We start from the raw sequence: 144,179 nt of genomic DNA on the forward strand, positions 1-144,179 counted from the left end.
GTAACAAAAAGAAAAAGGTAGAGCATTATGCATTCTGTGGTAACCAAGCTGAAGGTGGCACTCTACTTTCATAATGGACAGGGTAACAGAGGTAAGGATAGATGCCATAAGTGCCAGTATAAACAACATTCCCTTTCCCCGTTCCTTCCTTCTGAAGAAAGATGGCTCAGTGCTTTCTAACAGCTGTCTTTCAGCAAGCAATAGGAAGCCATGTGTGTTAAACGTTTATGCTCATTGCATAAAGGGGGAGGAATTCTAAATGCCTGGAACACAAAGAGACCGAGAAGTACAAAATAATTAACATTCAAGATGAAGACCAAGAGGAAGCCAACGTCTGATATAGTGTTGAATGGCAGTTTCAGGTGGGCAGCCATGATGAACTGCAGCAGAAGAGCAAGATCCAATTCCAGTAACACCTTTGAAGCTCCCAGGTGTAAGCTTTTCAGAGTAACTTTGTCAGAGTTGAATGGCAGTCTCTGTATTTTTCTGGATGAGATCTGTGTTTTGCATTTTATGCCCTTCTGGAAACCCCGCCAAGTGCAGGTGTCAACTAGCTTAGCATCACTAGCTATTGCTCTCTGTATGTTTCTTAATTAGACTTGCCTTTTACATAGCTGCAATTTGCCATGTACTTCCCCTCATTTTATGGACTCTCAACCATGCCATGTGCCTTTTTTCATACCTCTTGCATACATATCTGCATAGTGAAGATTTTCACATTGCATCTGAAGAAGTGGACTTCTGTGTTTGTCTTTAAGGTGCCTTTAAGGTGTTTAATTTTGCTGCAACAGACTACATGGCTAGCCATCTGGAATTAGAATGACAATGTTTTGCAGACCAGCCAAGAAAGCAAAATAGCAAGAACTAAATGAATTTTTCTGGACAGAGCCACTTTTTCATTAAACAACAAAGGCTCGCATCATCCCTTTTTGAAAACTACCATTACTGACAGTCAAGGATAGGGATCAAAAGCCACTCATGATGACCAGAATACGTAGATTATAAAATATCGACCCACTCTATGTTATCACTAGCACATCATTCAGTAACAAGAACAATCCTAGTTAAGGCTCCTCACTTTGAGCATTAGCAATACTATTATCTATGCTTAGTCCACATCCCCACAACATCAACTTTTAGTTAAATATAGGGAGCGATTTTGAAGAAATTATACACATTTAGAGAAAAAGATAGCACAGGTGTCCCCAACCTTTTCCAGCATGTGGGCACCTCTTGAATTGTGACACAAAATGCTGGGTACAACCACAAAATGGCTGCAGTGGGAGGCATAGTCCGCCACACAGCCAGAGGAAGTCCAACGGCAGGGGAGAAGAGGGGCAATTCTAGAAATACACTAAGAGGAATGAGGGAGAACGAAGATCAACACGGTTTTGGCAGCTGCTACCAAAGCAATGTTATTTTAATCTGCATAGCCAATCAAATCTCCATTGACTAATCAGAAGCTGTGTTGGGCAAGAGCCCAATCTGGCCCCATCCACTTTCTGAAAACACATGGCAGACGCCAGGTAAGCGGTTGGTGAGTGCCATGGTGCTCACAGGCACCATGTTGGGCACCCCTGACACAGCAGGATGGAAGTCTTTGTTATGCTCTTCTTCTGATTACCTGCCAAAGTCTTAATCAAAGATAGCAAATCTTCTGTCAAGTTACAGGTAAAAAGGTAAAGGTCCCCTGTGCAAGCACCGGGTCATTCCTGACCCATGGGGTGACGTCACATCCCGACGTTTACTAGGCAGACTTTGTTTACGGGGTGTTTTGCCAGTGCCTCCCCCAGTCATCTTCCCTTTATCCCCAGCAAGCTGGGTACTCGTTTTACCGACCTCGGAAGGATGGAAGGCTGAGTCTACCTTGAGCCGGCTACCTGAAACCAACTTCCATCGGGATCGAACTCAGGTCGTGAGAAGAGCTTGGACTGCAGTACTGCAGCTTACCACACTGCACCATGGGGCTCCTGTCAAGTTAAGCTACTGGAAAAAGTATTTTACCCACTTTTCTCAATCTATTCCTGCTAAGACTTGCTAGAAAGTGATCCTGAAATGGAACTAACTGCTCAGCTTCCAAGCTCTGCTCCTCCACTCTGCTTCGCTTTACCTGACTAAAGACTACTATTCCGAACTGAGTGGGCACTGGTGTGTTGGAAGAGTAATATATATAGTCAGATGGGGGTTGGGTTTGAGCTGAGTCATTGTCCTGCAAAAGAATCAAAGGTAATGTGCTAATCATTGTCCTGTAAGTATCAAGGTAATGTGCTAATTAGGGTGTGGTATGTTAATGTGGAACCATTGTATCCTGAAGAGATCTGTTAACATGTGGAATCCGAAGCTAATCCGCATGGCTATTGTGGACTGTAGTCTTTGTTAGTCTGGAGGTTTTCCGGACAGGAAGCCAAGCCTTATTCATTCTTAAACTCTCTTGTTTTCTGTTAAAGTTGTGCTGATGTTTATGAATTTCAATGGCTTCCCTGTGCAATCTGACAAAATAGTTGGTAGAATTGTCCAGTATTTCAGTGTCTTGGAAAAAGACCCTGTGTCTGTTTGGGTTAGTCCATGTTCAGCCACTGCTGATTTCTCAGGTTGGCCAAGTCTGCAGTATCTTTCATGTTCTTTTATTCTTGTTTGTATGCTGTCAAGTTGCTTCCAACTTATGGTGACCCTATAAATTAATGATCTCCAAAACATCCTATCATTAACAGCCTTGCTCAAGTCTTGTACACTGAATCAATCTATCTAATGTTGGGTTTTCCTCTTTTCCTGCTGCCTTTAATTTGTCCTAGCACTGTTGTCTTTTCCAGTGACAATTGTCTTCTCATAATTTGACCAAAGTAAGATAGCCTCAGTTTAGCCACTTTTGTTTCTAGAGAGAGTTCAGGCTCGGTTTGAAAGTGAATATACATTAGAAATATTTAATAAAAAACAAAATGCTGACATTCCCCTCAGAACTTTTAAAAATCACTATCTTACATTCAGTTCTCTAGTTCCCTTAATACCCAACCATAATGTCTCCCCATAGTCTGAGAAATATCCAGATTCAGTGGATGCTTAGGAACATCCTATCTGGTGTCACACGCACATCAGTACACCATGACTTTCACTATAAATTAGCTACTCCAAAAGTTACCACTGATTGGCTCAATATTCCAACTCACTAACACAGATCATACCGCTCTAGTTTGCTTTAATAGGTAAAATAACCTCTCTAAAATAGCCATGATGGGATCTTGAGTGTAAATCCATACCCTGTCACATTCTGTGTGGTTCTTTCAGCCAACGTAAATTAAACCAGCCTTATCTTTGATTTTCTGATGATATTCTTGTCTATACGCTGCAGAGGTCTCCTGTATGTTAATCTAAAACTTAGAGAAAAACAAATTAGCCTTTGATTTAAAAATGGCAAGGAGCGTGTTGAGTTCATTTTTTGACTTGTTTACCCACTTATTTTCGGTGCAGTTTTATATTACACCCTAATGTGTTGAAAATCATGTTCCTGGCCTTGAGAACACAGAAACTTGGCAGTCAGCACTAAAAGTATGCTTAGATTGTTGTTAGCTTCGACAGCCTCCTAGTGGCTATGTGATAATTTTGCTCTGGGATAACACATTGCTTAAATGCATGAATTTCAAACAGGGCACTTATGTTTCAAAAATATTTCCTTTCATTGCAGCCAACCACAGCAGAAGAGATCATCTTGGCTACAGGAAAATAGTTCCTCATTTACTCACATTTTAGAGCAGAGCAAACACTTTCAATCTAGCCGTCATGAAAACAAAGACATGCTGAACCTTTTGAAATGTTAGGCAACCTGAACTCGTACTTCTCATATGTTATGTGCTGGCACAGGAACAAAACAGTGAGATGTGACAGGCAGAGACAAGGCATGACTACCATAGCTGGCCCAGCTCAGAATACAGCATTAATCAAATGACATATATTTCTTAACCTTTTAGCTATGTTGCAAAACTTATTCTTGTGTTTTCAATGTTGTGCAAGAAGGAGACAATACTGATCTATGTGCAATATTCCACAAAGACCTCTGCATGCATGTATAAGCTTGGTAAATTGAACGGATAATTATGCCTCAAAAGTACATCATGGAGCACCCATTTACACATAACAGGCCTCTGGGAGAAAGGTTTACATTCTTCTGTCTCATGGTTAAACACAGCTGAGGTTGACTGTCAAAATGAAATGCAGGTTGTAGCGGCTTCAGTGAGGGGCCACACTTCACGCTCTATCCTGTTAATACAGTTTAAGACTTTTTTTAGTTTTCATATAAACATGAGTTCAAAAGTTGTATCTTAAAAACGCATTTATTTCTTAGACTGAGTCACCACTGTTTTCAATGAAAGATGCCTTCTGTGAAATGACAAACATTTTATGGTCACTACCCTCAAGAAATGAACTTGTTGACTATAGGGCCCAGACAGACACTGACTGAAACTTTTTTTAAAACCAAAACTGAGCATCAGCATGAAGGGTGAGCATTACCTGATACTCAGATACCATGATTCTACCTTTACGCATAACCTTTACATTTATTGTTACGGCCACTGGCCAGCACATACCTTTACACATAACCAACACCATAAAGAAATGGAGGATCATGACTCAATCTGATCTTTCTCTGTATTAGATGGGGGAAAAAACCCTTAACTTCTTACAAGTTAAATACTACACAGAATATGAACAGTACTGTGAACCAATTATTAATTTAATTTAATTCATTTGTACCCTGCCTTTCTCTCCAACAGGGACCCAAAGCAGCTTGCATTATTCTCCTCTCCTCCATTTTATCCTCAGAACAACCCTGTGAGGTAGGCTAGGCTGAGAGTGTGATCCAAGGACACCCAGCGAACTTCCATAGCATGAATGGGGATTTGAACCTAGGTCTGACACTCTTAACCACTACACCATGCATACTGGCTCCTGTGAACAAAAGCATGTGTCATACATGTATAAAGCAAATCTTTTCAGAGAAAAGTCTCCTCCTTTTCAGTTATGGGAGGCTGCACAGCTGTTTTCTGCTTTGGACATTTGTGAATGAAAGCTGCTATCTATTAGTGATAGGCAAGTTTTTTTAAAAAGCAACCTTGGCTAACTTTAGCACTGAGCTTTACTGAAAAATATGATGTGCACCAGATAGAACATGAAAGGACCTTGAAGATGTCTGATTTGTTAAGACTGTGAACGTGGTCCCTGGCTTTAAGGAAGGGGAAATATTGAAATGATCCAAAATGTAAGACCTTTCTTTGGCATTTTGCATATTCAAAAATAATTGAACAGCAATACTTTGGCCTAGCTTACTTCACAGAATGCCAGTCTACTCAAGATGTTTGGTAAGTGCCCAATTGAGTTAAACCGCCTTATTCCTTTCAAAGAGATTGTCACCTTTCCTTTCCCTCTGCCCATGCTGTCCTTGCTTCATAAATCCAGCCTGGCAAATAGCACAGATGTGTTAACTTCTGCACGACAAATATCAGTTGGCATCTTTCGGTGGAGGGACTACTCACATCTTCCCAAACAAAACCAAAAACTTCACTTTATTTAAACTTACAGTAGCCCAAACCAAAAACTTTCAAAGCCAAAACAAGGGTTTTCTTGCGTTTGGTAAGTAGGAAGGCACCACTTTGTAGCATGCCCTCTAACATGAATAATCAGAAGGCCCCGAGGTGGAAGAAGGTATAAAGTGAAATCAAGGGTCTATATAAGAGCATTTAAATTAAATTGTCTGCTTCATGATTGGAGAGCAACTACATTTATCTTTACATGTTCATGGACTTTATTAACTCGTACTCTGACAGAAGACTTTTAACTATATATATTTCTTAAATAAGGAATAAAATATTTACGCAATGGTATAAACGTTTAACAAATGAAGCACAATCAAAACAAGAAATATAGCCTAAAGAAATGTTAGATTTAAAAAGCCTGAAAGGGGAAGAGAGGGAATCTTTTGTATATAGGAAACCGCAGAAATATGGAGTAAAAGGAGGATGGAGCAATGCTTCCATGTTCCTCCTGCTCCTAGGGAATTTGGGGAAATCTTCTTTGAAAGTCTCTTTGGCCTTAAAAACACACAACTACATAAAACTTGTGTTAACAAGATTGTTTCACCTGCTAGGAGAGTGAAAAACAGTAATTCATTCAAAGATTTGTAGCAAGTTATTGTTGACACCACAACTGCAATATCATCAATAAAAAAGGGGAAATATTTTGGTAGGCTTTTATTCCATCATTTTGGCACGATAGAACTTAAAGACATCATATGAAGTCTTTAACTTCATTAAAATTAGGAATAGTGAACATATAAACATGTCCTGTGTATATCTTTCCCTTTTCAAGTGGAAAAAACCCTTAAAAACACTACCACATTGCCATCTGCTGGCCGTAAATATTTCTGCAGTTTCATTACAATTTGCATTAACAGCAACATGAAACAAGTAAAGCATAGCAATAACTGACGGGAAACATTTGGCACTGTTTTCACATAATGGTCTTATCAACTTTGGAATCAATACATGGGATCCTGTAAATATCTTTCCAAATTATATATAAAAGGCTTTCCTTAATACTGAAATCACTTGTTTTAATAAGAGGGGGAAAGTCTCACCGTAAGTTATGAACCTTACTTAACTTTAGGCATTAATTTGGATTCCAGTTTGATTTAAAAACATGTATTTATAAATATATATTATGTACTGTACTGCACATGTAAAATTTCAGTGGATATGGAATGGGAGAGAGATTTTTTGGTTCCATTTGTATTTGGTTTAGGCATGTCCTTGCATCTAAAGGGTTCAACGAGAATGCTTTTTAATAGACTCTAAATATATATACATACACATATTGTGTCATATTGCAACAAATTAAAATTTTTGCTTACAAAGCATAGATACTCTTCCCCTCTAACTTGCTCACTATAAAATATATGGCTTTTCATGGCTTAATTCCACATTAGTGTTTCTTGCAGGCAGTGAAAATATATGTCTTCCACAAATCAGGTTAGTTAGAAGCACATAAACCAGCTTGTGCACTTTCTAAAGGGGCCTCAATGCATAATGTGGTAACATAAGTGCAGTGATTAAAATATTTTCCTTTTTTTTTAAAAAAGCAGTCAAGGTTGTTTACCTTCTGCACATGAACACAATATTATTGTACAAAACCTTTGCAGAATATAATCACCTGAACTGCAGATATATAAATACATCTTAGCAACAAAGAAGCTGTAGTTTTATCGTACATGAAGCTTATTTTAAGAGTGACTAAGACTGGAATTGTCATCTTATTTTTCCTTCTTACAATGACTACAAAACCAGGAACAAAATGTATTTGTAAGAAGACTGCTTTACAGTGCTATTAAATTTATATAAAGTGAACATAATTTTTTTTAAAAAAATTAAATGACATTTGCTGGATATAAAACAAGGTTGGAATCAAGTCCTCCGTTGCCATCCCTCCCTAGCTGGGAAAAGCTTGGTCTCTGTTGATATGTCAACTCATACTAACGTTTCAGGGAGGGCATCTGGATTATCAGTTGATAAAATCTCCCAAATTTGCCATCGATCCCTCTGCCAGTCATGCCAGTCTGGCTCCGTCAAATTTTTACTGTTCTGCTTGCTGTCCGGGCTGGAACGCCGGGTCCCCGTGCTGTCTTGCTGCTCCTCACACAGGGCAGATTGTCCAGGCACTTGAGTCATTGCTTTTCCTCCCCCTTCAGTCCCTGAATGGAGTTCTGGTCTCTGAAGCCTCCATGATGGATGTTCTGCTGAAGAGACTGCTGCTGGCCAGAGGGACGAGGTGGAGCTTTGCTTTGCTGGCTCGGGATAAGGTGGCGGCGGTGGCCGGTCTTTCCTAATGATTTCACCTGGCCTTTGGTACCATGGTTTTGCTGTGCTGTGCAAACAAGCTGCATCTGAATCACACTCCACAAAGTGCTCTATGCCACTAGTAGAAAAATGCCGCTCTGAGTTTGACTGGTTGGAACTCCTTCTGCCACCTTCTATTTGTGGGGTACTACAGACCCGGGAGAGAGGTGGATGAGGACGACATTCAGGAAGGGCAGCGGTTGTATGACTCCTTCGGATGATTTGCTTTGTGTTGTCCAATTCTGAGGTGCTCTTTGGCCACTGAGGTGAAGGCAGTGATAAGTTTCCTTGAGAAAGAGAGCATTGCCCTGGCCGCAGTGAGTTGCTCTCATATATGTCTCCATATGACCCTGCAGGCCCACGTAGAAGATTGTCAGTCAACTACACAATGTTTGGCAAAAATATATTGCTAGAAAGTATAGTTTCTAAGCCCTGACCTGGATGGCCCAGGCTAGCCTGATCTCGTCAGATCTCAGAAGCTCAGCAGGGTCAGCCCTGGTTAGTATTTGGATGGGAGACCACCAAGGAATACCAGGGTTGCTGTGCAGAGGAAGGCACTGGCAAACCACCTCTGTTAGTCTCTTGCCATGAAAACCCCAAAAGGGGTCACCATAAGTCGGCTTCGACTTGATGACACTTTACACACACACATAGTTTCTAAACAACTAACATATGGAGCGATGCTAAAGCAGGACTACTCAGAAGTTAGTCCCAAGTTTAATAATGCTTGTGAGCTTCCAGAGGCATCTTGCTGGCTTTATGAAGCCCCGAGGGGAACAGCCAGCAGACTACATTACTGCATGAACACCCCAAATTCCTGAATAAAGCCCACTAGGAACCCCCCCCCACACACACACACACGTTGCCTGTTAAGGACACACATGATATTGTGACTGTCATGAGATCAAATCCTACTGCAAATAAAACAGATGAATGCAGCTGAGTGTGTTGTGGCATACTTCCAGTATAACTGGTAACTGACATCATTACAATGTAGAACTTTCTTCGTGAACCGTCAACTCATTCAATAATTGTAGGCATTATCAAACAACTAAAAATTCATACCTGTTATTCCTTGATCTTTGGAACCGCTTTTCAGTGTTGAATGCCAAGTTCCCCAGATGTTGAAATAGTCCTCAGAATCATCTAACAGGAAGGGAGGGATTATGAATGCAAATGATCTCACAAGAACCCTCCAGCAGAAACAATGGGCAGGATCTGAAGAATATCTGAGCCACAAGCAAGGAGGATGCGATAATGTAGTGGAGTTGGTCTTTTTCGCTATTTGAATAGCTAATCCTCATATTGTATCACAAAATGCTGAACACCAAGTTAGGGTGAGGGAAGGGAGGGGGGGGCTCATGTTAAAGAAAAAATAAAATCTCTGACTCGCAGTTCTTCAGATCTTGGCCCAAACATTCCTCAATAGAAAAAGAAATGTTTCTTTCAAGAATTCCACAACACAAGGCTAAAAACAACACAAGTACCAATGATGTTTTTTGAAAGGAGGGCTATACAGTGAGGGGAAAAAGTATTTGATCCCCTGCTAAATTTGACCGTTTGCCCTATGACGAAGAAATGACCAGTCCTTAATTTTAATGGTAGGTTTGTTGTAGCTGTGAGAGACAGAATAACAACAGGAAAACCCCCAGAAACCCAGAAGACAAAAGTCAGAGATTGATGTGCATTATAATGAGTGAAATAAGTATTTGATCCCCTATCAACCAGTCAGATCCTAACCCTCAACCTCCCTCGGTCTGGGGCTCCATGCAAGATCTCATCTCGTGGAGTTGCAATGATCATGAGAACGGTGATGAAGCAGCCCAGAACTACACGGGGGGAACTTGTCAATGATCTCAGAGCAGCTGGGACCATAGTCACCATGAAAACAGTTGGTAATACACTATGCCGTGAAGGACTGAGATCTTGCAGAGCCCCCAAGGTCCCCTTGCTCAAGACAGCACATATACAGGCCCGTCTGCAGTTTGCCAATGCACATCTGAATGACCCAGAGGAGACATGGGCGCGTGTGCGTCACGCTGGAACGACGCAAGCCGGCTTTCCCCGCCCCGACAGCCAGCTGGGAGGCTGGCGGGGCGCCCAGAGCCGGCTGGGCGCGCTGGAACGGGGCGCCCAGAGCCGGCTCGCGGCACATTCACTCCATAAGACGCACAGACATTTCCCCTCACTTTTGAGGAAAAAAGTGCGTCTTATGGAGCGAAAAATACAGTACTCAAATTAGTCAAAGAAGCTTTTCTTCTACCATCAAGACATGATAATGGTTATTATTCAGGGATAGGAGTGGCCAGAGAAAATTATGCCATGAGGAAATAATATCTGCTCAGACAAGGACATGAAAAACAGCGAGAATTCATCTAGCTTATATGCTGGCCATACCTTTCCCAAACCATGATCCAGGTGAACTTTCTCTTGATTTTGGCTGCAAATTGCTGACCAACATACACTGTTCAGGTACTTTGAATAACAGCTCAGATCCAAGGGCCGTATCTTCTTGCATTGTCAACAGAGAGCGTTCAGAAAGCACTGGGGAATTATTGTCATAAGGGGAGACGTCACCACTTGAGGCTCTGTTCGAATCTGTGGATGAATGTCTACCTCCCATGGAGAATGGACCTTCTGACTGGAGCATTTCAGGGTTTCTGATAAAATTTGACAGAAAGAGATTAAGTTCAGTCTAGACAAATAGCAGTACAGTTCAACAACATCTAGCAAGACATGATCATGGTTACTGGAATGGAAAAGATTTCATAACGAACATTGATGAGATAGTTTTCTTAACTGCAAACGAAACCCACCATCACAATATAGCTACAAGAATTAAAAGAAACCAACAGATGTTGCAATACAAATTTTGAACATAAAGCGAAATTATAATTGAAGCAGAATTCATTTCTTGTGCCACACTCTATTTTCCCCCCTTACACGAGACTGGTTTTTGTTCATTGGTTAAAAACAACATTCTTAGATGCTACCAGCAGGTTAGTATGTAAAATTTGTTAAATATATAAGAAATGTGTAACAAAATGAGTTAACACAAGAAATGCTAACGGCAGAGAAAAGACACTCACAAAACACTGCATGAGCAAGCTCGCAAATTTTGTAAAGCAGCTTACCTTAAATAAGCTTAGGGACTTTTTATCTCTTCTCAAAAGAGAATCCCTAAGAAGAATGACCACTGCCTGCTTTATTTAGGATTTAATATGAAACCATTCACTAGAATTTTGATTCCATATTTTAAGTGGCAGCTTATTTTTATGTTAGTATCCTGTAGAAGACCCAAAACGTCATCCTTGCAAGTTCAAATATATTAAGAAAAGAGTAAAAAAATAAAATCCAAAAAGAAGAGGCTTATCCTTGGAGTGTTAGCAGTGTTCTTGTGAAAAATTGTGTTTTACTACTGTTCTGTGAAGCCAAAAAGTATATCAATGAAAATTTCCAGTGATAAGAAACAGGAAAATTTCTAGACTATTAGCTAACCGCAGAGGCAACAAAGCATTTGAAATGGCATCAAGAAGGCCATGTACAGTCACTGTGCACTTTTTAGCGGTAGCAGTCTCAGGACAACCAGTATGAGAAAGAAGTGTCGAAGTGGTTCTCACACATTTTGTTATGGAGCTAATTACATCCTCTGCTGTCTTTGTGCTCCTGTCCTACTGCAGAATTGCAAAATTTTCCATGCCATTGGTTTAGGTTTAAAATCCATAATCAAGTATCGTTAGCATTGTCCCAGGAGACGAGTCATTATAGATTTGGTTCATTCTGTTGTTAACTTCACACGTATCTCATGTTTATTTCCTGCTTTCAACTTCTCATCGGAAAAAAATAACCCGGTTAATTTGTAGCCATTCCTCCAAAATGGAATAGAAACAGTCCATGTTTTATGAGCATCACGTTCTTTTCATGCTGAACAACTGTCCCTCTAATCTTCCAGCCAAATTCCTTCCCATGACTTCATGGTTACAGCTGGAAACATACTGACATCAAACATACCAAAGTGACTCTAGGGTGCCTCATCATGAGTTAGGTGATAGGTAATTTGTTAATAGCATAAAAAGGATAAAGGGCCTGCCTTTTCCCACATTCTAAGTGATCTTTACATCTACCATCACTGAAAAAGGGCACACTGTCACTTGTGCTACCTTATTTCCACCCAGTTTTATAGAACAGATGACCTGCCACCTTGAGGCTGAAAAAAATAAGCAAGTTTAATGAAAACTCCAATATGCCAGAACAACTTGTCGACAGAATTATAAGGAAACTATCAGTGGAGGACAGTTGCAAGTTATCAAAGCGCCAAGACTTTTCACTACATGTGTGAACTGGTCCCAAGCTAAGTTCAGACTAGGAGACATCTAAAATTCCATACGCACCTGCATAATACACGTACACGCTTAAAGCTACTGTAAACAGTGGGTACTGTCTGCAATGACTGCCAGTGGCTCTCCACAACCTCAGGAAAAGAAGGTGCTAACTAACACCTGATTCGGAATGGTTTAAAATTTTAGCATCTTTGGCAACGAACAACAGGAACTTAATCCAAAGCATCATTTAACCTTTACCTGCAATCTCAGCCCTATGCAAATGGGTTTCTCCGCTACAGGGAAGCTAGCTCTGCAGAGGCATGAATTTCTATATCTTCAGGAAACAGCTGGATCAGGGCAAAGTTATAAAAAAAAACTACACGCACATTTAAAATTCATATACATGGAACTAGCTAGGCTACATAATATTTTCCTATTTTTTATTAGCACACACTCTTAAAAATGCTCTGCAGCTACCCCCACTTATTAGCTCATAGATAGATACTTTAATACGGTCCAAGACCAGCAATAAAAAGATATACATGATAAATTATTAGCTCATGAGGTAAAGCATGATTTTTTTTACAATATCATGCCTATTTTGTAAACATTCAGGCTATGCTTTGAAAACCTATAGATACAAACAGAAGTCACGATCCTACAGAGCCTAGGTCTGCAACCTCTCACTTCAGATACAAAATAAAAATTATTTGACATCATTGCTGTTAGTAGCAAGCACATTCCTGTTCCTTTAAATCAATTTTAACAAGCCTTTGAATAACTCTAATAAAAACAAATTCCCAATGGAAGATGTATGAAGAAGAAGGAAAACAAATTACTCACGATGACTGGGAAGCTTTTCTTCTCAGCAAATAGTCTACAACATCTGGGTCAGTCTCAAGCAAGCTAATCAGAACTTCGTTTTGAAGGTCAGCAGGGACCTATAAGTGAATGAAGCATCAAAAATGCAAACACAAACACACTCCACTGTATAGAGACCATTGTGCTCATTCCTGTTTAAAACACTGGATCAATGTATATACATAACAATTCACATAGAATTAATACTTGGGGAATATATGGCGCAGACAGTATAATTTCTGAATTGTCGTCCTTACACTCAAAACGTCTTTTCTCCACCCCTTTCTCATAAATGCTCAAAGTGCTTGGGTGTGTGGTTTCAGTGAGCTATAGTTGAAATAACAGGTGGCGCACTGTAATTTACTGTTTAATAAAATATTGCTGAAGTACCAGAGAGGATTTCAGTTCACTTTATATTTGCTGAATCTAAATATTTGTTCTAAAACGATTCATTCGTCAATAACATCGTCCACGAAACTTAAGAAAAATTTATTATGTAGAAAAAGAGGAGGGTGCATATGAACCCCTGTGCCTGTCCTTCTACAACACTAGTTTGGTATTGTGTATTTTGTCCTACTATAAAACAGCAGAAAGGGAGATACAGTATTTGATTAATATCTTACATTGGAATTCACACTGGGGCTGGGTTTCTTTTGTTTTTTCTCTGATCTCAATAACTCTCCAGAATTTCCAATTCAATGTCTAGAGTACTGATTCTATTAATAATGAGAAACATAGTGCTGTCATTCTTAAAAGTTAGCGCAGTAAGATAATTATTGTTATTTTAGAGATGTACGACTGGGGACTCAGGGGAGGTGTCGGCCCATTCGCCCCACAATGGCCAGCTTGCCCAGCTTCAGCCTCTAGTCAGGCTGTGACGGCAGGTGAATACAGTGGATGCCATGTCCCTTCCTGACCTGCCCACTTGGCTCCAGCAGTGGCAGCTTCTCTTATGGTCCTCCTGCTCCTCCTCTGCTCACGCCTTCGCAGTGGCTGGCGGAAGGTGCTGGTTCTTGCTTGCCCACCTGCCTCTCTTGCTCAAATGGGAGAGGTTGGCAAGGACTCCTGCTCCTTCCCTCCCACCTATGGTGAAACTCTCAGTTAAGCAGTGGTGGCAACAGCTCCTTCTCGCCCGCAGCTGTGTGCAGGTGTGAGGGATCACCTGGCTCCTCCTTCCCTCCCTCTTATGGTAAGTGAATGCTATCTGCAGAAGCAGATGCAGTGATTCTGTTTTGCAAGGATGTAAACCTTTTCCCCTTTTCCCTTCTCAGATTTTTCTGCAAGCCTGGGGGGATTGCGTAAGTTTGCTGAAAAATCTCCCTAGTGGCCCCGATCCATAGACTTAAGTATCTGCAGATGGGGCCATGCTGTCTATTACATATACTGATAAGCTTCCAGGATGGCAAACAATAAATATAAAATCTTATAAAATACAATCATATACTTGGACAGATGACAACTGTCAAACAATCTGAGTGCTCATCCTCACTGTCATTCTCTGCTCATCAGTGCAAAAATGTTCAAAAATATGTTTCTCTTATTAGAAGTTCAAAATGTATTTTAATACTATTACATTTACAAAGAAGAGCAAGAATACAATGTCATAGTTCAAACCACTGGTACCTTGGTGATTTAATACTGACTGCATGCTCTCCAACATTGATTACATGGTTATTTATGTATGTATTTATTTATTTGGACTTGTATCCCGCCCTCAAGGTCGGGCTCATGGGGGGTAACAACAAATCAATACAAGACCATAAAACACCATCCATTAAAATGATTAAAACCGTTCAACCACATTAATAAATAAAACAAGATGGCGCTTAATCAGTCTAAAACCATGAGGTCCCGGCAGAGCAGTCAAAGCCCCCACATAATTGATAACACTAAGGGTGGGGTAAGGAGGCCAGAACAGATGACAACTTGCAACTTCCCTCACTTGTAGGCCTGGTGGAATAACTCCGTCTTACAGGCCCTATGTAACTATTTCAAGTCCCGCAGGGACCTGATGTTGCTAGGAAGGGAGTTCCACCAGGCCAGGGCCAAAAAAGCCCTAGCCCTTGTCAAGGAGAGCCACACACTTCTTGGGCTGGGGAACATCAAAAGATTGTTATTTGTACAGTGTACTGCTCTTTGGGAGGTGTACCAGGAGAAGAGGTCCCGAATGTATGAAGGTCCCAGGCCATGGAAGACTTTAAAGGTCAAAACCAGCACCTTGGACCTGATCTGATACTCCAGCTGAAGCCAGTGCAGTTGACAAAAGCATTGGCTGAATATGTTCCTGCAGCGGGGTCCCCGTAAGGAGCCTCACTGCAGCGTTTTATACCAGACGGAGCTTCTGTATCAGTCTCAAAAGCAGCCCTACATAAGTTTTTGGTAAATATTCTATCTGCATTACAATCATTATCTGATGCTGATAAACTAATTTATTTGTCATCAGATATGGATCCCTATATGTCCCAAAAAATGGCACTTTATGGCCTAGTGGCCAAGAAGATCAAAGAGAAGCAAATATAAATTGTGGAAAGCTGGACAGAATTGAACGGGCACATTTTAATGTACTTTTTTAAAACGTTCCTGGCGTGTCCATTTTAAAATTGTAAACTATCCCCTGCTTTCCAAACAATACACTGAGTTACATCTGGAATGATATACAATCAAAAATATTTGACTGGGTTAATAATGTTTAATATTTTTGCTATGGTATGCAGTTCAGACTTCATTGTCTAAGTGAGTTGTTGCCTAACTATTTCCAGGACACTGTCTCTGGCACATGATCAAAATAGTACCTAATTTTAACATTAAAGTAACATGATAGTGAAAAGGTACAATATCAAATGTCTGGGCATGAGAACCTCCACACTTGTATCAACTCCACACTCCTATCAGAAGAGGCACCCTAGAGTCACTCTTCTAAGAAATATTTGGACATAACGGGTGGATCCATCCGCCTCCAAGTAGCTTTCCTCCAACCTAAGAAGCCTTCGTCCAACAAAATATAAATAGGGGTTTAAATATTTTAAATAACAATAAACCAACAAACTTCACTTAGTGGAACAGTAAGATGGGGTAGGATCCTTCTCAACATTCTGAGATTAAAGTCAGTCCAAATAATTGTCCTGCACATGGTAATTCTTAGTTTGTTCTGTTAGAAATCTATAGAAACTAATTCGTTTCTGGTGTGGCCCATAGGCACACAGAAACTTGAACAAGTGGCCAAAGAGCCTGTAAGAACTCAAGAATCATCATTTTCTCCAATGGATTTTTCCAACTGAAAACAGAACATTTCTTCTAATGATTATAGCTCTGTTTTTTAGATTCGTTTGGTGCTGAATAAACTTGTCCTAAATTCATGGGGAAAAAATTACTTTTCTTCCCTTCTTTTGGGCCGGTGCCTGTTGTGATTACTCATTCTGATGGAAGCTCCCACTTGGATGGTGAACCCTGGCAGAGTGAGGCGTTTTAGCCAGCAAGGTCAGGTTCATTTCAGAGAGATGCTATAGGTAAATTTTGCTTCTCCCCTGGGGTTTTCCTGGCCTTGAACATCTAGTGAAAGCTTTCTAAAATAACTCCAGACACCCCAAATTTAGGGCAAACTATATTTGTATTGTTTTTACAAAATTCAGAGGTTGTGATCTAAAGTGTTACCTTTATAGAATATTTGGGTGATTTTATTTAAGAAGAAAAAAATACCAAAGGGAAGGTACTGAAGCCACACTTGCCCAACAGTCTTTCCTTCCTATAGTCTCGTACGTCTGTATTTTATTAAAAAAACATACAAGAAGAGAGTCACAAGGGAGGAACCACATGTGATGCTGAGTTCCATTTGGTTTGATCCTTAGCATCTACCTGTGGCACACATTTGTTCTCCATGCATCTTTTTGAAAAGGGGGTTGTGTGTGTGTGTTAAGTGCCGTCAAGTTGCTTCCACCTCATGGCGACCCTGTGAATGAAAGTCCTCCAAAAAAGGGGGTTATTGGGGGGATATTGACTCTTTGTTAATGTGCTAAATTCACTAGTAGATTTCTGATGTTAATCCATTTAAGAAATGCAAACGATACTTAATAGTATTCCTTCTGAAAAACAGAACGGTGCTGACCTTACAATAAACCCGTGCAGTAGGCCAAATATCACATTCTGTTCTACTGGATTTTATTTCGCAGTTCTTGCTCCAGTTTCAGTGCTGAAGCTAGTCACAGCTGGAGGAGCAAGAGAAAACTTGGCAGCACCACATTTAGTTTATGCTGTGGCTACATGCTCTCATCCAAATGTTTCTCCATTTGAAAGTAGTACAAATGTCAAACTCTCCATTTGAAAGTAGTACAAATGTCAAACTCTTAAGTATAAACAGCAGTCCTGGCCTCTTCCTACTCTCCAGGGTTTCAAAACAATTTGCTGATGGTCAAAGGGAAAGTATCGGAGTATGATACAATGAAATACACACACACATTTTCTAATATATATAATATTCTAATAGCGAAGTTGGCCAAATGTTTGGACACTTAAATCCAGTGACTGAAGCTGTGAACAGGCAAGGCAGATCTTTCTACAAACTTGAAAAGGGCCCAGATTTAAAAAATAAAATAAAATTGAAATCTACAAAAATGCATTGGGGGGAGGGGTTAAAAATGTGAAAACAATAAAAGGAGCACCTGTAGCTTTAAGCAACAGATTCCCTCACTGGCTGTTACTAGTCAACCACAATATTCCAGGCTTCAGTTTCTGTAAGTAAAAGGCAGGGGAGGGGGCAGGGCCCTTTCCAGGTAAATTTTGGGCTTTGAAGAAGGACTAGGGTTGCCAGCCCCAGGTTGGGAAATTCCTGAAGATTTTGTGGTGAAGTCTAAGGATGGCAGGATTTGGGGAGGGAGGATGCCTCAGCAGAGTACAATGTTAGAGTCCACCCTCCAAAGCAGTCATTTTCTCCAGGGGGTCAGATCTCTGTTGTCTACAGTTCAGTTGTAATTCTGGGAGACTGCCAAGTCCCACCTTGAGGTTGGCAATTTTAGGCATGGCAGCAACCTCTGGATGACTTGATACCACCTGACAGAGATGACTCAACTAGTCCTGGCTGCTTGGTACTGTTCAACAGAAGCCACCTATGAAAGCCAGTGTGGTGTACCTCCAGGAGAACCAGGGTTGACAACTTCCAGGTGAGGGCTGGAGATTACCTGGAATTACAACTGATCTCCATATGACAGAGATCAGTTCCCCAAGGGGGGGCTGATTCCTGCAGTTGGGAGATCCATTGTGATTCTGGGAAAGCCGCTGCCACCACTGCTGCTGTGGGAGGGGAAGAGGAAGCAGGTGGGAGGCCAGGAGAGTGATGGGGTGGGGGCTGAAAGAGAGAAAGAGTCATGGGGTGGGGGGCTGAAGGAGAAAGTGACAAGCATGGAGGACAGAGAAAGAAAAGGGGTGGCTGGAGGGAGAAAAAGTGAAAGAAAGGGGGAGAGGGGAGGAAGCAAAGGTGGGGGAATAGAATAGCTTCTCCTGCAAGTTTCTTGCAGGTCCCCACTTGTACACACACACACACACACACACACACACACACACACACACAAAGCAACAAATGTGCTGTACCAATTCAGAGAGTTACAATCCTTGTAGTGGTCCCAGACAGAATCTTAAAGCAAGATTAAAACAACACCTTGTGGAAATGTATTTAATATGAAGCAATTAGCACAAACAGCTTGATGCCAATATGCTCAACTGACATGGGACAGAGATTTTGAGCCTCACCCATGGAAAGACTTCAATTGGTTAAACACTGGCACTAGCAGGAAGAGCCTACTACATAAATGTTTCCCCACTATATATATTTGCTGTCAAATTGACACACTTCAATAGCACTCTCTAATTATAAACAGAACATTTGAAACTACACAGTGTTCCTCTGTCACTTGGTTTTGCCTGCTGAACTACTTTGAGCAAAAATGCTCTTAAGAGGCCACGAAAGAGTCCCTTTTAAAGTTTAAAATGGCCTGTATCTCGTTTCACAATCCCAGCTTTGCTTTGAGATGAACCACACTTGAAAGTTCTGAAGCGATGTAAAGTACACAAATAGGCAATATTTCCTTACCAAATATAAATATATTCATTCCACTGGGATTAGACCAATTCATGGAGGAGAGGTTAATCAATGGCTACTGGCTAAAGTTACTAAAGGGAACCTCCTCGTGCAGAGGCAATCAACCTCTGAACACCAGTGCTAGGAGGCTACGTCAGGGAGAGCCTTTGGCCCTTCAGAGCAAACTGGCTGCTCATTCTGTGAATGCTGGACTAGATAAAACATCGGTCTGATCCAAAGGGGCACCTGTTATCTTCTTATGCCATAAGAATACACAGCTATTATGTCTAAAGTAAAACTCAATATTGTACTGCTTGGAATGTTTATGAAATGTAAAAGACTGCCTTCTTTTTGTTGAGACAGTAATCACAAATATACCAAGTGCTAGAGACTGTGCTGCAGGTGGATCCTGGAGTTCTCCAAGAATTATAGCTGATCCACAGACTACAGCGATTAGTTCCCCAGGATGAAACGGCAGCTTCAGATGGTAGATTATATGACACTGCGTCCCCCTGTTAAGCTCCCTGGCTGTTTCAGGCTGTTCCCTCCCCCAGACACGGCCCCCCAAATCTCCAGGAATTTCCCAGGCCAGAGCTGGTAACCCTATTCCTGACCATGCATAGGGGCGTGGGATGAGTAGGCCCTAGGAATGTAGGGAACTGTAGGGTTAACAAGTAGCAGTGCTGTGATCACTGTGATTGAATCCAAGATGTTTCCTTCAGTGTAAATTGATTACATAGCAATATAATTTTGTAACTGTGCTTTAATAAATGTTCTTCTTATCATTCTGAAAGCCTTTTTAAATTAAACTTTTAAATTAAACTGAGGAGAGAGACCCCAGACTTTCATACCTCTGCCCTATTAAAAGTTTAAATGCAATGCACACCTAAAGAAAAACGTGATTTACTGTTCTTGTATAAAATGATCCTAAGATAGAAGATAACATAATAGCACTTCATCAAAAGTTACTGTATTTTTCAGTTCACTGCAACAAAATCATTATTGCCAACATATGAGTAGCACTGTTCACAAATGTCCCTATGCCACTTTTCCCCCACAAGGAAAAAGGATTACAAACATTCCTGAACTGTAAAAAGACTGGTTTATGATCTGGGACCAGCATTTAAGCAGGAGCATTGCTCCCTCTCTAGGAGCCCACACAGCCACTCAGATACTTCCAGTGATGTGCCCCCCCATTAACATAGAGTCCAATGGAGTAATGAGGGCAAGGAGGCTGGTGTGAGCTTACAGCTTGCTTTATTGGCCAAGAAGTCATAACCGGGTGATCCGGGATCCAGACAAAGCTCCGCAATCCTGTCACACCGAGGGAGGGGCAATGCAAGAGGTTTTATAGACATTTGACATTCCAATAACATTCGATGTTAGCTTGTCAATGCAACGTCATTAGTTTCTACAGCGCCTGCGTGAGCATTGCTACATTAATGAATAGAACTCTATTGTTCCCTTGCAGGGTGAAGCGAAACTTGAATGGGGAATAGGTGGGAGGAAGGCTGTTCCCTTATGTGAGAGGAAAGATTACAGCCTTTGGCATGTGTGTGTGTGCCTACTTGCTTGATGCTAAAGGAAAGGGGGAGTGGGGCCACTGACAAGCGGTTCTGTGAGTATGCGTGTAGCTTGCGTGTCTGAATGGGTTAGGTCGGCACAACACCAGCAGGCCTTTCAACAATGCCCTCCACTTCAGGGCTTTTAACAGTTTCTTTATACTGTGGCTTTGTAGGTGTTGCCTGGTACTTTGCAATGTTGTGAATGATCACCTTTGCATTTTAAGTACTGGAAGAGTTTACCTATTTTGTCTTAAATAACTGGCTGTATATGACTTTGGGCTTTTTGAACTGTGGGATATAAATTTCAAAACCATCGACGTACAGCAGGTTTCCACCTACCATGAAAAGCATTTCATAGTTTTCGATCATCTTTTGTACCACAGCAATGATTGCCGTGCTCTCCTCAGCACGAGCACTGCTCTGAACCGTGAATTCTTTGTCTGTAGTCTTCTGCTTGTGCAACAGATTAGGCCCAAATATAGTGGCTAGGTTAAGCGATGTCATCTTATTGCCTGGAATCTAGAAACAAAAACGACAGAATTGGATCCTTCCTCCTCCAGAAATGACTGCTTAGAAAGTTGAGAATAACTTTATTAACCAGATTAAGGCCCAGCATTCCCTGATATATTTGAGCCACCTGCTGTAAAATAATAAATAAATAAATAAATGAACATTCAAAATTCATTCACAACAGGGCAACACATCTTTACCTTGCCTTTGAGCTTACAATCCGGCTGGCTGAGAATGCTTGAAGATAATCAACCCAAAAGGTAATCAGTGTGTTACACTGGTTATTCAAAAACACTGTAAATAGCCTGGCCATGGCTGTTTCTCAGCACCCCATCAATGCTGCATAAAATCACAAATTGTCACATCATATTGCAAGTTTCTAGTCCAGGGGTAACTGGGAATTTGTGTTGCTGAAATGGAAAACTCTTGAGCATGTTTACTAGTCTGATAGGTAATGTTTCAGATGGAGCTGTGTCAGGTCTAGACAGTCATGTAAGCAAGCAAAACAATCACAATGAATTCCTTCCCTTGCTTTTTTGCACTAATGAGCATTATGACTGAATAAAGATAACCCCCTCCAACCATAGCGTTGGATCCAGGCTAAATTTTCCAACGGCAGAATGGGACTTTTCTACCCTCCCCCCCTCCCTCTTCAGCCCACTGATCTCCATGAAATTCTGCTCTTGGCAGACAGGGGACCGTGAAGCATGACATCCAGAGTGTAATAAGTCAAAAGGGGAATTGATAGAAACTGCTACTTTAGTCTGGATCATGAACAAGTCATAGATTTCACAGCAATTCTTCTCCTTTTGCATCTGGCCTCCTCTTTGCATCCTGTTTAATACTAACCGTGATGTCTAAAACAGCAATCCATAGTTCACACTTGCCCACCAGACCACATTCCAAAACCTTCTTCAAACAAAGGTTTTAGAGTCCAGCATGGAAGACAAGTCATAAAGACAGTGTGTAGAGTTTGACATCATGGCAAGCTATGCTACAGAATGAAGCCACTTACAAAGCGGGGAAAGTAATGCATTAAACCAGAGGTTCCCAAACTTTTTGAGTCATGGAGTACTTTTTATGAGAGAAACTAATCACGGAGCACTAATTTTCACCTAGCACCTATATACTAAACCGAATGACAGTAGTATTTTTCTTTCCAATCTCTTCATGAAGAACTAGGAGATGTTTCACGGAGCACCAAGTGCCCCACGGAACTTCAGCATTAAACGACTGCTTATTCGCAAGTCTCCAAACATGCTTTAGGGGACAGCCTAAAGCAGGACTAAGTATTCATACATGGTAGTAAAGTCTGAGTTTATCATAAGCCATCATAACCCTTGCTAAAGCCCAACTTTAGCTAGTAGAAATATGAACCAGAAATCATAGAACCTACAGAAATTTATAAAAATTGGGCTGGACTCATAATCATAGTATCAAACCTGTTGCCTTAGATCCTGGAATTCAATATTAACCATCAACAGTAGTAGGATACAATTATTCAGTGTAGTAGGAATAAATGTTGGAAAATGTAACATGATCAGGATATTGATTAAAATAACATAATTTGCACAACAATATTTCAAAATGTTTTACAAAGTTGTCTTACATGAGGTGAAGGATTAAAGGGGAATGAACTGAGTTAAGCCATCTAAAAACCAGTGGCTGACTTTCAGAAAATTCAGTGACATTTTACTTATCTTGCTTATCTTTACTATCAGTATTCTATAAAAGATTCCTCTGTTAGAACTGCCTACAGTTTTGCATATGATCTAACCCATAAATCCTTTCCTTTATCTGTAGTTGGAAAATATTTTAATATAATAATAATAATGTGGACAAGTTTTCAATTCTAGGAATATATTTTCTTTTCATTTTTACCACGCAACGAATACCAATCTTACTTTAGATCGTGACCTTTTTTACTTCATCATTTTATACCATGGAAAAAGCAAAATAAGCAAAGGTACAGAAGCAGTGAGTTTACAGAAAAATTAATCATGTTACTTTGAAGATCAGAAATATTGTGAATTTACCTCCTGGCTGTCCTGATCTATTCTGTCCTCTGCATGGCTAGCCACAGTGGCAAGGAACTGGAGGAGTCTATGCAAAGTGTCACAGTTGCAAGGAGGTAGAAGATAAATAAGAAGTTGTAGAGTGCTCAGTTGCTCATGGGGCTCCAATACTGCAACAGAAAAGAAAAATATGTCAACACAAGTCTGTATATGTAATACGACTCTAAAGCGGGAGTCATTTTAAAATATTAACATCCATGTTCATTTCAAAAACACGATGTTCTTAATAAAGACTGAGAGCCCTACACACATTATTTAGAATAGAAGAAGTCAGGAACAAATCTCGTAAGTTGCTCCTAGAGCTTTTCCATTACATGTAGAGAGCCAGTGTGGTATAGTGGTTAGACTAGGAGAATGGACAGTCAAGTTTGAATCCCCACTCTGCCATATAAACTTGCTGTGTTGACTTGGGCCAGTGGTTGGACTAGGAGAATGGACAGTCAAGTTTGAATCCCCACTCTGCCATATAAACTTGCTGTGTTGACTTGGGCCAGTCATACACAGTCAGCCTAACCTCACAGGGTTGTTGTGAAGGAAAGGAGAATGATGTAGCCCACTTTGGGTTCCCATTGGAGAGTGTGCGTTTTATTGATGAATCAGGAAAAACAAAGAAGGCTGCCAATGCTCACAGAGAGTACTGATGAAAGGAGTATAAAGTTCTCTAGTCAGCAGTGGATCGGGCATGTCACGAAGAAATTCCTTTAATAAAGCAGCCACATCATGGATGCTGTGTTCTTCTTCCAGCATGACATCTACGCCACGGTCAAACTCTTCACGTAACTGGAAAAATCAACAAAAGAAAGGTCATATCTACAGTTTTTCGTTACCAGCTGCATACTTTGCCAAGCCTTTTATCTCATCAAGAAAGAACAACATTCGAAAGACAATATAAAGGAGAGCTTTTGAAAAGCCCTATGTCGTATCACTGTATCCATTGCTACACAAGTGGTAATATTAACAAAGGCAGTTAACAGTGAATCAGAGCTAGAATACATGTTAATAGAAAACCAAGTGTGTAGGTGTGAGGAACTAAACCTATCCCTTTTGCCTCCTCACTTCACTACACTTCATTGTTTAAAGTGGTTGTTTTTTTTTATAGCCTGGCTCTGATACCAGAGGTGGGTTACGCTAGAAAGAAAATGCTTTAACCAATGGAACACAGTGTAATGACAGAGCGGAGACAGGATTTAACTCTTCTATAGCACATGTCCCAGTTTAAAAACAGACACACAAATACACTCCCTGCTTGCCATGTGAACCAAGAGGTAAATCCTCTTTGAGTACATTTTTATGCTGCCCTGCTTCCAAGAAACTCAGAGAAGTGTGCAGGTTCCCCCTTCCTCAAGTTTCTTCTCATGACAACCTGCAGTGTAAATTAGGCTACACAGTCATGACTGACCCAAAGCTACCCAATGTAGTGCATGACAAGTGGGGGTTTGAACCCGGGCGACCCTGCTCCTAGTCCAATACTACTATGCCACAGTGGTGTAATAAATACACATGAATACACCTATTACATCTCTAGTTTGGGCTTCAGATAGTTGCAACTAGTAAAAAGTATAACTGAGGCTTCCTAAATGATTTCAGAAGCGAAGAACTAATTAAATTGGATCTTTTCTGGATCTCACATCTTACTTGTGTGTGTGTGTAAAGTGCCATTGAATCGCAGCTGACTTATGGCGACTCCTTGCCGACCCAGCGTTTAATTGGGGAGTGGCTGGAGCTGGCTACACTGAACCTAACCCCACAACAAAACTGTAGCATGCAAATAAGAGCATAGACACATTGTTGGGATAAAAATGGCCACAACTTTTATTGGTTACAGCGTAAGGGCATTGGCGTAGCATAGGGGTTGGATCCCGGGCATAGGCTGGCCCGACTGCCAGTCGATGATGTACCTCCTACTCTCAGCCCACCTGCTGGAGAGTAGCCTGTGAGGACCTCCTACTCCCAGCCCACCTGCTGGGAGTAGCCTGGGATGGCACTATGCAGGATATCACATGGACATGAGCCACTCTGTGAATCCCCTGCCACTTGAAGGGAGGCCACCCTGACAGCCCCCTGATCTGGGCATGTCTCCTGCCAGGCCTCCCCCAGAATCCCTTATTGGGATCCCCAGAGTGGGGAAAAGGGTGCACGCAGGCTGTCTTTTTCCCCAAACTGGATCCAGCCCCATGCAAACACTGCCACAATACATGTGAATATACCTATTACATCTCTAGTTTGGCCTTCAGATAGTTAAAACTAGTAAAAAGTATAACTGAGGCTTCCTAAATGATTTCAGCAGCGAAGAACTAATTAAATTGGATCTTTTCTGGATCTCACATCTGACGTGTGTGTGTGTGTGTGTGTGTGTGTGTGTGTGTAAAGTGCTGTCAAATCGCAGCCGACTTATGGCGACCCCTCATGGGGTTTTCAAGGCAAGACACTAACAGAGGTGGTTTGCCAGTGCCTTCCTCTGTATAGCAACCCTGGACTTCCTTGATGGTCTCCCATCCAAATACTAACCAGGGCTTACCCTGCTTAGCTTCTGAGATATGACGAGATCAGGCTAGCCAGGGCCATCCAGGTCAGGGCCATATCTTACTTAGACATACTAAAATAAATCTGTGGGTTTTCTTTCTTTGCAAAAGCATTTCACAAAGAACATAATCAGAAACTCCACCTAAGGGGAAATATCCAAAACACATCATAAATAATGCCAAGCACTACAGTTAACTTAGTGAAGAAACATGGAAGTCAACATGAGTGTGATGGAGGTGGGAGGGAGGAAGAGAAGCAGCATTTGAAACCCGAGACTAACACACTGCATTACTGACAGACCAGCAGGTGCCTTTTATCATCAATGTATGCAGAGTCGGCAACTACCATTTCTTAACTAAATAAAGCAATGCCAATGTTTATTCCAAATTTTACAATGGCTTGAAAGGTAGCACAAGGTAAAGTAAGCTTGGTGTTTAATTTTAAAAAAAATGGCTTGAAAGCTTTTTTTGGTATTAGTATTCTCTCAGAAGTTTTTTTTACAGTCGTTTTGCAGATGACTATAGTTAGCCTGAATGTATGTTTAGCCTGCAGAGGAGACGAATGAGAGGTGATATGATAACCATCTCCAAGTATTTGAAGGGCTGCTATATAGAGGATGGGTTGAAATTAAATCAAAAGAGTTTCCAGCTAAACATTAGGAAGAACTTTCTAACAGTTAGAGTGGTTCCTCTAATTCTGTGAACTTAGGCAGATCATGGGAGGGAGGGCAGGAAGGGTTGCGTCAGTGTTTGGCTCTCAGGGCCCTCTTTTGCATGCCAAAAGTACAGATCGCCACTTTAGGGTCAGGAAGCAATTTTCTTCCAGGCCAGATTGGCCAGAGATCCTGGAGGGTTTTTTTTTTTTTTTTGCCCTCTCCTGAGCATGGAGCAGGGGTCACTGGGGGTATGGGGGTGAGGTAGTTGTGAATCTCCTGCATTGTGCAGGGGGTTGGACTAGATGACCCTGGTGGTCCCTTCCAACTCTATGGTTCTATGACTAAGTTCTGTAAAATTACTTAAGCAAAGAAGAATACTCTTACTAGATTTAATAGGATTGGCAGCAAATTTGTGTTTTATCAACTGTGAAAAAATCATAAATGTTGCAAGGTACTGGCTCACCTGCCTCACTCTTTTTTTTGAGCTTCCAACTCTGAATATTCCCACTGTCTGCAGACCTAGAAAACACAATAAATCCTTTTTTAAAAAATTATTATTTAAAGCTTTGGTGAAACACTGATGGATTGTTCTAAATTATTTCAGCATGAAAATTTTACATATTTATAGTCTATAAATGTGATACCATATATCCAAATTAATTAACTCCAGTTAATTTCCCCTGCCCACCCCCCATAGAAACATGTTTACAATTCAGAAAAAGTTGGATGTGGTTAATAATATTCTCAACTGAAGCTTACTGGTCTTCACCTGGGGTGGTTTTTCAGCTACTCTATAGCAGCGGTTCAAGGGTGACACTAGAGGGAACTCTAAGACCAACCTATAACACAGCCAGTATAGTTCTCACATATAAAGACACTTGAGCCTCATTGTCTTGATGAGAGCATCAAAATGGTTAAGATGGTTCACAGATCAAAAAAGGGAAGATCCTGAAAGAGATTAGCTCAGTATTGTGCCTGTTTAAGTAACTGTCTCCTACAGGGATGATGGGGTGAAAGAAAAGTGAATGTATAAGTGTGCCTGAGACTTACACACCTTACAATCACCAAAAAATAATGCTTATATGAGCAGCGTCTCAGTAGCTTTCATTTTTTAAAAAATCCATGGGGACTATGAATCTGATCAGAGCACTTTTTCCACATAAAGCCCACAACTCATTTTACCATTCATGGGATTAACATAAAAGGTCCTGTTTTCTCTCTCTCTCTCCCACACATGAGAAAGTACTGTGGGTAGGGACAGTCGCAAGGGGGGAAATAGCTGAAGGGAAATGGTTTGAACATCCTTTCTTCTCGTCACTGCTTCAGCCAGATTAATGTCCTCCCAAATGCATTTCATTTTAAACATATGAAGGCACTGATCATACGCCCCCCCCCTTTCCTTTGTCTAATTTGGCTTAAATCTGCCTTGTGCTGCAGAGGTACACAGGGCCCTATTGTGAAGCAGAAGGTTTCCCAGAACTCTGAAGATCATACAAGACCCAATTAGAGGCTGAATGTAAATCAGCTAGGTTGAGCTGGGAGATAGAGGCAGAGCTGCTGGCAGGGGGAAGTGAGTGCTGATTTTTGCCTCTCCTAACACTGCTGGGGAGCATTAACTGAGGTTGCTGTGAGAGGGAGAGGCTGTGGCTCAGTGGTAGAGCATCTGCTTGGCATGCAGAAGGTCCCAGGTTCAATCCCCGGTGTCTCCAGTTAAAGGGACTAGGCAAGCAGGTGATATGAAAGACTTCTGCCTGAGATCCTGGAGAGCTGCTGCTGGTCTGAGTAGACAATATTGACTTTGATGGACTAAGGGTCTAATTCAGTATAAGGCAACTTCATGTGTTCAAATGAGAGGACCGTGTTTCAGGGAGGGTAGGTGCTCGTAGCCTGATTGCAGCCTTCAAAAGAGGTTTTTTTTAATTGATGCTTGATGCTCGGTGGAGCTTGTGTGTGAGGGCGGATGCTGTAAGCATTTAAATTGCAAATGTTCTTCCTCGCCAGAGGCACGAGCCAAAGGGTGAGGGCACAAGAGCTCTTGCCCTGTGGGTCTTGGCCTGGGGACACTATAGGATGGGGGAAAGAACCCTGTTATTGGAGCAGTGTAGATCTGTGTGCCCTGAAAAAATACCAAGCAAGTTAAGCATCAGTGTGAGTTAGCAGCAGGGCAAGGAAGCCAGGGCACTAGGCCCTTATTCAGTAGAGGAAGGGTGAAGGGTATAGAGGGCAGGACACTTTCATTTAGAGGGTTAAAACACCAAAAATAAATAATTAAAATACCAGTTATGAAGCTAGAAAGCCAGCAGGGGTCAGTGGGCTATCCAGTGTGCTGATCTGCCTGCTGGACAGAAGTCATGGGTGTGTGCTCTATGCAGGGAACTCCTGGCTCTCAAGGAGCAAGTTCACTTCCTTGAGACCAAGGTAGCTCAACTGGAGGAGCTGAGACAGGCAGAGAGAGAGAGGTGGGTAAGGACTCCAGGCATCAGATAGTCACATCCCAGTCCCAGGGTGAGGGCTCCCTGCCAGTCACGGATGATGGAGCCCTTGGTGAAGGAGGTAATCTATCTGAGGTAAGGGGATGTGATACCTTCCTTGGCGGGTGAACAGATATCCTCTCGTACTGAGGATATGCTTCTGAGGGGAGGGGGGGCTTCCTGTAATGGGAGATTCAACCCTTAGAAATGTAGATACACTTAGGTTTCTGGCAGGCGCATGGACCGCATGGTGACTTGCCTGCCTAGTGCGAAGGTTGCAGACATTTCCCATCATTTAGGTAGTCTGGTAGATAGTGCTGGGGAGGAACCAGTGGTCATGGTGCACATTGGCACCAATGACATGGGGAAGTGTAGTCCTGAGGTCTTGGAATCCAAATTTAGGTTGCTAGGCAATAGACTAAAAGCCAGGACTGCCAAGGTAGCTTTCTCTGAATTCTACCTGTTCCACGTGCAGGACCAGCTAAGCAGGCACAGTTGGGATCCACAACATGTGGATGAGACGACGGTGTAGGGAGAAGGGCTTTAGATTTGTTAGGAACTGGGCAACATTTAGGGACAAGCCAGGCCTATACAAAAGAGATGGGCTCCACTTGAACCAGGATGGAACCAGACTGTTGGCAGAGTATCTTTTAAACTGAACCTGGGGAGAAAGCCAACAGGAGCTGAGAAGCATCCAATTCGAGCAGACTCAATGCAAATGGACAAAGCAAAAATTGCTTCTGATTGCCCACAGGGGAATGAAAGGGGATGGTAAAGTAAAGTGGGATAGCCACTTAAGGATGCCCAAGGGCACATGCCAGGCAAGTCGAAAGAGAGAGATGGTGTGTTTCTATGATAATGCTAGAAGCGTCCAAGTGAAAATGGGGGAGTTAGAGTGCTTGGTTTTAAGGGAAAAAGAGCCTTGGTTACTCACCGTGAAGGCTTCTTCTGCTCTGGGATACGGAGGCCATCTTAAGAGTGGGTGTTTCCTCTTCCTCTTGTTCCGGGAGGCAGGACCTAAAAACTTAAACTGCCTATCCCTGGAGGGAACGCCCCCGCCCTTTTCAGTCAAAAAACTTTCCGAGCAAGGAGCTTAACCGTTAAAACATAGAACAGTAAGTAAAGAACAGTAAACAGATATAATAGTAATGCAATAGTTGTAACTTTAACTATAATCATGTAAATAAAATTTATACGTAAATCTAACTTGAAAACTGTGTCCAATCATTTTAATTTGAGCCAATCAAATTTTATTTGTGCTAATTTGTATAGCATTCTCCCTAATTTACTTAGACGTCTGGGCGGGCAAGATGGCCTCCGTATCCCAGAGCAGAAGAAGCCTTCACGGTGAGTAACCAAGGCTCTTTCTCGCTCTGGGAGAGGAGGCCATCTTAAGAGTGGGACTTAAAAGAGCTGTCCCTGCCCGGGTGGGATCAGACGTCGTGGAGAACACTTTGAAGAACCCGCCTGCCAAAGGCGGCATCAGCTGAGGCATAGAGATTTATTTTGTAATGTCTCACAAATGTAGAGACAGAAGACCATGTAGCGGCCTTACAAATCTCCTCTAACGGAGCTCTGCGGTCGAAGGCTGCTGATGTGGCTGCGCTTCTGACTGAGTGGGCTGTTAGGCCAGCAGGTACTGGTATTTTTGCCGCTTTGTAAGCCTGAGAGATGCATTGAGTAATAATGCGACTGATGGAAGTGCGGGACATGGGTTTACCCTTGTTTGGAGCTGACAGATTAATGAAGAGGGCATCAGATACTCTGATGTGTTCTGTACGGGCAATGTAGATGCGCAGGGCTCGTCTGAGATCTAAGGTATGCCAGATTCTCTCTTGTGGCGCTTTTGGATTTGGACAGAAAGAGGGAAGAACTACATCCTGATGTCTGTGAAATTTGGAGTTGACTTTAGGGATAAAGGAAGGGTCAGGAGCAAGGACTACTTTGTCTTTGTGGAATGTACAAAGACCCGGTCTGATGGATAGGGCCCCTAATTCTGAGACCCGCCTGGCTGACGTGACTGCTGTTAGAAATAGAGTTTTCATTCTTAGACAGCTTAAGGTGATAGACTTTAGCGGCTCAAAGGGAGGTCGTGTAAGGGCCGTTAAGACCGTATGTAGGCTCCAGGTAGGGAATCTGTGTTTAACCGGAGGAGAAACCAGAGTAAGTCCCCTTAGAAATGCCTTAATATGTGGATGTCTAGTTAAGGTGTAGCCTGATACTTTAGGAACAATAGTGGCAATTGCTGACAGCTGACGGCGTAATGTGGCAGGGGACAAGTTCTGTCTTCGACCGTCTTGTAAAAAGGCCAATATTTTAGAAACGTGTGGTTTGATGGGGTCAACGTGCTTCCTCTGGCACCATCTAACGAATGCCTTCCACGTGGTGTTATAAATTCGTTTTGTAGAAGGTCTTCGAGCAGCAAGGATAGTTTCTGTTATTTCTGTGTCGTATCCCAGCTTTAGGAGGCGACTCCTCTCAATACCCAGGCGGTCAGCTTGTACCAACCTGGATCTGGATGATGGATTGGTCCCTGAAGGAGGAGATCCGGTCGAAGTGGAAGCGTCCATGGTTTTGTGATGGACATTTCTAGCAGAGTGGGGAACCATGGGCGACGCGGCCAATAAGGAGCCACCAGGATGACTGTGGCTTGAAGCAAGTTGATTCGCCTGAGGACTCTGGGAAGGAGTGGGAATGGAGGGAAGGCATATAGCAGCCCCGGTGGCCATGGTGTTGTGAGCGCATCTGTCTGCTCCGCTCCTGTCTGGACATATCTGGTGTAATATCTTGGGAGCTGATGGTTTTTGTTCGACGCAAAGAGATCTACTATGGGCGTGCCGCACTGGACTGTCAGTAGTTGGAAGACTTCGCGATTCAGGGACCACTCTGCTTCGTTGAGATTTTGTCTGCTGAGCCAGTCTGCGTCTACATTGAGGACTCCCTGAATGTGTTCTGCTGTTATGGAGCATAGATTGGACTCCGCCCAGAACAGAATCCTTAGAGCTTCTTGGTGTAGCGTAGATGATCGAGAGCCCCCCTGTTTGTTCAGGTGAGCTTTCGCCGCCACATTGTCCGTTCTCACCAGTACGTCCTTCCCTGATAGATGATGCTTGAAGTGCCGGAGGGCATAGTAAATTGCCCGGATCTCTAGAGCGTTGATGTTCATCCGCTGTTCTTGTGTTGACCAAGTGCCTTGAGCTGGAATACTCTTCAGAGTGGCTCCCCATCCTTTGAGAGATGCATCCGTGAACAGCTGAATTGGAGGCTGTCGTATGTAGCAAACCCCTTTCTGTAGATTTTCTGGGAAGGTCCACCACTTGAGACTGCGCCTTGTCGCTGAGGAGAGAAGCAGGGATTTGTTCCTCTTTATCAGGATGTCCTTCTGATAGATTTTTAGGAACCACTGCAGAGGCCTGGAGTGGAGGCGTGCCCACTGCACTGCAGGGATGCAGGAAATCATCAGACCCTGTAGTTTGGCCAGGGTCATGAGGCGAACTGTGGTAGCTTGTATAGTTGTTTTTGCCAGAGCGCAGATTTTTTGAATTTTGTCTGGAGGTAAGACGAAGGAGTTGTTGTTGGTGTTGATGTACACTCCTAGATGTCGTAGATGTCGAGAGGGCTGGAGATGGCTTTTCTTTTGGTTGATTAGAAAGCCGTGGTTGTGTAATAGTTGTAGAACCATTCTTGTGTGTTGGACGCTTTGTTCTTCTGAGGACGAGCAGATTAGGATGTCGTCGAGGTAGGGATGGATTCTTACGCCCTCTTGACGTGCTAAGGCGACCAAGGTCACCAGGACCTTGGTGAAGACCCGAGGAGCTGACCCTAACCCGAAGGGAAGTGCCTTGAACTGGTAATGGCGACCGTGGTGCAGGAACCTGAGAAATCGTCTGTGATCCGGATGAATGGCGATGTGCAGGTAGGCCTCTGTTAAGTCCACAGAGGACAGGAAGTCTCCGGGTCTTAAGGCTTCTGCTATGGAGTTTAAGGTCTCCATCCTGAATCGTCTGTATGTTACGTGTTTGTTCAGGTACTTCAAATCGAGGATGGCTCGCCATCCTCCGTCTCTCTTTGGCACGGTAAAGAACACTGAATATATGCCCAACGATTGTTCCGATGGGTCCACATATTCTATTGCCTTTATTTCCAAAAGGTGTTGAATTGCTGCCAATGTTCTGAGTCTCTTGTCCGATTGACGGGACACAGGGGACACCACCAGTCGATCTCTTGGTAACTTGGAAAACTGAATTCGGTAGCCGTGGGTCACTATCTGTAAAACCCAATGGTCTGGATGGGAGGTAGACCATTGGTTGTGGAATAGGCTGAGTCTGCCCCCCACAGGTTCGCGTTTGGCGTCACTGTCTAGGTTGACGAAAGGACTTGTCTCCTTTGTCATTTTGAAAATTGCTAGATCTGGAGTTCCTAGAGAAGCGCCCCCCTCTACGAAAGGAACCCCTGTTGTAGCTCCACTGGCCTCTTCTCTGTTCTTGCCTGTATCTTGAGTACGGGTGAAAGGGACGAAAGGAAGTAGGGTTAGAGAATCCCTTAGAATCCTTACGTAGGCTTCTGGGTAGGTACTTTTTCTTGTCCTTAGATTCGACTAATATTTCTTCTAACTTTTCCTCGAACAGTTTCTTGCCCTGGTAGGGGTATCCCATCAGTACTGATTTGGATCTGTGTTCGGCTTGCCATGGCCGCAACCATAAGCCTCTCCTAGCTGCATCTGCAGTAGCTAGTGCCCGTGCAGAGAAGCACATAGTGTCAAGAGTGGAGTCAGCCAGGAAGGATACAGCCTTCAAGATTCTAGAAACTCCTTCCATAGCACTTCTGTCTTCCTCTGGAATGAGCTTAGCTAATTTTCTAGTCCAGACTATAGCTGCTCTGGATACTAAGGCGGATGTGATGGATGAGCTAATGGCCAGGGCTGAGGCCTCATGGGATTTTTTACAGGCCAGTTCAGTCTTTCTATCAGCTGGATCCTTTATGGAAACTAGGCCCTCTTCTGTGACTGCATCAGAAGAATGTAAGGCAGTAATGGGGCTTTCCACTAGGGGGAGTTTTAGTAACTCAGAAGCAGTAGGGGCCACATTATATAGCTTTTTAGTAATTTGAGGGAATTGTTTCCCCCCCATTGGTTTCTCCCATTCCCCCTGCAACAGAGATAGAAAATAATCTGGCACAGGAACCAGTCTATCAGTAACATTATGCATATGGAAAAATTCTTTTGCCCCTTTTTTCTTTTCTTGGGAAGGGTTTGAGTCATCAGTCAGGTCAAGAGCTGCTAATGCTTTTGCTAAGAAGGGTTGAAATTCCTCAGCCTCAAAAAGTCTAGTCTGCTTGGTAGGCTGGGGCGTAGGCTCTTCCCCTTCAGAAAACTCACCCTCCTCCCTGTCTGAAAGGTCATTATCAGATGAGAAAGGCGAAGTCGCCTGTTCTAACTGTTGGGGCTGAGAGGCAGAGTTAGCCTTTAAGGCTGCTTTGGTGGGCCATCCGCCGCCAGCCTGTGACGTGCGCGGATCCCCACCTCCCGACTGAGTAGTTGCCCGAGGGTCGGGTACCTTAAGATTTGGGGCTTGCATTCCACTGATTGAAGGAGGGGGGGAGGGGAGTTGAACTGCTCTTAGCCCATCTGAGAACGCGTCTCTAATTAAAGACGCCAACTCCGCTCTTAAAAGAGCAATTTCGCTTGCCACCGATTGGGAGGGTAAGGGGGGGGGGAGTACATCACCAGTCTCAGGCGCGGCCAGCACGGGATTCTTGGGTGGCGAGACGCCAACAGCCTCATCTGCGGATCGTCCGCTTGTGGAGGGGATAGCGGCCGAAGCCGTTGTTTTCCCCCGGCTGTTCCCGGCTCCGGAGCCCTTGTCTTTTCCTTTCGGTGTTGCCGCAGCCGCAGCTGATGCGCGGGCGCGAGCGGCGGAGAGGAGGCGTTTTGCGCTGCCTTGATGAGAGGAGCCTCTCTTGCGCTTCGTAGAAGATTTCTTTAATTTGCCTTTTGAGTCACTAGAGTGACTGTTTGAAGGCAAGTCCCGGTCAACCGGCATAGCCTGGAGTAATTCCGGGACCAAATCCCCCTCAGAAATGTAATTGTCCGATTGTTCGGACGCCATTTTGTTTTGGCGGGAAGGAGCCACAAAACTGTTCTGCACCTAGCCTCAAGACAGACAGAGACAGAAGGAAGAAAAAGTTTTTTTTTTTTTTTTTTTTTTTTTTTTATATAGGTTAGAATATGAAATAGAACAGGATAGAAATATAGAAATTAGAGATAAGAATTTTAGAAATAGCTCAAAGGAAGAGAGCCGTGATTACACTGCTCTCCCGGACGAGGCAGGAACAAGACTGGAAAGGGCGGGGGCGTTCCCTCCAGGGATAGGCAGTTTAAGTTTTTAGGTCCTGCCTCCCGGAACAAGAGGAAGAGGAAACACCCACTCTTAAGATGGCCTCCGTCTCCCAGAGCGAGAACATAGATATAGTGAGCATTACAGAAAGCTGGTGGACGAGAAACAGTCATTTCTGGATACAAACTCTATAGAAATGACAGGGAAGGGCCTATTGGAGGGGTATTGGTATGTATATCAGAGAAGGCATAGTGTCTAACAAACTAGAAACCATAAAAAGGACAGAATTGTCCGCAGAATCCTTGTGGGTGATGATTCTGGGCCCCAAAGGTACTGGGGTCATCTGCTGAAGCTGGAGGGTGAGAAATTCCAAACAGATAAAAGGAAGTATTTTTTCATACAATTCATAGTTAAATTGTGGAATGCCTGCCCCAGGATGTGGTGATGGCTGCCAACTTGGAAGGCTTTAAGAGGGGAGTGGATGTGTTCATGGAGGAAAGGGGTATTCATGGCTACTAGTAAAAATGGCTACTACTAGTCATGATGCATACCTATTCTCTCTGGGATCAGAGGAGCATGCCTATTATATTAGGTGCTGTGGAACACAGGCAGGATGCTGCTGCAGTTGTCTTGTTTGTGGGCTTCCTAGAGGCACCTGGTTGGCCACTGTGTGAACAGACAGCTGGACTTGATGGACCTTGGTCTGATCCAGCATGGCCTTTCTTATGTTCTTATGATGTACCTGAGTGCCAAAAATCCAGCTGTATGTAACTGAAGTATGCATTAGGTGAAAATGTCTGTTCAGCTACCATGTTAATGTTCATATGTTTATGGAGACTAGCCATAACCGATATTTAAAAATTTTTAAGGTCTGATGTTCAAACTGGATCCGCCTATATAAATGGATCCTTCCATCCATATGTAAAGTAGTACGTGACTATTTTCAATCAAAATTGAAGCATTTGAGAAGGAGATCCCTTATATTATCAAAAAAGTTTTTTTTTGGGTGGGGGGAGATGCTTAAAAGCAATGTTAGTGATTTAACACAGAGTGGAGGTATAATTTCATTCCCCCCCCCCTTACATTCCATTTGGGGTTAAAACATACATACTTTCCATGCCAATAGGAAGATATGTGAATAAATACATCTTCCAGTTACATCTAGGTTGACTGTGAAGGTATATGTCCCATAACTAAGTTGAAACACACTTACCGTGCTTTTCTAAATGCTGGCAACAGCTGTCTACTAGCCGTGGAACCTGCCTGTAAATCGGATTGAGACTTAGTTTCTTGTCCCTGGCCTTTTCTTTCTTGCTCTGCATTTCAGAAGGCAAAGACAGCTGCAGAGCTTCTAGCAGCCGGGACTGACTGTCATCAAGATCCGTAATAGAGTCGACAGACATTGCACCCTGCAACACACACACAAATGCAAGCAATGGGTAGGTATGCAGGTATTAAACTGGCTGCCCCAGACCCATTTGGATTCTGAGCTCTTAGAATGTCCACAAACCCAAGTTTCTCTTCAAAATGTAAAATTAGCATTGAGGAATGTGTATATTAACCAAGTAATAGAAACTTTTAAGAAATTTATGTCAGTGAAGCATTACTAGAGAAAGAAAAGTTCCTCTTCAACTGTAATTACATCAAATAGATATTTCCTATTTTTTTAAAAAATTAAGTCTGAAAAATTAAGTGCAAAATTAATCTTCTGCTTCAATTATCTCTTATAGGTCAAAGATCTTTCTCCTCTTTTTCTTCACTATGAAGCACACTATGAAGCTGGAAAAACAAACATAACAAAAACAGTATAGGATAGAGAGAAGACCTGGGGGTGTTTAGGGTCTTCATTCACCTACAGTATCAGATTTGACAGTAAAAAATTCTGGAGATTATTTAGTTAATAAATATCCACTACATCTGCTCCATATGTGTAGAAATCGTATGTGTATGAGCATCATATATTTTTCTGATTATCAAGGGTCTGCTGCCAAATGCTTGACAAACACAAATACAAGAATTTTTGAACAACATTTACTATCATGCCTAAGGTGTTCTGGAGCAATTTTTCTTCTTTTACTTTTAACATACTTATTTGATTATACTGTTAAAATATACTTGTGGGTGAGAAGTAGAGCTGTTGAAAAAAAAATTCGGCAAAATTCGGATTCAGCAAAATTCATCCCGTTTTTATTCGGGAAATGCCAAACTCCGAATTCCCCCTATTTGGATTCGTGGAATTCGGCTTGAAATTCCGCGTTCCCGAATAAAGCTGGCAGTGGGGATCAGTTTAAAGAGCCCAGAGAAGGTGGGTGGGTGGCTCTTTAAACAGATCCCCACTGCCATCCCTGGCAGCGCAGAGCACTTTAAAGCCCCCCCGCCCCCCTTCCCAAAAACTCCTTGACATTCAATCTGCCATAGAGAAAAGCCATTTAGATATGAACATAATGGATAAAGGAAGCAAGTATATTTAAACTCAGAAACTGGTATAAAGCAGCTATCAAGGTTCCTGTAAAAAGAATAAAAAGGTGAACGTTCCCTGTTATTCCTGACCCATGGGATGACGTCACATCCCGACGTTTACTAGGCAGACTTTGTTTACGGGGTGGTTTGCCAGTGCCTTTCCCAGTCATCTTCCCTTTACCCCCAGCGAGCTGGGTCCTCATTTTACCGACCTCGGAAGGATGGAAGGCTGAGTCAACCTTGAGTTGGCTACCTGAAACCAACTTCAGTTGGGATCGAACTCAGGTCGTGAGCAGAGCTTGAGTGCAGTACTGCAGCTTACCACTCTGCGCCACGGGGCAGAATAGACATCTCTAATATTTGGTCTCTGATACTGCCAAAAAGGCTGCATGGTTTCTACTGTTTAGGTCTCCAAAAGAATTCTAGTAGATATTAAAATTCTTACATTCCATAAAAGAACCATTTGTCAGAACCTAGAGAAACCATGCACATACTCTTCAACTCTTAATTATGCTCTTTCATCATTCTTGCTAAAATACTTTGCCAGAAAACAGAATACCAATTCCACTAACAAAAAATAATTGGCTAGCACTATTTACCTATTTAACAATACAACAGTAAGCTGATACATTTAATGCCTTTGTGGTAAAACATAAGCATTAAGGAAAAAATCCACAATCAAACTTGCCATATGTTGAAACAAAATGAGCAACGCTAATTCTGAAAAGAGCCCATTATTATTCAATTAAACCTTTAAACAAGCATGAACACACATGGCAAAAACACTTGCTCAAACCAGATAGACAACACCGTGTGGTCGCAATTTTACTCATAGTTGCCAATGCACCATATTATCCAACCATATTATCAAAAGACAATATGGATTGTATGAATATGGGGACTATTCTTCGAACTAGCAACTATGAGTAAGATTGTGACCACATGGCATTGTCTATGGTATGCTATTTTTATTTTTAAAAGTACAAGTAAATACTATAGAAATTACAAAAATGTTCTGAAACATATTTGTAATGTAAATTAAAAAATCTGTATATAAATCTCACAAAATGAGCAAAATTAAAGAAAAAAGAAATGACACTCTAGTAAGATTCTCCAATTGTGTACAAAACACTATATTATAGAAGAGAGTTCCCAACTAGCAAGTAGAATGAATAAGCAGGACACAAATGCATACAGCATTTATTTCATTTCTATAGTACACAATCTACGGCTTCCAACTAATTATTTCATAGATGTGAGAAGCTAAAACAGAATATTTTATGTGTATACCAATTCTAACGCTAAAATCTGATGTACACTTAGTTGTGAGTAGCTGCTACTGAGTCAGTGTCTTCTGAGTAAGTATTGATAGTATCAAGGTCAAGGAAAGGGTTTATTTTGCACTGAGTTATATAATGGAAGTCAAAGAAGGGAAGACAGGGCTCTTGATACAATGAGTGAAGTATAAATTAGTAAATTCTAGATCGAAGCTGTCATGCCCTTTACAATGTCTTGTTTCAGTGTTATTGTCAAAAATAGAATACTCCAAATTACAGATGCTTGCACGAATTTTAAATGGATGAGAAACAAATGGCCCAAAACAAATTTAGGGAAAAGAATTGTAGGTATCCATTTTTCACTTCAGAGATTTAAGCCATATGTCTAGGAGAAGAAAGTCCTTCTCCCAGGCATCCTGTGTATTCCATGAGGATCACTGCTCTCTGTGAGGGACCCCAGACTGACAAGGGGAAATTACATGCATCAGCTTTGACTACTTCCAGTGGCCAGTGTCTGATTTGCAACTCTTATACTGGTGACTTTTATGAAGCAGGAGACTTTTTAAGTTTATATCCAATGCAAGGAAAAACCCCTGAGGCTTTATTTTATACGCACACACACAAGGATTTTTATATTTTGGACCGTAATTCTCATTAACGTAAGCCATCGACTATAAACAAATGAGGAAACAAAAGTAAAAGGTTGTTCCTCAATAATTTGAAGACCAACCAGAATCTGATTTGGAGAACGAAAAGTTTCCAAAGAATCCTTCGGTCCCCTGAGGTGTTGGCAAGAGCCTTGTGTCCATCTCATTCTCTCCCACGAACAGCTGGGAAAGAGAGATGACTGTTAAAATTACAACTTCTATTGTTTCAGTCATGGCTAACTTTAACTAAGCAGCAGCAGAACAGATCTGGGATTGTCACTTCAGTGAGCAGCAACGCCCACAGTGCCAGCAGGGTTTACACATCCCTCACCAGGACACTTACTCTCCTCCTTGCTCGCGGGGCTGGCTCTGGTGTGTTAGGTGAAGTGGATTCATTTGGCGTTTCCGAGGTGGAGCTAAGAGATGAGTTACTGCTTGAGAGTTCTTTGTTCTGCCTCTTATTTCCAAATGGCAAAAGGGAAGCTACAAACTCTGAAACTTCCTTCTGCTCTTCTTTCTGAGTATCCTGCTTCAGTTTGTAGGCCCGATCATTAGCTATTACTTGTGATAATGGCATTCCAAAAGCTTGCGGTACAAATTCTGAAAAAACAAACAAAAAACACCTACTTATTTAAAATGCTAAAACAAATAAGCTTCCTGAAGGGTTATTTTTCCCTGTTAAGACACTAAATGTTTAACACATTAAAATGGATTCTGTATCTCCCAGACAACAGATTAATAAAAGATTAATAACATTGCATTGAGTAGTTAGCATTTTCACATCTGGTAGGTAAACCTCCTTAAGGCTTCAGAAGCAGTTGTATGGAGGGGGGGTGTTAGCAGAGATGAAGAATAAGAATGGGAAGGGGGAGGTAAAAGAAAAAAGAAGTCAGGTATACAGGATGAAGAGTTGATTTTTCAGCAATTCCAGTAGCTTGTAAAAATACACTATTATAATTTAAATTTCAGCTGTATTGATGGAGCAAGGAAGAAAGGAACCCGTGCATGTGCATACCGTCAAAGGACCGTTAGGTAAGACCTAAACTGCCAAAACCTTTTATACTTGTATTATACTTGTATTTCGTATATTATAAGTGTTTATGTAATGTTAGCCGCCCTGAGTCCAGCTAGCTGGGGGAGGGCATGGTAAAAATAAAATTATTATTATTATTATTAGTAGTATTAGTAGTAGTAGTAGTAGTAGTAGTAGTGGTGGTGGTGGTGGTATTTAATAATATTAAAATTCAATTAAAGGTTGACAGTGAACAAACAATTTGAACACAGATTATTTTAAGTTAACCCTTTGCTTAGCAGGGGACGTGTTGCTCAGTGCAACAGTGAATGTGGATGTGTACTGGATGGCCCAGGCTAGCCTGATCTCATCAGATCTCAGAAGCTAAGCAGGGTCAGCCCTGGTTAGTATTTGGATGGGAGACCATCGAGGAAGACCAGGGTTGCTGTGCAGAGGAAGGCGCTGGCAAACCACCTCTGTTAGTCTCTTGCCATGAAACCCCCCCCCCCAAAAGGGTGGCCGTAAGTCGGCTGCGACTTGACGGCACTTTACACACACACACTTTAACATACCAATGGCTTGATTTCCCTTGACTACTGTTAATGATGGACAGTCAATGTGTTTTATTAAAAAGGCACACTGTCATATCTTAAACCAAGCATGAGCCATACATACGTAAATGAAAAAGTAACAAAACATTATAGCAAGAACACTTGAAACCAAACTGTTTCCCAGAAATGAACAGGCTACTTAATATTCGCAATGGAATCTCTTCCCTCTTTTAGACAACCTAATGCATGCTGAAGTCCCCAGTGGAAACTACTGTTGGGCAATTCAAACAAACAGCAAGAAATACTTGATATTTACAGAAAGGGTCAGAAAGTAAACACAAAAGAAGACTGTATGTTCTGGTTACAACAAATTTAAAATAAAACATTTATTCATAGCAGTATGTTTTTTTCCAGCAATGGAATGAGGTAAGGTACTCTATGACTCTACCAGGTACAATAAAATAGAATTATCATAAGGATTCATCGAAGTGACATCGTCCAATGAGGAAGTTCAAGGGATCTATCCACACCATCGATTCAATCTGAATAAAAATAAATTATATTGCAACAAGACATCTTGCCTTTAATACTTGTTGAAATTTTTGTGCTGTTATACTACATATGTTTCTTTATTTTATCATGCACTAATTTATTATGCAGTAGTGGTAATTCCACCATCACTTTTCAGGGAGTGTGGGTTGATAAAATACTTTAGGAGCTATGATTTAAACATACACAGTTAAAAAAAGCACGTAACATTAAAAACCCATCTGTTTGCCCAGAAGGGTCGACTCGGTACCATCAAAATTCCCAAGAAATAAAATGAATAGACTGGCAACAAACTGACATACTGAGAACTACCTATTTGCCTCAAAATAGGCACTGAGTGTCAACATGCAAAAACCAATCTTCTATTTAGCTATACAAAGGGAAAGTACAAAAAGACTGTTTTTTGCACAAATCTGTGTGAAAACTAGGAGACAGGAATGATTTAATAGGAAGTGTTCAAATCCAAGTGGTGGTAACTGATCAATTTTTAGCTTAAAAATTAATTTTTCTACCAACAAATGAAAGGTTCTTTAGGTTTCAATTTTAGCAGTCTTCATTCTTTTAAACTACATAGGTGTAAAAAAAATAATTAATGCCTTTAAGCAGCACTCATTTTATACAGTTTGTAAAAAAAAAAATTTTTAGGAGGCTGCACAGCAGTGCCTCCTCCCTGCTGTCCACACACGCCGAATATCAGGAATGCGCTGTAAGTGCCAATGATGCAGGAGTACCATCTCTCCACTCACTGCCCAGAGGAGGAAGTCCCCTGCTCTATACCACAACAGATCATCCAACGCCAACAACTGGTGGGCAAATAAGTGGTAATAACAATTAGGAAAAAAAACTGCACCAATCAGTGTGCACTGGTAGATGTTGCTGCTCCTAGAAGCCATACTTGATGGCTGAGTGCAAAAGCAGCCCCAGACATCATGTCTACCCTCTCTTACTATCTAAATAAGGGACGGACGGAGCCAAAGGATGATAAGGTGGTGTAGCACTCTTGGAGGAGGCACTGGAAGGCATTCCATGGAACAAATCAGCCCCTCTTCCCAATGTCCCCTCAAGGCTAATTCTTCCTGTGTTTCATTTTTCATGACTTCTTGCTGCGTGCAAGTAACAATTTCTTTGAGGAATCCAAACTTGTGGGTTTGCTGTGGCATTGGGAATTTCAGAGAAGATTATTATTTCACTGAAGATTTCCTGTGCATAATTTCCTCTATATACAAGTAGGTCCTGTTGGTTGCTACGGCTTGGTTCTGCAGCACTAGAATTCTGGACATTTTACTTATTGGTGTGAGATGAAATGGACCAAATAGTTGCGGGAAAGGAGATAGAACTGACATATTAGCTATTGATATTAGCTATTGAGTGCCTCAGGGATCTTTCCTGGGCCCTGAGTTGTTCAATATCTTTATAAATTATTTGGATGAAGGAATAGAGGGGATGCTTATTAAATTTGCAGATGATACTAAATTGGGAGGGGTAGCAGATACGGTAGAAGACAGAGCCAGGATGATCTTGACAGGCTGGAGAATTGAGCTAAAAATAATAAAATGCACTTCAACAAAGATAAATGTAAAGTTCTGCATTTAGGTAGGAAAAATCAAATGCATAATTATAGGATGGGGGAGAGTAGTAGTATGTGTGAAAAGGATCTTGGGGTCTTAGTAGACCAAACACTGAACATGAATCAGCAGTATGATCTGATAGCTAAAAAGGCAAATGCGGTCTTGGGCTGTATTAACAGAAGTATAGTGTCCAGATCACGCAAAGTGATGGTATCGCTTTACTCTGCTCTGGTTAGACCTCACCTAGAGTATTGTGTTCAGTTTTGGGCACCGCAATCTAAGAAGGATGTAGACAAGCTGGAATGTGTCCAGAGGAGGGCAACAAAGATGGTGAGGGGTCTGGAGACCAAGTCCTATCAGGAAAGGTTGAAGGAGCTGGGTATGTTTAGCCTGAAGAGAAGACTGAGAGGGGATATAACCATCTTCAAGTACTTAAAGGGCTGTCATATAGAGGAGGGTGTCAAGTTGTTTTCTGTTGCTCCAGAAAGTCGGACCAGAACCAGACAGTTGAAATTAAATCAAAAGAGTTTCCATCTAGACATTAGGAAGAATTTTCTAACAGAGAGCATCCTCCATGGAACAGGCTTCCTCGGGAGGTGGTAAGCTCTCCTCCCCTTGAGGTTTTTAAGAAGAGGTCAGATGGCCATCTGTCAGCAATGCTGCTTCTGTGACCTTAGGCAGATGATGAGAGGGAAGGCATCTTGGCCATCTTCTGGTCACTGGGGGTGTGGGGGGGAGGTAGTTGTGAATTTCCTGCATTGTGCAGGGGGTTGGACTAGATGATCCTGGTGGTACCTTCCAACTCTATGTTTCTATGATTCTACGATATCACGAAGGTCCGGGCTTGGATTCTAAGCCTTGCTTCCAAGGTACCTTTTCTCAAAGTGGTGGTATTCCTCAGCTGCAAAGTACAATTCTCCAGCTCTTGGCATTCATACACACACAAAGTGTCTTCCAATGAGTCAAAAAGCACCTAGCACCAGAGGAATGCACTGCAATGCAAGGGACCACTTTAATTGACAAAGCACAGCACAAGCAGAAGCAAGGCTTGGGATCCAGGCCCCTCAATGGTTCCTTCCCAGTAAGCTTTGAGAAGCTGCTTTTCTCATTATGGTTTCTGACAAACATCGGGCTCTTGCACAGATAAATGTTAGTAGATTCCCCAAATACACCATATTCATTATCCCTCCCTCTAATCTTTCCAACAGTTTGCCTCATTTTTACATAGACTTACATCGCATTCCTGAGGTCTTTGAAGGCCTTTGGAGGCCGGCGCCGGCCCACGCCGACACAAGGGCCCACAGTGCAGGAGGCGCACGGTGGCGTTTGTGGCCCCAGAGCCGGCGAGCAGGCCCAGACGCCTGTCTTTGGCCACTGCCAGAGCCTGCCGTGTTCCCAGGGCATTACGGGGCGTTAAGGTGCCAGTGAGGGGGCAGGGCCGCCGTTAGGCACCCTCTTGAGCTGTTTCGACTTGGGAATGCCCCCTTTTATTTTGGGTTACGGATTTTTGGCGCTGGGCAGAGGTTTCGGATGGGCCAAAACCTTCTCTTCCGGTCAGGAATGCGCTGATGGTGGTTCAGCAGCAAAAGATGGAAAGAGCCACACTTGCTTGTTCAAGCATTACTACAGAAGAATATTTATCTTACAATAAAGGTATAGCGAAAATCACAGGTTGCTACTTGGTTGAAACAGAATGAATTTATCTGTAAAAAGCTATAGTCTCGCCATATAATCATGATCCAGAAGACTAAATCTAAAATCTAATCTCCATTAATAAAAGACTTGCTCACACAATTGCTCATTTAAAATGTTTATACTCAGAGACAGAAACAACCGTGGATTCCTGGAAAAATGAAGCTCTTGGCTTATTGCTTTTTCATTACGGTAAAAGAGATCATGTAAACAGTAGCAAGGTAGCTGTCTTTGGAATGAAGTGTGGGTGGAGTTTTCCCAAGAGAATGGCCCAAGATGGTAATCACAGGTACATGGATCAAATAATATCCCAGTCCACGTGAATGCAGGCTGTTTCACCATAATAATGTTAAGTTAGCAACTTCTGAAACAGTCTTAGATCATGGATGATGTAAAGGAACACTTTTGCTTAACAGAGGGAACATTTTGTACGCTTCTTACTGTTTATCTGCATAAAGTCATGTCATAGGCTTATGAAACATACTTTGGAAATCCTACATTCTTCTCCTTAGTTACAGCCTTCCTACTAGTATACAAGCATTAAACTACAGGCTTATCATATAAAACACAACATCTGCAAATCAAGGCATGGAGGCAGGCAAAAGCAGGAGAGCACCACTGTGAATGAGAATGCTCAAGACACATCTGTGAGAGGACGCCTACACGTGCTGTGCTGCACAGAGAAGAATGTTTGTTTTGGAGAGGTTGCCTGGCAATGAAAGACATTCACTTTATAAAATAAACTCCTGAAATGCTTGTTAAAAACACAATTGTGCGAGCACCGAACAGAACATTTTCAACTCACTGTCAAGCACAAAGAGGAAGGGTGGGGGTCGGGGGCTGACTATGAATGTTGCTTGGAGCAGTGTGGGTTGACCATGAATCAAGTCTCTGCAGTGCACTCATATCCTTAAAGAAAGGAACAATACTGAGAGGTTTATTTAAGTGATTGGGCATAACACAAAGGAGAAACCCCAGAAAGTCATATTCTGCTTGGAAGGCAGCCAACTCTTCGAGTTTCCTCATGTTTAATGCACACAAGACACACAGTCACAGTTTTGCTGGAGCACATTCACTTCAGTAACCACTGTGGGCCAGTTTACAAAAGTTCACATGTAGAATGTGTAGGTGAGGGTGGTTCTCAAGGTAAATCGCAGGGGAGGACATGTTTCTTTGACATGAATATCATTATAAGGCAGTAACGGACACAATGGGTCAGTTCCAACATAACACCATACCATGGTTTAATGGAACTAACCACAGTTAGTCTGTCAAACCAGGATCTGAAGCTGGTTCATTTAGCAGAGTTAGTCTTAGCTACAGCTTCATAGCCAGATTCGAGTGCAATAGCACCTTAGAGACCGACAAGATTTTTGGGGTGTGAGCTTTCCAGAGCCAAAGCTCCCTTTATCACATATCTGACATATTTTGATTGTATCTCAAAAGCTCATAACCTCTAAATCTTGTTGGTCTCTAAGGTCCGACTGGATTCAAGCTGGAACCTTGGACACTTCCTGTGAAAGTTCCTTCTGCTCTGAGGTAAGGAGGGCATCTAGCTGGTTCTACTGCAGACCAACACAGCTATAGTACTATAGTAGGTAAAAAGGTAAAGGTCCCCTATGCAAGCACCGGGTCATTCCTGACCCATGGGGTGACGTCACATCCCGATGTTTCCTAGGCAGACTTTGTTTACAGGGTGGTTTGCCAGTGTCTTCCCCAGTCATCTTCCCTTTACCCCCAGCAAGCTTGGTACTCATTTTACCGACCTCGGAAGGATGGAAGGCTGAGTCAACCTTGAGCCGGCTACCTGAAACCGACTTCCGTTGGGATCGAACTCAGGTCGTGAGCAGAGCCTGAACTGCAGTACTGCAGCTTACCGCTCTGTGCCACGGGGTTCTTAGTACTATAGTATCCTGTCTTATTTCTGGCTTGTTTCCTGATGACACTCAGCACCAACCATGCCTACAGAGCCACCTGGAAATTTCTGGACGTTTTGTGAGGGAAAGGACCCAGCAGGTTATGCCATAGCGTTCACCCTCCAAAACAGCCATTTTTTCTCCAGGGCAATTGATCTCTCTAGTCTGGAGAACATTTGCAATTCTGGGAGATCTCCAGGCCCCTTCTGGAGGTTGGCAACACTACTTATTAGACAGAAACTATGGATCGGGGGAGGGGCTGGATGAAGGGAAAGCAAGCAGGGCTGCTTTGCTGCCTGTGTTCCCATCCAAGTCTCCCTCATCTTTTTATATCCAATCTATTCGTGTTAGGGGTTAATATTCTTACTACATGTTAGTTGTTTTGTCAGTTGAGTAATGCACATTTAACACACTTCACTCATGCATGACTGGAAACTGGTGTGCCGTGTGCAGGCTCTTCAAGGGGCTCTGCAGGCTGTGTATGAACACCCTAGTATGCAGTTGGCAGATAGTATTTTATGGTGCATGAAAAACCTGATGGGTTTATGAATTAAAGGGGGGAGGAATACAGTGTTTACTCGGTATGTGCAGCTCAAAAAAATCGGGTTTTTTTTTTTGCTTCGGATAACAGGGAGCCAAAAAATATTGGTATTCCCAGTTTCCAAATACCAGTTTGGTAGTCTGATCCAGGTTTTTTTTTTCCAGGATTCTGACATTTTCCAGCTCCAGTATTCCCTATGGGGAATCTTTCCAGGAGTGCTGGAGGGGCTGTTTTTAAAACTACTGGCACCAAAATTGCAGCAGAGCTACTGATGTCTGTCCTCTCAATAACCCCCAAATTTAAAGTGAATTGGACCAAGAAGTCCAATTCTATGGGCACCTGAATGAGGTGTCCTAGCCATCCTCCATGGATTATTATAAGGAAAAAATGTTTTATAAATGTAAAACCCAAGAATCGCTGCTAATGTACAACCCAAGATTCATCAAAGCCAAATCAAACAGGAATGCTGTTGCGAACCTAGCAAATGTACATTCAGAACATGCAGCCAATGTACAACCCAAGAACCTAAAGCAATGTAAAACCTGAGAATCACTTGCCAATGTACAACTTGTGAATCTAATGTAAACCCTGAGAATCCACCACAAGAAGCAACTCTGGCACAAGCAACTGGAGCAAAGAACACAACTTTGCAAAGTCTACAAAAACAATTTAAACGGGAATAACCTAACACAAATCAAACAGCAAGCCAATACCAAGCCTGGGAAGACACAGATACTCCAGAGAGAAAAAGAAGGTTGGGGGAACAGTCCTGAGAGCCTTCAAATGCTGGCTGCTGATACTCCCAGTTAATCCCAAATATTTATAGGAAGGAAGGAAGGAAGGAAGGAAGGAAGGAAGGAAGGAAGGAAGGAAGGAAGGAAGGAAGGAAGGAAGGAAGGAAGGAAGGAAGGAAGGAAGGAAGGAAGGAAGGAAAGAAAGAAGGAAAGAAGGAAAGAAGGAAAGAAGGAAAGAAGGAAAGAAAGAAAGAAAGAAAGAAAGAAAGAAAGAAAGAAAGAAAGAAAGAAAGAAAGAAAGATGCTCAAATCAATATTTATTCAGACAAACCAAGATCTGAGTGATTATTTGTGAGCTGGATTCTGTTTTCATAAACTAACTATAGTTAAAATAAGCCCTGGGTTTGTATGATATCTGAACTGAACTACTGGACCAGTTCAGGTGCAGCACCAAACTATAGCTTGATTTAACTGTGGCTGGTTTGTGAAATCAATAATCAACTTAAAGACAACTCAAGTCTTGGCTTGCCTTGACAATTAATGGTTTTCCTTCTCTACCACAAGGGACCTGGCTGATATCCCAGCCTGCTTTGCACTGCCCAGCTAAATGTAAAGCCTCACAAGCTCCCTTACCACTGGCTTCTCTCTGTTATCAGAGACCAAAGCCATGATTATAGTTTAATTCCTGCATTCGAATAACTGTTGAAAATACAATTAAGACTAACTATGGTTAATAAGTCCAGCTAAGTTCAGATTCTGGTTTGAGAGATCCAAAATAACTATAGCTAGTGGAATGGCCTACATTTACACAATTATTTTATTTTTATTTGCTTTGTTTATAAGTTGTTTATAGGTTTATAGGTGAATCACAGAATAAAAACCATGCATTTATAGCATAAGACATCCAATAAACAACAAAGGCCAAGGAGGAGAGGAAGGCACAGCTGTGAAGTGGTCTTGGGGAACGGGGAAGAAATAAGGTGGTGCAACCCCCTTGCCTTTCCCTTTTTGAGGCCTGGGGAGACCTGCCAGAGATACTCACCAAGATGGCAGGGGGCAAGCCAGTGTGCAGTGAGAGATTCCCTCCTGCATCCTATGACAGGATCTGTACTAAACAATTTTTAAGGCTTTGCCTGTGCAAAAACTGATTAGCAGCAGAATTTTATCACAACAAAGGAGATTTACAATATTTAATGCTGATAATACAAAAGTATAAGGAGTTTCCATTCTCTGAACTATTAATCAGCAAACCAGACAGAATGCCTATATAAACTTTTATTTTATTGAAAAAATAAAAGATTCTTTTTATTGAGCAACACAGAAAATAACAAAGACAGGAAAAGGTTAACCTACTATTACTGTGGAGATAAATGCTAAAATTATTAAAGTTCCTAGCATTGCTTAATCATATTATAGCAAGTAATAGTTTTAACAAACCAACTCAGGTTTCAGCGTTTTGTCTCACAGCTTTTAGGGATTACACAAAATCTCGCCCAGAGATCTCACTTATTTTTCTGAGACTTCCAGCCAGATAAATCTGATCTGCTTATCACAAGAATATGCATCTATAGAAAAATATCAGTCTTATCTTTCTTTACATTTGATTTATTACTATCATGTGATTATATCTAGATATCTGATTGGTTACAACTAAATATGAGATAAGCAACGTAAGTGCAAATAAGCCAATTAGCAGGTGCATAGGAGATACATCTGATATAGCAAGACAGGAAGGCCAGTCTCAACTCTTAAAAAGCAATTAATCTAGCTTTTTTTTCCTGTAACCATTTCAACTAACTGTCCAAGCCAAAGGTAGAGCTAAGCAACAGAGTTCATAGACAGTTGAAAAAGTGCATAAATAATCAGTCAACTTGCAAACTCAGCAACTTGCTCAGCAACTTAAAACTCAGCAAGAAAAGTGGAGTGATATCATTGCTACCGCTACAAGTGGAGAGGGAGGAGCCTCACAACATTTAGTGTAGATAGGTGTTACGTTGTACCTTTATCTTTGTTTTTCTCCTTTCCGAGGGAGTCCAGTTTCTTTCGTAACGATTTCTTCCTCTTTTGTCCATCTGAGAACGAAGCATAAAAGGAGAAAGTTTAAAACCCATTTCTCTCCATCTCACTGAAAAGAAAAAACTCACAAGCTTCTATATATTCGTCATACATTTTGGGAAACTAACAGAGCAATCCAGCCGAAATATCTTTGGAGAAGCATGACCCCTATTCCGGTATTAGCGCCACCTATGCTGGCTAAGTGGCAGTAATGCTGGTGCCGGGCCACTTACGCCAGCGCTGGGGAGCTGTGCAGCAGTGTCATGCATGGGAGCTGGCAGAGCTGCGACGACAGCATTTCTCCAGTGCACAGGCTCCCGCTGGTGCCAGAGGGGGTGTTCCCAAGGGAAGGCTGACTTTAGTCAGCTCCCTGAGCCCTTTCAACCCAGGAACGTCACCTTTTGCCAGTGTGAACTTGCGCCTGCAAAGCTGGTGGCCTAGCCTCATGAAACTCAATGGGGAAGTTTCATGGGGCTGGGGGGATTTTCTTGATCAGTTTGCTCGCCAGGAGCACCTCTACTCTCCCCCCCCCCCCGGATTGCTCTATAATGCATGTCTGAATAATACTGCTCAATATCTATCTTGGAATAATTTTTGTGGGTAAAGATTAATCAGCTGAAGTTGGTATTGGCTGAATTTTGATCTTAAAGTGATTTGCATGCCATTAAATTGTTAGTTCCTAAGCTCTTTGAAACAGAGAATGTGTGTGTATATTTTTAGACATTTATGGCTGATATCTATATACCAAAGGGTAGTGTGATCTTCTGTCTTTTGCATATCATAATGTTCAGTGTAGTCAATGGAGAAGCCACACAGCCTTCTCTGATGACTTTTGGGCTAAATTACACACACTGAAAAGACTGACAATGGAATAGTTCACCATTCCCTGAAGAAGCAACAAGTGTGTGTGTGCGCGTGTGTAACGATTCTGCTTCTCCAATTTTGGAACCACCTGAGAATTGTGGCATTCTGTGGTAATCTTTCCAGAACTAACCCAGACTGCCACCTTGGACTGACAAGGAATATGCTGCCATGTACCATCATGCACCCGTGCAACTGCCTAATACAATACAAGCCTCTTTTCCTGACAGGTTGTATGATAATACAAACCAAGGTAGGCTGCAGGTAGGCTGACACAATCCACCAGCCTATGAAGCACACTGGCAATGAATATGGCCATTCTCCTTCCACATCTGTGGTTAGCCAAGAGCGGTACCCTTGGTCAAGCCAAGCCAGACATTAAAACTAGGTCTACAAAACTGTACAACTTTGCTAGTCAACCACAGAAATAGGATTGGGGAAAGGGAGAGAATCTGTCACATCTGGAACTGTGTTATTGGGTAACAAACTTGTTAAAGTATTTCTAACGGTGTACAACCTTTGAGCAGCAAGAAAATAAATACTAATTTCTAAATCATCACATTCACGTTAGAAGTTCTATTGCTGCCTTACAGCAGAAGTCAATGATGTTTTCAGCCTTGAAGACTTCATTCAACAGGGTGGACAGGTTTCTTCATGTATTATCTAAAACAAAAAGGTGAGCTGCTGTTGCTTGCTGCACCTTTTATATTTGCATTTGGGAAGCCATAAAATATATATATTTTTTAAAACAGATTATTGAACACAATCCAGTCATTTCAACTACACAGCTGCCTTAACATGTCACTTAAAAAATTCAATAAACCTCCATTTACCACATTTTGTAAGCAATCAATTAGATGTTTACTCTGTTCTTCAACTATTTTTCAGTTTTGTAATTCTATTATATATTAAGAATACAAAACGCACCCTAGCTTAATTTCAGTGGAATGTGGTGAGCCTATCCATTTATTTGCCCTCACATGTTTTCTTTTAGGCTTAGTTCTCACTTGAGATATTAAACCTGCATTTGGTCTGGACACTTCCAACTGTCCAAATGACATAATTCTCCCTTCATATTAGGAACTAAATGTCTGAAGTGCTTCCAAGGAAGAATTACAATCAAATATTTAATGATACACTTCAGATAGGTAATCTAAGAGTTGCCGTGCAGGATAAGACCAAATAAATAGACCAACAGCCATGGACGGATCACCTCTCCAGCTCTATTATTAAGAGGGCTTAGTCTGGGGGAAAAATGTGACGGGCAGGAAAATTTGGTGAGCACCTTGAGGCATCTATTGATGAAGGATGTCTGAGCCAGCTGCCAGGTGGTTATACCTTAGGGGGGCATGGAGAGAATGCTCCCTTGGTGCTGGGCAGCATTGAACAGAACCCTGTTCAGTTGATTCATTTCGGTTTGGCAGCCCGTGATCCAAAGGGGCTGCCAGCTGAGAGGAGGCATGGTCTGCAACTGCCTCTGTCAACACGCCTGGACTTCGTGGATGTTGGACCTCCCCCGGCAGGTAAGTGGACCAAGTGGACAGTCCCCCGGCAGGTAAGTGGAGGCCTGGGGGTTTTCTACCCCTGGGGGGTTTTTTGCTGGTTTTGTGGGGGTGGCGGAGGCTGTGGGCTGGCCTGGCTGCCCAGTGCCCTTTCCCCGCCCTGTGACCACCCTGCCGATCAGTTGATTAGCGGGCCGGGGAACTGGTGAGGCCCTATCACTTCCCAGTGCTGCTGCCTCCCGTCCCTGCTGCCTGGCTCAAGTCCTGGCCCTTCCCAAGACTGGGACTGTGCTGGCGGCAGGGTGTAAGTCCAGGAGAGCCTCGGAGGCGGCCTTCACCATTCCCAGACAAATAGATTCACTCTGAATTCCTGCAGAGTGGAAGTGAGTCCTGGGAAGCTATGATCTGAAGTTTGCATCCTGCCCAGTAGAGGACCGGTGGTTATCTCAGGGGTGGTGGTGAGGTTTTCCTGGCAGGGTGGACTCTGGCACCACTGGAACACTGTCAGCAGGTATTTCTGTCGTGTCAGGACCATGCTGGTCCCTCTGGTCCTCCTCGGCCACCAGTCTTGGCTCCTCAGGCTCTTCCCCTGAATACTCTGGGCTGGTCAGAGGGGATCATGACTACATACTGGAATATCTTATTAACTGTTAAAAGTGCTTCTTTTCATATGAGTTAAAGACACATATATTTATAACAATCCTCAGCTAGCATTCCTCATTTAAGAAAAAAATGCACAAAATATTACAAGAGCAACTGGCACTGACTATAACTCTGCCATTCAGCAAAAGAGATTTAACTCTGTTGAAGTTGACTCTTGGAGACATGCTAGCCTGGCCGCCGGTGCTTTTGCTGACATCCAGTGGTCACATCTGATCACAACTAGGGTCAGCCGGATGCAGGGTTCTGAAGGTTAGCATTAAAAACCTGTAACAATTGCAACAGCAAGAATTTCCTCTAAGGCTCTTCCATTTTTATGCAAGAAAATGTCTATTTTGATATTTTATGGAGCTGGTTTTTATTTATGGATGCTTTTAATATGACAGGAGATTATGTTTTGAACATGTTGTGCTCCACCCTGAGCTCAGCTTTTGCTGCGGAGGGCAGGATATAAATGTAATCAAATAAATAAATAAATAAAATATCCTCTAGTGTGCTCAAGAAATCCTCTTCACTCTCTTGAAGTAACAGTTTCAATTATATATTTTTCAATGAAGAAACAGATTTCTCATGTTGTGTTGAGGAGAAACACTGAGAACAACGAATGACTTCAATACTGGATGTGTTGGCAGCAAATATAACAGCCAATTCCCACATAACATCAGAATTCCATCTGTTTGATCCACTCATTCTCCTTTTATGGCTGCTGTTTTTAATCGGATGGAAAATGTGTGGAATTCCATTTTGTTCCACAATCTAATAGAAATAGTGGATAGTGCCAGAAATGTAAAGAGGCTTACATTATTGCTTCAAACACTTATTACAGAATTCAAGAGATGCCTATGCCCACTATTTAGGATTATTGTATGCTATCTTGTTTTGTTATTATATGGAATATAGTGTTTTAATGACGTTTTAAAGTATGTTTTAATCAATGTTTTATATTGTATAGTTGTAACCCGCTCTGAGCATGGCTGTCTGGGAATGAGGGAGGGCTATAAATGCAATAAATAATTATAAATAAATACATGTTTTTTCTTTTGTTGTGTATTACTACCACCATCACAGCATATAAAAAGTTGACATCACAGACTAGTTTCCAACAGTTAAAACAAAGTCTACATACCTTTTTCATGGTTGCAATGAGTAGCTGACAACTGAAATTAGCAAAATCTTTTTGTACACAAAAGAGATGCTTCTAAAACACATGCAAGCCTGGGCTACAAAATAAATGATCTCATTGTATTCTGAAACGGTAAGTCAATCTCTCTACAATGACTAAACTGACATATGTTTCCTGCTTTGTATTTTTTTTAAAAAGGTCTGGCAATCTGAAAAGCTGGTAACCAGCAGCTGGTTAACATGAATGGGATCCCAAATGACATATATGCAATGCTTTCCAATTGAAAATAGCTGCTTTCCAACCTCAGTACTGACACTCAAAGAATACTAATACAAGGCTAGGGAACTAGGCCAAACCTGCTGAATCCCCAGGCCAAAAATGCAAAAACGCAGGGCATTCCTACAGGAAAAAAGATTTTGATCAAGAAAATTGGGGGAATAAAAAGAATCCTGGCTACTGAAGGAATAATTTTTTTTTAGTGATAGCTAATGACCCCGTGAATAGGGTAGTTTGCTCCCATTAGAATTATTTTGGTTAAACCTCCGGAACAGAAGATTTAGAGACTAGTCACCATAATAAAGGTCCAGCAAGATATGACTCATATTTAGCAGTAGGTATTTAGCAGTAAGTATCTGGCAAGAAAGCCCTGACCTGGGTGGCCCAATCTCGGAAGCTAAGTACTGTTGGCCCTGGTTAATATTTGGATGGGAGCCCACCAAGGAATTCCAGGGTCGTTATGCAGAGGAAGATAATGCAAGCCACCTCTGTTAGTCTCTTGCCTTGAAAACCCCATAAAGGGTTCTCATAAGTCGACTGTGACTTGACGGCACTTCACACACACACACAGCTGTCAAGAATGTGTAACAGTAAAACAAAATGGATATTGATTCTATATAGCAGAGCGAGGTCTAGCAGACCTGATATTACAAAAAAACAAAAACAAAAAAACCTTTCCAAATTGCCATAGAATAACAAGTATTTCATCACTGACACAAAGACTAAGAACATGTTACTGTCAGGTAGGGGCACCACAAATTTTTCAATAAGCCAGTTTGGCACTTCAACTTATTCTCTTTGACACTCACAATCAGACAATGAACTTATTAAGGATATGTTCGAATTATATCAAGAAAACTGAACAGCTGCTGAACAAGTAACAGCTGTCTGCTGGTCTGAAGCCAATTCAATCAGGGGATTGGATGGGAGTCAAGTTCTGACTGACCACACCCTCAGCAAAATAGCTTAGAAAGGGGAGAGGAGAAAAGGGCAATCTGTTTCTTTCTCTCCACTCAATCTGAGAGCTTGGATTGCAGAGAACAGAAGAAATCTCCCCCTTTTCTCTGCACCACAAGTTGATAGCTTGGGGTATGGATAAAATAAAGGAAATTGGTGGGGCTTCTGACCCCCCCTACCCCCAACTAAACTTGCTGCATCTCAGCAATTCTGGGAAGCAACAAAGTTCACAGGATTGGAGATCAGAAGAACCCAACTTCCAGCTGATCAGCTGGGAGTCAACTAGTTATCCCCAAACCCTTGTTGAGTATAGAGCAGTAGGTCCCCAGCAAGAGATCAGAAGCCTAACTTGAAAATAGACAAACACCCAACTGATTAATTGGCTGCTTGATCACCACTGACAAATGGGTAGTTAGCCAAACTGTCAAGTATTTGAGCATCCCTATTGACAGGTAATCACCATTTGCATTTGACACACTGGGAAAATAATGAAAACTGTAGCTCTGAACCAAGGACAAGCTTTGCACATTTTTTTTTTTGTACTCTTGAGCATCACTCATCAGAATCAAAAAGCATTTCTGCCGCCAGTTTGTTAATATAACAATGCATTCTTGGCCTAAACCTTTTGACTATTTTTATTTCCTCTGCAACTGCTCTCACATATCTACCCAAAAAGCATTCACTAAGAGAAGAAAACAGGAAATGAAAAAAGATGGTGTATGGCTTAAATTAAATCTGCAGTAAAATCCCCCACTGATTTCAGCATGTCCAAGATTATCTCAAATGTTCTTACTACAATTTTTGTCATTATATGTGCTATATCAAAGTTGCCCAGTAACATGAAGGTTTTGATGTTCTCCTGAACACAACAGCTCAGCTAAAATTCAATGTCTCCAAGAGCTGAATCTGAGAAAACAGTGCGTTCAAGGGTAGCTTGTACAATGTTTGCAGATTAACAAGTTAAACAAACATTTACACCGAATGGTTACACAATCATTTGCAATAAAATACTTGTTGACATAAATGGACATCCGCATTGTCCCATTTAACTTTTCTGATATCTGGATGTAGCTGGTCTTAGGACAGAAGTCGGTTTCAGGCTCAAGGTTGACTCAGCCTTCCATCTTTCCAAGGTCAGTAAAATGAGTGCTCAGCTTGCTGGGGGTAAAGTGTAGACGACTGGGAAAGGCAGTGGCAAACCACCGCGTAACCATAGTCTGCCTAGTAAACTTTGTTTTGTGATGTCATCCCATGAGTCAGTAATGACTCCGTGCTTGCAGAGGGGACTTACCTTTACCTTTTTTAGAGCTTTTGCACAAGTGGAAATGCAAGAAAAAGACAGCAGTAACTGCCTGCACAATCAGATTTACCCCTACTTGCATTTCCACTTTTGCAAGATATTGTGCAACTGATCCTGAGTTTTCAGTAAGTGAACCTAGTGGCTTCTTTATTCTCAAAATGGCTCCCAAAATACAATATGAGAGAGAGAGAGGCAATTGTTATCCTTCTTGAGGCCATTAAACAAAGCACTGGAGTTTCTCGGCTCATGAGTACCTCTTCAGAGCTCTACTGTACACTGTGTGTGTGTGTGTTAAGTGCCATCAAGTCGCTTCCGACTCATGGTGACCCTATGAATGAAAGTCCTCCAAAATGTCCTATCTTTGACAGCCTTGCTCAGATCTTGCAAATTGAAGGCTGTGGCTTCCTTTATTGAGTCAATCCATCTCTTGTTGGGTCTTCCTCTTTTCCTGCTGCCCTCCACTTTTCCTAGCATGACTGTCTTTTCCAGTGACTCTTGTCGTCTCATGACGTGACCAAAATACGATAGCCTCAGTTTAGTCATTTTAGCTTCTAGGGTCAGTTCAGGCTTGATTTGATCTATAACCCACTGATTTGTTTTTTTGGCAGTCCACGGAATCCGTAACCCTCTCCTCCAACACCACATTTCAAAGGAATCTATTTTCTTCCTATCAGCTTTCTTCACTGTCCAGCTTTCACACCCATACATAGTAATAGGGAATACGATGGAATGAATTAATCTAGTCTTGGTGGCCAGTGACACATCCTTACACTTCAAAATATTTTCTAGCTCCTTCATGGCTGCCCTTCCCAGTCTCAATCTCCTAATTTCTTGGTTGCAGTCTCCCTTTTGGTTGATGGTGGAGCCAAGGAATAGAAAGTCTTGAACAATTTCAATTTCCTCATTGTCAACCTTAATTACTGTACACTAGCCCAGGATAAAGTACATAATCATAGGTTGGGTTTATCATATGACAATTCCCAAAGGCATTCCAGGTGAATGCCTTGAAAACCCCTTAAATGGCTGAAGGCTGACTTGTGAAATCTTGTGCATCATCTGGGTCAGTGGGAATTGTTGCACAAAATGTTGCACAATTCCTTCCATAAGTGGAATTATGCCAAACAGATTTCTTTTGCAGTTCGTGCATTTCTAGTTCCATCCCAATAGCCAGTGGCAGCTAGTGTCCATTGGACCGGGTACAGTGATCCTACATTAATAAAAAGTAAAAACTACATTTGGCCTCAGAGACTTCTTTTATACACTGTCCATATTCTGCAAATATACCTAAGTATATGTTGATTAATCTAACCATAACAAACCAATACTGAAGTCCACCAGCTGTCAGGAAAAACAGCAACCAACTCTGCAGATCACCAAAATAAACCCCACACTTCTATCTTCAACACAGCACAGCTTCAGCAAAAGAACCCCCTGTCAATGCAGAAAGGACCGACTCATATAGGAAGCTAGCTAGGTCAGATGATGTCCATCCAAACAGTCCAGGGACCAGCACTTTAGCTCACTGTCCAGTGAAAAGGCCTTTGTAGTCCTTCTGAGTCTCTGAATGATCAACAGATTCCAAAATATTCCAGTGACCAGGTCTGTCAATATTTCTCCTGAGGCTACTCTTTCTACATTGTTCCTTCATGGACAAGGATTACACCTGCCCATTAAGAGTCTTCTTTTCTTAAGCAAAGGAAGGATAGGTATGCCAAATTCATTAACATATTATCAGGTGGCTAGGATAAAGTGGTTAAAATCATGGGTAGTAAATGATGAAAAGGAACCATATAATTGAGCAGGACTTTGTTAAATTCCCACTAAATAGATGGCTTTGGGTTAAAAAAACTTATAGGAAAAATTGCTACAACAAAGATAATAATTGCATTAATACCATTCTAAAGCAATGGGATGAGCTAAGAGAGAAACTAGCTCCAGATATTTCCCCAATGTCTTCCTTTTTATGGAATATCTTAGCTGAGAACCCATAATTTCAATTACCACATAGAATAAAGATAGATAAACAGAATGAATGTAATTATTGGATTAGAAATAATAATTTAGAACCTTTATGTAAAATTATGGATAAAAAAGAAATTAATATTACATTTTTAGAATATTTACAAATAAAAAAATACTGGAATAACCTAAAAGAAAATGACACATCCGAAATTAGAGATAAATCAGAGTTTGAGAAATTGATGTTACAAGACAAAACTCCAACTTCAAAAATATATACAATTATACTTAAAGATAAATTAAATCAAACAACGGGATATCGGGATAAATGGAACACTGAATGTTAAGTGACCAAGACTGGGAACACATTTTCACAAAGGGATTAGATTTTACAGTCAGTATGCAAATGAGAGAAAATCTAATAAAGATGGTATATATGTGGTATATAACCCCACTTGTATCTTTGTAGGCAGGGACCTGCCTGCTGAGTTCCACAAATACAAGAAAAACCTTACAAGTTGCCATACCTGGGGTAATGGTAAGTCAGAAAGAGACTGTGGCAGCTGACAGTCTGGTAAGGAAGTTATGCTGACAGGCTAGTATTCCCTGGTAATCATATATCTAATTCCAATATTTGCCCCAGACTGTGGATTAAAAAATCTACACAATGGGACCACATAGAAAAGGGGGTGATGTTTCTACAAATCTGGGATGATCCCACAAATTTGCAAAAAAACACACCCAAAAACCCACACACAGTAAAGATACAAAAGGGATGTTAAAAACTCAGCCAACATTAAATAAATACTAATCGAGAGCTCCTGAGACTACAATCAGCATTATGGGCTTGCCTAGCAATTTCATACAACCAAGCATTTAAAAAAAAGGTAGAAGGAGATAAAGTGGCAGAAGAGGGGTTGATAGAAAGGAGAAGGCTATGGTAGCAGAGGAGGCAGTGGCAGGTGGTAGCAGTAGTAGCAGTAACCAACAGGGGAGATGAGATTTCCCTTCCCCTGTGAACTGCTTAGAGGTTCCCCCTTTATATTCAGCTTGATGGACCTTAACCACTCTTTCTTTAAAAGACAAAATCCAGCTCACAGAACCGTTTCTGAGTTGCTTAAATGAGCTTGTGGATACACATAGGCCTTTGCACTCTACACTGGCTGCTCACAGAGTATTCTACACATCAAGATCAGTCCCAAATGTAATGCATAAACATGCAAAAGACAACAGGAAATTCCAAGAGTTTCAGCAAACAAACTCAACTGAGTTTTCCCACTTAAAGGATTCTTTTAAAACTGAACTAATGGGAACCTTGGCTGATTGCACAGTACAAGTAATTCATGAAGTCACCACCTTTCATCCAAAAGGTAAGTTATTTTCCTGCTTGTAATTTTCCTTCCTCTCTTCTACAATTCACAAAGTTATACTCTAAGCAACCTACTTTTGCCACTGCAGTGGTAAGGTTATTCAGTCTTTAGCCTTCAATTCACCTCTCTTTGGTAAGTTAAATGACTTGATTCAAACCATAGTTTTCAGCTTCTCAGTTCTGAAGTTAACCCGCAAAGCAGTATCTTCCTGAAAAGACTATTTCAGGAAACACATTACTTTGAAATCATGAATTATTTACTATGGGTTTATTACAACTACATACCAATTTCCTAGCATCTGAAAAGTTAAAGCACCATTTGAAACATCAGTACCAAAGTATGGCAGGCAGGAGCTGCAATATACCAAGCGTCCCAGAATGGCACATATACACATTTCAAATGTTACACTTTCAAACAAAGCTCACTGAACACTGTTTACTATAATTTGGAGCAGACAATAAGCACCTACATTGATAGTTTTTATTTCGTTTCTTAAAAGGCAAAAGATAATCTCTTATCCTGGAAAAAAGGCTGCATTTAATCAAGACATCCCAATATGCACACATATTTTTCTATACCTAGTAAAATTTAACAACTTTACCGCACAGAATATTTTTAATACCCTTGACAAAATAGAGGGTCAAATGAACCTGAGGAGTGAAAACCATTTTTTCCCTCTAACTTCATATTCCATGCATTCTTCAACCTTAATCAGGTCAGTTTCATGCCCTCCCCACACTTATTTTTTTGTAAATTACAGTCAATCTTTTGTAAAGAGCTGAGTAATGATGTGTCAGGTTCATCTGCAAAATTATACTTCCTCTCTGTTGTCTTTACTACTGTTCTGTTCCTGTAATGAAATGCCAAACTTTAGATTTATTTATTTTTAATAGCTGGTGTCATGCTCAATGAAACTCCCAAGGTTTTTCATTTCTATGACTTACTCTATGGTATATTTGATTCCTACAGTTGGTTAAAATGGTAATTGTTTGTTCGTTCAGGAGATGGTTTAAGGGATTTTTTCCCATTTGCGTAAATCACATTCACCTAATTGTTTTCTGGTAGCTTTTATAATAAACAAAGTACAACGTTGAGCTTTTCTATTGGCCAGGGTAAACGCCTTTCCATCTAAGATGCTCTCTGGTAGATATTCCCAGATTCCAAGGCACAAACGTCTATGCTCTTGCAACTCTAACTCTATTGACACCACTGATCATATAATTTTAGAATGTCCTCTTTATGAATGTCTGCGGGAAAGATTGCTACCTACTTTATTCGCTACCAAAAGATTTTTGAATAATGATCTTAAATGTCAGTTTCTTTTGAACAATTCGATCCCTGAAATAACTAAGATGGTGGCCCAATATCTCGCAGAAGTGCTTAAGATTAAAACTGCTTTTAATTAGTATATTTTATAATATCTTAGTTTATATGGAATTTTATTGTATCCATCCAATCTATATTATGCTTTAAGTGTATTTTATATGGATTTATGATTATGGCATCGTAATTATGCCAATAAAGGTTTGTGTTTGTGTTAATAAACAAATTTATTATTTGACCTTTTAAGATATTTTCTTTATAAGAGTAATAATAAAACAGACTTTCAAGTTTTGAAAATGTGTCCTCTTTGGCTTACCAACAATGGAGATGATATCAATGTGATCTGATGCCACCACAGTAAACCAGCAAAGGGTAAAACAATTATGTTGAAGAAACTAAGGTCACAAGAACAAACACACCAAGACACCTGGAATTAACTACTCAGCCACATACCTTTCCCAGCCAGGCAGAATGCCATACTCTCTGACATACAATGGTAATATAATTATAATTAATGCTAGGGGTGGGAAGAAGGGCACATAACAAACAATTCCTAGCAGTGTCACTCTTCAGGTACTTCTAGTACAGTTGTGTGACAGAATCAGGGAAATGTCTTTCTCCAAGCACAATAGCATTAATTTAACTCATTAATTATGAACTGAAGTCTTCTGTCTGTTTGTAACTATGGAGGTTACCGCACTTGTATTCCCAGCAATGTATTAAGAGTTTGAAAATGTTATTAAAAATACTGTTCGCACTTCCTATGTATTTCCACTGATGTATTAAGAGTTTGAAAACGTTATAAAAAATACTGCTCGCACTTTGTTTGGCCCCTTTAGCTGTGAAGACGTCTTCCAACCATTTATGAGACATAGTATCCAAAAACCCTTTTAAAGCGATGTTTTTTATAACATTTTCAAACATCGCTGGGAATACAAAGTGCGGTAACCCCCCTATGTGCTGCAGACCTGAGAGGCAGGGGGAAGAAGTCAACCTTTGAGAGAAAGAAGCGTGGCCACTTATGTACAGCATTCATTAAAGATCTATATCATTACCATAGTAATGGATATGTAAAAAAGTAGATTTCTGAACCCATTACATTCTAGACTAATGATGGTCAATACTTTACAGTAAAATACTGTAAGAAGGCTTTTTAAAATGACACACACTGTGTACAAGCTATAGACAGGAAGCTAGGCCCTCATATCTCTTGCTGAAATGTCGTTCAGAGTATGGTATATTATAATTATAAAAAATATTATAATTTTTGATATTATAAAAATATTCTTAGGGTTGAAATTTTCTCTGGTTTGCATTTTCCCTCAGCCTTTCCAAACAAACTATCAAACAAACAAAATCTTCTGGAAAAAAATCTATTCAATTGGAAGGCTACGTAAGTTTAAAAAGCGCATCCAACAGGATGTGACTGCTGTTCCATTTACAAATAAATCATAACCAGATGACAATATTTAACATCAAATAACAAGAATTTCCTTTGCTACTCTCTAGTATAAAATAAAAATAAAAAGCAACAAAAATAGATTCTCTGTCTACTATCCATTATTTTTATTAATTAGAATTTATTGAAACTTTTCCTGTGAGTGTGTCTGTGTTAAGTGCTGTCAAGTTGCTTCCGACTCATGGTGACCCTATGAATCAACATCCTCCAAAATGTCCTACAGTTAACAGCCTTGCTCAGTTCTTGCAAATTGAGGGTTGTGGCTTCCTTTATTGAGTCAATCCATCTTTTGTTGCATCTTCCTCTTTTCCTGCTGCCCTCAACGTTTCCTGTGAGTAAAGGTAAAGGTCCCCTGTGCAAGCACCAGGTCATTCCTGACACATGGGGTGATGTCACATCCTGACGTTTTCTAGGCAGACTTTGTTTTCGGGGTGGTTTGCCAGGGCCTTCCCCAGTCATCTTCCCTTTACCCCCAGCAAGCTGGGTACTCATTTTACCGACCTTGGAAGGATGGAAGGCTGAGTCAACCTTGAGCCGGCTACCTGAAACCAACTTCCATTGGGATCGAACTCAGGACGTCAGCAGAGTTTGGACTGCAGTACTGCAGCTTACCACTCTGCGCCACGGGGCTCCTTTGGGAGTAGCCCATTTAAATTTAGGTATTCTGTCCAGAACAAAAATCAAAATTTGTGTTACTTGTATGATGCATTTAAATAAGACTGATTTTACAGGACAGGTCTCACCATCCTTCATGCCACCAATACAAAATTACTACCCATTCTTTATCTTGTCTACGTACAGCATGATAGGTTTCTTGAGAAATGCCACTCACTCTCCTAGACACAATGCTTAGGACTGCAGCCATAGGCAGGCCAATAGCCAAGCAGGTTCCGTGTGCCACCTGGCTATTTGCTCAGTGACAACTGGTATTTAGTTCAGTTGGGCAGGCCTTAATCATAAATTACTCCATTTAAAAAAACACAATTTACTGCAACATGCTCCCCTCACCTTCTTTCCCCCTTATTACTTACTTTAAGACAGTGGTCAGCCAACAGAGCTGAGTTGCCCACAACTGTGTGCTTGTGATGAATCCTTTTGGAAAACCCCTTTCTCCCTAAATCCACTCTTTGGTTGGGGTCCCGGTAGAATCTTCTACCACTCAAGGTATCCCTAGTCTCTGTGACAGAAAATTCTCCCATTGCTTTGAGTTATCAGAAAGGTGGGCTGTGCACGTATAAGCCTATACAAGCATGTCCGAGCAGCTAGATGAGTAAGGGTTCCATGCAGAAAAGGCCAACACAGATGCAATAAGAATGCATCAGCTTACAAAAAGAGATGTACCCAATGATAAGAAACTAACCTGAAAGAGAACAACTAGCTATCCTATACATAGTACAGTTAACTTGGCAAGAGTCCAGTAGCACCTTAAAGACTAACAAAAATATTTTCTGGTAGAGTATGAGCTTTCTACTACTACTGCAAACAGACTAACAAGGCTACCCACTGTGAATTACAGTTAACTTGGCATTCTCCCCTCCCCCAAGAATAGTTGTGGACCAGGGAACTTAAAGGATGCTCTCCAAAGTAAAACCTTATCCCCCGCCCTTTTGGTACACTTCCTCTATACAGACTTTTAACACTTTGCTGTCCAGCATTATGGGGCTGGCTCCCCATCTCTCACCCAACCTGCATTAGCTAAACCCACACTTTGAACCTCTGATTTTTAGGATTTAAAGCTGGATTTATTAACACCTAACCATCTTGGTTCCTGGGGACAAGCTCCCCACACCCCGTGGGATGTGGGTGAAAGCTCCCCACACCCCACTTCTCATCCCACAGTTCCCCATATACACCATTACTTTCCCATCTGAGCATAACTTAAGGCTTTTATGATGGAGATCACACAGGTGTTTGTATTTTCTGAAGGCAAACATCTCGTTCATAACACTTTTCACTTCAAAGCAGCGAAGTTCTAGGTAAGTATGGTATCAGGTTTATAGTTTGCTAGGAATGAGAGCTCATTGAAGACTTTGTTTTATTTACCAACGTACAAACAGTAGATAAGGGGAGACACAAAAAGAAAAGGAAAAGGAAAAGAAAGAAAGGAAGGAAGGCTTGGCTAAGGTAAAGGTCCCTTGTGCAAGCACTGGGTCATTCCTGACCCATGGGGTGACGTCACATCCTGACGTTTCCAAGGCAGACTTTGTTTACAGGGTGGTTTGCCAGTGCCTTCCCCAGTCATCTTCCCTTTACCCCTAGCAAGCTGGGTACTCATTTGACTGACCTCGGAAGGATGGAAGGCTGAGTCAACCTTGAGCCGTGAGCAGAGTTTTTGACTGCAGTACTACAGCTTAACACTCTGCGCCACGGGGCTTGGCTACCATTACAATATTACTGAAATGTAGCTGTTCGTCACTGGATACAAAGACAAGCTGGTTAACATGATTAAGGAGACAAGATTCCTGCAAAGCTTCTCATTTACTACCAAGTTAAGCCCTTCACTTCAGTTACCCATTAACAAAAATGGATCTATCAAAGTTTAATTATTAAGTAAATGATTCACTTCCCTGATATTTAGGCTTTAGAGTGTTTTCTAGCTTCTTTGAAATGTTGGCTTAAGATAGTGGAGTGGACCAGTTCTGATCAAGTAAGCTTCTTTTTGCTTTCGTGATTGCTGTTTCAAGATGGATTATAAGCTGAGCAGGAGCTTCTTGTTCTAGATTCTGACATACTTTAATTTTATGGATCCAATCCTCAAGTCCTGCCATCTTGATATCTTATTAGTTAACCCTTATGGATAACTTTGGGCTTATTACCAGGGCCTAGCTGGATCTATGCGTGTGTGTTAAGTGCTGTCCAAAATGTCCTGTCTTTGACAGCCTTGCTCAGATCTTGCAAATTGAAGGCTGTGGCTTCCTTTATTGAGTCAATCCATCTCTTGTTGGATCTGGTAGACCATTTATTTTTCTGAGTATCACATATGGTTCTTTTCAAGGCTGATTCATCTTGGGACTCCTGTCCTTCTTTCTCTTACAGCTGTAAAATCCTACATAATTAGGAGGATGCCAGGGAACAGGATAAATCAAAATTCATACGAGCAGAGTGTAATTGGTCCAGTTGGCCTGCAGCATTTCTTGTACATTTAAGATTAATCCAACAGGTGCAAAGGTCTGTCCTAGTAAAATACTGAGACATTATTTATCAGGCCTTTATGAATTTTTCTAGCAATGTGACATTTTGTGTACAGGCAACAGCAGATTCAACCATGGCCCAATACAAGAGCCAATGTCAGCTATAGGTGACCCCAACCAGGCCTGTGACTGGGTTCACAGACAGTAGGAATCTGCTAACAGGACCTCAGAGAGGAGTGTTCCTGCCTAGCAAGGTATTTAAGCCCACCTGTTGCACTAGGATTTTGATGGCAAAGTTCTGACAAAGTGTCTTATTTTTGGTACCCCACATCCTGGGGTACCCCACATCATGCATAATTGAAATAGGAGGCAGTTGATCAGTGAGGCAGAAAGACAGAAGAAAATTAAGGAGGTGGTGTAAGGAAAGGCTCTGAGCAGTCTTCTGAACTCCTACACAAGACCTGCTGAGCACTGAAGTGGATACTTGCGCACTGAACTCACAGCCCATGCCAGAGATTACATGAACTTTGTATGTTGAAGAAAGCATGATTACACATACCTGTTCAGGCATGCATGGGATCTGTGAATGCACAGGCCAGCTGTGGATAGTGTAAAAACTCCTGACAAGCATGAGGTGCTCTCCCACCAGCATGGTTTCCCACCCAAAGCACCTACAAAGGTGCTACAAAGCACCTCTCTGTTCATTGATGGGTAGGAGTAAGGGATGTGTGCCTACACACAAAAACACTTGATGAACATCAGTCACACATAAACACAAGCATGTTTTCATCATCGTGTCTTCTGTGCAGTCCGTCATGGAAAAGCAGCAAGCAGAGGAGATTGGAGAATAGGCTGTGAAATGAAGAGGGCAAAAGATGCCTGTTTCTTTGTCACACTCCTGAATGAGGATAACAAACCATTGTTGATAATCAGAGACTGCTAGACTTGTAGGCATGAACTCACAGCCACAGATGGAGAAATCTTTAAGGCTGAGTCAACCTTGAGCCAGCTACCTGAAACAGACTTCTGTTGGGATTGAACTAAGGTTGTGAGCAGAGCTTGGACTGCAATACTGCAGCTTACCACTCTGCGCCACGGGGCTCTTGAAGTACCACCTACAAACTAGTAATTGCCAATCTGAAAGGAATATTTGAATGACATAGTATTTCAGAGGATGTTTCTTGTGATTATATCCCACTATTTTCCTGTACAGAATTTATAGCCCATTCCTGAGCTGGGAGGGCAAAAGTTCTCAGGAGACGTGCAAGGGCCCGTCCTGGCATACAGGCCGCTTGCACTGGCACCCATGCCACTTGTGCTCCCAAGAGTGTCATGGACACTGGCATTGGGGCACTCACACTGGTCTCCATGCACTGCCAGTGTGGCTCTGGGATGCCGGCTTGGCCTCTGGCCATTGTCGTTACAACACACCTCTGCGCCGTCATCTCAAGGAGTGTTCTCGGGATGTTCTGGGGTGGAGCCACTTTTAGGTGGCTTCCTAACCCCCCTTCAGGCTGGAAATGCCCCCTTTGCCCTTACTTGCATTTACTCCACCTTTTAAAGTGGTGTAGCCCCGTGGAATGCTATGGAGCAGTTCCTTGGGGATTGCAGGTAAGGGGAAAGTGCAGGCTTTGGGGAGGGGTGAATCCTCCTTTGGAGGCTGCGTTGGCTCCAGCCACTGGCTCATCTCTCCCCCACAGGAATGGGATGTTAGGCAGCTTGCCACAAGACTAGGATTCTCAGTACACTACATCTATCCAAACATTTATCAGTTTAATTAATGTGTAGAAAGATCTGTTCAGACCATCAAAAATCTAATGAAGGCAACTTTTGATAATGGGGGTGATTTGTATAAGTCACTGTTGATATACAAGAATACACCCTTAGATAATGGGTGGTCCTCTCCTCCAGTTTTAATGGGAAGTCATATTACAGCTAATCTGCCCATAATTGATGGTTTACTTAAGTCTAATAATTAAAGTCTCAAGAGGATAAAGGCAATTCAGAAGATGAAGCAAAATACTATTTTTACAACAGAGTCCATGATTTTCCGAAACTTAAAATCAGGAGACCAAGTTTGCATGTGAAGTAAACCCATTTGTTTGTATGCTAAAAGGGACAGCTAAGGAATAGCCATGCCCAAGATCTTATGTGACCCAGACTGCCAATGGAAACTTACTGCATCATAATCATTGTGACATAAGAGCTATCCCAAAATGGTCCTTGGGAGTCTCCGAAAGCACGACTTTCAGTCATCTGATAGATAACACATACAGAGGCTGTAACTCTGTTTGGAATTGTACTGTACTGTCTATACAATATGTTTTATTTGCTCTCTAAATTATTGTGAAGGAACTAGACTGTAAGCCCTTTCTTATTCCTTCTATTTGGATCTCTGAAAGTCAAAGGAACCACTGGGGATCCAATTACAAACTTGGTAACCACCAACTACCATCAATGACTCGTAGGAGTATCCCCTCTTGTTTAGAGGACCCACCCAGTTGCTGTTCTACAAGTAAGTGCAGGGGAGATCTATCACAGCTTTGCATTTTAGCATTATTGTGCTCCAGGAAAGGAGAGCTTCTTTGCTGCCCCTGACCAGTGCCACACTTCAGATAGCTAAATCAAATAGATGTGGAGATCAAACATAGAGCATTTACAATATAAGGAAGTTTAATAAATGAATATAAGAATATATATGTTCCGTTCAAACAATTCAGGTTTAGCAAGGGAACAAAGGAAAGATGAAAACACGTCATCTTCTATTCCTACACTTGGTACTTTCTAAATGATGTTGACTTTAAGTTGGGACTCATCTCCATTGTTCCCTGCCTCATGAACAAGTTGGAGTCCCATCATGGCTTGTGTGCATCTGAAGAGCTTCCCAAAACGCAAGAGAGCCCACTCCCCTGTGTCCAAAATGTTTCTATTTTCTCCCTCACCTTTGGGATGGTCTTCCTGTCATAAAGGAAGAGTTTTCATTCTAGTACTTTAATCTTCCCAGTTTTATGTCTCTCGGGGCGTGTGACTTATTAGCATGGGATAGGGCAGTAAGCCACTAGCATAACTAAGAGCTTGAATGTTCTTTGCTGTGAGTTTGACTGCTTCTTTCTCCAAACTCAGTCCTGACCTGGATAGCCTAGTCCAATCTAGTTAGCTAAGCAGGGTCAACCCTGGTTAGTATTTGGATGGGAGACCACCAAGAAATACCAGGGTCGCTCGGAAGAGGCGGGGAATGGCAAACCACTTCTGAAAGTTTCTTGCCTTGAAAACCCTACGGGTCACCATAAGTTGTCTGCAACTTGACAGCAAAACAAACAAACTCTAACCTCCCTGCTTTCTTTCAGCTAACATTCTGAAGTAGGGCTCCTGTTCATGGACACAAAACAGTCACAATGATTAAAACACTAGGGGGAATTCTTAAGCGGAAGGGTGTCCATTTTAACCATTCTTTGTTTACAGACCTATAAGTATTACAACATATATACCGTTGTCTGTGACTACTACATGCATGTCTATTTTCCCTTATATATTTGAAGCTGGAGAACTATGTGCCGAGAGGCATTGAAAGATGGAAACTTTTAACCTGCAGAGATTTATTTTGTAGCTTTCCAACTCTGGAAAAAATGCTTACACTACAGTTAGTGTCTAAATAAGAATGATCAATAGTAAGGTTAAAAAAAAGCACCATGATCACTCACAATGCAGAAGACTAATGGGTAATTAAATACAACATACAGCAAAGTAAATAAAGCTTTATCCCACAATTCATCTCTTGCCAAAACAAGAAAACAAAGAGCATATTGCCATTTTTATTCATAGCTGAACTGGGCAAAAAACTGAACAGAGCAATATAAAGGTTGTGAATATTAAATTGCTTATTCTTTGGTATACTAATAGCTGTGAATTTAACCAGTCAGCCAATCAAAATTAGTCAGCTGGCCAGTCAAAGCAGTGAGAAAAAAAATTAAGTGTAAAAATGGCCCTGACTATTAACATAGACCTCTAACATCAGAATGTTCTCCGAAACAGAAAAATGGAATATCTAGTACTTCTAAGTAAACCTTATTTTTCACTGAGTTCATTTGTAGTCAAGTTGTTCTAGCTTTCATTCCTAAAATCTCTAACTATGTTACAGTTCAGAGGAGAGATAAGCAGTAAGTAGCAATGTATTTAAAGAAATTTAGTAGAAGTGCTTAGCTGGTGCCTGACTTTGCCATCTAACTCTAACTGTAGATTCCAACAGGAAAACCACCTGGCCTCAAGAAAGAGTTAAAAAAACTTACAGTTGAAACTAATCCCTGCTTTGTGAGCTATATAATGGGGTGGATCTTATCCCACTCCTACCACTCCTCTGAGTAGGGTTGCCAGTTCTGGGTTGAGAAATACATGGAGATTTTGGGGATGAAGGCTGGGGACAGAGGTGTGAGAGATCCCCTCTCTCTGAGTTTACTTCTCCAAATCAATTGTTCAGACGTTGATACAGAAACAAAGGATTTATTGAAGACATCAGGAGATGAGACAGGCACAGGTAGAAAGTTGCAAGTGAGGGGCTTATCGGGTTTACAGAATATATTGACTCCAGGGCACAGGGGCACTGGGGTTCACACTTATTGTTATGGGAAGTTACAAGCTTGGCATAATACAAAACATCAAACGAGTCCCAGGAAGTCTACTGGAGCTATCACACTTCCAAGGCCGCACCGGCCTGAGGGAGTATTGACAGGAAGCACAGCGGGGGGAGATACTTGGGGCAATCAGGCCAGGCGCCTGAGACCAGAAAGTGTGAACTGCTTTTACGAGTCCAAAGATAACAAAGCAGGTGATGGAAAGCAGAGACACAGAGACCCTCACAAGAGGGAGGGGAGGGAGGGACCTCAGCAGGGTATAATGCCATAGACTCCATCCTCCAAAGCAGCCATTTCCTCCAGGGGATCTGATCTTGGTGGTCTGGAGATCAACTGTAATAGTAGAAGATCTCCAGGTGCCACCTTGAGGCTGGCAACCCTGCTTCTCAGCCAAGTTTACTCAAGTCTGAGGCCTTCCATTATTCTTATTGAGTCTTCAGCTGGCTCTTCTGCTGGCGGAAGAAGCACTTACATTGGAGATAAGCCCCTTGTGCTGGAGGAAGGTTGGATCTACCCCAATGCATATAAGCAGCATTTTAAAAAAAAAAGTTGGTATTTATATCTTCTTTAATGCGTCACCCAAGAAACACTTTCAAGATGGTTAATGATACTCATTTGTGCACCTGTTAGCACAGCTATTCATAAGGCTACTCATAGGCAGCACTGGTCTGTCATTCTTTTTCGCCTTCAAGTACATTAATGCCTTCATTGAGCAGGCCTTCAGGTTTGTTTGTGAGTGTCTAACAGTCATGCCCTGACCTGGATGGCCCAGGCTAGCCTGATCTCGTCAGATCTCAGAAGCTAAGCAGGGTCAGCCCTGGTTAGTATTTGGATGGGAGACCACCAAGGAAGACCAGGGTTGCTGTGCAGAGGAAAGCACTGGCAAACCACCTCTGTTCGTCTCTTGCCATGAACCCCCTCCCCCCCAAAAAGGGGTCGCCATAAGTCAGCTGCGACTTGACGGCACTTCACACAACAGTCATGTACAGCATAATATTTTGTCATATTATTGCATACATAAAATTGTAACAAAACAAAATCCTATAGGAGTTAGAAATATTATTGTGAGTATATTGGGATCATCTTCAGCTTCTTAAAGAATATATTGCCATTCACAACCCATTGTAATACAGCCATGGAGAACCACACAACACACACAAACAGATTTTGTTTTTTCTATGCTTGCAATTTTGTAAGCTTGAGTGTTATCCTCAACATTGCCATCAGAAAATGAATTTTCATCTCTTACCTTTAGGAATAGTTATCTGACATCCTAGGTCACAGTCCTGCTGCAACTGATAAAATGCCACTTCCTGTAGCCGGGAACGTTCCAATTCTGAAAGGCTTTGAACAGGAACCGACTTCAGGCGGACACTGCGTCCTGACATGCTGTTCCAAGTGAAGTCACCCTGCATGAAATAAAGTACATGAAGCAGTGTATGAATGTATGAATCAGTATGTATGAATCAGCAGTGACTCAACAAGGGATGCTTCCTGAGTTATGGGCCCTGCTAGCATCCCTATTATTGCCATCTCTCCCAAGCTCTTAAGTGTGTGTGTAAAAGAGCAGTTTGCCATACTGTCTTTAAAGACACCTGAGGAAATAGGAGAGGAGAGTTAGCATCTCCAGATCCTGGATTGGATATGAAAGGTAGGAAACTATTGACAGTACAAGGTGGTGGATGCTACTGCCACCATCAAAAATCCACCTCCTGTGATCTGTTTGGTCTTACCCTTACTGCCACCCTAGGTACAAACAGGCCAATGAAAATGCCAGTCCCTCACCACAAGTAAAATATGTATTTCATGCTTAACGTAAAGTACCCCGTCCAGCATATTGGCCACCCCATACACCTATGGTACTTTTAGTCATTAAATTTTAACCTGGGTTTAGCGAGGTCAGGTTAAAACCACAAGAAACCACTGGGAAAAATCATTAGGGGATTTGAAGTAATATACCACCAATATACAGGTGACATGCAGGTCTCCTTCTCCTTCAGCTAAATAAGGTGGGCCCAAAGAAGTCCACAGCAGGTGCCTGGACACAGTAATGGGATGGATGAGGGCTAAACTGAAGCTCAGTCCTGACAAGACTGAGGTGCTATTGGTCAATGACAATGCTGCTTGAGGACTGAGAAGTCACCCTTTCCTGGAGGAGGTTGTACTCTGGCTGAAGCAGCAGGCTCATAACTTGAAGGTACTGCTGGATCCTGGCCGGTCTTTTATCATTTTTGGATGTTACATTCATTGAAAAGAATGATCTGGCCAAAGGTGATCATAGTTGTGGCTTCCAAACATATAGCCAACAATAGTTGCTACCTACTTGACTGCCTTTTCATTCTCTCCATTCTCTACATAAAGTGGCATCTGGAAATGGAATAATGGCCATAATAATTGTGGTGCTTTTTCATGTAAATATTGTGTGTGTGTTCAATTTCTGAGTTTTAACATGAAGTTTTAAATGTATGTTGCTGTGAAATGTCGGGTTGTAAAGTAAGAAATAAGGAGGCTGGATGGGTGAATGAAGTGTGTTATGGTTGGGTGGTAGCAGCACCCTAGGGAGCAGATTAGACTGTTTTGTTCAAAGAGCAGCTTTGTGTGAGAGTTAGTGCTGAGCAGTGTGTGTGTAGGAAGGAGCTTGAGTGAGGTGCTGAAGAATGCTGTGAGAGAAACCTGTGCTCTGGGTGACAAGTGAAAAAAAATAAGTGCGTGCGGAAGATTTGCACCTGTGTGGCAAGCTGGGCATTTAAGCTGTGTACAGGTTATTAGTTTGGTGACAGGAAGCTGTGTGGAAGTTATTGGCTTAAGTGGCAAGTGAGGAAAAGAAGCCTGTGCGGTTAGGTCTATTTGAGGAACTATGCTTGTGTACCTATCTGAAACCATTAAGCTTATTAGCCGTACAGAAGCCGTTATGCTGTTAAACTTATAAATGAACTCTTATCTTCAAGAAAAACAACGGTTTAAAAGGATCCCCTTTTATCTCAGAGCTCAGTCGTTCTACCATATACAACTAAGCCATCCTGTTATTTGGGTCCAACTAAGAATTCAAACACAAGAGCCTTTGGCGGCAGCGAAAATAAGGAGTGTAAGGAGGTAGCATAACCTGATGATCCCAGAAAGGGAAAGGAGGCTAAGCAGAGCTTCGGAATGCAATGTCAGCTGATGGTCAGGAACATCTGAAAGGAACATCTGGAAGTCCTTTAGATGTCCTGGTTCCAAGCCAGAAAGGACCTTAAAAGTAATATATAAGATTTTGAACTAGGCCTAAATGTGAACAGGAGGCCAATTAAGTTAGTCTAAAACTGGTGAAGTATTACCTCTATAGCCAGAACCTATCAACAGTCTTGCCGCAGCATTCGGTACTAACTGCTGTTTCAAAACTGTCTTCAAAAACAACATAGAACAAATTGCAGTGATCTAACCTGGATGCGATAAGTGCCTTAATAACTATGGCCGAATCCTGCCTCTTTCACAGGGGTCGAAGCTGGAGAATGAAGTACGGTTAAAGGTTCAACACACAAGAACAGAGATATGTACCTGCATCTATAAACTTTAATGTAACAGCAACCCCTCACCACCACCTGGTGAAAAACTTCAGCACAGGTGAGACCCCATTCGGAGGAGGCGAAGACCTCAATTCTGAATCAGCACTATTACTGACAAACCATTCTTCTGGTATCTGAATACAGCTTCACTCAGTAATTGTAAGACTGCGTCCTCCCATATTGCCCAGCTTGCCAGTTAACGTCTGCCTCACAAGCCCTGCTCTCTGTGCCCCCAACTTCAGAAGTGAGGTTAGTGGCAACCAGAGACAGGGCTTTCTTCGTAGTGGCACATTGCTTATGGAAAGCCCTTCCCCTTGAGGTTCGCCTGATGTTTCTTACAGGTGTCAGGCCAAAACATTTCTGTTCACCCAGGCTTTCAATTATTTTTGTCTGGAAATGCTTATTACAAACTGTCAATGGTCCGTTTTTATGGTACATGTTTTTTATGTGTGGCTGAATTTTATATATATTTTAATGGGTTTTTTTAATTGTTTTTATTCCGTAAGCTGCCTCAGAAAGATTCCTGGAGAGGTGGCATAAAAATAACTAAATAAAGGCCTTCTGGAGCCAGTTCAAAATGTCACAATCCAAATGAAAAGGAGTATAGGGAGTTTTCTCAGAATTTACAGTGGAATATTTTTTGGGGAAAACACTAGCCAAACACTGTCAACAGCTGTCACAATTAACCAGATTCTGGTACACTAAGACATGAATTGGTAGGACAACAGGGGGACAGCAGGAGAGATACCTGTGGCTCTTTATACCCCTTAAAATGAACTAGAAGTTAATGGGGAGCTAGCATTTCTCAGCCGGAGGAAGGGAACTACTCATCCTGTTCACAGTGAGGAACCTCTCCAAGCAATGGTTCTTGTAGGTTATCCGGGCTGTGTGACCGTGGTCTTGGTATTTTCTTTCCTGACGTTTCGCCAGCAGCCGTGGCAGGCATCTTCAGAGGAGGCATCTTCAGAGGAGTAACACTGAAGGACAGTGGCAGGCATCTTCAGAGGAGTAACACTGAAGGACAATGTCCTTCAGTGTTCCTCCTCTGAAGATGCCAGCCACAGCTGCGGACGAAACGTCAGGAAAGAAAATACCAAGACCACGGTCACACAGCCTGGATAACCTACAAGAACCAATGAACTCTGACTGTGAAAGCCTTCGACAATATCTCTCCAAGCAAGATTACTAGTCCAGTACTGTTTGTTCTTAGAGGCAGTTGCTCTTCAGTGTTTCAAGACAAGATGTTTCCCCCATCTTTAAACCTCTTCGAATGAAAATGCCAGTGATTATTCCATTTATTTACTTCATTTATCATCTGCCTTTCTCATTGAGATGCAAAGAGAATTATAGAATTATACAAAACAATGCAATGAAAACCATTATGATACGTACAGCAACATAAAGCTTGATTATACCATTAGCCAATAAACAATACACCAGAATTGGATTACATAGTTAGAAAAGAATGAAATAAAGCAGAATAATGTTCTATAAACAATGCAGTAAGAGGAGAGAGGGGAAAGAAGAGAGAACTACTTCGAGTTTTTCCTCGGACAATTTAAAGTACAACCCTGTTCTCAATAAAAAGTGCCCTCTTGCACACATCCATTTTGCCGCATTTGTTGCTGTTTTGCTCTCCTGAACAATTTTGTTCTACACATTCTGCTAAATGACACAATTGTGGCCTTCTTCCTGACCTCATGGGACAGGCTATTGCACAAGGTGGGAGCCACAACAGAGAATGCTCTGGTAGGAGGAACGGTAGTTCTTACCCATTTGCAGGTTTAAGAACTGTCTTGGCAAGGTATATCAGGAGAGGGACTTGGGCCATCTTGGACCTTCTGTGTGGAAAGCACATGCTATAGCAATGTGCTCAGCTATGGCTGCCTTAAAAAAGCCTAGCTTGTACCGCTTTGGAGTAAGAAGGGAGCAGAGTTTGAACTTGATACTAAGCACATTCCTTCTCTTTTCTCAAGAGATGAAAGAATGGAAGAATCACATTACATGAAGATCTTGGAAGGTGAGGGAGCTTTACAAATGACAGTTTACCCTTTTGTAAGAATCATCTTCTGCTAAGAAAAACTGGAGCTGCACAGAAACAGCTCTTGAGCAATGTAATGCACACACTGGCTTTAACCTACCTTAAATACAGCATGCTGTTGAGTTGCAACCAACTCATGGTGACCCCAAGAAACTGGGGTTCTCATGGGGTTTTCAAGGCAAGCAATGAGCAGAGGTAGTTTGTCATTGCCTTCCTTTGCCCAGCAGCCCCAGACTTCCTGGGGTGGGTGGGTTTCTCCTAGCCAATTACTGACCCCGTTTAACTTCTCAGCTCTCACGAGATCAGGCTAGTCTGGGCTATTAGGGCTGCGACCTTACTGCACACCTTATGCATCTGTTATGAACAGTCTAAAACAACCACAATAACACCCTAATCGTACCAGTGTGTATGTGTGTGTGTGTGGGGGGGTCTTGCCTCCAACCCTTTTTCAGGTACATTTACGCAGAATGAGAACTCAGCAATGTGGCTCTAAACAGAAGAATGATGTGAAAATTAAAGGGCACAACTATTTATTTAGTTAATAAAAATGCTGTGCTAAACAAATAGTAAGTTAAATTAATACTGTGATTAGCGACTGTTAATGTCGTTAACACTAATTATTGATGAATTGTTGGTAAATGCTAATTTAATTAATTAGTATTAACAAAAATGCATTTTGATAACCTATGGTGCACATAAAGTTAGACTTATGTCAGAGCCAGGCCTCACAACAAATAAATTTGGCATCCCTCACCTAAAGTTTATGAACTGTTTAAAGTATCTGAAGAACACTTCAAAGTATCTGAAGAAATGAGCTGTCGCTCACGAAAGCTCACACCCTGCCAGAAATTTTGTTAGTCTTCAAGGTGCTACTGGACTCTTGCTCTTTTCTATTGCTACAGACGGACTAACATGGCTACCCATCGTGTTTAAAGTTTATATCTGAATACAGCTTGATAATATTTCCAAATAAAGCAGACAGCTACAAACAAACATCTCTTATATCTCTAATATATAAGGAGATTCCGATGTTCATAACAAAGCAATCTTCCAAAAATATTTTGACAAATATTGTCTGCAATAAAATAAAAATGATGTTACAGTGACCTAGGAGAGAATTTAACAACTATGTCAAGGTTAACAGATCCATGTTTGTTTTGCAATGAAAGAAGAAAGGCTGAACGGCTACTAAAATCTTTTTTTCTCTTCACAGTCCTTTCACCAGATCTAGAGTTTCACACTTACCTGTGAACACATCATCCAGAAGGGATCAGGGATTTGGGAATAAACGGGGCAGAGATGACAAATTGTATCTGGACATTGTGATCAACCCTTTCCAAAGGACTTACGAAGGACTTATAAATGAAAAAAAAAGCAGTAACGCATTGTTTCTGGCCAAATTTCTCTTTCTTTTTATTCTACAAGTTTATTTTATTCTGCCCAGAACTGAAACATTTTATATCGCTTAATTTTATATACAGTTAGAGGAATCTTCCCATTCCTAGTCCATGGGAAAACCCCTACATGTAGCATTATTAAAAATTTCCTTGCTAGTGTGGCAGTACTTAATACTGCTGTAACCAAATACACTCATACCAATATTTTGAATTTTTTGTTGCCGTACAGCTACTCATTGAGGACTTGAGAAGGCGGGGTTTGGAGAGGAGAGGGACTTCAACGCTATAGGGCCCAGTTGCCAAAGGGGCCATTTTCTCCTGGTGAACTGATCTCTATCAGCTGGAAATCAGTTGTAATAGCACGAAATCTCCAGCTACTACCTGGAGGTTGGCAACCCTATTTATTAATATATGTACAACTTCAGCCTTTCATTCAAAACACTCTGCAGTTAGACATTAATACTGGATCTTTGGCTGCCTGTTTTATTTTAATTTTATTCATCGCCTATTCTAGATGGCAAATGTTCAAAGTTAATGGAGGTGGGGATCCTGGAAGGACCCGAAAGACATGACACAGACAATCCTGGCTCCCTAAGAAATTTCATAGGATTTGAACAAGAATGAGGAATAGTTTTAGCACAACAGCATTTCAAATAATTTGGTACAACCACAGCCTGAATGCAGAAGAAACATCACACTTTATATAGAACTTTAAATGCACATTTCCATACATTCTTAAACACAACCCCAGTATAAAAAGTAACTCTGTACCAAACACTTTTGTCCTTACTGGCCCTTGATTCTCCATTCAACACATTCAATGTAATGGAAATAAATTTAGCAACCGTCTGGAGAGGGCTGAATTCCTCCTGAAGCAGGAGGTTTTTAGATTGGGGGTACTGTTGGTTGAGGCCTCCTGTTTGGCTGATGCCGCAGTTATGGCCATTCTTCAAAAAGATAACATTCAAATTAGAGACTGTAATGCACTCAACGTGGGGCTATCTTTGAAAACTGGAAACATCCGCTGGACCAAAATACAGCAGCTAGTTTTCTGTTAGAGTGGTATACAGGGATCACATCATCCCTGTGGTAAAAGCTGTGCTCTGTTTCAACTGTTTCAAGGCCTCTGTTTCAAGGCATAACAGACTGGTTCTTCCCTTTAAGGCCCTAAATGGCTTAGGGCCAGGGTACTTGAAGGGGCACCTTCTACCATATTGTTTAGTCCACTAGTTACCCTCTTCTTGACAAGCCTCAGCTTTCAGGGGACAGGTGATGGTGACCAGACACAAGGCTTTTTCAGTGGTGGCACCTTCCCTTTGGAGGTTTACCTGGCTCCTACCATACTCTCTTTTAGGTGCCTGCCCAAAGTGGTTCTGTTCTACCCAGGGTTTTAATTGAGGAGGATTATCTTTTTACACCAGTTTTTACAGTCTACTTCCAGCCTGAGAACTATTTTATGACACTTTTTAAAAGATGCACAGTATTTATGCTGTATTTAAGCTCTGACAACTACAAAACAGACTATCAATACACTAGAATAGCCGTGTATTACTTTAACACAAAATTCCTACAGACCATAATTCTTGCTGGATGGCAAGCACAGCTGCCCACCACTATGATCCTAATTAAGATTCGTTATACATTTGAGAAACACCAAAGCTTTAATGTGATAGGGCAAAATCTAACACAACAGTATCTGGATTTCAGAGGCGTGATGCAACCACGGCAGATCTCCAAGGCAACACAGTACTATCAACTACAGTGTTTTGGCACTGGCCTCTTCCAGGGACCATAATAACCATTCATAACAAACAGCTATTGGGTTGACAAAATTCCTCTATATTCTGGAACAGTCTACCCTCTAGAGGGTTTACATTGGCAACCATGAAGGAGCCATTTACTGAAAACACAGAGGATGTATATTCCCCAAGCGCTCATTTCTATTTGTCCCATAACCTTCTTTCGGCTGCATTATTCTTAATTACAAATCCAACACAAGAAAAACCAGTCTACCTATGAAAGTAATGTGGGGATGGGGAGGGGAGGAGTTCATACAGATCATCTACAGCTATGGATATGCTTTTATTTTAGGTCTTGGAAACCAAGACTCAACCCTAGGTATTGCGAAACAGATAAATAACCAGCATGAAATCTAATGATGAAAGTGCTTCCCTACTGCAGGTCACTTCAACAATTAAAAACCGAACGTTGAACTAATGTCTTTTGCAGAAATATAAGACCCCAAACTGCATTAAACTGTGTTTAAGGAGACATTTCTCATTCTTGGAAGCAGACTTGCTGTATAATCCTGTCCTTACTTTTAAGCTTCTCAATGACGTACTGAAATACACCAATAACTCAAAATGTACTCAAAATACTCAAATAACTCAAAATTCAGCAAAGATAAAAAGGTGCTACTGAGATTCCCTTTTGTTCCTTTTCCACGCTCTACACATGCCTCTCATTAGAATGTGTAGAATTGGAGCCCAGGAGAGATCAAAACGAAATCTGCAACCATCTTTAATCTGTGGTGTTTCCAAGTTTAAACAGTATGAACATTGCCTTTTAGTTTCATTCTTTGTTTTAAGCAGCACATTTATTTTAGACAGGGAAAAGTGGGGGGGGGGGAAGCCCATAAAATTTCCCACTGTTATGAAAAACAGAAACAATTGCTAGAGTTACTCTGAGATTGTGCCAGAGGATAACCAGGTCTTATTCAGTACTATACTTTGCAGCAGGTCATAAATTTAAAAGAGTATCTCAGGAATAATTCACTTTTAAGATTTTGCTGACCACTATAATTTGAAGGTAATGGTCTAGGAGCTGCAAGGTATTTAACCATACAAACTGACCCCATTCCCAAGTGATCTATGATAGCAAAACTGTTACTATTTAGTCAACAGCATCCTTTGGTTATTAAGCGCACACAGCCTGAGAATTATATACTACAATATCACTAGAAATACACAAGAAAGATTGATTTATAGAATGTCATTAGTAGCAATCTAAACTTTTTTTCTTATTAATGAAACTTTTACTACACTTTTATGTACGTTTAGTAGGACTACTAGGCCAGATTATTGCTTTAGGAATCAGATCTGGTTTGTAGACTGCTAAATTGGCAATCTCAGGTTTACCTTGATGAAAAAATAAGCAATAACAAACTTGGACCCATGAAATTATACAGTTTAGTGCATTTGAATATACTAGGTATGCTCTGCAATATGCCCCTTCTCACTGCTATTAATATATTTTTCGTTAACAATAAGAGTATAAAGTCTGAATGTTCACTTATAAAAATGATAAACAGAGTCTTTGAAGGAATTTTAACTAAAGTAACCTAGTCTAGTCGTGTAATTGACTTTAATTACACAACGGCACTGCTGACAGGAGGGGTTTTGCTCCTCTCGGACTTGTTACAGTGCACGCTAAGTCATGAAAACAGTCTAAATAAAAGGTTTTTGCGAACTTCCTGCCTGTTGACTTCTGAGCCTGCTAAGTGGCAGGTAGGATGCCAGCGTTTCTCTTACCAAGCAAGAAATGTGTTATGAATGGGAGAGGTTTGTTGTTGCATTTTCTGCCCAGTTAGCTACAGCAAGCAAAATATTAAAAATCAATCTTTTCAGCTACCAACATTTAAAAAAACCACACCAATGAACCAAGCACACACAACTGTTTTCTTACCCATCATCAACCAACATTTGCTTTTCCAGTGATGTCTTTGCTAACTTGATGAAACCAAAGTTGAAAGAGGTTAATCCAGAATTCTTATAACAGGCACGTATTTTTCTGCAGCCATGTAGATCAGAATTCAACTCAGACTATAACTCTTAAAATCCTTTTAGTTGCCACAGATTTTATAAATGCAGTGCAAGCATGCATTTGAGTACAAAGACACAAGATATGCAACTGCTGCTTATCCCAGCTAGATTGTTTTGAAGCAGAAACAGAGCAGTTATGCCTCCCCCCAAATCCACCAAAGCAAATCCTCTTCCACATGGCTGTACAAACGCATAACTGCCTTGTAACTGTGCAAACTTTCCTTATTAGGAACACTCCAAAGAATGCTGCACACATCTGGTAAAATCCCTTGGAGTACGGTAAAGGCATCTAATGTTTTCTCAGCCAAGACCATCAGTCCTCTTTACTTTTAAAAGCCTTCTTTGCAATTTCTCCTACCCTAACAAGCAATGTATTACAGCCACAATAATAAGAACATAAGAAAAGCCATGCTGGATCAGACCAAGGCCCATCAAATCCAGCAGTTTGATCAAACAGTGGCCAACCTGGTGCCTCTAGGAAGCTCATAAACAAGATGACTGCAGCAGCATCCTGCCTGTGTTTCACAGCGCCTAATATAATAGGCAGGCTCCTCTGATCCTGGAGAGAATAGGTATGCATCATGACTAGTATGCATTTTGACTAGTAGCCATGGATAGCCCTATCCTCCATGAACATATCCACTCCCTTCTTAAAGCCTTCCAAGTTGGCAGCCATCACCACATCCTGGGGCAGGGAGTTCCACAATTTAACTATGCACTGTGTGAAAAGCTTCTCCCTGTCCACTCTCTCCATACCATGCATAATTTTATGGACCTCTATCATGTCTCCCCTTAACCACCTTCTTTCTAAGCTAAACAGCCCTAAGCATTTTAACCACTCCTCATAGGGCAGTTGCTCTAGTCCCCTGTTCATTTTGGTTGCTCTTTTCTGCACCTTCTCAAGCTATGCAATATCCTTTTTTAGGTGTGGTGATACTATACACAGTATTCCAAGTGTGGTCTCACCATAGATTGGTACAAGAGCAGAATGATAGCAGCAGTTTTATTCTCTATTCATTGTCTAATTATGGCCAGCATGGAATTTGCCTTTTTCACAGCAACCGCACAATGGGTGGGGGACTTTGTCAAAAGCCTTTTGGAAATCCAAATACACCATGTCCACAAGAGACAGGACCTGCCTTTGCAGAAACCATATTGGGTTTTGCTCAGCAGGGCTTGCCCTTCTATATGCTTGACAATTCTATCTTTAATAATGCTTTCCATCAATTTAGCTGGAACGGACATTAAGCTAACTGGCCTGCAATTTCCTGGGTGCCCCCGGAAACCCTTTTTATAAATGGGTGTTACATTGGCCATTCTCCAGGCCTCCGGTACAGAGGCTGATCTAAGGGACAGGTTACATATCATCGTTAGAAATTCAGCAATTTCCCATTTGAGTTCTTAAAGAATTCTAGGATGACTACCATCTGGTCCCAGTGACTTGTTAGTCTGCAGTTCATCTATACTTCTTGATTTGCTGCCTTGTTGTTCTTAAAAACAAAAGCCATGCATACCCTGAATGCGTTTTGTAAAAGAAATTGTACTTTGAAAGCAAACTCATCACAGAGTGATGAAAATGCTGCTGAAATTGTTTGAAACACCATTCATCCATCAGTGTGTTCCAAAATATTTTTGCTGTTGTGATCTGATGATTTCATGCATGATAATTAAAATATGTTTTTATCACTTCTTCCATCTGTAGTAAGAATAAAGACGGAAATGAATATTAACCTTGTTGACCTGAGATAGTAATTGAAAAAAAGTTTATGCCTGCTCTAACAATTAAGAAAGCTGCTCAATCTCCAGTAATTGATTGCTGCTGCTATAACTGTTTCTCTGATTCATTCATCTTCATTTCCTTTAGCTCTATCTTAAAAGTAAATCTCAACAGAAAATATTTTTCTGTGTTCTGAATTTCTTCCAACTTCAACAACACAAATCAGTTTTTGAAATAATATATTTTATACAAGAATAGGCAAATGTTCACATAGTACAAATAGCCCAAGATACTTTAATCTGCATCTAAATAAAAAATTTAACCTCATGTCCAGCATCTAAGGTGTTCAAAGGCATTTGGCTGGCTACCACAAGAAAATTTGATAGACTAGATAAATACAGAGTTTTTTGGTGACAGTACTCACTGGTCCTAGGAGCCCTGTGGAGCAGAGTGGTAAACTGCAGTATTGCAGTCCAAAGCTTTGCTCACGACCTGAGTTCGATTCCAACGGAAGTTGGTTTCAGGTAGCCGGCTCAAGGTTGACTCAGCCTTCCATCCTTTCGAGGTCGGTAAAATGAGTACCTAGCTTGCTGGGGGTAAAGGGAAGATGACTGGGGAAGGCACTGGCAAACCACCCCATAAACAAAGCCTGCCTAGAAAATGTCAGGATGTGACATCACCCCATGGGTGACATCACCCCCATGCTTGCACAGGGGACCTTTACCTTTTTTACTCACTGGTGCTAAGTACAAGTACCTTTGGGGGGGGGGGGCTCTCCCTGTCCTGATCCTCATGCATTGGCTGCCCCACTCAGCCACAGAAACAGAGAACAGAAAGTACAGGCATGCTCAGAGCCACAGAGCAAGTGTGCTGGAACCTGAGCTGCTACAACTGGGGCAGTGACACAAATCTGGGAGCACCACAAGTTGAGCTGCCATGGGTGGCAGAAATCAATCTAGGTGTGCACAATCCAGGCATGCCCTGGGCTACCACACTGGAGTCATGTGGGAAGTAGAATCATGGCCACCCCAATCCTGCAAGCTGGGTGGGGACCTGCTTGTTCTCTTCCTGGGGTGAACTGGGAGGACTCTGGAAAGGACTCTACCTGCTCCCTCTGTCTTTTACTGACAAAAACCAAGGCTTAAAGGCTTGCAATATTGTTGTGGTTCCCTAGCAACTCCCACAAAACCACGATCATCTCCTTTCTTAAAGGTACAGGCACAACTTTTATTATTTTGGGGACATTTGACCCTCAATGTCCTTAATAATTTCACATTATTCTGCAAACCTGGGGTTCTTTTCAGGTTGGTACAAAGATAACCTTGTCTGTTCATAGCTTTAATCTCTGGATTTAACTGTCCACAAATGGGGCAATGTTGAAAATTAGATATATTGATGAGGTTACAAAAACAAATTACCTATTTATTCCATTGAAATGAAATGCATGTAATTTAAGCACATTATTTAATAATATAAACCTAAAGGATAATGGGGATGCTTGGTTTAATTTAATATTATATGGCTGCCTTTTGAGCATTGCTAAAAGAGACATACTGCTAACCTAAAACTCAGGTAATCTCACATACCTTTGCCCAAAATTCCAAAAGCATTCCTGATTTCCCATGAACAACCATTTTTAGACTCAGAATACGTTTACCACTAAACTCTGAAACTTGTGCTTCAGTGTGATTATATAAATACTCACCTTTTAACACCACCCCTTTAAGAAAATTCCATTCCACAGAAACAATCAATTGTGGAAAAAAAGAGTTGAAAACTATTATGTTTCAAACCAGAAAGCTCATCTAAATGGAATGTTGCTTCTCTCTCTCTCTTAAAGAAGCAAAGGTAATCTGTTTCTGTGAAGGAAAAAGTGATGGGCTTCTTTGGGCTCCAGCATATAGAAAAAAACAAGATCAGTGTTGGTCAAATAGCCTATAGACAGGCTATTTGCATACTACCCAGTTATTTTTCGTGTCAAGGTTTGCTATCCTTCAGAATTCTTGAGGAGTGCAGTGTTCTGGGGTTTGCTTGTTTTGGTACTGCGCACCTCAACATGCCTTAAAGTGGAAATTGAAGGGGCAAGGGGAGCATGCATTAAGGGACGACAAAGTCCACTGACTTGTATTTAACAGCACCATCATGCCATTTGAATAAATCGAGATGTATTATCATCATCAGCTCAAGCAAATGTAAAGTGTACTTATATTCCTCTAAATGGGTTTCAGGGGGTTTAAGAAGGCATTCCATTCTTCCTCCGCATAATGTGATATCTTCATATGCTTTCGGAATCCAAAAACGGAAATATTTTAAAGATTATCTACTTGAAGCTACAATTAGCTATCTAGTCGTCTTTGATGCAACACCAGCTTGGCTTAAACCATTTTTTTAAAAAGGATGTATTTCTGTTTTTACAAAGGAAGTAGTGAAAACCAAAGAGATTAAATTTATGCCCGTGTGAACAACTAACGGTGCCTCTTAATCAGACATCCACACCAGCACCAGGCTTGCTGCACTATTCGGAGATCTGGGGAACAAGTAGTAAAACTGAGTTTCAGGCAGTTCACACTGTCTCTCTAACATTGTTAAAAAATATACCAACACAAGAAGAATGTTTAGACCCTGCATAACATGCATGGCAAACTTCAAAATGGCTCCATCTTTGACTAACTACTTTTGAAAAAGTGCGGCATGAATCCCTGGCCCTTTTATTCCAGAATCCCTAGTACTAGCAATACAAGACTCAAAAAGGTAAAGGTAAAGGTCCCCTGTGCAAGCACCGGGTCATTCCTGACCCATGGGGTGACGTCACATCCCGACATTTCCAAGGCAGACTTTGTTTGCAGGGTGGTTTGTCAGTGCCTTCCCCAGTCATCTTCCCTTTACCCCCAGCAAGCTGGGTACTCATTTCACCAACCTCGGAAGGATGGAAGGCTGAGTCAACCTTGAGCCGGCTATCTGGCCCAGGCTAGCCTGATCTCGTCAGATCTCAGAAGCTAAGCAGGGTCAGCCCTGGTTAGTATTTGGATGGGAGACCACCAAGGAATACCAGGGTTTCTGTGCAGGTGAAGGCACTGGCAAACCACCTCTGTTAGTCTCTTGCCATGAAAACCCCCCAAAAGGGGTTGCCATAAGTCGGCTGCGACTTGACGGCACTTTACACACACAAGACTCAAAGAAAGCATCAAAACCAATAGGGTAGGGGTTCCCATTGAGGAGCCCGTAAGTACATGCTTCCTGACTGTAGAGTTTCTCTGAGAAAAAAAAAATATTGAATCCTGAATTGCATTTCTACTTCATTCGAAAGAACTGTTCCTAAATTCAGAATAGGGCTACATAATTTGAAGTCAGATGACGGGCAATAGGCAGTAGGGCTCTTAATGATATCTATGAACAAATCCACTCAATTTGTGCTAGACCACATAAGACATATTTCCAGTTCTGAACCCACAATGTTATGTAAAGATTGTTTATACTGTTATATAGATATATACTTCTGCAGTCATGTTACCGCTCCATAGGCCCTCTAGTGCAGAAACTCATAACTGTTGCCTCTTCCAGAGCCTGCTATGATCCTAGGGTCCATCATCATGGACCAAAGCAGAGAATCATGGATTGGATTAAAAGCAATAAAATTTCAATTCACGAATTAGACTTTCAGGTCTATGATGTGAGAAACGAGCACACCTCTTAATCAAGAGAGTGTTTGTGACTCCGTGGGATCTCCCCATATTCAGGATAAAATGGATTACTAATGTTTGCAAAACCTTGCATTCCTTCCCCTTCAAAAGCCCCCCTAACAATACCCGGCTGGTAACCTAACCAAGTCCTTCATCAACAGTGAAACTTCCTCTTCTGGTCTGTAAGCATCCCCCAGGAAGTAACCTAATTTAAGAAACCAAAATTTCACCTTGCTGGTAACTAAGTCCTGTTTGAAAACTGCTGGGTCAGTGCCCTAGGAGGAGCTGCATTCCCTCTGAAGAAGCCGGTTTGTAGTTTGGGGATGATGCTGTAACGTGGCCTAGCTGGAGGTTCAGGCTTCCGCTGCAACATGTAGAGCTTTTTATCAACTTTGGCAGATAAGCTAGCTACAGCTATTCCCCAAAAGCAAGATTTGGCCATGATGAGCCAACCTCTAATCACATGTGGGTTAGATGACTGTAATGAGCTCCCTTTGAACAATCGAGAAACTTCAACTGGTCCAAAAGGCAGCAGCCAGGCTATGGTTAGGGGTAGGTTACAGAGATCATATTGCCCCTGTACTCAAAGATCTCCACTGGCTGCCCATCTGCTTCTAGGCATAATTCAAAGTACTGGTTCTTACCTTTAAGGCCTTTAGCAGCTTGAGGTCAGAGTACTTGAAAGACTATCTCCATCCATATTCTCCAGTCTTGCAGGTTAAAATCTACCTCCCAAACCCTCCTTCCTGTGCCCCCACCTTCAAAAGGGGAAAGGGGGCCACTAGACACAGGACACTTCACCTTAGGAATGCCCGCACCCTTGATGCTTACCTGACACCTGCAATACTGTCTTTTAGGCACCAAGTCAAAATATTGTATTTTTACCCATGCTTTTTATAGAGAAGTTATCTGTTTTCTGGTCTGCTGTTGGTCTGAGGTCTGTTTTATGAACATCTTTATGCTGTTTTATGTTCCTGGGTTGTTTTTAATAGCTTTGTTTGGGTTTTTTATGTTGATAATTTATGATGACTTGCGGTGTTTTTACTTGCAAGCTGCCTCAAGGAAAGGTTTGGACAGAAAGCATTATATTCCATAAATAGAGTTCCCATCACTGTAAAAAAAGAAGGGAGCGTGAATTTTTACCAAGGACTCACTATGGGCAGACATTTTATGCTCTAATGTACACAGGACAGGACAGTTCTTGTGCTAGCAAGGCACAATACTTTCACAGATCAGTTATTGATAGGATTGCCATTTGCTCACTTATGGCAGGAGACCTCCAGGCAACTGCAGCCCTTGCCTGCCGGTGCTCAGCTGACCGACAGGCAGTAACTGAGGCCAAATAACTGGGCACCATTGTCCTGGGGACACAAATTAAAAAGCACAATAAGGCCTTGGCTACTCACAGGAAGCTCTGACCCCACAGTTCCTGGGCAGTGACAAGGGTAGCTTTAGCAATAACCAGAAACTACGTAGTCAGAGCTTCCTATAAATAGTGCAAGCCTTAATATTGTCGAAGGCTTTCACGGTTAGAGTTCATTGGTTCTTGTAGGTTATCCAGGCTGTGTAAGCCCGGATAAAAAATAAGTGCAGGCCTTATTTTTCTTTTTAATTTTTCTCCCAGGATGCTCTCCCAGGACCCCTCCCACCATTCGCCAGTCCCTGGCAGGGCCCTGGACTTTGGCTCCACCACTTGGAAATGCTGGAATAACATTCACACGACAGGAATTAAGCAATGTATGGACCTTCCCCCATCCCTGGTTTGATTACTTTCCTCTTCTCACTTAGATCACCTGCAATCTACTCTTCCTTCCTCTCTCTTCTGGTTCCTGGACTCTATGCTGCTTCTCTGCCTGTCTCCTCCTTGCCCCGCTTAGCTAAGGCTCCCAACCCATTCACCTCCCCTCCCAAACTATCTCCCCCCACCTTCATTTTTCCTTTCCTTTCTGTGCTCTTCACCACATGCATTACCATGGATGAGTTCCACTTGGACACGCTGTGGATGGATATATCAAAGCGCCAGCGTGGTGTAGTGGTTAAGAGTGTCGGACTAGTATCAGGCTCGAATCCCCCTTTTGCCATGGAACCTCACTGGGTGACCTTGGGCCAGTCTCACTCTCTTAGCCTAACCTACCTCACAGGGTTGTTGTGAGGATAAAATGGAGGAGAGATGAATCTTAAGCCAGTTTGGGTCCCCACTGGGAGCCAAAAAGAATTAATTAAGTAAATACATATAACTAACTTAATAGGACTGCTTCCGATAGGAATTATCGCTGTTGGTTTATTGCTTATTTGTGTGATTTATTAGCTATGAGTGTATTATCCAAGTAAATACATATAACTAATTTAATAGGACTGCTTCCGATAGGAATTATCGCTGCTTGTTTATTGCTTATTTGTGTGATTTATTAGCTATGAGTGTATTATCCAAATCTCTGCATAGTCTATGGCTGTTACCACACTAGGTATTCCCAGCGATGTATTAAGATATTGTCGAAGGCTTTCACGGTCAGAGTTAATTGGTTCTTGTAGGTTATCCGGGCTGTGTAACCGTGGTCTTGGAATTTTCTTTCCTGACGTTTCGCCAGCAACTGTGGCAGGCATCTTCAGAGTAGTAACACTGAAGGACAGTGTCTCTCAGTGTCAAGGGTGTAGGAAGAGTAATATATAGTCAGAAAGGGTTGGGTTTGAGCTGAGTATTGTCCTGCAAAAGTATTGTCCTGTAAGTATCAAGATAATGTGCTAATGAGGGTATGGTATGTTAATATGGAACCATTGTATCCTGAAGTGATCTGTTAATGTGTGTAATCCAAAGCTAATCTGTATGGCTATTGTTGAATGTTGTCTTTGTCTGGAGGTTTTTCAGGGCAGGAAGCCAAGCCTTATTCATTCTTAAACTCTCCTCTTTTCTGTTAAAGTTGTGCTGATGTTTATGAATTTCAATGGCTTCTCTGTGCAATCTGACAAAATAGTTGGTAGAATTGTCCAGTCTTTCAGTGTCTTGGAATAAGACCCTGTGTCCTGTTTGTGTCAGTCCATGTTCAGCCACTGCTGATTTCTCAGGTTGGCCAAGTCTGCAGTATCTTTTATCATGTTCTTTTATCCTTGTTGTATACAAACAAGGATAAAAGAACATGAAAGATACTGCAGACTTGGCCAACCTGAGAAATCAGCAGTGGCTGAACACGGACTGACACAAACAGGACACAGGGTCTTATTCCAAGACACTGAAAGACTGGACAATTCTACCAACTATTTTGTCAGATTGCACAGAGAAGCCATTGAAATTCATAAACATCAGCACAACTTTAACAGAAAAGAGGAGAGTTTAAGAATGAATAAGGCTTGGCTTCCTGCCCTGAAAAACCTCCAGACAAAGACAACATTCAACAATAGCCATACAGATTAGCTTTGGATTACACACATTAACAGATCACTTCAGGATACAATGGTTCCATATTAACATACCATACCCTCATTAGCACATTATCTTGATACTTACAGGACAATACTTTTGCAGGACAATACTCAGCTCAAACCCAACCCTTTCTGACTATATATTACTCTTCCTACACCCTTGACACTGAGAGACACTGTCCTTCAGTGTTACTACTCTGAAGATGCCTGCCACAGTTGCTGGCGAAACGTCAGGAAAGAAAATTCCAAGACCACGGTTACACAGCCCGGATAACCTACAAGAACCGATGTATTAAGAGTTTGAAAATGTTATAAAAAATACTGTTCGCACTTTGTTTGGCCCCTTTAGCTGTGAAGACGTCTTCCAACCATTTTTTAGCCGTGGCATCCAAAGACCCTTTTAAAGCGATGTTTTTTATAACATTTTCAAACTCTTAATACATCGCTGGGAATACCTAGTGCAGTAACAGCCTATGTTACTGTCTTTTGAGCAGTCTTCCATTCTTGCTTTACCTGATCATTTATGTTAAATAAAGATCAAACTGAGTTTAAGTCACCATTTCCTGCCCTCCCTTCTCTCCTCTTCATACTTGAAATATCACCTGAAATATCACCAACTCAAGGTTGCACCTGCATTTTTGAAGGGCAGGAAAATCACACATCATGGGAAGATCCAACCCTATGGAGCAATTTTCTTGATCTTTGGACTCATGTCTTTTCATTCTGAAACAGTCAAGCACGTGAGAGCCCGCGTAGTGTAGTAGTGTAGATTATTGATTCTGGGGGCAGTTACAAGATAAGCTTTTGAGGATAAGAAATCATTTGTGCTTGCTTTGAATGCTGGCTTGCCTTACATATTGAACATGTTCAAATTTTTTCTGAGAGAAAGAGGACTAAAAATAAAAACAACAATGTGTACGTGCACAAGTGGCTGCTTTTCTACTTGGAGTACTTGTATTGCTCTCTATCAAAAGATCCCACTGGGAATTGAACATTTTGTTAGTGTGGTTTGATTCCCAACAAATATGGTGATAGAAGGGGGAAAACACTGTTGCAATCTCATTTGAGACATAACTCCTTATGTATGTAAGATTGTTTCTTGTGCTCAATCATTATAAACAAGCAAAAATAGCAACTGTATTACTAGTATTTTGAAGAAATTACTTGAAGAAATTTCTAGCATTTTATTGTTTAACCTGATATGGTTTTTGTATACAATTTTTTTTGGCTGATTGTATAATCATTTAACAGAGACCAGCAGTTTTTACTCCCTGTTCCAACCAGAACTAGCCACATCCCACCTTAAGTGCTATTCATGTACATCACTTCTTGCTTACTTAAGAGAGTTTTTCTAACATCTAATTATCAAATTCTTTCAAGTGCTTGAAATTACAAGCCAAACTGATGTTTTGATTAGTATTTCTCACTTTATGGGGTTCTTAAAAAATGTGTGTGTGTGGGGGAGGACTTACACGCATCAGAAGGCGCCTCCAACAAATCTTGTGGTTGGCTAAAGGGAACCAAAACCTATATTGCTGTATCCTATAATAAATAAACATTTATTTGATTTCTATCAGTCATGAAAAATCATTAATTCAGTAGCCTTACATGTTTTTAATTTAGAGGCTGAATAGTGTCATAGAGACCAGTGTGTCAATGAATATAAAGAACGAAATCAAAGAGAACATCTTAAAAGGGCTAGGACCTGTGTAAATCCTACAATATCATTGAAGGTCCAAAATTTGCCGAGGCTTCATGGTGTTAGGGTTACCATCCTCCAGGTAGAAGCTGGAGATTACAACTGATCTCCAGCTGACAGAGATCAGTTCACCTGGAGAAAATGGCCGCTTTGGCAATTGGACTCTATGGCATTGAAGTCCCTCCCCTCTCCAAACCTCGCCCTCCTCAGGCTTCACCCCAAAAACCTCCCGCTGGTGGCGAAGAGGGACCTGGCAACCCCAGAGGGTATCAAATAATAAAGCTAAACACTAGTTGCTCAGGTTTAAGTATACTATTGCCCTAACCATACAAAAGAGCCCCGTGGCGCAGAGTGGTAAGCTGCAGTACTGCAGTCCAAGCTGTGCTCACGGCCTGAGTTCGATCCCGACGGAAGTCGGTTTCAGGTAGCCGGCTCAAGGTTGACTCAGCCTTCCATCCTTCCGAGGTCGGTCAAATGAGTACCCAGCTTGCTGGGGGTAAAGGGAAGATGACTGGGGAAGGCACTGGCAAACCACCCTGTAAAAAAAGTCTGCCTCGTAAATGTTGGGATGTGACATCACCCCATGGGTCAGGAATGACCTGGTGCTTACCTTTTTAACCATACAAAGCTCTTTAAAACCACATTTTCTTGATTTTTAAGCATGTTCAGGATGACAGGCCCAATTTTCGTTGAATATCGACATTATGCTGACCTAACTGGATGCAGAAGTATGTGGCAAAATATGCACCCTTTTGCCACTTTGTTGCAGCCAGACACATCGTACGGTGCCCCCTTGCATACCTCACTACTTCTCCAGTAGCAGCATCTCACTTATGGAATGCCCTTCCCTGTTGAGGTTTGCTTGGCACCTACGTCGCTCTGTTTTAGGTGCCAGGCCAAAACATTTCTGTTCACCCAGGCTTTACATTAAGGGGTTGATCTTTTAACATCATTTTAGTGTGCTTTTAAGTCTCAAAATTATTATTTTAAGCAGCTCAATAGTCTATGCTTTTATTTATTTATATTTATAGCCTGCCCTCCCCCTGCATAGCAGGGCTCAGGGCAGGTAACAACAATTTAAAATATACTAAATAAAATACGTAGATTAAAACGAAATGAAAAGAGTACAATAGATGGTGCTAAAAAGCAGCAGTGTGCATATTGCATAATGATGTTTTTAATGTTGTGGCCCTATTTTAATCAACAACTTTCATTTTTGTTTATATTATATTTTATTTTGGAAGCCACCTTGCGCACGTTCCCCACAGAGGTGGCATAAATTTTTTCTAAACAAACACATGAACTGCTGAAAAAGTAAATGTTTTGTAAAAAATGTTTGCTTGTTTATGTGATTTGTGACATATTTAATTGTCTATTGAAACAACTTTGTCAACAAAAAATCGTTCCCTGTTCAAAATTGATGAACAGGAGTAGGAAAGACTGGCAGGCGTTTGAGTATCCCTAACTGAATGAAATACAGAGAAGACTGGTACAACGTAGAGAGAGAAAAGGGGTGTACAAAGACCCGTGGATTAGGAACAAAAACAAAACACATGTTTTTCCCAGGAAGAAAAAGTGGAAATTTTGGGGAGAAAGTCAATATATGCAACACTTGCTTTCCTATTAAACCTAAACATATTTTACAGCTTTAAAAACATAGCACACATTACTTAGAACCGATAGCACCCAAAATTGTACTATTTGGGATATTTATGGAATTTATATGAATCAATTTGTGTTCATTTTCTACAAGAAATATTGCAAACATAGCCAATGTTTGAGAGCACACTGCAAACTGCTGTACTCTGCAACTGTTAGCACTCATATGTTATTTTGCGATCTGAAAGGTATGAAAGTTAGAAAATGAGTTTTGCAGTTAAGAGAAAATATTAAATGGATAGAAAATGCCTCATATACTCAGACTAGGACTATATTTGGAGATCAAATTAAAGTTCACAAAACTGACATCTGAACTCTTTAACATATTATAGCATATGAAGTGTGTATACCTGTTTTAAGAATTTTGAGGCTATACATTTTGAGTAAAAAAAAATTTTTTAAAGCATTTTACTAATTATAACAAAATTCGTAGAGGTTTTCAGCACTCATTTAAATTCCAGTTTTTCCAATGGAAAAACTGAAAATGTTGAAGAAAACTGAAAAAAACTACAGTGTATTAAAAAAGGTAAAGGTCCCCTGTGCAAAGCACCAGGTCATTTCTGACCCATGGGGTGACGTCACATCCCGACGTTTACTAGGCAGACTATGTTTACGGGGTGGTTTGCCAGTGCCTTCCCCAGTGTATTGCCCCCCCCCTTTTTCAGGCCTTTACACCTCCCATTGGCCCTTCTGTTAAAAAATAACTCTAAAATGCCTATCTCCCCCCCCTTTTTTTTTTTAGCCTGACAACCCAAAACAGATCAATTATTGGATAACATAGTTTGGTTCAAATGGGCAACCACTTCTTTAAGCAAGAAAAAAAATCGGATTGCAGTATCACTGAACTCAAGGGAAATTCCAGATCAGAAATCTGATTCAGCCCCAACTCTCACGTGTATTACAGGCAATTTAGAGATGCAAAATAATATGCCTTCAAGTGATGCATACATAATGAAAGACTTCACCCCTTAATCACAGCATTCAATCTTAGTATGTGATTTGATGTCTGAAAATGTATGATACAACAGTTTTTATCTCACATGCTGATTGGCTGTTGTGGATATGAAAACTCTTTAAAAGTGTGCCTGATAGGACTCCCTATCAGGCTACAGCTACAAGATCCAAACATATATCAAGAATACTTCCAAAAGGTAAACATGTTCATTCTTTCAATTGTATATTTATTATGCTTCATTATCAACTAACATTCTCTAAATAGATGTCTAAATAAAAATTTATTTCACAATGGAAACATTGCTGGCTGTGCTGGTTTTCATGGGTTTTTAGAGTCCCAAAGTAGCTGGACTGGCCGGAACATTTATTCAGGGTAGAACTGTCCACTGATTCTTAGGTGATTAACTATCTTGTATCAATGAATAATCCTATTAAGTAAGCTTTGGGGGGAGGAATCAAAGATGTGTTTCAGGGGGTCTTATAATTAGGATAGGCTCTGTTTCATATGAGTTTACTATTTAATTTAGTTTCGCTTAAAGATTAGTTTCAATATTTTTTACTTAAGCAGGTTTTCAAGGCTCATCAGTGTTACAAAAATGCAGGTTTTATGGACATCTATTTAAGCTGCATCCTGCCTACTACAGCTGCCTGTGTTGCTAGAAGGAAAGCTATTGCAGAACATCTAATTCAATCAATCTGGTCATCAAATTTTGTGCAAAGATGGGCAGGTGTTTGTCTTCACTAATTAAATGCAAATTAAGAAACTTTTAACTGCCACAGTACAGAGTTACACATTAAAAATAGTTTAATGCTGATAACCCACCCTTCCAACAAATAAAAACATGAATAAAACATGAATAACTACAGAGGATTATGGCAACCTTTTGTTGTTGTAAACAGTAAGCATTTTTGTTTATTAGTACAGTACAGTCAGAATTAGGCATTTTAAGCACCATCTGATGTATCTAACTTTCTCCCGCTAGTAAGGCTTACAGAATTTAATTTCGACTGAATCACACACAACCCATTAACATTCTTAAGGGCAGAATGACTCATCTTCCAGTTCAAAAGCTGACTTAACAAAAAGCAGATGGGACATATCAATATTAATGATCTATGTTTGTATTCATGAACGTGACCTATCCTGAATGCGGAAACCTTTTCTTTTATATTGTAGGCCTGTGGTTAAAAAAAAAAAAAAGATGAAGCGCTGGACTTTGCTTATGTGCCTCTTCAGTGCTGTATTTTCTCTTCCAGTAAGTGTCAGTATTTTTTGAATAATTTAGTTAGAAGAAGTAACACTTAATGGCATGATACAACGTTTAACATAATAGTTTTATGCTGGTTATTATAATACCCATTTTTAGTTGCCATTAAGTAAATATTCTACAGGTTTCTATTTTCTGCATTACAAAATGGTTGTCAGGAACATGCAAACTGGTGTTAGTGCTATTGAATTAATATGTATCTACTAGGTAAAGGTCCCCTGTGCAAACACCGGGTCATTCCTGACCCATGGGGTGACGTCACATCCCGACGTTTTCTAGGCAGACTTTTGTTTTGCGGGGTGGTTTGCCAGTGCCTTCCCCAGTCATCTTCCCTTTACCCCCAGCAAGCTGGGTACTCATTTGACCGACCTCGGAAGGATGGAAGGCTGAGTCAACCTTGAGCCGGCTACCTGAAACCGACCTCCGTCGGGATCGAACTCAGGTCGTGAGCAAAACTTGGACTGCAGTACTGCAGCTTACCATTCCGCGCCACGGGGCTCCTATGTATCTACTACATAGTTCCAAAGACTTAAAAAGAAGAGCATGCTGTTGACTCCGTCCACAGGGCAGACAATATATGAGCAGAGGTGGCTTGGCATTGCCTTCCCCTGCACAGCAACCCTAGTCTTCCTTGGTGGACTCCCATCTAGGTACTGACCATGGCCCACCTACTTCGCTCCCAAGCTCTGATGAGCCTGAATTGAGCTAGGCTATTTGGGCTGCTTCCAAAGACTTGGGGGCACAGCAATTTCTATTGACTTACTCTTCCCACTGAATCAGCCTAAAATTATGTTCCTGGGGGTCAGCAGACCTTCAGGAACATAATTCTAAGATCCTAAACAAGTGCCATAACTTTGTCTTTAAAAGATGTAAAAAGTAAACTAGACATTGTATATTCTGAAATGTAATTGCTTGTCGTTATCTCAGTCTGTTTATACGCACCAAAACCATAGCATGTACTTTGGGGGGAAATTATTCAGCTGAAATAATTTTGGTCCTGGAATTCAAATATATGATTTTTTCCCCCACAGATACCCCATGCACAACACCCTGGCTATATCAATTTCAGTTATGAGGTATAAAGTCTTTATTTATATGCTCCACTAATATTCTGTCACATACAGAGTCTATTACTTCTGTATCACTACTGTCGGCATTGGTAAATGAGGAAGTTTATTGTTTCAGATGACAGGAGTAAATAGATAACATGCTGCTTAAACTCAGCTCCACTATTAGAAAGGAAATAAATATTGAATTAATATAACTGTATTTACATCCACTATCAGTTACATCAGGTTTATAGTGTCAACCTGTTGTTTAAATAAAATAATCAGGTTAAATGAAATGCATAATCACACACATTATTTTTGTTCAGCAGACAGCCTCACACTAACTAAATATACCATAAAGTAATGTATCTCTACTTGAAAAGGGCAGCTGAAACAGATTCTTCCTTTTGAGGTGGTAAACAGATTTTTAAGCAAAATGGTAATTTCCCATTAGGGATCAAAGCAAAAAAATGAAAATACTGATTGTTTAAATAATACATTGTAAGATTGGTATGCAATCTGACATGTCAATTACTGATTTATCAAGGACACAGGATATACCAGGGATAGAATGTTTGCAATTGTCCTTTGCAGTGATGTGGATTTTCTAGATTTTTTTTCTGGAATTTTTTTTAGATTCAAATTCAAGTAAATAATTTAAATGTTGCTAGGAAAATGTAAATAGCAAAATGAGGCAAATACACCATGTACAAGCACTGGGGTTTATATTCATGCTCCACATCCCACATTTAGGCCATCTAATATGACTGATTTGCAGGACAACAGTCCTGGCAGCTATAGATTTATTTATTTTTTGGCCATCAAGTCACAGCTGCCTAATGGTGACACCGCAGGGTTTTCAAGGCAAGACATGTTCCGAGGTGGTTTGTCATTGCCTGCCTCCACATCACGGCCCTGATATTCCTCAGAGGTCTCCCATCCAAATATTAGCCAAAGCTGACTTTGCTTGGCTCCCAAGATCTGACAAGATCAGGCTACTCTGGGCCATCCAGGTCAGGGCGCAGCTATCACAGAAAAATACAGCGTCAGATCACTGGTCCTTGGTACAACTGATGTATTTAAATTAATTCCAGTAATTACATTATGTTGAACATTTTACCCAGACCAATTTATTTGAATGTCTATTACTTGATATACATTTTTCTATTCCTTCCAAGGTAATGACACCTTTAAAATGGTACCAGAGCCTCATTGGACACCAGGTATGGCTTCTATGGACACTACCACTTGCAGGAAATTCCATTTACAATCCCAAGCAGTGACAAATATGTATGCCATTATTTATTTGTACAATTCAAAAAAGCTATGCTTGCTTGAAACAGACTTAACTCAGCTAATCTGCCAGCTCTAGATTTCAAAGAGCTAAGTATCTATCATTTAAAACAGTCTGTAGAAAAACTATGGAGTGTATAAAAGATGATACGCATATCCTTCTTGTCTAAAATCTATGTAGTTACATCACTATGTAGAGATAGTCTTAAAGGAATCAATGAAAGACAATGAAGAATTACTATTTTGTGCAATATGATAGTTAGTACAACGCTTGATAGATTAAACATTTGAATATGAAACAAAAAATTTATATAGAACATCAGGGAAAACAAGCTTTTCTTCAGTGTAGTGTTACAAAAATTATTTTCGTTTTAGTATGCAAATTGAACAGTATTAACTCAGTTTTATCACACTGCCAACCCCCAATATTTTATGGTTCCAAGTCTGCAAAATGAATAGTTGCAATGGCCCAAATTGATGTGGCTCAGATTTCAAATTCAATTTCCTGGTCTTGTTCCTTAAGCAATATTAGAGGCTATGTCCATGGCTGAACAGTCTTAATCTGGAGACAGACCCTTCGTTTTCTCACAAAATCAGTACCTCCATGTTGATGGCTCACTACTTTCCCCTGCCATGGGCAAAGAAGCACCATGGTAATATATATGCTTCCATGCTTATTAGTATGACAAAATATAAGAATGGCACAGCAAGAGAAGGATTAAGTGGAAGGCTTGAGTCTAGAAAGAGCAGACGGAACCAAACTTTACATCCTTCCATACACAGTACGGAAATTTGTAGAATAATCCTCAATCAAGCCCAGTCTCACTTTTGCTAGATTTTAAAGGAATGTATATAATTAGTATGTATATAAAAAAGATAACCAACCTGACTTTCCCTCCCTCTAATAGTACCCACGATATGGCTATGGACCTATGGGAGACTGGATGCATCATCATGCAGGGCCAACGTTGTCTCATCACTCTACTTATCCAAGCTTCCATGCACTGCCCCACCAAATACATCCCTCACAGCAACACTTGCAACCACCTTTCAATACACCAGCTGGGAACAGCCCTTTGGGTCACATGCCTGGACCAAACACAATGCCACACTTCCTTCCAGGAGTACCAGGTCAAAACCCACTTTCACCACATGCAGGAGAACATCCTGTGCACCACCAGCCACCTGGGAATCCAATCCAGCCAATGCAGCCTGGCAATCCAAGCCAACCAGTGTACCCTGGGCACCCTGTGCACCCAATGCCACCAGTGATACACGATGCTCCTCTTGAACCATGGCCAGGAACAGACAAGACCAAGCAAGAGGAAGTGGTAACTAAGCAATATTACAACTATTTTACATGGTAGCCTGCTGATATGTAAAATAAAACCTGTTGGCTCAGACCACACATGATGCACAACCATGGTTTATTTTAACTATGAAACTAAGATTCATCTCATAAAATTATTCAAACCTTTGGTTTGCCTGAACAACTGCTGGCTTCATTGCATTTTGATTGTAGCCTGGAAGGGCATCACCAGGAGATAAACTCAGGGTATCTGGATTTGTATCATGCAAGAAAGAAAAAACAAGTGGCAGTATTCATATGTAAGGTTGCTATGATTTCCACTAATTTCCCCCTCAGGACTTGTGTGTGTGTATGTGTTAAGTGCTGTCAAGTCGCTTTCGACTCATGGCAACCCCATGAATCAATGTCCTCCAAAACATCCTATCATTAACAGCCTTGCTTAGATATTGCAAACTGAGGGCTGTGGCTTCCTTTACATAGTCAATCCAGCTCATGTTGGGCCTTCCTTTTTTCCTGCTGCCCTCAACTTTTCCTAGCATGATTGTCTTTTCCAGTGACTCTTGTCGTCTCATATGTCCAAAGTACAACAGCCTCAGTTTAGTCGTTTTAGCTTCTAGGGACAGTACAGGCTTGATTTGATCTAGAACCCACTTTTTTTTTTACAGTCCTCAGAACTTAGAGCCCTTCAAAAAGGTGCCAGTACTCAGTACCAGTGAGTACCGCCACAAAAAATGCCCTTGTTAAGACTGTGGTTAATAAAACAACTTCATATGTTGGTTTTACAAGCCATAGTTAGTGAATTAGACTGCAACTGATCACACTAACCATAATTAGTTTTGTTAAACCATGTTTTTGCATGATGTCTGAGCTGTTCTGTTAAATATTTAGCTCTTCTTATGTTACATCTAAGGACTAGGGAAGGGAGGGGGGAAATGCTCATGCATTAGCTAAATGAAAAGCTATGCCTTTTATGTCATAGAAAACTAAACTTCTTCCCTCCAAAAAACAAAAACAAAAACCAAAATTAAAAAGTTTCTGAACTGTTGGAAACTTGAAGTGTTGCTGGGCAAGAACATCTAAAGGTAAACAAGCATAATTTTATTACCACAGAAAATGGTCAATAAGTAGTGATGTTCATGAGCAGATTTAATAAGAAACTATTTTTATAGCGACTATTTTTATCATGTCAAATTAAGAGCAGGGTAAAATCTGCCTCTGAAAGGAATGTCCATCCTTTCCAAACTCCTAAACTAATTTTACTTGAACCACTGCAAATTATGGGTAAACAGCCAAATTGTAGAAGTAGTACTATTTTGACTTATTGTGCAAGAGTGTCTTTCCCGCCAACAAAGGATGTATCAGTTCATATTTCTGAAGAAAATAATGCCCCCAGCTTTGTTTAGATAACTGAAATTGCACACTGCAGCACAAACTGTGCTGAAAGGCCTGCCTATGTATAAATAGGTCATCATCACCACAACCTTTGTAAACCTGTAAAGTTTAAAGCATTCATATTGTCTTACTTTGAAAATGCCACTGGAATATAGATTAATTTGTACAAATGTCAGCAACAATGCATGGTAATTTGAGCCATACCATAATGTTTTTTTGCTTCAAAAATTAAAATAAAGTGTCTGCTATGACACTGAGCTGTTTCTTATTTCATAGAATAAAAAAAGGAATCCTAGCGAGCATTGCAACATTTCTGTAAAGACTTGTTTTAATTTTATTATTTTCTCTCCTTTCAGGATTAAAGGACCAGGAAATCAGGATAATGCAAAAGTATGTTAGCATTTTCAGTTGTTTCAAGAAACCATCATTGTTTTTCAGTTGGTGATGCAGATCTTCATTAATCAAAATTTTTAGAGAAAACTGTAGCTTGAAAGCAAACGAATGCAGAAGTAGCAAACAATAAAACCTGTTTTAAATCAATATTTGTAGGGTTTTGAGTTTTCATTAAGAGTACTTTAATCGATCAGGCTATACAATATCACCAACATACATGGTACTTTCTCCTGCACATTGGGGAAAATACCACTTTTCAACTGCATATTTTAACATGGAGTATGAACATACTTTGTAACTTCATCATATTCTACAATTAAGTCGGCCTTTAAAAAATACCTTGTGGTAGTTCTAGAAGAGAGATCCAATCATATTTCAAAACTTTCCCTACAGTTTTAAATAAACTTCAGGATGCTTGCTAAGGCACCTGTTTCTCGAGAATCTGTACATGAGCTTCTAAACCTTGGCTGACCAGACTCTTCCCTTCTTTTTAATGTATCAGTGGTGGAATATATTAACAATGATGAGGTATTACAGAGATCTGTGCATTAGGAAGGGTAGCCAGGCCTGGTCTGAAAACCACCCGAGACTGGGGAAAGGAGTGAGGAAAACTTGGACGTGATGTCAGTTCACTCAAGGAATCAATGAAAACTAAGGTTTTAGCTTTGAGTTTTGGTGATTCCTTGAGAGGCAAGATGTCACTTTGGGTTTTCTCCAGTTTTTATTTTATTCCCACTGCTATGGTGAGTACTGCTATGAATGAGTACCCAGCTTGCTGGGAGTAAAGGGGAAATGATTGGGGAAGGCACTGGCAAACCACCCCGCAAACAAAAGTTTGCCTTGGAAACGTCGGGATGTGACGTCACCCCATGGGTCAGGAATGGCCCGGTGCTTGCACAGGGGACCTTTACCTTTATGAATAGTGGCTGTGGAAAACCGGAGTGGGGGGTGGGGGATTCCCTGCTGCCTCCAGTGGACTGGTAACCCTTAGGGGGAAAGTACTTTTTTAATAAGGCCAGTGTCCCAAATTTCCATAATTATTTCTTGCCCACCATGCAACACCTTCTTTTTCCTACTAGCCAGCAACAAGGCTAAAAACAGTGGTTCACCTTACTTCAGCTGTGGCAAGAACTAATTAAGTCTATCACAGAATGAATGGGCAGCATACTGTTAAATTTTATTCTATAAACCTATGAGATATGAGACAGCCTCTACAGCCATATGTTCCATATATTCTTAAAATATAATTTTGAAGTATGCCACATGCAACTGACATCTGCTGAAGCAAACAATAAATAAGGATTCTTTCAAAGTTTGTATTATAAAACATTATTTTTCTAAAAAAGTTATACATTTAATTAATATATATCATTTTCAAGATTAGTATACTTTTTTTGTAAAATGATAAAAATATTTTTTTTCCAAGCCACACTACATTTGAGAACAGGAGGACAAAACATGAAGAAGAGTCAGGAAGCAGCATTTGATTTTAGTCCAGGAATCGTCCTTTTGCCAGTGGGGAAAAAAGCAGCTTCTGTTTCCAGAGTTTAAAATATGGCACTGCTCCCCAATCTTCATCAAGTCATCATGACATACAGCTGGCAAGGAATTAAAATATATTACTACAGTCCTTAATTTTAAAAAAACAAAACAATCTGGCACTAAACCTTCTTGAACATGTAATTCATATTTAGAAGTAATATGAATCTCACTTTTTACATTGGTCCTTTTTCTCTCTATCCACTCAAAAACCCAACTTAGGCCTGAAACCATGTTCTAAGTCACACATAGCCTAAGGTAGATTGTACCACTTCAACCCAGTTGAAGATTAATGTTTTAGAGCAGATCGTATATAAACATCAAATCACATTTATATCCCACCCTTCATTTTCTTTAAAGCATATTTGTATGCTTTTATATGGCTATAGAACTGCTATTAAAATCCGTTTTTCCATTTTCCAAAACACACCCAAACAACTAGGGCTGGCTAAATAACTGTGGGGTAAAATGGGTTAATGTTTCCTCACCAAATAAGATTCCGTAAGCAGGATTCTGATACACCTTCTCAGGTTTTTTAAAAAAAGAATCCCTGTTTTGATAAACATTATTTAACCAGATATTGTTCTGTCTCCAATATTTGCTTCTTAAGCAAGGTGCTTGAGAATGCAATGGCAACTCCTGCTATTTCTGGTGATAACAATGATATAGGTTATAATCAGTTAGCCCAGCTAAGGGACCACAACACACTTTTGTTATCCTGGCTGATGATCTAGTGTGCAATTCAGTTCTCAATCACGCAGTGGCTTTCATGCTGGGATGACTGCAGTATGATGGCCCCTCTTCTACCTGGCAGGTAGGTTTCAGATGGTGGTAACGGGTAATCAGTAATGACTGATACATCCTATGGCAATTGTGATGCATGGGCCACTGAGTTCCAACTCAGGCAACTTTAACTTTACACCGTTGTATTTGAGGCAGCGTGGTGTAGTGGTTAAGAATGGTGGTTTGGAGCGGTGGAGTCTGATCTGGAGAACCGGGTTTGATTCCCCACTCCTCCACATGAGCGGCGGAGGCTAATCTGGTGAACTGGATTTGTTTCCCCACTCCTACACACGAAGCCAGCTGGGTGACCTTGGGCTAGTCACAGTTCTCTCAGCCTCACCTACCTCACAGGGTGTCTGTTGTGGGGAGGACAAGGGAAGGTGATTGTAAGCCAGTTTGATTCTCCCTTAAGTGGCAGAGAAAGTCGGAATATAAAAACCACCTCTTCTTCTTACATGGAAATGAGTGTCCATATGCCTGAGGAGAAACTGTCTTCATCAAGGGCAGAGATGTTGCTACCTGCTCTGCTTTGTGAATTAAGTTTGTCAATGGCAATAATAGTTTCTTTGACACTGTAAGCTGCTCTGGGTTTGCACTGTCAGGAGAAGAGTGAGTTAAAAATGCTGCAAGCACTGAAAGAGAAAAGGGGTAAAGCAACTGGGGGGGGGGAGGAAGCTTTGTCATCTTTTGAAGAAAAGCCATTTGAAGTCATTTGAAGAAAAGATATTTTAGACTGCGGCAGAGTACATTTGAAATAAATACACCAATGAACTGCACAAGTACAGCCACAGGAAATTATGGGACAGTTTATTTCAGTCGTTAAACTCGTTTGGAAATATTTCTTCATATATATTGTCAGACACCCACTCCCCCATCCAGGGGAATTTCCCTATGCTATCGACAGGAAACACATTGTATGAGAACACAATCAGGAAGGGAATAAGTATTTAAAATGGCTACGCTGTATAAATGTGTCATGCTAAACAATATCCTGTATTAGGCAAATGATAGTTCTATGCTGGCTGAAGAATAAGGGAAAAGCAGATCTGCACTACTCTCCTCCTGAGGGTCCACTATCCCACAGGAACCCCATTTTGGAAGGCTCAAGGGGCTGCAGCATAACGGAGGGGATTGCTGCTGCCCCCTTTCTCCTCCTCTGCCAGGCTCTTCCCCCACTACCTTCCCCTGCCCAGCCTTTTCACTGCCAACCCTTCTGCCAGGTTACTTGCCAGCCTGGGGCCACACAGCAGCTCCCACCAGACCTGGCCTGCTTTCCCCCGCCCGACCTTCGCTCGCTCAGCCTTCTCCTTTTAAGGGAGGGAGGAAGAGTAGCCGACTGCCAGCTACTTCTCAGAAATTGACTCCCCTCCCCTATCTGGAGTCTTCCCATGTGAGGCCTCCACCATCGCTGACAGGCGCCAAGCTCATAGGGTTTGTGCCTGGGTCTGTATGCACCCAAGTCCATCGCCACCACCCAAAGCAGCTTGACTCATGCCCAGATCTGTGCACCTGCCCTGGCCATGGCAACCTGGGTCCCTGAGCACCTGCGCTGGCAGGTCTATGCATGCCTGCCCCAGCCTACCTCCTCCTCCTCTCTCTTTCTCTGGCTGAATAGGGTAGCTGGCACACGAGGATCAGGACTTGGGAGAGGCCCCCCCCCCCAAAAAAGGTCCTTGTAAGTCCTGGTGAGAACCCTGACAAAGAAAGCCCTACTGTGCCAGTATCTAACAAGTTAACACATATCTAAGTAAAATATGTTGCAAGTCTTATGTGAATATCAAGCCAAGCCATCACAATTTAAGCAAAGAACCACCCAAAGGTACACATCTTACGTAAAATCAAGTCAAGATGGAGTCTTATATCAGTTTCTGTGTATGTATGTATTCAATTAAACAGGCCACGTCATCTCATAGTCCAATACTTAATTAAGTGTAGTTAAATCTGACAAATAGCAGCATAACAGAGTGCCGATTTCTGTTCCTTTAATAGGTTTTTGTATTTGAATGGAGCTAGAAACAAATCTTGTAATTGTCAACAAAACTCAGCAAATATGTCCACATCGATTGGAAATCAGACTCCTTCTACTTCTTTACATATCAATCTGTTATCTTTTCCACTGTAAGGTTATCTGAGACCCTGCCCTAATCACTCAACCTACCCACCCCTGGAATGTAGACTTAACTTTGTGTGAAGACAGGAATCACAGTTTGGATGCCTGACAAGCATACTAGATATTTCAACAATTCAAAACAAAATCTAATCACTCTCTGCCCACCCACCCTCCCCTCCAGAACAGCTTCTTCCCATCTTAGGCAAGTCTGTGCAGTACTTCCTTGTATCCTCATCATCTCCCAGCCAAAGGAAATTTAACAGTGGAAGGAACAAGTAAGTAAAGTGGGAAGGAGCAACACAGGCTTGAATCTGATTCAAGGGTAGGCTTGGTGAACCGTTCTGTTATGAAGGCAGACATCGTGAACACACCAGGAACCGAATTAAATAAGTCTTCAACCTTTTCCTTCAAAATAAGTTCCTTCAAATCTCTTTTCAACAATTCTTCGTGGAGGGATCGTGCTCACTTAAGGACCCAGGCCTCGATAGTAATCTGGAAACATAAGAAGGGTAATGTTGACTATACCCTGACCTAGATGGCCCAGGTTTGGCCAATCCTGTCAGATCACTGGTTAGTATTTGGATGGGAGTTCACCAAGGAAGTCCAGGGTTGCTACACAGAGACAGGCAATGGCAAAGCACCTTGTGACGGACAAGGGGTTATTCTGCAGGAAAAGCTCACAGAAACCAAGAGTGAGCGGAGCCAGAAAGCTGATGCCCGGAGCTCTGAGAGGGAGAAAGGATTCGAAGCTTGGTAGGCAGCCTGAGAGGAGGCTTGAGAGGGATTCTGAGCTTGGTAGCGAGGCTGAGAAACCCCATGAAAACCCTAAAAAGGGGTCGCCATAAGTCGGCTGCGACTTGACGGCACTTTACACACACACACACAGCGAGACCGAGAAGAAGCCGTTAAAGGTCCTGAGCTGATGAACCTACTCTGTGAACCCAAGGGGTTCTGCAAAGCCTAAGACAGTAGATCACACAACCTGTGGAGTGACAAGAGTGAGAACTGGGTGGAAAAGGGGCCCGTTCTCAGGTCACAAAGGGGAATTAGTCTCTGGGGCAGAGCTATTCCAGTTGCAGGGTGGTGTGGAGGATTACTGCCACTGGCGTGGGGTAGTTTAGTGAGAACTGGAAGAGGGATTTTTGGATATTTCCCAATACTTCTGAAAGTCTTCTGAGGAGAAAGGGATACAAACTCCCTTCACTCCTGTTAGCCAGGCTGGGAACAGAGTCTGCGAAACTGAATCTGAGTTCTGAGGAACAGAACTAAGCGTGTAAACTAGGAACCGAAGGAACTCAATTTAAGAAGACATCTAAGCTAAAGACCACCTGAGTAACATCTGAACTAAGCTATCCCTCTGAAGGAATCTTGTGTAAATAAATATATGTGACTTTGAGTTTCCCTCCAATTCTGCCTTTTCCTTCAAAATCCATCTTGTGAGTTCTGTTCAATAAACGTCCCCGTTGTTTGCTCAAGTTGAGAAGCCTCTTAAGAGCACAAAATGGCAAGGTCCCTTCTTCCATTTATAAATCTCTCTCTGAGGTAAATACAGAGCGTGGGACCGGAGGAGAAGGAAAATAATCTCCTCCCAAATACACTCAGGCTAACGCTTTCACTCAGCATACCCAGCCAGGCTGAGAGAGTGGGGTGTTCAAGAGGGTAAAAAGTGGGGTGCGTCATACACCTGTATGGTCTCTTGCCTTGGAAACCGTATGGGGTTGCCATAAGTCAACTTCGACTTTTCACCACCAACGTTGTCACTGTATTGAAATACGCTGCCCCTTCCTAAGACACACAATTATTCGACTGTTGGAGACTTTTGAGTGAAGAACACAATCGCTTCCAGCACAGTGCCAAAATCTGGAGATTAAAAAAAAAAAGTTCTCATTACAGTATTCATTCTTCTCCTTAGAATTGACTCCCAGACACTCTCTGGGTATGGCAAATGAATATAAATAACACATATAGCGGAGTATAACATAAATGCAGATGAACTTTTACTTGGAAAAAAATTGTGCTACGACCTGTGTAAAAAGATACAGCTCTTTTGGACTACAAACTCTCAACAGCTGCAAATAATCACCTCTTCCTGCCATTGCTGTACTTCAGATACAAATGAAGTTGTTTGTTCAAGTTCCCTAGCATCTCCTGCAGAATAATTTTTTTAAAAAGCTTCAGCGCCAGGGGCCAATTTAGCTTTGTGCTGACTTTTCTATCAAAAGGAATTATGCCAGTTATTCTTAACTTTTAATCCACTGCCATCCCCAAGTACACAACTCTGAATGGCACCCAAAGTCTATGTTAAAATTAGGACATAAAGACAAGACTCCACACAAGGCAGCTTGATTCATATAGGTATATTTATAGCTTTACGCACATCTCTTTCATGTACTCAATGATACTGCTGTGCTCAATGGCCAGTAGGATTTGATTCATATTAACTATGTGCCCTTCCTTTAAGAGTCTGGGACAGAGGGAACAACCTGAAACAACTCTGCTGTCCTGCCAAATCTTCTCCTCCATTCTCCCAACTGGGGAGAAGGGAATCTAAGAGTTCTGAATGACCCCATGATTTGTAAATCAACCTTTGGGGGCTTGTTTTGCACTTAAGAATTACTGGGGTAAATTTTACCCGATTGGGTTATCCAATATATTAGCCACCATCCATGAATAGTTTTTTTTTTTTTTTTTTTGGAAATGTACAGGGAAAAAATAAAGACATTGCTAGAAAGTCGGGATTAGTTATCTGATTTCATCACACAAAAACCGTTTGATGTATTTGGAGGGTTAAATGGTGGAACTCCCTGCCCCAGGATGTGGTGATGGCTGCCAACTTGGAAGGCTTTAAGAGGGGAGTGTACATGTTCATGGAGGAGAGGGGTATTCATGGCTCCTAGTAAAAATGGATACTAGTCATGGTGCATACCTACTCTGTCCAGGATCAGAGGAGCATGCTTGTTATATTAGGTGGCTTGGAACGCAGGCTGGATAATGCTGCTGCAGCCTACTTGTTTGTGGGCTTCCTAGAGGTATCATCCTCTGCTGGCCTCCCTATTCCCTCCCCCCTTGTTCTATGTTACTCTCATTATTGGGGGGGCCCTACTGCTTATTCCAGGCACCATGGGCCAAATTAAGTGCCATCTGGATTTTTTAAGGTTTTTAATTGGGCCAAATTAAGCGCCATCTGGAGTTTTTAATTGGGTTTTATTGTTTAATTTTAGAATTATTACTTTTATTGTTAATGTTTGATACGTTTGATGCTGTTCCCCGCCCTGAGCCTGGTCTTGGCCAGGGAGGGTGGGTTATAAACTGAACAAATAAATAAATAAAACAAATATTGGGCTCTTTTTATTGTATTAACCCCAGACAATGCATCAGAACAAACAACTTGTGTCATTGGTCCCTCACACTAGGGACAGTCTGATCATCATCTGCAAGAGGCAAGCAGATTTTTATGATACATGATACAAATGGGTGTGGGCTCATTTTATCACACAACAAATACTTAAGTCTTTTATTATCTTTATTTTCTTGATGTTTCTTATTGGCTATGTACCTCAATGACATGTAAAACAGCAAACACCAGCACAACTGAACCATCAGGAATTCTGTCTGGATGATTGTCAAATTTCTGGAACTTGTGAAACCATGGGGGTAAAAAGTGGGGGTTTGGTTTGAAATAGATGCAATAATTACATTTCTCTTAAACCTAAATTTCCTTTACTGATTTAACATAAAATATATCATTGATAATTTAGTACAATTTTATATGCTAACTAAATGGCATATTTTTTAATAATTTAAAAGTATAAATATTTCCATTTTCTATAATATTATATTTCTATAATAAAAACTTTATATTTAGACAAAAAATCTGGGAAATATTGTGTATGTCTGTAGTATGAGATTTTTTTTCAGCACTCCCCCAAATTTTCCATCCAAAAAAATAAATAAATAAAAATGGGGGGAAGCCTCATGGAAAAACACAAACAAAGAGAGCCCCCCCCCCAAAAAAAAAATTCCATTTTATTTTTATGGGCCTTACATCTCTATTCCTAGATCACATAAAGCTCCCACAGACTGTATTTGGAGAGGAGGGGAGGACCATCTGAATATTGTCAGGAATGGAGTTCACTAATGAGCTCCAGTAACTAGAGTGCTCAGAAAAAAAGGGAGACATTTCAGAGTGCCTGATTGAATGAAAAAAAGAAAAACACCAAGCAATAATGGCTACTATCCATTTGGCAAATAAAGGCAAAAATTATTATTCCATTCTCAGATTCCTGATATGCAGCTGTACATAGTTTACAAACAGATCACTATCGTGGAAATTAGAAACTGATTTTTTACTATGCTGCCTAATCCTTATGATGGAAGATGCAGTCTGAAAGAATCACAGCTTTTAAGCAAAAAAATAAAAATACATCTATTTCAGAGGGTATCATTGGCTCTGCATGACTAGACTAGGCTCCAACAGTGTCTGCACAAAGTTAAAAGTTTTAAATTAAATTGCACAAACTCATGTATGAGTGGAGATTTATATACTAAATAACCCTTAAAAATCAATCAATTCAAGGAATTTTCAAGAACTATATAACTCTTTTCATACAATCCATACAATCACAATGTTTTCCTTAGGCTGGTAATTCCCTTCCAGACAAAAGTGTTCATCTAAAATTCAAATGAGAAACAGCCTTGAAGACCTTACAGAAAACAGAGTTATGGAAGACATGAACAACCATGAAAGATTATTGCAATTAACACTTATTTTAAAGAAAGAAGAAAAAACCAAAATATTCAATATAGCTATTCTGTAATACAAGCACAAAATGGCAAGGTTCCTTCTTCCATTTATAAATCCTTATATAAGCCACTCATGAGATGTATTTCACAACTAAATATGACTCAATTGAAGTTGGCAGGAAGATAAATGTAGACCTAAACAGCTTCCTATTTTTTAGAGGACTTCCTTCTGGAAGGGAAACCAAAGTCACAAAGCACCATTGCTTGAAATGTTAATGTTAAAACATTTTATGATAGGAATGTAACACTCTCTAATCGCATAAAACAAGCACCGTTCATAAATGCATGAGATTTAACCAACTGTCCAGTCTGCCTCCATATCCGGTGGACATTTCTGGGAGTACCATCTTAATGGATTAAAATATTCGAGGAACCAAAACCAAAATGACATGACTTGACGTTGGAGCCCCTGCTCTTATAATGCAAATTAGCTTACATTATTAAAACTAAGTGATGACAACTGAACACTTTTTTACTTATTTTGCTACTTTTGACAATAGCCAAAACAATAATTGCAAAGAACTGATCCTGCAAAGAACTGATCCTTCAAAGAACGAATCACCACGCAAATGTCAACATTTGCAGAAATGCTCAAGCTAAGGAAAAGACTACCTGGGAGACTTTTGTAACTATATGGCGTCAATGAATACTGAAAACCAAATTTCATCATAAGAACCATAAATGGATGGATTTTACAGAACATATCTCTTCTCCTTAAGCCTCTTATGTTCTTAGAGAGAACAAAAGCACGACCCCCTTCCTATTTCTTCCATAAATAATGTCCAGGCCAAATTACAAAATTCTTGCAAAAAAAGTATTTATCTTGTGAGGCATAGAACTAAGCTATTAACTGTACCCTAACAAATTTGTTAATTACTGGGTTTCAGACAGGGAGGGAATGATGTTGTTTCGGTGCTGGTAGAGAATACTGTTTTGTCAGCGGAGACCAAAATAGAAAGAAAGAAATGAAACTAAAAATATTTACAAATCAGTTGTGAACTATTCTGAATTCAGCACTAAAGCACAGGAAAATATCAAATACCCAGTACAGTATATTCAAGTTTTGTCATTTTTCATAAAATGATATTTACTTTGGCTTATTTCATCTCGGCACCATACCTAGAGGCTCACCTATGTAAATGAAATATCTGATGCTTCGAAGGGCTTTCTCATTAGCAAGATGCTCTGCCCTCCCTTCAGCAGTGTTAGAGAGGAGATACAAAAGGATACCTATCTCAGAGAGTGTGCCTGTGTGGTATGGGGTGTGTGGAAACTTTGGAGGATGGTCTTATTTGCGGTCCATTTTACAAGGTGCTAAATTTATTCTGCCCTGGCTTAATAAGCTTCCAGACTGCTCAGATGCGCAGCGGGCTAAAAAGCTGCTCACACATGAAAATCATAGGGTCTCTGTTGACACTGCTAAGTTTTGTGCCACCGCTATTAAAATTCGGCAAAATTTGTTTGGTAAAGTTGCTACTAATAACTTTACGATAGACTAAAACCAGATTTTTCATAGCAAGTGTTTTAAGGATCAATTTGTGCAGAATTGTTGTAGGATCAGTCTTGTTTTATTGTATTTTTATTTGTTTGGGCTGTTGGAAATCGTTGTTTGTATATGCTTTTGCATATGTTTGGCTGTTAGCCGTATTTTTTAAAAACGTGATATTTCTGTTTACAAAATCAGTACTGGCAATAAAAACAGTGGTGCATTGCTACATGATAGTGGTACAGACATTCCCATGTACGTTTCTGTTATATCACTAAGTAGGGTTGCCAACTGCCAGGTAGCAGCTCCTGCTAATTCAACTGATCTCCAGCCGATAGAGATCAGATCACCTTGAGAAAAATGGCTGCTATGGCAATTGAACTCTATGGCATTGAAGTCCCTCCCCTCCCCAAACCCCGCCTTCCTCAGGCTCCACCCCAAAAATCTCCCGCCGGTGGCAAAGAGGGACTTGGCAACCCTATCACTAAGCCACTTAAAAAAATCTCAAAGCATACATGCAACAATACACTTATGGTTTACAAGGCGAAGATCTGGTTTTATTTATTACTACAAAGTTTTGTGGGAAATCCGTCCATTTATAAAACCACAAACCAGAAATGTAATCCACACAGAATCTACCAAGAAAACCATACCGCCTGTTGGCTTTTGCAAGGAACTATGTTAATTGTTTATGCATTTGTGACATGAGGTCCATGTGGTCTATTTTCACACTGAAGATAGAGGCTTTGTTTAAAATCTTATTACCCAACTCTGCTTCAGTGGATTTCCTGAAACCATGTTTAGCATTGCTCAATGATAAGATCAGTAATGTAGATAGACCTAGCTGAGAAAGGCAGAAAGACAATTGATCTTTCTTGCAACACACAGCTGCAAAATAGCGTTTTTGATATTCTAGGATGCACTTAAGTCATGGTCGTACTGTGCAGTAGTTACAGTGTTGGATTAGTTTTGGAGAGTGTGTCATAATTCCCATTTGGCTATTAAGCTCACTGACAAACCTTTGGCCAATCACTATCCAAAGACCCTGTACAATATGGATGAGATTCAACTGTGATTTTATTAATAACTCATCTGAGCCATATTTAAGGCCCACCCCTACATGTGACCATGTAATAGGTTGCGAGAGGCATGCCAGCATTCAGGGGAACATACTCCAAGCATGAAGCAGCTAAAACAGTCTTTAGCCTGCATAAAATAACACACAGTACAGCTGTAACTCCACCATCCTCCACCCACACTGGCAAAAACTAGGGATTAAATTAGTAAAGTCTCAGCCCTGAGGAGATCCTGTCTCCAACTACTTGACTGCTAAGCAATGTGATGCCATTTTGGGAAATCTTCCCCCATCAAGAAATTACTCAGGTTGCTCCCCAAAACATTCTTAACTTAAGCAAAAGCCTGTGCCATTCCAGTCAGTGCCAGCCAGGGTCTTACCAGTCCTAACTAAAAGTAAATAATTCTACCCTGTCAAATGGCAAAGTAAATGAGGCAAGAAAGAGCCCTTTCCTAGCCAAACTGGAACAGCTCAGAAAATTCCTGCTCTGATTCAAAGCCACCAGCTAATCTTACCTTACCAAATACAGAGACGGGTGTAGGGGTGCCAGGCCCATGCCCACATTCCCTGGGAGTTGTTGACTCTCCCCACAACGCTCTAGGAATCCCCTCAAACTCTATGATAAACACATAGAGATTGTGTCAGTTCTTAAGAGCATAGCACGAAGCCAGTGATTTCACTTCACCTGAAAGTGATATCAAAACATCAGAGGTGTTGACCCCCTATTTCTTCTCACTGGAGTGAGGCAAGCGGAGGGTGGGATAACAGTTGCCCCACCCTCAGCGGGCACCAGGCACCCCTGGACAGATGGGTGGGCAGCCCTTCTTGCCTGCTTGCTACTCAGCCTCGACAGGCCTGGGAGACCAGTCTTCTGACATGTCCACCAAACTCCTCAGCATCTTCCTTTAAGGAAGATGGTGGGCAGGCAAAGGCAGTTCCCATGCCATCGGGGAAGCATTTGGACTTCTTAGGGTTATTCTAAGAATAAAATGGGGGGTCCATGTAGTCTGCTCTGAGCTCCTTCAAGAAAAGGAGAAAGATGGGAGTGCTCTTAGATTCGAATGTGGAGGCAAGGGCAGAGTCAGAACTGATGCAAGGGTAGAAACTTGAGAGACTGAAGGCTGGCTAGGGCTTTGTCAAAGTTATTTTCCCCAGAGCATGCCAGAGTCCACTGTGCTGCTTTCAGGGTACTTTCCAACAATGCAGCTTTAAGGTGCAAAGTCCTCTCACTGTGAGCATTTGGGGTAAAGGATGCCTTTACTTACCGTGAAGGCTCTTTCTCTTCCGAGGCGAAGGGCATCTCATGATTGGGTGTTTTCCCGCTGCTCCCAGGAGGCAGGACCAACCAGAACTTCCTGTCTCCTTGGCGGGAAGACCGCCCCAATCCTCAGTTACTGGCTTGCCTAGCTCCTAGAGAATTGCTAAACAAGACTGAGAACCGTAAACAAGTAAGGAAGGAAACAGGAGTGTTTAAAAAACATAGAACATTGAACCTATATGACCCCGGAGGGTTAAATGGCAACTGGACCGCCAACGAGCGGAAACTGGAGAACTTCAGTCCCGTCGTCACTAACGGAGTGTTGACGAACGGGGTGTAGGCCGAGTAAACGTCATCAACTGCTTGGACGCTCATCCAATGGTACGATGTGCATTTTGGTCTGCAGATGAGTAGATAGTCCGTCCGGGTGGGCCAGATGCCCTTCGCCTCGGAAGAGAAAGAGCCTTCACGGTAAGTACCAAGGCATCCTTCTCCTCCGAGGCAAGGGCATCTCATGATTGGGACCTTCTAGAGCTCCCATAGTGGGTGGGTCAGTTCTCTTCCAGCACATGTTGGAGGACTCTGCGTCCGAAGGCCGCCTGAGCCGATGACCAGGTGTTAATTCGGTAATGTTTGATGAATGTATTGATGGTAGACCAAGTAGCCGCACGGCAAATTTCGTCCACTGGGGCCTGTCGGTTGAATGCAGCTGAGGTTGCCGTGCTGCGAAGGGAGTGAGCGGTGATGCCCTCTGGAGGAGTAACCTTGGCTGCTCTGTAGGCCTCTATGATGCACCTACGCAGAGTGTAGCTTATAGAAGCGGACGACATTCTTAAGCCCTTGTTGGGATTGGAAATGTTGATGAACATCGAGTCAGATTTTCTAAACTCCTCTGTTCGATCAATGTAGATGCGGATAGCCCTACGGAGATCCAGGGTATGCCATGCTTTCTCAGTCTGACCGGACGGATTTGGGCAGAATGATGGAAGGGAGATGTCTTGAGCTCTATGAAAGGAAGAATTGACTTTTGGTAGGAAGGCTGGGTCCAACCTCAGAACAACCTTATCTTTATGGAACGTGCAGAGACCTTTGTGGATCGAAAGGGCTCTGAGCTCCGAGACTCTGCGGGCTGAAGTGATAGCTGTCAAAAATAATACCTTCATCCGAAGGAACTGAAGGGATACCATTCGCAGAGGCTCAAATGGTGCCGAGGTGAGAGCCTTTAAGACTAGGTTTAGCTTCCAAGTGGGAAATCGGTGGACGGTAGGAGGACGTATGTGTGTGACACCTTTCAGGAAGGCAGAAATGTCCCTGTGTTGAGAGGTAGGAGCACCTTCTATAGAAGGAATGACAGTGGAGATGGCTGCAATCTGACGTTTGAGAGTTGATGCTGATAATTTCAGCCTTACTCCCTCCTGTAGGAATTCCAAAATTTTACTAACTCCCGGATTTAAGGGGTCGATTTTCTTCCTGAGTCCCCATCTCACGAAAGCCTTCCAGGTTGCCGTGTATATCCGACGCGTAGAAGGTTTGCGAGCTTCTAGGATAGTCCCTACCACTTCCTGAGAGTAACCACAAGCTAAGAGTCTTGAGCGCTCAAGAGCCATGCGGTCAAGCAGAACCATTGGGGCTTTGGATGGGTTAGAGGGCCCTGCTGAAGCATTGTTGGAGTGGTTGGGATCTGCCATGGCTCCTGTACCGAGAGACTGCGGAGAGTCGCGAACCAGGGCCTGCGTGGCCAAAAGGGGGCCACTAGAAGAACCGTGGCTCTTTCCTGTCGAATCTTGCGCAGGACTCTGGAAAGAATTGGAATCGGTGGGAAGGCGAACAGCAGCCCCTGGGGCCAGGGAAGAAGAAGTGCATCCGTCCCCTCCGCTCTTGGATGGTAATACCTGGAAAAGAACCGAGGGGTCTTGTGATTGTTGGCGGATGCGAAGAGGTCTATTACGGGTTGGCCGAACCTGTCTGTGATGGCTTGGAAGGTCAAGTTGTCGAGGGACCACTCGCCCTCTTCCACCGTTTGTCGGCTTAGCCAATCTGCTTGTGTGTTTAGTACCCCTCTGATGTGCTCTGCTTTCAGCGATAGAACGTTGGATTGAGCCCACTGGAAGATCAGAGACGTCTCCTGGTGAAGGGCCATGGACCTGGATCCTCCCTGTTTGTTGACGTACGCCTTCGTGGTCATGTTGTCCGAGCGCACGAGGACATGATGGTGTTGGAGGTCCCTTGAGAATGCCAGCAGGGCCAACCGTACTGCCCGAAGCTCCAGGAGGTTGATGTGGAGCTTCCTTTCCTGTGGTGACCAACGACCCTGTGCTACTTTGGAGTTGAGGGTAGCTCCCCAACCTTCCAAACTGGCATCCGTGAAGACCTGCAGCGGATCTTCGTGTATATACTGTAGGCCTTTGCTCAGATTGGAAGGGTTGGTCCACCACCGAAGGCTGTTCTTCACTGAGAATGGTACTTGGATTTGCTTGTGTATTCTGCGGGTAATGTCTCTCTGAAATGGCCGGAGTAGCCATTGGAGTGGGCGCAGGTGGAATCTCGCCCATGGAACGATATTTATGCTTGAGACCATATGACCCATGAGCTTCGCTAGCGCCTTTAAGGTGGATCTTTTGTTCAGTATTGCCGCTTTGGCTAAGTTGATTATTTTGAGGATTCTTTTCTGTGGTAAGGAAAGAGTGTTTGTGATTGAGTTTATGTGAACTCCGAGATGGATGATGTTCTGTGATGGTTCCAATGAGCTCTTCTCCAAGTTGAGAATGTACCCGTGTTCCTGCAGGATCTGCGCAACTCGCGCGGTGTCCGCCAGGGACTGGCGTCGGGACTGGGCACATACCAGAATATCGTCCAGATAAGGGTGGACTTGAATGGATTCCTGTCTGAGAATTGCCATGATGGTTATGAGGATCTTGGAGAAGACTCGGGGTGCTGAGGAAAGCCCAAAGGGGAGTGCCCTGAACTGATAGTGCTCCTGGGCATAAGCGAATCGGAGGAATCGCCTGTGAATAGGGTGGATAAGGATATGAAGATAGGCTTCTTTGAGGTCTAACGCCGTCATGTAGGTTCCCGGGAGGAGAGATTCCACAATTGAACGCAGTGTTTCCATTCGAAAACGCTTCTTTTGGACCCTGCGGTTGACAAATTTCAAATCCAAGATTGCTCTCCAGTCCCCATTTGATTTGGGGACCGTAAAAAAGATGGAGTATACTCCCTGGAACCTTTCCTGGGTCGGAACAACCTCTATGGCCTTCAGCTGCTGGAGATGGATAATAGCTTGAAGGGTTCTTAGATGTTTCTTCCTCTTTGCTGGAAGGGGGGAAAGGATGAAGCGATCCGGAGGTGGGGTAGAAAATTCCAGGAGGTAACCCCTGGAAACTATTGGCATAACCCAGTTGTCGGGGTTTGAATGTTGCCACCTGCTCGCAAACGCCTGCAGCCTTCCCCCAATATGAAGAAATGTAGAGTCATTGGGGGTTAGGTTTGGCAAACTTGTCGGATTTGTCCGAGCGAGTTTGTTGACCCTGCCTGAAGAACCTGCCGCCTTTACGAAATGATCGGGAATTGTTGTTATTTGAGCCCCAGGATCCTTTTCTAGATTCTGATCTGTACCTGAAGGGCGCTCTGGGAGCACGAAAGGACTGGTATCCAGATGGGCGATTGTCCTTTCTGAGTTGCTTAGGCATCACATGACGTTTGTCTCTAGTCTCTACTAGGATTTTGTCTAATTTTTCACCAAATAATCTCCCTTCTTGAATGGGATAGGCCATTAAGGAAGATTTGGCCTTGAAATCAGCAGGCCAAGCTCTGAGCCATAAGGCTCTCCTAACAGAGGTGATTGAAGCCATAGATTTGGCTGAAAAGGAAATTGTGTCCAGAGAGGCATCCGCCATCAAGGAAGTTGCCTTGAGGACCCTATCCAGGCCAGCAGCCACGCGTTGGTTCTCCTGAGGAACTAGCTGGATTAGTTTCTTTATCCAGAGGTAAGAGGCTCTGGCAAAAATGGACGTCGTTGCGCTTGTTTGGATGGCCATGGCAGCAGCCTCATGAGCCTTCTTAGTCAACGCCTCAGCTTTCCTGTCTAGTTGGTCTTTGATGGATCCAGCACCATCTTCAGGAACTAGGCCAGGGTTTTGTAGGTCAATAACAGGAGCCTCCACCAGGGGAACCTTAAGAAGGCTCATGGCATGGGGTGCTAAGATGTAATTCTTTTTAACTCCACTGGGGATTTGCTTCCCTGACGTGGGATTGTCCCATTCGTCCTTGACCGCCTGCAGGAAAAATTCTGGGAATGGTACCGTGTTAGTCTGGGTCCGTTTCCTAGGAAAGCACTCCTGCACTCCCCGCTTGCGCTTTGGGGTAGGTTCCTCCAAGGCTTCCTGATCCTCATAGAGGTCCAGTGCCAACAGGGCCTTAGCTAACAGGTTCTGAAAGTCATCCCCAGAAAACAGCCTTGGCTGTTGCTCATCTGAAGGCGGGATGTCTTCGTCAGAGTCATATTCGCCTTCTTCGCGCTCCCCTGGGTCAGAAGACTGATCCTCCTCGGAGGAAGGGTCCTCTTCCTGAAGTACTGTGGTGTGAACTGAGGCCTTCTTGGCCGCCTTAGTGGGCCACTTAGAAGAAGTAGAGGGGATAGGTTCAAGATCCTCTCTATCAGTACTATTAGGGTAGGAGGAAGAAGAATGTGGGGAAGCTTGTTGCACCACCCAGGGGAAGGGGGGGGAAAGCCTCATTTGAAAGGCTTGGAAGGCTTGCCATTGTCTTTGCAGGGCCAGGTTAACTAAGTCATTGGCCTCCTCATTGGTAAATGTTCTCCCCTCACCCACAGCACTCGAAGGGGGGGGATGCCACCTCCCGCCTGGAGCCCTCCTACCGGAATTCCAAGGTGGTTCAAAGGCTGCACCGAGGTTGCAGGCTGAACTGGAGCCGGCTGCCTTGTGGATGATGGTGCGGGCTTGGAGGAGCCGATCTTGGGCTTGCTGGAGCGTCTCTTCTTTTTATGAGCGCCGGGGAGCGGCGCTACCTTCGGCGCCGATTTTCGCGCCTTTTTCTTTGCTGGCGCCTGCTCTTCCTGCTCGCCCGAAAACCTCGCCGCGGCTCCCTCCCTTTCCAATGATCCGTCGTTGCGGTCATTGGAGGGGGTTTGGGCGGAGTGGACCAGCCCGCCGGCCTGATAGTCTTCCACGGAGAGGAGGTCGTCCTCTCTCCCCGTTGCTGCGTCGGCCATCTTGATTAAGAGCCGGTCTCCTCGGCCCCGGCCAACCCGCGCTAGCGGGGAGGGGGGGAACGAAACGGGGGGGGGAGGAGACGAACAAACAACAAGTACACGCCAACGGACAGAAACAAAGGGATAAGTTTTTTTTTTTTTTTTTTTAAATTAAGGCTAGAGCTAGAAATGGTCGCTGCTCTCCGGACAAGGCAGGACAAAAAACTGAGGATTGGGGCGGTCTTCCCGCCAAGGAGACAGGAAGTTCTGTTTGGTCCTGCCTCCTGGGAGCAGCGGGAAAACACCCAATCATGAGATGCCCTTGCCTCGGAGGAGAACTGCTTACATCCAGCACATCTTGAAGCGTTAGGGCAGTCCATCTGCATCATCTTGGTTCTGCACTAGGAACACTTTCTGCAGAGGGCTTTGGAAGTCATTGGTTCGCACTCAAAGACTAAGTCAAATTTAGCTAAAGGAGCTCTCCTTTCTATTCTTCATGTCGTTTCAAAAGGTAGCCAGCCATGCTGGTCTGTAGTAGAACATATCTTTATGTAGCATAATTGAACTTTTCCATGAAAAACTAGTTCCAAAGGAAGAACGTGACGTTACTGACAGTAGCATGTGGTTTATATATACAGAATTCTTTCTTGTGTATGTAATGTCTATCTATAGAATTTTCTTAGGACTGTTTGTACAATGAAGTTTATTTGAAAGTATTTCATTATTTTAAAAAAACGTAGAATCTACAAACCATCACATTAATTTGGCCATGCTGACTGTAAATTAAGGTTCACATACACACACACACACACAGAGAGAGAGAGACCTTTATTGGCATAATAACCACATTACCGCATGCATTTATACAGACACTTTAAAGAAAGAAATCATGTTCCATCATAAAATGACCATCTGTTAAAATCAGTATACAGCTAACATTAAAAAACTCTCCTTCTCATATGACAAGCTGATAATATATTAAGGTTCTTATTTCAAGATGATCAGTGTTTCTTTCGACATAGGCAACTTATTCTATATGTTTACCTATATGATTAACAACGATAACAGTAAAGTCTTCCACAACTTTGGCTTACAAGGAAATTTTCCTTGTCATGGAGGCAGGAGGATTCCATGTACGAAGACTCATTTTCTGCCTCTACACTACAATCAAAATACTATAATCATACAGGACATCCTGTTGACCTCTGGAGTATGCCCTGTCTCTTTCCAGTATAAGTAAACTGAAATAATCAGAGCATTATATTGAGGGAAATCAAAGCAAGCTGGGGAAATAATAAATTACCAGTTTGCAGCTAAAGAAAAATCTTACACCCAGATCAATTTGTGTGCAGGGGAATGGGTTGGCTGAGTGACGGAAGGAGCAATTACTTGATATACACCAAACTATGATTTAATTACATTCTCCCTACTTTCTAATCTAAGGAGTAGGTCTCCAAATTTGTTCAAGTTTGGCAACGCAGGCAGCCTTGCAGGGTAAAACAACACAATAAAAGGTGCAGCGTCAGATTGGACGCTCAGAGGCGTTGCATGGAGAACCGTGAGTCTTTGGGGGACAAAGGCTGAGGGAAAGAAAGCCAGCATAAAAGGCTGGCTTCCACAAGCCAGGCTTGCAGACGCAACTTCACAAAAGAGCCTGAAATTTCTGCTGCTGACACTTCTCTGCAACGGCCCTTTCGAATTTTGACCCTTGGACAAGCCTGACTGACCTTGACCCAGCTTGATGACTTCAGCTCCTGTTTTCATCTCCTGCTAGCCTCCTGGACAGCTGGTCTGCTTTAGGTGCCTGACATGGCCCAGCACACCAGGGGCCCAATTTTGGGGTGACAAAAGGAAAGCCTCAGGGTAGGTCAGCGAAAGCTACCTTAGCCCTTAGGTTGATAAGGACTCACTGTTACCGTTTCATTTTCTTCTTACTAGTCAGAGAAAGACAGATTAAGTAAGAAGAAGAAACTAATGGCTCTGATGCGAAGCATGTCTGCTCCTGGCGGTGGCAAAAAAAGAACTGAGGGAGAGGGGACGCTCCTCCCCTAGTCAGGTGACGGTTTAGGCAGGAAACCTTCCCGTGCAGACAGAAGGGAAGGGGAGCACCCCCGTCGTAGGCTTAGAAATTAGAAAGTTTTGCCGGTTGCAAACAGACTGCGTACAGACACAGTCCCAATGTGCAGCTGCACTGAAGACTGAAGATGAACTTCAAGTCTTTGGAAATGTCCTCCTCCCTTGCCTAAAAAGGGATGAAAAGCCACCAGCGAGGCTGGGAGATGCAGAGGTAGAACATTTCTATTTTATTCCCCCCATAAAGAAAAAAAGGATGAGGGGAAGCCACAAGCATTTCAGCCACACTTGCAAACCTCTCTGCCATTTCCCCTCCTTATTAAGCCTACGTACTTGCTCATGTCTCTAGCTCAGCTTCTTTCTACTTTACTGTTTCCTTTACAAACTAGCAATGGGCAATCAGATTCCCTGAGCAGAAATCAATGAAGAAAATCAATCAGTAGATGGGGTCTTCAACTTTTCTACTGCCTTCAGCTACTGAGGGATATCTAGGCTCTTCCGGCTTTACCCTGCGGCCCCAGCAACCAGCCTGCAGCATCCTTTGCGTCCTCCTTTGCTGCTAACCATGTGGTCCTGGTTCTGCTTCTATGCTTCCAGGTTGACAAAATATGTTTGCCACTAGTTAGACTGAGAGCTCAACTGGACATGATGGCATCCTCATGTCTGCCATGGGGATGCTGCCACCATTTGATGGATTGTCTTCTTTCAAAAATGCTATGGGAGACGGATTCTGAAAGCCAACCCAATGGTGCCTCGGCTGAGTGGAGACCAGGGTGGCTCTTTCCCCGTCTGAGGAAGCTTTAGAACCCCATGGGGAAGAGAGTCAGGAGTCCCAGCAGCAGGGATTGCTGGGCAATGAGGAAGCAGCAAGTGTCAATGATGGGGAAAGTCCTTTACCCGGCAATCACTGCCCCTCACCTCTGACACCACTAGGGTCACTCTGTCCCATCCACTGCACTGTTTTCAAGCCACCTAAGCCTGGGTCTCTGCCCAGCTGGGGCACCGGTTGGCTTGCAGGATTGGGCCCCCATGGTGTTTCTGAAAGATGACAATCCCAGCCTTTAAATGACGGAAGTGTCCCCATGGTGGACACAGGAGTGCCATCAAGTCTAGTTGAGACCTGAAAGTAGATTTATGGAACGCTGTACCCAATCATTTTTCCACCTATTAAAAAACTAATTCTATACCACTAAAATCACTGGACTTGGTTCTCTAGCACATTAGCTGTATAGTTCTAAAAGTGCAGTTAAAAGGCTTATATGTTAGAGCAATAAAGGATCCTGGACCATTCCAGTGGGTGCTTCAATTGCCTCTGATAATGTGCTTTCAATCTGAAGCAGACAAATTTTGCTAGCACACGAATTAATGGGGAAAGCAACCATTTTACTAAAGTTACACTAAATTTTCACCCGCAAAAAATTGTGACAAAACTTCTCTGTAGGGAGAGGGAGTTTTAAGAATCACTTTGATGGCTTTCACACATGCTGCATGCTGGCCTTCTATTTACAACCATTTCGTCCCTCACCTTGCAGTTTCATTGTCACAAAAGTGAGCTGTTTCAAACAGGCTCTGGAGTGGCAGCACGTACGTTGCCTAAATAATACATGAAAAGACGATGACAAGGCTTCTCCATGTAACGTAGTCTCACATAATCCATCTAAATTGTCTATGTAACAATATAACAAAGCCATATCAGAATGAGGGCAATGCTTCCTGCCTTTATTGTGAAGGGGCAAATATTTTCAAACCAGTTTCATAGTTTCATCACTCACTGAAATCAATTAAAATCTTGGTGTTTCACAAGGGGTGAAATGGTTGCCACACACTTACCCCGGTCCGTAGTAAAATTCTTCTTACCACCAACCAGGATAATACTGGTGTTTGAACACATCCTAGGGTATGCTATGGAAGCATACTCTCAGCTTATCTTACAGGGTTGCTGTGAGGATACAATGGAGGAGAGGAGAGAATTACATAAGCCACTTTGAGTCCCCATTGGGAAGAAAAGTGGTATATAAATGAAGTAAATAAATAAATAGGGTTGCTTGAATATCTACATGAATTCTCATTTGGAATAGGGCTGCTCTTCCTCCCCAGCATGACCACTGTTTCAGACACCACACAAACCAGTAGGACCCTATTTCAGGCAACGCAATGGATCACAAACTTGAGATGCATTAACACAAATAATTCAGAATGCGTAGCTAGGTTAGGTGGTAGCAGCAAAAGACATGAATATTAATATGCCAGAATATATTTCATTAGCGTTAGGTGCCACTGTATTCCTATTTTACAAATACAGTAGTTTAGAAATTTAAGTTGAAAAAGTCTTTACACTCAGAAATAAATCTTAAGCCTCTGTTTCTGAGCAAGGTATGATTCATTTGACTTTCAAACATTAGTTATTTGTATAGAAGCCAACCACAGCTTTTGCAACAGGAAAGTCTTTTTATGTGTGTAAGCCAACTTGGCTGCAGGACTTTAAGCAATTACACATACATACTCAGCCTCTACAGCAAATATACACAATATACTCAGCCTTCAAAGAGTTATGAAAATATTACCTAATAAAATAGTCAACAGTATCATAAAGATGCTATGCCCATCATGTCCTCTTCTTATTAGTAAATAAGTTAAGGAGACTCAAAACAACGATAAAATTCCAATTTTTTTAACTTATTTACATTATTTATAGCATGCCTTTCTACTTAGACTCAAGACGGATTACACAGACTGAATCAATACAATCAACAGGATGGGACATTCAATAGGATTAGGATTGTAGAACCAACCAGAAATCTAAAAACAGAACTGAAGTGAAACCTCAGTATTATCATGACTCATTAAATTATACAAAAATTACACATTAGGATTATACTTACATATATATACATAGTAGTATATAGACCACAGTCCTTAATCATTTACCCAAGTAATTTTGTGAACCATTTTGTACAGTGTAACCCTACTGCCTGCATAGAAAAGCCCTCTTGTGAAATGTTCAGATTTGTACTAGCCAGTACTTCTAATTAACTCATTTCATTTAAAATAATGGTTACAGGGTACATGCTCTAAAAGCACACGGACACCCACTGAAGTTAGAGATACCTGAGAAGCTTTTTGTCACCTGTAAAATGAGATGCTGCCTATTTAAGATTTTCTCCCTAATAGGCAACTACTACTTTATGGTTCTGGGAAACCGAGATCTAAGAGATTAGGGTGGCATGGGCTAGGACAGTGGTGGTGAACCTATGGCACGCGTGCCAGAGGGGGCACTCAGAGCCCTCTCTGTGGGCACGCACGCCATCGCCTCAGCACAGAGTTCGCCTGAGTTTGTTACAGCATGCAAGTGGAGTGCGCTGGCTCGGCTGCCGCAGCCCGGCCTTTGGCTGGCCTCTGGCCCGTGGAAGGGGCACCCCGAAGTGGGAGGGAGGCAGGCTCTGGCCCCAACAAAGGCCTTTGTGCGTGCCCCGACGGGTTGGGCCGGGTGGCTTAGCGGCCCCCGGAGGCGCCCCAATGGACGGCCCTGAATGACGCCTTTGTGCTCCCTTGCGTGCAGCCCCCTGGCCGTCTCGTGAGGGATTAGGGGGCCCCCAGGCGGTGGGGGCCAAGGGGCGGACAATGGGCCCGCCGCAGCTGGAGCAGAGCTGCGCTGGGAGCCGTCGGATTCTCAGGCCGCTTAATGGGATTAAATCCGCCGCGGCCGCCCGGCTCCGGTGTGTAATGGCGCTTTAATGAGGATTAGATGGAAGGGCGAGGGGGAGCCACCCCGACGCCCCCTCCCACCTAGAGCAAGGGAACAGGGATGGCGGGCGGCTGCGCGGGCTGGCACTGAGGGTTGCCAGCCTCCCGGGAGTCGCGCTGACCTGCAGTTGGATAGGCAGATCCAAGCCCGGGGTCCCCTTCCAGACCTGCAACGCTTTCGGGGTCTGAGCACCCGAGAGTAGGGATGCCAGCCTCCAGGTGGGACCTGGTGACCCCCCCCCCCCAGAATTACAGCTCATCTCCAGACCGCAGATGTATTCAGGTTAAATTGCCATGTTGGCACTTTGCAATAAATAAGTGGGTTTTGGGTTGCTGTTTGGGCACTCGGTCTCTAAAAGGTTCGCCATCACTGGGCTAGGATTTTTCAAAATTTATTGTTAATGTTTCATAATTCCTTTTCTCAACAATGGTTCTATTAAGCAGATGCTCTGGCACCTGTGTGGTTTGCTGGAGACAGGAGCTGCCTGCTATATGCTGAAGCTTGAAAATAGAAAAACTGTACATATGATATATCCTATTCCTACAAGAAAGAACATCCCACACATTGCTACCACCTCCAAATTCACAAACAATTTCCTTTGAATTTGAGGACACTAAATTCATGTGTTATTCAACCTGATGAGGAACAAGAGAACTTGGCTCGTTATGATTCCTGCCTTTTTAAAATTAATGGATATTTTTAATAAGCATATGTATGAACTAACATTTCAGTACATTACTGAAATGTGTCTGCCCATTAGTATATCTGATGAAGTATGCTACTGCTCTCAAGCATCTGAGATATAGCAAAGGTCAATGCACAAAGTCAAGAATCCTGTTGTATCTGTTTTCCCATTTCCCTATCATCACCCTGAGAAGAGATCTTCCTGCTTATAGGAAATGCACGTGAACCTGAAATTCTTCCAGAGTAATGCTTGATCCGGCCCTGACCTGGATGGCCCAGGCTAGCCTGACCTCGCCAGATCTCAGAAGCTAAGCAGGGTCAGCCCTGGTTAGTATTTGGATGGGAGACCACCAAGGAATACCAGGGTTGCTGTGCAGAGGAAGGCACTGGCAAACCACCTCTGTTAGTCTTTTGCCATGAAACCCCCCCCCCAAAAAAGGGGTTGCCATAAGTCGGCTGTGACTTGACGGCACTTTACACACACACACAATGCTTGATCCACATTTATAAAATGGTGGGTGGATTTTCCAGTTCTTCCCATGGTAAACTGATTAAATATCCAATTTTGTTACCAATGGGGAGCCACAGGCACAAGAAATTAAGCATCTGGGGCAGCAAGAGTAGCTTGTTCTTAGCATCCAACATGCCACAAGACTGTCTGATTATTTGCACAAGGTCTTTTTGAATCTACTAATGTATACAGTTATAAAAATATATATAAGCCTGAACTCTCCCTAGAAGCTAAAATGACTAAACTGAGACTATCACACTTTGGTCACATTATAAGAAGACAAGACACACTGGAAAAGACAACAATGCTAGGAAAAGATGAAGGCAGCAGGAAAAGAGGAAGCTTCAACAAGTGATGGATTGACTCAATAAAAGAAGCCACGGCCCTTAGTTTGCAAGACCTGAGCAAGGCTGTTAACTAGAGGACTTTTGGAGGTCATTAATTCCTAGGGTTGCCATAACTCAGGTGCAATTTGATAGCACTTAATACACACACAAAATATATAATAGCCGTGTTGGTCTGTACCAGAATGGTTAGATTAGAGTCCAGTCTTAAATCAGATGTGTCTGACAAGGGATAGTTGCACTTTGACTCTCAAAAGCTGATACCCTGAAAATCTTGTGGGTCTAAGGGTGCTACTGGACTTGAATCTAAGATATACAGTATATGTTATTTACCTGAAGCCCTTGAGAACTGATTTATGCTAGACGTTTACTGCTATATTCTCTGTGCACATCTACTTGGAGTTTTGTTTTTTTTAATACGTTATTTAAAGTTCTCCTTTCTCACATGGACTCTAGGTGGATTACACATAGTGAGTCAGTACAGTCAACAAAATGGGACATTCAATAACTAATGAATTGGGATATTACAAGCCTAGAACCAGAAACAGAAGCATAGCATAAATATTAACATGACACATTAAGCAGAACAGAAATTGCATAATAGGATCCTACTTACAATATGCTATATACAGCAGTAAAGACCACAAGTCCCAATCATTTACCCAAGTACCATAAGTTTGTGAAACCATTTTGTACTATGCAGCCTTAAAACCTGTGCAGAAAAGCCCTCTTGAATAGTTCGGTTTTGCATTGCGGAAGGCCAGGTGACTGGGAGCTTTCCTGCCTTCCTCTAGCAAACCGTTCCACAAGGCAGGAGCCGCAACTTCACTCAACTGGATTCCTGAATAGTTGTGCACTGGATCCAGCTGCACAATCAATCCTATATTATTTTGGCTTAGTTAAATGGGCATTGATCTAGAATGTAGGATAACTGTTTATACTGAAATAATATAACTAAAATGTGATTAGGAAACAAGTCTATTCTGGCTACCTAAATTGGCCCAGGATCAGTCATAGTCAAGCAACACCTAAACAACTCCAGAACATGCAATCAATTTTTGCTGAAATCAATATCGCAGCTTTCAAGTACCTGACTTTTCACCTAAAATGCACTACAAATTCACAAAGCAGAAAGATTTCCATTATTCTAGCAGTGACAGAATTCATCTGGTGCACTAATCTTAACATTCTTTATAAATGACTCAGGCTTGTAGAAGAAAACATTCCCACTATCTGATTAGAGGCATGTCATCTTTCCCCCACCGAAAGGGCCGACAAAAAACCACTGGACTGCTTGCACAGCCGCACCATTTTTATTCTTACTTTGTTAAGACAGCCTCCAGTTGTTTACAGAGTTTCAATGTGCTTACAGAAATATTTATCCCATTTACTTCCCCCCACCCAAAAAAATCGGAACTAGCTTTCAATCAAATAATTAGTGTAAGACTTAAAAATCCACAACCCATTGTTTGATGATCTATAAGTCCACAGAGCACAACAGGTCAGGGGAAATATATGGCTTTGTGCATTGTTAAACAAAAATAAGCGGTGCCAAGGCAGAGTATAAAATTAATGTGCGTAAGCATGAACAAAATGAGAACCAACATGTATAAAAAACAAAATTATATTCTTATACTTTTCATTCCACCCCTTTTATCAAAGAAATCATAACAGGAAACATGAGTTGCCCAGAAAGACACTCTTCTAGGAACCAACCAGGGACAGATACCAGTCAGAGACAGACCTATTTAAATTAAGAAAAGGGAATACATTGGAAGATGCAGTATCTTAACCTGTGAAAGCTAATAAATTCTCGCCCAAACTCCATATATTCCTGTTATACCACTTTCCAAAGGGAGGCAGCAGAAGCCAACAGTGAAAAGCTACAATGAGTATGGGAAGCAATCATGTGGTAAAGGAATCCTCCTCTGCTTCTACTCTTCTCTTTAAGGATTGGAATTTGAAGAACTCGCACATTAAAGGATCTTTCCAGGCACACTAAACTAGCATGTTCAGTACCTGCAAACCATACACATATTTTTGTTTCCCCCTGCTACCACAGCCGGCAGTAGACTGGTAGTCCTTGTGTTCATTTAGCACATGTGGCCATATCCCCATTAGATCCTTGTAGAATAAAAGTACTACATCGGTTGGCATCTAATCGCTTCTTGAAGGACCAACATCCAGTTTTGCTGGGGAAAGTAGCTATTTTGTTCTAAGAATAAGGTTTTTCTTAACAGGATCTCTCAAAAAGAAACCCAACTGTTTTACAAGTAACTTTATTCAGTACCATTACACAGAGGGGAGATCGCAGCTCTAATCAGCACAGGAATTATTTGCTCAGCAGAGAAAATGAACCATGTAATTCCTGTAGTCAGTTTCTTCCTCTTTGGGATTAATGTAAAACATAAATATGTTAATTTTTCAAGAAAAGCAAATTGTTGCTTCTTGAACTTTAGGTTCAAGGTTCTTGTAGGTTATCCGGGCTGTGTGACCGTGGTATTTTCTTTCCTGACGTTTCGCCAGCAGCTGTGGCAGGCATCTTCAGAGGAGTAACACTGAAGGACAGTGTCTTTCAATGTCAAGTGTGTAGGAAGAGTAATATATAGTCAGAAGGGGGTTAGGTTTGAGCTGAGTCATTGTCACACTTTGCAGGACAATGACTCAGCTCAAACCTAACCCCCTTCTGACTATATATTACTCTTCCTACACACTTGACACTGAGAGACACTGTCCTTCGGTGTTACTCCTCTGAAGATGCCTGCCACAGCTGCTGGCGAAACGTCAGGAAAGAAAAGACCAAGACCACGGTCACGCAGCCCGGATAACCTACAAGAACCGATGAACTCTGACCGTGAAAGCCTTCGACAATATTTTAGGTTCAAGAATCAGAAATGCTTTAGTCTCCCCTCCCCCACAGCACTGCCTTAATGGATTTAGTTCTCGGATTCATAATATCTAGGTACCAATCTAATAAGAAGCTTCAACTGTAGCAAGATTTCCTATTTGACTCTTTGGTTTCTTGGTAACAAATCCCTCTCACAGGAAAAATTTTCTGTATGTTTACATAGACCCTTCCTTCTCGGATAGTCACTCCTTCCTATTACTTGTGAAGATAAAAAGGGACATGAAATTGAACTCTGCGTAAAGATAACAGAGCAGAATTATGCAGCTTTTAACTGCCATAAAAAAATAAAGGTTAATTATATACATACTTATCCACAGATTTTACAGGGATTTTTTGGGGGGTCTGCTGTCAAGTCACTCCGTAGGGCTTCCAAGGCAAAAGAGACATTCAGAGGAGGTTTGCCGTTGCCTGCCTCCCCATCACACTCCTGGTATTCCTTGGAGGCTTCCTATCCAAATACTATCCAGCGTCAGGGCTGAGAGTATTGACCCAAGGTCATGCAGCAAGTTTCCATGGTGTGAGTGGGAATTCGAACCTGGGTTTCCCAGATCCTAGTCCAACACTTTAACCTCTACACCACACTGCCTCTCCTACAGTATCAGACCCCGATAACTAAGAGTGGCCAACAGTGCACTCCTATAAACAGTTACTCCCGTCTAACCCCACTGAAACCACTAGGCTTAAACTAGAGTCACTCTGCATATGACTGCAGTATAAGCACTCTATAACTTTGTTCATTCTCTGAATGTAAAAAGATCTGCTCAACTCAAGCCAAAGTATAAAGCTTTACAGTGGACTTTTAAACACGCTTTAGGTCAAGCATAGTTTGTTCCAGCAACTTGATTACAAAAAGCTTGGTAATAACACAACGTAAGACTTGTGTTAATGTTCAAAGAACAAGGAAATGAGCAACAAGCAAGCACATTCAAGTTTTATGCAAAAATAACTCGTACTGTTATCATTGTACTGATGTGTTAATTTCATTAAATGTCCTTATGTTTTTAAAAGAACATGGGGAGAGAGAGAGAGAGATCATGGGGTTGTTTTTTTTTGGGGGGGGGGTTTCCTGGCAAAGGCACCCATGATGCAGAAAGGGCCTCCCTTTATCTGATGTCTTTGGAGTGGGCATTTGAACAGTACCTGTGCAGATCTCATTCGAGGAGCTTGCCTGAAAGTCTAAGAAGGTCCAACCTCTTTCCTCTTTGAAGAGAGATTTTTTCCTACCTAAAAATGAGATCTTTGCTTCTAGGCATGGGTGAATGCCTTCCTTTGGAAAGATAATATTCTTGGGGTCAGAAGCAGCACAGTGCTCCTAGAGAAGTGTCTTTATACTTTAGCTTGGATTGTTCGCACGGCCAGTTTACAGCAGAGCATCATACTACTAATGAACTACACAGATATCAGAGGTTTAAAAAAACCAAGTCTCATCCAACGATTGGTATGCTTTCAAAAACTGTACAGTTCTGTTACGGTTTCAGAGAATAAGCAGAGTTGGTGTATGATTCAACAGCTAGACTTGAGTCCTGTAGCACGTTAGAGACCGACAAGATTTTCAAGGTTTGAGCTTTCAAGAGTCGAAGCTCCCTTCCATCAGATACAAGTATGAGTAGAGATCCCCAAGTCTTTATATCCCAGTCTGAAGGCAGGACAGGATTTGCAAAGAAAGGAATCAGGATGCAGAGGTACAATGCAAAATGCAATCAGATCGATTAGAGCTGGGGAGAAATACTCAAGGGGCAGAAAATTAGCATCTGTAGTGAGATAAGAATCATTTGTCTCTACTTTGCCCAGGGGGAGTCCATTGTTCTGAATTTGTGTTCCATACTCATGCTTTCTGATGTGGAAGCTTTCCAAATGATAAAACGCAGACTTCTAGACGTAGGCCTTCAAGATCTAAATAGGGCTGCTAACAAAACCTGCTCTCTACTAAACTTAGGGATACCTTTTGATGTCTTCCAGCCTTCTCCATATTTATCTCACGTCGCAGAGCCATTTCCCGGGCTAGGTTTAATGTTATGCCTTCAGCGTTACTTGAAGGAAGATTTAGGAAAATCCCCCAATCAGACAGACTCTGTCCCTGTGGCAGTAATTGTACTGAAAGTTGTTCATGTTTTATTTTACTATAGTTTTTATACAGAAATCCATAATGAACTATTAAGTCCCATGTGTCTTTTTAACCATTTTGTAAGGTTTTATTTCAAAAAATTTATTTCTACATGCAACTGTATCTTTAGTGATTTTATGCCAATAAAGGACAATGTCAATGTTATGAATTTGTGAATGACCTCAAGTTCAGCAATCTCACATTGTAATCTCCCCTGGAAGCCTCTCTGTTTGAAGACTGCTATTCTTAGGTCAGCAATGGCTTTCCCTCCCACCTTCAGACTGGGATATAAGGACTCAGGGACCTCCATTCCTACTTGTATCTGACGAAAGGTCCTTTGACCCTCGAAAGCTCATACCCTGGAAATCCTGTCGGTCTCTAAAGCGATAATGCACTCCATTCTATCACAGTATCAATGACACACATATAAGGTGTTAAGAGCCCTTCATCATCTTTTAGATCAGGATAACCAACAAAACCTATATCCTGTATGAGGTGAAAGTTTTTGACAGTCTTCAGAAGGAAAGCCTGGCTTGGTCATGATACCACTTAGCCTTCAAGTAGAAGAAACAGGTTGTCATAGTGAAGTCACAGATATATCGCAAAGAGGAACTGCTATAAGGAAAGACAGTTAAAAAGAGAAGAGATGAAAGTTACAGGAGACCATAGGTTTAAATGGCACTATCAGAAATGGAACCAAAAAATATTCTAAGCACATGGTATAGAGCAGGGATGTCGATCTCATTTGTTAGGAGGGCCGGATATAACATAAATGTCACTTGGTGGGACCGGGCCATGTGCACATAAATAAATAAATAAATAAATACTATATGTAATGCCAGATACTGGCAAAGTCAATTAACAATGTTGTTTTTTACTTAAAACACAAACAAGTTTACAACAATAACATTCTTACAGTATTTTCTTTTATTTAATAGTCTTATTGTTATTTTGTAAAGTATGTATTTTAAGTAAAAAATTAAGTTAAAAAATATCGTTAATTTTCAAAGTCAATTAACGATATTTTTTTATGAAGTTTGTATCTTTTATGAAGTTAGTATCTCTAGTCCCTGCCATTAATTTTGTTAAAAAATTTAAACCAGGGGGCTGGCGAACCTGCAATGGGCTCAACCAGCCCAGATCTGGACAGGGTGGGTGGGTGGCGTGGCTGCCTTGGCAGGCAAGCCCACAACAGACTCACCAGCCCAGATCTAAACTAGGGGAAGGCTGGAAGCCTTGACTGGTGAGCCTGCACCTCTCTCCCAGTCCAGAAAGACAGAGAGAAGACAGAAAGGAAGACACAGAAAGGAAGGGAGGGAGAGAAGGAGGGAGGGAAAGAAGGAAGGAAATAAGGAAAGGGAGGGATGGTGGGAGAGAAAGGTAGAGAAAGAAAGAAAGCAAGCAAAGGAGAGACTGACAAAAAAAGAGGGAGACATGAGAGAAAGACAGTGACAAAGAGAGAGAAAGAAAGAGGGAGAGAGTAAGTGAGAAGATAGAAAAAGAGAATGAAAGATCCAGCCCGTGCAAGCCTGGGAAGAGAGGGGGGAGGCTTCAGGATGGCGCGTGGGCCCCGATCCGCCGAGTACAAGCCTGGGAAGGGAGGGGGAGGCTTCAGGACGATATGTGGGGCCGTTGCTGGCCCCAGGAAGCCCAGAAAAGGTCAGGGGAGGGGGGGAAAGGGGACTAGCTGCCTCGGCCCCGCAGGCCGAAGAGAAGTCCTCCAGGGGACGGATCCAGCCCGCGGGCTGCATTTTTGACACCCCTGGTATAGAGGTTACCTAGTCAGTTGTAGGTCCTTCAAGAATTACTTCAGTACTTCTTCAGTGCTGAAGAACCTGATGAAAAAGCGCACTATGCAGAAAGTGAATGAGTTTGAGAAGTACGCATCACGTGTATGCTCAGAAATCAACCAACTGTGTAAATAAAACTGTACTCTTGGACACAGGCCATTTATGCATGGACACTGTAACCTCCTTTATTCCCTGTTTCAGCCAGGATCTAACTTTTCAGTACGCACGATATCCCATTCCTTGGTAGCTCGACGCTATTTCAACACAAAACCAACCCGGGTCTTCCCGATCCTCTGTTAATCTGACTTTTCCCTCTCCCCTGAGCTCAGCCCGGCTCAAAACACCGCACAGATGACTAAACAGGGGGAAACACAGAAGATTGGCTTCTCTCACAGCCAATCACGAAGCAGTGTGAAAAGAGGCGGGGACTCAAGTGCTTCCTGCTACCTTGGAGCTCTTTCTGAGCAAAAGAAAGGCTTTTTTAAAAACGAGGCTTGGATTTCTCCCCTCCCCTTTTTTCAGATTGCTCCTTTTTTGGTTTTTGTTCTTAAAATGCTTTTTTATGCGGCAGTTGGGTCATCTGTTTAGGGACCAAATCCTTGGAAGCAGGTTTCATCTAGGAGGCAGAAATACTATGGACAAGCCAAAGCCAGGAACAGTGTTGAAGTCACATGTCTATCTTGATCATAGCAGCTGTGCCTTCCTATGTTGAGCTTCTTCTGTATTATTTAAAATGTAATAGCTGACCACTTTCTCCAACGTAAATCATGCAATAATCACGGGCATCAAAACCACGCAACTGTCTTCTATCATCACGTTTCTCAAATTATATCTGCTTTGACAGGCACATGTGTATCGGGGGTGAAGACACAGACCACAAACAAGGAACAGTGTGATACATTAAGGAAATTAAATGAAAAAGAAAACGAGTTAACTGACCAGAAAATGTCAAAAGAGTCAGCTGCAAAAAGGTGTCCACCTGAGCTGCTGTTATCATAATTGTTAGAATAGGGCAGGATCAGAAGACTCCTGTCAAAGCAAAAATCTTGAGGTGGGACAGCATCTGCCTCCTAGGAGCTCTAGATTTTTGCTGGAGTAAACTCTGTATGGTTCAATTCTATGTATTACTCAGAAATCATCTTTAAGATCCCGAACGAGACTAGAAAGGAGAAATAGTCTCCCTTCTCTTTTCGTACCATTTTTTGCTAAATTTTAGTACTAGGATTAAACAATTAGAAATAAATTATACTAGAGCAGCCTTTAACTTAAATTGTAAGGAGCCACAGCTGCCTAATAACAAGCAAATGACGATCTTACTATTGAAAGTACTTACATAAAACAACCACCATCTATTCCAAACAGCAACATATTTTTTTTCATTAAAGACTATTGCATCACAAGGAAATGTGCCAGTCACTTATACCACATCTGAAATACCCAATACAAAGCATTACTCAGATTTTTTAAGATTATAATGGGAACTGCAGACACAATAATGGATTGTAAGAGGCAGAAAAATACCATATATGCTTAATCACACCTAAATTGAACTTGGTAAAGAGATTCATTAAATGTACAACATAAAAGTATCTGCAGGACCATCTCTTGTCCTACGCCCTGCCACGACATTGCCACTCATCTAACTAAGCAGGGCTTTTTAAGGGCCATCCTGCAAATGGGCAAGATCAACAACTCTGCAGACACACGAATTCTCTGTAGAACTGCCTGCATGAGTCCCCTGTGCTTCTTTCATTCCACAAACTATCTATGTAAAACAGAATTGTGCAGGAGGGCATTTTTAAAAAAGTAATAGGGTTATATTATAACGGAATGGTTCATAAAGGGGATGGGACTGTGAATTAGGCTATTGTGCAAAGTGTGTTACTCTCACTGTAGTGTGTTTCTATTTCTATTTAATATAATATCATTTGCTGCTTTTTTACATCTTGTTTAATGCCTATGCTTTGTTTCAAATTTCTGCGATCCCAGTCCTACTACATTGTCTTATCAAGAGGCCTCATCCTACAGATTGCATTGATTTACATTTTGTAATCCACCTTGAGTCTCAGTGAGAAAAGAACATAAATTAAAATAAATAAATGCAATTCATCCTTCAGAGTGGTGTGTTCAAGAAACAAGACACAAATTGTAGGCTTAGCTCCTTAGAAACAGCAACAGAAACAAGTAACCACAATTTATCATCTTAAGAGCCAAGTAATATTTCAGCAGCCAGAGAAAGACAATACTTTAGTAGCTAGACCTAGATTTTTGATCTGGTTCAAACAGATGGTATTCTTCTGAGACATGGAATCTTTCATAATGTTCAGACAGCAGTTAATAGGTAGGTACTTAATTATTTTCACACATAGTACAGATATAATGCTGGCTCCCAGCAAAGCCTAGCTTTTTGTGAATGTCTGCTCTTTTGGCCTTCCTTTTTGGTATGAACCATGGCTTTATGCTAAATGTGCACGAACAGAATCCACGGCTATCATGAATGGCTTCTATCCCCGCAAACTACAGATTGTAATCACAGTTTGAAGGGGGTTGCAAATTATGGATGGGGGGGGGGTTGCTTCAGTGCACTTGTGACATGAAATGCCAGGACAGGGAAGGTGCTCCAAAGATAAAAGGTAAGGCACACTCACAATTGGTTTCCAGCTTACATACCATGATTTGCTAGGAGCTAGACTTATGCCATGGAAAAGCAGTACGTCCAAAGCTGCAATTAACTTTGTTTCTGTAGAATTCTTCCAGTGAGATTTGCAACTCATGAAGTAAACTTCAGATAAGTCTCCAGAACAGACTTTAGGGACATGCAGATATGCTGCATAACATTCTCACATTCAATCTACATCACAACCCACAAACACAGAACTATGCAACATCTTTATTGTACAGGGTCTATAAGCCCCTTATTTTCCTTAAGAAATCCCAGCACCGTACCAACCAGTGTCAGCAGTTTATATTAGCAGCATGTGACAATGATGCTAAGAGTTTCTGGACTTTGGTTTCCAATTCTCTTGCCCCAAGGGCCCCATGCTCTTGTATCCCAGCAGAGGTCTGGGAGGCCCACCTTTTTTGCCCTTTTCAATGCTCCAGGGGCCAGCAAGACCGTCCCCTTTTTGCCAACATCCTTGATTCCCCCCAATTCGCTCTTTACCAATTAGGCCTCTAGTAAGAGAACAGGAGGTAAGAGGATTAATTCTCTGTCTCAAGGCTGGAAAGGCTCCTGGGCCAGATTTCTTGCCAGCAGATTTGTTAAAGACCTTTCCCGAGTGGTGGACATCACTTTTAGCACCCTTATTTGCTTCAACCAATGACACAGGTGTAATTCCAGAGTGCTGGCTCCAGGCTATTATTGTATCCATTTACAAGAAAGGATGTACGTCTGATGCATGCAATTACTATCACGCCATTAGCTTGAGCTTGCTTTCCTCCACTGGAAAACTTTACATTTCTTATTTATACCTGAAACTGGTCTTATGGATGGACACTGGGAGTGTTTTGGGGAGAGAGCAGGCTGGATTCCGAAGAGGGCATTCAACTCTGGATCATTGCTTGGGTTCTTCTCCACCTGGCAGAGAAGTATACAGCCTGCCCAAAAGGCGTAATTTATGTAGCCTTTATGGACTTCAAGGCTGCATTTGATTCTATACCTAGAGAGTGTTTGTTGGCTAAACTTTATGAGTCTTCCATTGATTGCAGACTTTTGTACTTAATTCAGCAATTATATAATAATCCCACTACTCATGTTCATTGGGGCCCTAAGGGGCAACTGACAAAGGACATCCCTTTGTCCCAGAGAGAGAAGCAGAGTTACCTGTTGGCATTCCTCCTGTGTAATCTCTATATTAATGATCTTGCAGAAACCTTGTGTGTGTAAAGTGCTGTCAAGTTGCAGCCGACTTATGGCGACCCCTTTTTGGGGTTTTCATGGCAAGAGACTAACAGAGGTGGTTTGCCAGTGCCTTCCTTTGGACAGCAACCCTGGTATTCCTTGGTGGTCTCCCATCCAAATACTAACCAGGGCTGGCCCTGCTTAGCTTCTGAGATTTGACAAGATCAGGCTAGCCTGGGCCATCCACGTCAGGGATAGCAGGGAGCTTAGCAGCAGTAAATTCCCATGCCCTTGTTGTAGCTACCAGCCAGATCCTCTCTGTAGACGATGCTGTCCTATCTAGGAACTTGTACGCACCATGGAACAAGACGTCCTAGAACCGGATTTAAATTTTTCCTCGCTGTATAAGCGTTTTTCAATACAACGTTGTATAGTTCGCTCAAAAACGTTCTGCAGACAAAATGGGGGGAAAGTGGTGCGGACATACAGACAGAAGACGTTTTATTAAATTTCTCAAAAACGTTTCTACCATTAGTGCGGAAATCCCCTGATCACTGGTGGGTCTGCAGAGATTGCTAGTTCACCAGTCGGATGACGTTTACCTAGTCAATCCCAGGTAATAAGATCTAGTTGTCCCTCTGGGTCAGTAAAGGCACAACCATTCTTCGGGGGAAGCAGCATCTTTTCCAGCTCCCTCGAAGTCGGCTGGTTCTCATGCACAAGAGGCCTTTCCGTTCTGCTCTTACAGGAGCGTACCATGTCAGCAGGTCGATCAACTGACTCCGGGTAGCATAGGGTGGGAGCAACAATTGTATGACTACCCCCTGCTACTTCCAGCAACTTGCACCTCAAATCTTGCAGTCTTTCTGTTATACCTCCCTGGTCGGCTTTAGGCAAATTTTTAAATGATTTCAAAAGTTCAGTTTCAACTGAATTATCCAGGGACAGTAGTGAGTGCTTATCTACTTCTAAAGCACTTTCTATACTGTGCACATCAGGAACTGCCCTATTACTTAGATTGAACTTCTTTTATTTTCAACTTTCCACTGAGCCTATTAGAGGAGTTATAGAATCATTCTTGAAAACCCTACAAGGAAACACTCCCAGCTGGTTCAACCTCCCTCTTTGCATCATTATCATCCTCGGTATTGACATGGATCTAAAAGTTAATACCACCTTGAATGACTGATTTGCACTACTTAGTATTTCCATTGAGAGTAGGTCTATATATTTAATGGGCCTTTTTAGAATGACGCTTAGATGACTCCTTAATCATTATGCCATGCTGGATCTCCACAAGCTTCTGCTTTGGTTGCCTCCAAGAAGCATTTATTGCGAAGAAGATTTGAATAGGAACTGGAATGGCTGCATGCCCTCTGAACTCCAAAATAAAGTTTGGACCACCACACATCATACATCCCCGCATTCAGGGGACTGTGAACTCCAAGGGAACGTTTGCTGTTTCCTGGTCCAAAGCCCAGGTCTTGTGACATCTGCTCCAACAAGGGGTGCCTCTAGGGCAAAAGCACATGCAGAAACTGGGTTGAAGCTGCACCCTAAAACAACATTTAACCAATCATAGGTTCCATTGTCCTACGTCAGCTTTGGACCAGGCCCTCGTTCTACATAATATTACAATTATTCATTGCTCTTTCAAAAACCCTCTGCTATCTTGAAAGACATGATTCTAAGTACTTTTCATTTTTAAAAAAGTTAATGTTATAATGTGATCACTACTTTACTTTTGTGATTTTTGGTTCTGGTTAATTCCTGGAAAGGTGTCTGGAACTGTGCTAAAAGTAAATCCGAACATGTTTTCCTCCTGCTTCATCCAGTCTGTTTCTCAGTGCCTCTTATCTATACTGGCTTTGATCAATTGTGCAGCAAGTGATTGTTTTTCTTTCCTATGTAAGTGGCAAAATAGATCTTGGCAATTAGTAATAATTATGGTAATAACTAGAACTAATGGTATTACCATACCATCTCAGTTCATTCACTTGTTCATTTTGTAATGTTAAACATGCCCTCCAATGTCAACAATGCCTTCCCACTCTCTATAGCAGACAAACAGGTCAGTCCCTGCACCAAAGAATAAATGGGCATAAATCCGATGTTAATAGCCACAAAGCTCAAAAACCAATGGAAGAACATTTTGATATTCCAGGTCATTGCTGACCTAAGAGCAGCAGCCGTCAAACAGAGAAGCTTCAATGAGAGATTACAACCTGAGATTGCTGAATTTAACCTCATTCACAAATTCAGAACAATGGAACCCCCTCCCAACAGGGAGGCAGGATTCTTTTCTCACTACAGATGCTAACTTTCTGCCCCCAAGCATTTCCCCTCTGTTCTAATCAACATACCTATGCATCCTGGGTTCCTTCTTTGCAATACCCCTCCCACCATTTGACTGGGATATAACTCATATCTGACAAAGGGAACTTTGACTCTCCAAAGCTCATATCCTGAAAAGCTTGTTGGTCTCTAAAGTGCTACTGGACTCAAACCTAGTAGTTCTATTACTAATGGGTGACAGCCAATGATGTGCAACACAGTCTGTGCAAGTAAAATAAGCAATGATTGGGGAGTTACCCCTATACGAGTATCTATGGGATGCTTTGAGCCTCAAACAACTTAGCCAACAGGATACAAGTTGTTTGTTTGTACTAGGATTACATTTTCCAAGCTATGGCAGCAGCTTAGTAAATGTGAATATTCACATCATTCCGCCATCCTTTTATTTTCCCTTGGAAAACAAGATACAATGATCTTGCCTTTGAGGTCAAAATCAGAAGCGCATTCTTCGTATCCTTTGCTACAGAAGAAAGAAATTGGTGAGGCAACATAGAAACTTGTAAATAAATAAAATAAATAAGTTTCCAAGTAGCAGAGGGTGTTGCATAGGACAATAAATTACTTTTATGTAATTATGAATGATAGGATACCTAGGGCAAGGGGAAAGTATGGACCTGGGTGGTTCTAATAGGAGCTCTTGGTCCTAGATGCTGGATTTGGCCCAGGCACAATTTGTGCACGTTGGGGCTGGCGACACCCCACTTTGTAACAGTTGCCACAAGAACTGGACTTTGGACCAGGAAACAGCATACTCCTCCTTGGAGAACAGAGTCCCCTGAAAATGGGGATATATGATATGCAGTAGTCCAAACCTTATTATGGGGTACACAGGGCGTGCAGCCATTCCAGTTCCTTATTCAAATCTTCACACTAAAGGCTTCTTGGTGGCAACCTAGAGAGAAGCTCGTAGTGCCAGAAGCAGTGTTTGGACAGGGCACAGTTGTATATCTTCCTGCAGGGGACAGTCTCTAGAGTGGAGATGTGCAATTTGGGGTGGTCCAAACATTGTTTTGGAGTGCAGCTTCTCCCCACCCCACTCTTTGCATGCCCATTTGTGGTGGCACCCTACTTTGGAGCAACTGGCACAAGAACTGGGCTTTGGATCAGGAAACAGCATATGTTCCCTTGGATGGCACAGTCCCCTGAATGAGGGGGTGTATGATTTGTGAAGGTCCAAGCCTTATTTTGGGGTTCCTTAATATTTGTGGTTGGATTCACAAATAAGTCACGAATAAGGAACTGGGATATTCAAATAAGGATCAGGGAACCAACTTCAGCCTCCTACCCTATGCACACTTGCTTGCAAGTAAAGAACTACATGGGATTCACTCAACATACAAGCCTAGAATCAAGCCTCATAAGGCAGTCTATTACCCTTCATAAGAACCAACCTGACCTTCTTCACAGAGTAAGGTAAAGGTAAAGGTCCCCTGTGCAAGCACCGGGTCATTACTAACCCATAGGGTGATGTCACATCCCGACGTTTACTAAGCAGACTTTGTTTACGGGGTGGTTTGCCAGGGCCTTCCCCAGTCATCTTTCCTTTACCCCCAGCAAGCTGGGTACTCAGAAGGATGGAAGGCTGAGTCAACCTTGAGCTGGCTACCTGAAACCAACTTCCGTTGGGATCGAACTCAGGCGTGAGCAGAGCCTGGACTGCAGTACTGCATCTTAGCACTCTGCGCCACGGGGCTGTTCACAGAGTAGAAGCATTCATATCCAACACAGTCTCTCCCTCACACACACAGCCAAACAAGAGAAAGATCTGTGACACAGGATCAGATCTGCGAGGTACACCTTGACTGAAGATCTAAGATGATCTGTAAAAGCAATTCTAAGAGAACCTGATTATGCATAAATCCACCCACTAACATGTAAAGCAGGGCTGTTTTATTTTATTTTGCCAAGATGAGAAGGCAAAAATGAAGGGAGTAGAAGTCTATGCACCTTGCATATTCTCTCATTGTTTTCTGTTTAATTGTCTGCAAGCAACTCTATCATTTCCTTGATGGACTCCAGAAAGTAAGCTAAATTAAGCACAGGCTGGAATGAAATTATTGATATTAATGAAACAAGTACAAAGTTCATGTGCATGGAATTTTAGCAGCTCTCACCTTCTGTTTAAAAATTGTTCTCCAGCCTACCTGCATCCCAGTGCCAGGAAAGGGACGGGGTGGGGGGTGGGTGGGAAATGAACTATGCTCTTATTTTGCAACAGAAAATTTAAATGTAAACCAAGGACCCTTCATCAGCAATTTGGCAAGTGGTTAGTACTCAAGCATTTGGCAAGTAAGTCTTAGCCTAATTTGAAAAGAAGGAAAATAATAGTTGGGAATTTTTTACAGCTTCCACTGCCTCTAGAACAGATCCCCTGGGTGAAATATATATTCCCTAGGAATTTCATCCCAGTTGACTGGAGAGAGAAAAACATTACAGATTGAAATGTGTTTTTCATTAAACACACATGGGAGTATAATCTGAACTTAATACCAAAACGAAATGTGCCACGTCTAAATTAGAGCATCCGAACAAAAATAGATTAAACAGAAACCGGAATAAAATTATGAGCACTGCTATTTCCCCCCAGTCAACCTTGTGCTGCATTTTAAAGACGCTTAGGAGTACTAACCAAATCAATGAATCTCTGCAACTGCCAAGGGAGCAGCACATATGAAGTGATTACTGGCATCCTTCTTTCGTTGGCTGGCTCTGCAGCTCTTATACAATAGAGGCAAATAATTTGCTTCTTAACCCATTTGAGAGAAAAGTTGCAAAATACCTTTGTCTTTCTGGCAGCTTGCTACAAGCCCTGAACCTTTTGCTCCCATTCTCAGTTCTTCATTCTTTCCTTAAATGATTTATAAAGCACCTATAGCCTCAGCAATCAGATGTACTTCAAATTTAGCCTTAAAAGGCATTGTTTACATTATGTTTCTGCAACAGCTATGTCCAGGGGTTTAAGGATACAATAGATTCCTTTCCCCTCGCCCATCCTACACTTTTTCAAACAAAGGAGGGGGGGAAACCTTCTAAATGATTTTTTTTAAAAAGAACAGAAACTTTTCTGTACTAAATTCAGATTCAGTATTGCAAGTGGCAGCATCTGCTCTACATTTATTAAGAAGAACCATGAGAATAATTTATTCATTTAAAGTTAAAGTTAACTTCAAAAAAGTAGTGAAGGTTTGCTGGCTTTTTACAAACTTGACATATTCAGCACACACGCACACACACAAATTTAAACAAGTCCTTTTAAGGCTGCATAGCTTCTGTCTAAAAAAAAATCCTTCATGAAGTAGCTGAACTTGGACTATAGTTTCTGCAGCACTCCTCTTTCTCTTAAGAGCAATGCTGTGCTTAGCTTTCTGGCACATTTTCATACATCGTCCAATAAGAGGTAGAAAGGATAATTTGGTCAAGCCATCTAAAAAGGTACCTGAAACATTTCAGAATGTGAAGTTTAAAGAGTTGAGCTGAAATAGATTTAGTGCAGAAAGCACTGAAAGGGTTTTTCATCAGTTACCAGCTACAGAAACTGAATATGCGATCTTGAAGGGAGTCCAACCAGTAATGTTATATCTGACCCCATTGCATGCCTCTTACTGTTTACATGCAGCAGCTAAAATCAGCTGAGATCATCCAGTTCCCACTTTGGTGCCCACATATCCACATTGCAAATGTCAGCAATTGCAAGAGCAGTAAAAACTACATACGCTGTATGACCTGATTCCTGCTTTAGGCAAAGAACACAGGCAGCATTTCATAGTGGCTAGAGTAGAGTGCGCAGCTTCTGGAAGGCCAGGTTCATCAAACAAATGCTAGTAAGAAATAGGTCGGGAATAATTCTCAGTCTATCCAAATTTGCTTTGCTCACATTATGCATTCCACATAAAATGAATGCAAAGCAACCTGAAGCTTCCACCACCCATAAGCAACCATGGCATAGTTTTGCTATCAGCTAAGGTGTTTTCACGACCTATGCCTAGCTTGACTGCCAAAATTCCCTATGCAACATCATTCTTTATTATCATTCATTCCCTTTCCGGTAATAAAGGTGTAATTAGTCATTTGTTTCTGGCTCCACCAGTCAGAATGGTACAATAACCACGAGG

At 41.8% G+C, this 144,179-nt stretch overlaps 2 protein-coding genes across 2 annotated transcripts; one reads left to right on the forward strand and one right to left on the reverse strand.

Moving 5' to 3' along the window:
• Positions 1–7,196: 7,196 nt before the first annotated feature.
• ARHGAP6 (Rho GTPase activating protein 6) lies at positions 7,197–72,233 on the reverse strand. Its single transcript, XM_056861894.1, has 12 exons — positions 72,065–72,233; positions 50,212–50,283; positions 39,992–40,248; positions 36,478–36,673; positions 26,922–26,977; positions 23,910–24,060; positions 23,242–23,390; positions 21,035–21,214; positions 13,046–13,143; positions 10,278–10,540; positions 8,946–9,026; positions 7,197–8,230 (listed from the first exon to the last, which is right to left on the reverse strand). The coding sequence occupies exons 1-12, from the start codon at positions 72,228–72,230 to the stop codon at positions 7,512–7,514; spliced, it is 2,388 nt and encodes a 795-aa protein (XP_056717872.1). The 5' UTR covers positions 72,231–72,233; the 3' UTR covers positions 7,197–7,511.
• A 23,714-nt stretch (positions 72,234–95,947) lies between these two features.
• On the forward strand, positions 95,948–99,722 carry AMELX (amelogenin X-linked). The gene is made up of 4 exons (XM_056861790.1): positions 95,948–96,001; positions 97,045–97,089; positions 98,241–98,285; positions 99,264–99,722. Exons 1-4 carry the CDS (start codon positions 95,948–95,950, stop codon positions 99,720–99,722), a joined length of 603 nt encoding a protein of 200 aa, XP_056717768.1.
• The last annotated feature ends 44,457 nt before the right edge of the window (positions 99,723–144,179 follow it).

This window comes from Euleptes europaea, chromosome 16, assembly GCF_029931775.1.
Source record: "Euleptes europaea isolate rEulEur1 chromosome 16, rEulEur1.hap1, whole genome shotgun sequence".
Lineage (NCBI taxonomy): Eukaryota > Metazoa > Chordata > Lepidosauria > Squamata > Sphaerodactylidae > Euleptes > Euleptes europaea.

What these genes read in the sequence shown, in the direction of transcription:
- AMELX (XM_056861790.1), top strand. Translation starts at nt 95,948, where the DNA reads ATGAAGCGCTGGACTTTGCTTATGTGCCTCTTCAGTGCTGTATTTTCT. An exon ending in GTGCTGTATTTTCTCTTCCA is followed by an intron (nt 96,002 to 97,044) that starts GTAAGTGTCAGT and finishes TTTCCCCCACAG; the next exon opens with ATACCCCATGCACAACACCC. An exon ending in ATATCAATTTCAGTTATGAG is followed by an intron (nt 97,090 to 98,240) that starts GTATAAAGTCTT and finishes ATTCCTTCCAAG; the next exon opens with GTAATGACACCTTTAAAATG.
- ARHGAP6 (XM_056861894.1), bottom strand. Translation starts at nt 72,230, where the DNA reads ATGCAGGGTGACTTCACTTGGAACAGCATGTCAGGACGCAGTGTCCGC. An exon ending in CCCCGCGAGCAAGGAGGAGA is followed by an intron (nt 36,674 to 39,991) that starts GTAAGTGTCCTG and finishes TGTGTGTTGCAG; the next exon opens with GGTGCAATGTCTGTCGACTC. An exon ending in TCCTTTCATCAGTACTCTCT is followed by an intron (nt 23,391 to 23,909) that starts GTGAGCATTGGC and finishes TTTCTGTTGCAG; the next exon opens with TATTGGAGCCCCATGAGCAA.